General features: G+C 42.3%; 1 protein-coding gene across 3 annotated transcripts; it reads right to left on the bottom strand.

The window, feature by feature from the left end:
• Window positions 1-14,181: 14,181 nt before the first annotated feature.
• RAI2 (retinoic acid induced 2) lies at window positions 14,182-76,891 on the bottom strand. Of its 3 annotated transcripts, XM_037131720.2 has the most exons (3): window positions 76,082-76,170; window positions 16,009-16,167; window positions 14,182-15,792 (listed from the first exon to the last, which is right to left on the bottom strand). In XM_037131720.2, the coding sequence occupies exons 2-3, from the start codon at window positions 16,141-16,143 to the stop codon at window positions 14,551-14,553; spliced, it is 1,377 nt and encodes a 458-aa protein (XP_036987615.1). In that variant the 5' UTR covers window positions 16,144-16,167; window positions 76,082-76,170; the 3' UTR covers window positions 14,182-14,550. The 3 variants fall into 3 exon arrangements, with proteins under 3 accessions (XP_036987615.1, XP_036987616.1, XP_036987614.1); XM_037131721.2 differs by lacking the exon at window positions 76,082-76,170 and adding an exon at window positions 76,678-76,891 and having other exon boundaries at window positions 14,182-16,167; XM_037131719.2 differs by having other exon boundaries at window positions 14,182-16,167.
• Window positions 76,892-121,896: the final 45,005 nt, after the last annotated feature.

Raw genomic sequence — 121,896 nt, 5'->3', positions numbered from 1 at the left:
TGCTTCCAAGGAGCATAGTAATCCTTGCATTTGTTGCCCTGCAAGATTTTTCGAGTTTTACATTATGGATGTTCCAATCCTTCAGAAGTAAGCAGAAATGCAGATTTTAATGTAAAATCTCCTGGTTTTATTTTATTTTTAAAAAGATTTTATTTACTTATTTTTTAGAGAACTGAAGGGAGGGGGAGAGAGAGGAGAGAAACATCAATGTGTGGTTGCCTCTCCAGTGCCCCCTACTGGGGACTTGCCTGCAACCCAGGCATGTGCCCTGACTGGGAATTGAACTGGCAACCCTTTGGGTTGCAGGCGAGCGCTCAATCCACTGAGTCCCATCAGCCAGGGCAAAACAGCAACCCAGGCATATACCCTGACCAGGAATTAAACCTGTGATCTTTTGGTTTATGGGACAGTGCTCCAAGCAGCTGAGCTACCTGGCCAGGACTATCATCTCCCAGTTGTAAAGTGTAGACTTAAGTATATGACAACATAAGCCAATCAAAATGTGTTTGCAGGCCAAATTTGACCTATGTGCTGCCAGGGTAAGATCCCAGCTCTCTGGAGTAGGAACTTGGATCTTCAATGGCCTTTATTTATGTGTGTGGTAGAGCTAACCCCAAAGTTTCTAAGAAGAATCTTGGCTCTGGCTGTGAGCATTCCCTCAAGTTCAGGCCTTGGCTCAGGTTCAGATCCTTCATCTTGCACTACTCCATGCTCAGCTGGCCACTGGAGCCCTTGGGGCCACAGTCAAAGGACAACAGCTTCCCTGTATTCCAGGTCATTGCCGGGCTGTGTACTCTTGAGGCCTTTGGGGAAACCACAAAGTGTTGAGAGGAATGGAAACACAGGATGGTGTTTGAGTTCTCCTTATAGGCCTGGAGAGCTGAAGAAGGCCTGGAACAGGAAGGTCCTTGGGTGAGCCCTGGACAGGCCCCCAAAGGCTGTGGGAAGCAAGGAAAGGGTTATAAATGGGGAGGGGCAGTCCACACAGCCAAACCTGCATCCTGGACATAGCATCCTAGCAGCCCCTGGGGACAGGGAGGAGAGCTGTCAGGCAATGGGACCTGTCACCCACTCTGCACAGCACCTTCCACGTGATCCCATCCAGGTATTTCCCTTGGGCGTGACTCTAGCAATTTCATTCTACCTTTTGGGGGGCTGTTGTCAGAAGAATAGGTGATTCGCTGAGCGTGGTATGGGTCGTTGCATGAATTGCAGCCAGCAATGGTCAAGTGCAACTACCTTTCCCTTTCAAGGGAAGAAGCAGCTGCTGTAAAGATTGCCTGAGGTCTGGAAAGCCCAGCTTTTTGCAGGGGGCTTCGGTGACCTTTCGGGCAGAGCCCATTAACAACAGTCTCTCCCCTTTGTTTCCTCAGTATCAAAATGTCATGTTAAGAACACAGAGAGGCAAAAGGCAGTTCCACAACAGTGTGGGGATTGACTGTGAGAGCAGAGGGTGGGCTGGGTGCAGGAGGGCAAAGGGGAGGAAACTGGGACACCTATAATAGAATAACAATAAAAAATGTTTTAAAGGAACACAGGGAGGTGAGCAGAGGCCTTGACCATCTGTGAGCTGGATTCCAGGCTGCAGACCCCTGTGCCCCATGCTCAGGGGCAGAAAGTTCCAGGGCTGGTGGGAAGGCCTTGTGCCCTGTGGCCACTCCTTCAGGTGTGAATGGTGATGAGGCATGGACGGGTCCACCACCCAACTCAGGCCCCCAGGAGCCAGGCACCGCTGCCAAGAAATGACATGGACTCAGGTCACCACCACAAAGGTCAGCAAGGAGAGGTCCTGAGTTCTGCACCTGTCAGTCATTGTCATCAAATGGGGGCAGGACAAGGTGGCAGCCAGTGGCAAACTCATGGCTACCTGCTCCCAGACCTGAGCCACCTGCCCTCCGCAGGTCCTTTGGCCTCCACAGGCCTGGACTCGGCCTGGGAGACACACTAGCGCCTCAGTCAGATGTAGCTCTCTGAGGCCACCTACTTATTGTAGGTCACTTAACAGTGGGGAGGTGTTTGCTTTGATTTATCAGATTCCTTCCCGGGTTCTTTCCTGTTCTTGGGCACCACCGCAGCCCCATCTTCCCTGTCTCCGTGTCTCACACACACTCTCTCTCACACACGCACACTCATACATAGGCACACCTCCCCCTCAGGCTGTTCATGAGCCCAGGAAATCCCCCCTAGGACGCCGCCTCACCTGGGCCTTTTCCTGTTTCTGCAGAGAAAACATGTTTCTCAAGCTTGCTCCTGTGTTCTTGGCCCCTCCCCTGAGAAGTGTTCTTAAGGCCTTGGAGCTAACAAGCCCATTGTGGCCTCTGGGTGGGGGGGACAAGGACGTGGGTCTTAGTCAATCGTGGGGCTTCACACCTGGGTTCTGCAGCCCCCAGTGTTTCATACAGGCACTGGCCGTTAGCGGTGCCTTGTGAAATCCAGCCCCTGGGTTTCAGTGCATTTGATGAGGCCAAACAGAAACCATGAGAGTGTGCGGCATGCAGCAAAGGTCCATGCAGTTCTGTGTCTTGTGGGCAGTGTGTGGCGGTGCTATAGGCTGCATTAAAGTCACTTCACATGTTCTTTGTGCCTGTACCATGGGCCCGGCTGGCTCACTTCCAGTGTACATAAGCCGGCTTGGTAACATGAACCTGCCCAGGTGATGTGAGAATGAAATGTGATCATCCTGTGACCAACCCCACGTGGCGTACAGAGCAGTGCACCTCAGCCAATGCCCATGAGCAAGCCCTGGAACTTTTCAGGCCCAGTGTCCATCCCCCTGACCCATGACTTGGGAATCCCAGGGGCCATTCCTGAGCTCCAGGGGTCCTTGCAGTTTCCCTGATGATTCTGGGTACAGCCGGGGTTGGGAACAGGCATCGAGAAAAGTGACCAACTCTAGTCATTACACAGCTGGGCCCCTTGTCTGTCCTTATCAGGGGCAGTGGCTGGAGTCTGGGCCCTGTGCTTGCCAGCCTGCCTGCCTCTGCCATTGCAGCTCCCTTGGGGACCACACCTTCCTTCCTTCCCTTTGTTCTACTCCAAGGATGCCACCAACCTTTCCCTGCTCTATTTTTCTTGTCTCCGCCAAGGCAAGGCTGTCATTTCAGCCGCATACACTTCAGCATGGGAAGTTTCCCAGCTGGTGTCTGAACTCCTGAGGTCAGGAAGCTGCAAATGCCAGGGCCCCCAGCCTCTGTCACCAGCCAGCAGTTTTCCATTGCCAAAGGGCAAGTAGGCATCTTTCTGACACCTTGGGCCCTCAAGGATTTTCAATCTGGATCTTTCCCCAGATGTGAGATGCTCATGAACTGGCTTTCAACAGAGACCAAGGTCACCAGCCAGGTGCCTGAGTCAGGACCACTATGTGTAGGAGTGTCCTGTGTTTGTCCCTGTGGCTGCCAGCAGGGGGCTCTATCACCCCAGCTCAAAAGGAGTGGATAAGGAGTGGTTACTCCACAGCAGGCTGGTGGAGCAAGAGTGGCTGTCGTAATTTTTTGAAAATTCTTTTGCTGTAAAGGCCCCACTACCAGTGGTAGAGAGCTCAGCGGCTCTTATATGGGGTGAATAAAGGATGTTCCTTTTCCACAATCACCTCACAAACCCTTTTTAAATATGCTTTCAAATACAGTTGGCCCCAATTTATCAGTAGCTGTGTTCCTAAGAGGCTGCCCACATGCTAGATTATGTTTGAAGGGTACTTAAGAAAGCTCTACTACTGAAAGAAGAAACTGCTGTTACTTCTCGTAAAGTGAATTTGTATTTCAAATTGAAATAAAGGTATATCTATCTGCTCTCAGACATCAGATATTTGTAACACAGTTTTGACACCTTTACATGTTTACATCTGAGGAAAACCTCATTGCCCTGCTCACCAGGTTGTAGGCTTCTGGTGCTGTATATCTCCATGAGGCCACTACAGAGCTTCCCCTGGGCATTGCCTTCAGTGGGTCATGGGCGGGGCAGTGGTCTCTGGATAGGCCTATCTCTGGGGGTCCCTGAGAGCCCCATGCCTGCCCTGGGGGACTATGCACTGCAGAGGAGGAAGGGAATGGTGGCCTGTGTGCATCTGGACGAATGTGTTATGGCATCGATCCCCATGCGAAAGACAGCTGAGTCACGGTTTCCCAGATGGAGAATCCAAAGCAGAGTGAGGTTTAGGAACATGTACCACTTTGGGTCAATGGCCAGTCTTTCATTTGAGGTTTTTAAATGCCAGTTCATGTCTCTTTTTCTCCTCTTGTTATTAGTCCATTTTCTTAATAATGGCAAAGTGATGAATGCCTCTCTTGGGCCAAAAGAAAGGAAAATGAGATAATACTATGTTGCTTCAAATATTAGTCAGTAGTCTGCAGGACAGCATAGAAGTGCCTGGTTAGAAACTCACTTTTATGGAACAAAGTAGAATCTGAAAAATATGCTAGCTGAAATGAAAGGCTTTGTAAAATCAAGAGTTTCCATGACCTTTCTTGGCTTTGCTCCCTATTACTATCTATAAACAAAGTATAATACAAATTTATTGAGCATTCTCTCCTCGGTGCCTCAAACATTCTAACTCATGTGCTCACAGATATTTTATTACCCCCATTTTACAGAAGAGAAAATTATGACAAAGAGGTTAAGTGAATTGCCCAAAGTCACACAGCCAGAAAGGAGTAGAGGTAGGCAGTAACCCAGACTCTGTAGTTCCAAAGCCAACAACTCCTAACTTCTACCCAGGGTCCATAGCCACTTAGGTACAGTGACACACACTGTTCCTAGTTCTGACACAGGAACATCTTGTACTTGGATATGTTCCACATTGCATGACAGAAGGGTACCAGGTACTATAGGAGTATTTAAAGGTCCATTCTGTCAGTTAAGTTAGAATATTCTTGTTTCATTATAACCTAGCAGGGTATATAACATGATGAATTGAGGCACAGAAAGAAAATATTGAACCACTTTATATTTGTTTCATTCTTTCAAAATTTTGATTTTTGCACATATTTTATAATCTATGCATTTATAATCCATGCATATACATTATAAATAAATACACAAACTCTAAGGAGATACATGCAAAAACATTTTCCTTGTATACCACCAATGAAACTTTGACTATTGTTTGCTTTGTATTCTAAGTATATTTATATGAATGTAAAAAGTACTTTTGAGGAGTCCATCTTGTTTTGAAGCATAGTGAACCATATGATTTAAAAGAACCAATCAATACATCTTTTTTTTTGCAAAGTGAATTATAATTTCAGATATTTCTATTTTGTGTGTCTGTATATCCATGTGCTATACTGGTCTGGCTAAGAGGGGCATACTAGTATTTTCCCCATGGGCTCAGTTGAGTCCACACACATTTATTGAGGGCCCTGTAAATACTAAGCACTGTGCTACACATGTGAAATAAATGGCTTTTACCTTAGCCCTATAGGACTTTATGGTATAGTGGGATGGACAGACACATGACCTCAAATTGAATGGTAGACAAGATAATATAAGTATATACATGTTGCTATGGGAGGGCAGCAGATGACTCTAGATTTTGCTGGACAGTCCTAGAGAGCTTTTTGAAGGTATTATTTTCAGCTAAATCTTAAAAGATTACCCAGACTAAGAAGGTTGAGGAAGAGCATCAGAGCACTCAAGGGTGGAACCACAGAGGCTTGTACTGGGAACTGTTAAACTTCTGTGTTCTTGGAGCTTACATGTGGGGGTAAAGCAGGGAGTTACAGCCACAGAGGTGATGTGGGGCCTAATCTCAGAAGGCCTGACATGGGAGGCCTTTGCAATATATGGGATATATCCAACACCAAAACCTTTTATGCAGCAGAATGACAAGACCTGGCTTTTATCAAAACTATTCTGGTGGAAGTATAAAAGGCAGATTTGGTGGTGGGGGGGTGGCTAAAATGAAAGCATGGTGCCAACCCAGTTTGGAAGCCATTTTGAAAGTCTAGGCAGAGGATGATATGGGTTGAATCAAGGACACTAGGTATGGAGAAAAGGAATGGTGGATTTGAGGAATATCAAGGAGGTAAAGTCAGCAAAGCAGGGGGTGTGGGAAGAAAAGCAAGGCAGAAGTCATGGAGAACAGCTCTACATTTCTTTCTTGGGCAATTGGGAAGAGGATGGAGTACAGAAGGTGCCAAATGTTTGGATCTAGGTCGGGGGGAAGAAGGGAGATGCTGAATTCAGTTTTAGTGATGATGAATCTGAAGTACCTAAAAGGACCACCCTGTGAAGATGGCAGTTTGCACCTTGGGTATTTGGGTCTGAAGAGAAAGAGAAGGAGGAGGGAATCAGGGTTGGAGATAGAGAGGAATAAACATAATAAAGATGTTGGAAACAATGAGAACAGCAAATGAAGTCATCCTAAGAGAGCATATGTAATGAGAACTGTACGCCTGAGGCACTATCTGTTATGGAGAGAGAAAGACACAGGGGCTACAGCAGCAGCACCTGAGGATGCAAAAGGAAGGGGCAATGAGAGAGACAGGAGAATGCAAAGAGAGATGGCCAGGAGAACTAAGGAGGGAGAGAGGGGACACATCCCATACCTCAAAGGGGTCAGGAAGATGAGACTTGAGAGGCAACCATAGCTCCCTGGCCAAAGACTGTCACTTGTAAAATTAAACAGAAGCAGCACTTCTGGGGAGTTTTAAAAAGAAAAGGAAAGAAAGAGGAAGGGAGAAAGAAAGGAGCTTCAGTAAAACACTGATTAAAACTTCATTAATTTGGAAGTTTGCAATGGCTCAAATTGGCTCTGTTGGACTTTAACCTTCATGATAGCAACAAAGGGACTAAGAAGTAAATAAATAAGACAGGGAGGCTGTAAGTGAAATGTCTAAAACACTGTCCTGTTCATCTAGTTCTTACATAAATCACTCTTGACCAGCATCCAGAAGAGGTCCAACGCAGAAGGACCTGACAGTAGCTGAGACCAAGGCAGGGGTCATACAGTTAAGAAGTGATATATGAAAAGTAAAAAAGGCAGTCTGTACTTCAACTCAATAAGCAATTGTTGACACTTCCCTAGCTATACTACACTGTGGACAAAAATCTGAGGATAGAGCAATCAGTTCTACAGGTGCCTGTCTCAGAGAGCTTACAGCCAAAGCACTGGAGACTCACTCAATAAGTTGGGAGAGGGCTTCCATAGCACCATCACTCCCTACAGGAGGAAAGAATCTGGGGAGGATGTTCCTAGAGGTAGCACTGAAGCTGAGCATTGCAGGGTACTGAGAAGGCCCTTGCCAGGGGATTGGGTACCATTTGCTATTTTTGGTTAGGTTATGGATGAAAGAGAGTTGGCCAGTGATGGTTGGCATGCCCTGCTGTCATGGAAGCTGCAAAGGGACACAACTGGAAGAGATTTTTGAAAAAGAAAAGAAGAAGGAAGAAAAAGGAGGGGGAGGGGAAGGGGAGGGGAAGAGGAAGGAGAAGAGGAAAGTGAAGGAGGAGGAGAAGAAGGAGGAAGAGGAAGAAGTGGTATCAGTACGGAGTAGGCACTGGAGACAGGAGAGCCCACAAACAGCCTCCCGTTCTCTGGATGGCCTGCAGGGCATCACATCATTCCAGCCCAGGCAAGCCACCAATGCCTGTTGTGGTGACAGACTCAAGGAAAGGTCTTCTCTGGTGAGATGCTTAATGCATTTTGAAAAGATTCCCACTGAAAATCGTTGCAATGAAAGGTCTCAGAGGTTAAATAATTACCCTGGCTCTCCCACTGCCTGCCTAGTCACATTCCCCAGCCACACAAAGCAAATAGGCAGTTCTTATCCACCCTCAAGTACCTTTGGAGCACCTATTCACTTATAAACAGCTGATGCCCTCTATAAATAACGTAATCCCTGAGTCACCACCATTTCACCAAGGACTTCTGCCAGACAAGACCTTGTTAGCTAGTTTCTATTAGTAAAGTACTTGAAATCATAAAGCTGCATAAAAAACATTTCTTACAACAACAACAGCAAAACCAGTTAAGATTGTGTGCTGGTCTTGCCTCCAGGAAGACTGAATTGCCCAGGGCATTTCAGTGGTCTCCATTGCCATTGTGGCCACCTTGGGGACTGATACTTGCTGACATCCCGTAATCAGCGTCTAAGTCTTTGTAAGAGCAGTGCTTACATCCTGACTATTTCTCTGCCCTGGGACCCAACCCCACTTCTGAAGGAGGAAATGATGATTGGGAGCTTGGTCATCTAATTCTGAGGTCGGAGGTCATTAGATGATATGTGCCCTGAATTCTCCCTTTATACCTGGATAAAATTTAAGATAAAATAGTAGAAGGCACACTATCCCAGTATCCAGAGTCCTGATAGAGAAGGTGTTGAGTGGGATAGCAAAAGCCACATTGCTGGGGCATATTTGATGCCACCATTCTGTAGGAGCTTTTGACAACCATGTGTGCAGGCCATGAAGGATGAGGGGACAGTCAGGTCAGACTCCAGACCAGAGCAGCTGCTGTTCTGTGACTTTTTTTATACACTGGTCATTCATGTGGTTTTGTTTGAATTAAGAGGCCTGTGGCCAAATATAGTTTGAACCCTGGTAGAGAAATGGTGAGGGCCAACCTGAAGTTTGGGAAGGCCTGTTCAGGGCAAACCACTTGGAGGAAGTTTCCAGATTCTAAGAAATGAGACACGGGGTGGGGGGTGAGATTTTAAGCTAAGTTTGGACCATAAAGAGAAACCTGAGAAACTCAGATAGGTGGGGTCCAAAGGGAAGTTAGGATGTGTTAACAAGTATATAACTAGGCAAAGAGGGAGAGCCCCAATGGGAAGTGGTGATATACTAACAGGGATGTAACTGATCAAAGATGGGAAGTAAGTACTCAGTTCTAGCAGGCTTTGCTGGAATCCACAGTCAGTTCTCAATTTCTATCTGGGATTCTTTTATTATTTTTAAAAACATAACAGATTTATTGAGATATAATTCACATGTACAATTTACCCATGTAAAGTATTTTTTTAGTATATTCACAGAGTTGTACAACCATCACTACAACCAACTTAAAAACATTATCATCACCTACCCGGGGTTCTTGATTCTATAGAATAAATGTAGAAATTGGGGAAAGAGCAACCAAGATGACAAGAGGACTATAAACTAGGAGCTCAGAGGGCACAAGAGGAGATGGGACTTTTAAGTCCTAGGGAAGGAGGTTCTGGAAAGATCTGGTGTTTAAAATAGAGAACTACTAAAAGGAGGCGATTTGGCCTATGTTTCCATTAAGGACAAACAAAAAACTGGGCTCAATTACAGCAAGAGGATTTAGGTAAAACATGAGGGGAAAAAACACTCAAATTCCTGGCAATATTTGTAAATTCCTGGGTTATGCTGCCCTTGGAAATAAGACTGATGAACAGTTATCATGGGGTGAGTTTTGAATAATGGGTTCTTCAGGTTTCACAGTATTGGTAAATGATGAGGCATCCCTTCAGAACTGGCTAAGTGCCTACCCTTCAATGAGGTGTAGTCCTGCTGAACCCCATTTACCAGGAAGAAGCTTCTAGAGAGCCCTGTTACATGATAGACTAGTGATGGTTCTCTGGATGGATGAATACAGTTCCAAATAATATTCTTCTGGTCCCATTAGCCTTGTGAAAGTAAACCAGAAAATATGTCAGTGGCACTAGAGACCACATCTATAGATCTGTCTCCCTGATTATTTCTTGATTAAATTCATTCCTCAAAGAATTCTGAGCTCCTGTTGTGGCCCAGGTGTGAGAGAGACCCTAACAGATAAAGCAGTGGTTCTTAACCTGGGGGGACTTTGCCTCCCAGTGGACTGTTGGCAATGTCTGGAAACATCTTTTTCATAATTGGGCAGGTTTTGGAGATTGCTCCTGGCATATCATAGGTAGAGTCCAGAGATGCTGTTAAACATCCTACAGTGCATAGGGCAGTGCCCCTCAACAGAGAATTATTCAGTCCCAAATGTCAATAGTGTTGAGGTGAAGAAACCTTCAGATAAAAAATTAAGATTCATTCCCTGCTCTCAAAGAATTTGGTCCGCTCATTGTGGTGTTTCTTAATATGGCTTGAAATGTGTGCTACTAAAAATTTCTGCATTGAAAAAGAGACTTCAAATTCCGTGTTTGAAGCAATTATACCTAAAACCAAATTTCCCAGTGCCATTTGGGAGTGATAGTATGCTGTTATCCATGTAAAAGGGCTCTTTACATTCTTACTAATAGACTGGGTTATCAAACCTTACAAACCTTACTAAAAAAAACTAGCAGAGGGGAGGACAGTATAAATTGAGCTTTATCATCTTTATCAGCAGAGTGAGCCTACACTCTTACTTGAATATATATATATATATATATATATATATATATATATATATATATATAGCCTATAGTTGAGTAGAAAATAACCTACTAGTTGGGATTACATAGTACACCTCCACAGTTCATTTCTTTTAACTTGAACTTGTTTGTAATTTCAGCAGTGCATTGTTAAAATCTCACTTTGCTTAGAAATCCCCTGGTTTAATAATAGTTGTAGATATATTATTTGCAATATTTTGGAACTAGTATGTCAAGCACTCATATATACTGCTTACTACAAAATCAACCAATATATTAATTAAAATCAAATACCAATTTATAAAAATGGTACCCTAAGGGCCTCAAATACACCTTATTTTGTTTTGCTGAAGTGGGAGGTCAGTTATTTGACCTGGTGATAGTGAGCTGTTCTGGAAAACTGCCTTTTTTATTTAATGAGGAATAAAGTCTGCCTGAATGACCTCTAATGCTTTTTCCCTGCTGTTCAAGTTTTCAGCTTAGCAGCTCTCAAGTGTGGTTTTTTAGAGGACTGGCACTCCCATCCTCCAGCTTGAAATCCCCTCTTTACCACTGTGCCAAGTGCTGTGGGCATTCTCGTTAACTAGAATGGTCCTGAAAATAATTGGAAAAAAACCTGTACTTCAGACTCTTCACTAATTTATGCTGGCTTTTGCCCCCAAAGGACACAAATTCCTGTGGGTTCATTGAGCTTCAAACCCAATATTTAAGAATCATTGCAAAGTACATACTTTTGAGTTGTTGATGCTTAAAAACTGAAAGCAGAAAACTCTTCTGAGCCTCAATTTCCTCACTTGTAAAATAGACTCTAAATCCTTTCTTGTTGTTTTATTAATTATGTTATTTATGACTATTCATGACCATATTGACATAGTCTGTCAGTAATGGGCTACCTTCCTCTCCCCTCCCTCCCTCCTTCCTTTTGTTTAGAGTCTTCACCATTGAGGACATATATTTTTATGCTTAAAGTATCAGAGTTTTGCCTTTGACTATAAACACATTTTTTACTTCACTTCAGAATTTCCTACTCACTGTCAAGGATTTCTTTGGTTAGGACATTAACTGTATCCTCTTTATTTATTTTTCTTTTTTTATTTTTGGAGAGAGAGGAAGAGAGGGAGGGAAACATTGATGTACAAGAGAAACATGGGTCAGTTGCTTCTCACAAGTCCTCAGCCTGGGACGTGGCCCATAACCCAGGCATGCACTCTGACCAGGAATTGAACCAGCAATGTTTTGGTTTACAGGCTGGCACTCAATCCACTGAGCCACACCAGCCAGAGCTAACTGTATTCACTTTATATCTATTTTTCCTGTAGATCAACTAGTTTCTACTTTATCAAGAAGATCAGTACCCCTAAATATAGATCTTTATAACTTGTTATAATTTTTTAATCATTTCTGAAATGAAGCCAGCTAAAGCCATCTTGACAAGTCTGAACAAATATCAACATTCCTGGAGACTAATCCTATTTTCTAAATGACTCTGAAATGCTGTTCTTTAGGTTAGTTGGCCCAAACATTTCTCTTTTGTAACAAGATGGGAAATCATGAGAAAAAGCCTGATGGAAATACTGCATGGTTGAAACCTGCAAGCGGGTTAGCTGGAGACAGTTGTGAGGGGCGAGGACATATGTATGAGTCACTATAGCTGCCTGCATCAAGCAGAAAAAATGATGGCTCCTGAGAGTTCGCTAGTGGCCCACTCTGTGAGCCATGTGGGAATCACGTGCCTCAGACCAGGCACCAAACTGCCAGGCTGATGGTTCTTACTTAGGGTTTGTGTGGAAAGGCTACAAATTTCTAAATGAGGTGGGAGAGTGGCATTAAACCATCAGGGAACCCTAGGCTCACTGCAAGCTTTTGCCCTTCTCCTGATTCCCTGGCCTGCGTGTAGCTGAGTGGATTCTAGTTCCCATCAAATGCTAGGAAGGTGGTCAGACAGAAATGTCCCTACCTCAGTAGCACAACCCTGCTCCTAACTCAATACCATGGATGTAGCCTTCACAGATCTCAAAGGGCAAGTATCCCAATGCTACAGCTGGTCCCCACCATAACAGCCTCTCTCCCGAGGCCCCTGAAGATAAATGCAAGGGGCATGGATGGGTGCAGCTTGGGTTGGTGCGGAGGCCTGTAGCAGGAACCTGTCCCGGGGCTGGGGAATAACCCACAGCGGCTCAACACCCAGGTTTGGCTGTGGAGCCAACATTTTTCACCCAGCTGGAGCTGACAACTTAAGAGGGCATTGCCAGATACAACAAAGAGAAATCCATAGCCTGAAGTTTTATAACGTAATTACAGCCTACCAATGCCTTCCTTTCCACCTGTATGTCACTCAGCTTTAAGCACATGCTTCCAAAGGGCAAATTGGGAATTAATTCTCTTCCCTGAAATCTGGAGGAGAAGCATTCTTGCCAGTACTCTGTAAAGCCAGGGGCCCTGCTATGGGGGCAGCAGAAACAACCACAGCATAGTGACAGAAGATCTTGGGTGGATGGGAAGTGCTAGTTCCTAGGCACACTTGTGATGGTTGTATTTGAAAGTAGAATACACATGCCATGCTCAGGAAACCCACAGTGGGAGTAAAAATGGAAAAAGTCTGCACCATGTCAAAGCTGAAGGATGGAGTCTGGCTAGGGCAAAAGAACCAACTAGTTAGCCTAACAAGAAACAGCTATTTGGTTATTTACCATCATATCCCACTTTGAAAAAGAGAATTTAACAACACAGGAAAAGAGCAGGAAAAAGAAAAGCCATTCTGGGTGTGTGGTACAGAACCGGCTAAAGCTGTAATCTTATACACAGAGGGCCTGGTAATAAAAGAACAGTCTCGCAACTGCTTTGCCTCCTGTTCGTGTTCACAGTAACAGCTGGATACATACTAATTGCAAGAAGTGAAAGAAAGAGCTTTAAGTTTAAAAGCAGGCATGCCATGATCAATCTCTCACCGGCATGGTTTCAGACACAAGTGTGAGGTGGCACCTAGCAGGTCTGTTTGAAATGCACACTCACCGTTCTTCACTTGTGTGGCTGTCTGAGGGGAGCAGTGTGCTGTTCCCTCCTCCCAGATATACAACCCTTCCATCCATCAAGAAGTGGCTTACACAGCGGTTCTCAGCCTCGGCGCTAGTGACATTTGGGCTGGATTACTCTCTCTCTAGTGGGTGCTGTCTTGTGCATTGTGGGATGCTACCCACCAGATGCCAGTAGCACCTTCTCTCCCAGCTGTGACAACCCAAAGTGTTTTCAGGCATTGCCAGATGTTCCCTGGGGGGGCATGATCACTCCTAGGTAAGAACCACTGTGCTAAACTCATAAGAAATGTCTTTCTCTTCCCTTCTAGACCCCACTTCCAAATATCTACCCAGATCCCAGAACACTGACAAGACAGACATCTCCCCATCCACCAGCAACAAATTTTCTTCTCTTTCTGAGAGGTCTTTGGTAATGCTTTTGACTTGTAAGACTTTTAATTATTCAGAGCTATTACCTGTGAAAATAAGGTCCTTTCCAGCTAAATTCTGGGATGAAGGCAGGAAGGAAGCAGGTAAATTATCCTTTTAGAGATATTTGTTTTAGTCTATGGAAAGTTCAGACACAGAATTCTATACACCAGTGTCTCTGTGAACTGAAATTTACGCCTCAGGTACTTGAAACTCATCTCCTCCTACCCCATCCCCTTTGCCACATTTTTACAAATGAAGAAACCTAGAGGCCTAGAGGGGAAAGTGACTTGCTCAAGGTCATACTTGCCCAATATGCCTGAAGAGCTTAGGTTTCTAAACACAGAGAACTTGTAATGCTTTACAAGTGACAGTTTGGGCTAAACCATGCTAGTTAAGGAATACAAATTTTAAAAATGATAGAATGCTGCAATCAATTAGTGCAAACAAACATTTATTGTGAAATATTCATCCTACCCTTTATTAGGTATTACATCATCAAAGCACTTTGTGGCAATGAAAATAGCTTTTTTACCCCTCTGATTCACCCAATATTCCATTAAAGCTGCAAAAAAATGTGCAATCTGCTTGAAAAATAGGTTGCTCTTATTTACTCATTTGTGAAAAGTCAAAAATTAAAAAAGAAAATGATACTAGCTTACAGGGCTTCTAGAGCCAATTCACCTTCCTGCTTTCTAACTACTCCCCAAAATAATTAACAAAGATAATTTGTTTTAAATGCCTTTTTATAAAACCAATGCACCTTTCCCCATATTGTAATCATAAAAACTTTTAAAAGCCATTATTTATTTTCTTGGAAAAAAGGTGGCCAGCCGTTGTTTTTTGATTGGGAGCATGTGTATTTCCTGGGAGTTCACTTTCTTGAACTTTATGTTTCGGCTTTTGACAGGTTTCCTAAGGAGCTCTGTGTTTCCCATGGATTCTTCTTGGCTGTTGATGTCGTAGCCCTGAAACACGGAGTCTTCTCTTTTGAAGGAGAAGTTTTTGGTGGACACACCCGAGAGACCTTTGATCTTGCCACAGAAGATAGTTGGCATGGCGTCTTCCACGGAGACAATCACCTTGGCCGCCTGGGAGTTGCTTACCATCTCAATGTTATTTTCAGCCTTGACCTCACCACTGGGATGGCTGGGCTGGCTGGGCTGGCTGGGCAGCTGAGCGGCATTGCTGCCTGTGTGGCTATCCATCATGGCTGAGGCCTCACAGGGCGTGGCAGGGGCAAAGGGCATTTCCATGCCTCTGGGCAATTTGTCTATCACTATGTGACGTGGGCTGTCCACTGACCTGCTGCTGTTATACAGAGTCTCAGGGGGAGGCTCAGATTTCCGTTGGGCTGCCAGCGATAGGTCAAGGGCTGCATCCTCCTGGCAGATTGGGGGACTGACTTCTCCAGCCTTGAGCCAGGGCACTGACTTCATGGAGAGATCCAGGGCCTCATTCTCACCCCCCATCTTTATGACTGTGTGGCGGCTGAGCTGGAAGTACTCCTTGGGCTGGAGGATGTCAAAGGGCTTCAGTTCCTCCTTCTCCAGAGGGGTGTGGGTGCTTTTAAAGGGGTGCAGGCCAAAGGAAGATGGCGGCTTAGATAAAGTGGGGCTGAACTTGGACTCAGAACTCTGAGGCACTGGGATGGGGATGGGAATTGGGATGGGCACAGGCAAAGGGACAATCACAGGGTAGGGCACCAAGAGGGTGGCTGGTGGGACCAGGGGGGACAAGGGGGAGTTAAAGGGCTGAGGGGGCACAGGGGCATATCCAGGAGGAGGCTGACAGGGTGGAGGGCCAAGAGTGCCCTGTGAAGGAAACAAATTCTGGAGCACAGCTTCAAATGGCAATGTGGGCTCCTGCGGCTGGCTGGGGATGCGCAAGTCCAGGAGCTGGGGCTGGGTCTCGGGGTCCTCGGCTGCCTGGAAGAGGTTGTTGTGGATGGCATTGGAGGAGCATGGAGCCTCCTGCGGCAAGACTAGAGGGGAGTTGAGGTGCTGAAAGACATGCTGCTCCAGCACCACAGGCAGCTGCACGGGGCCCTGTGTGGTCATAACATAGGTGGCATTGCTGTTAGGGCTGAGCTCCGGTGCAGAGCTTCCCTCCACCTGCATGTGAATGGGCATCACCACTGGGCTCTCCCCAAGGCACAGGGGCTGCAACACAGTGGCAGCCACTTTTAGAGCCATGCCACTCTGGGACTCAGCTGGGGGGTTCAGAATGGATGGGGCTGGCACCGTCACCAGGGCCTTCTTTACCAGGTCTGTGGAGTTGATGTTCCAGGCCTCCGTGGTGATCAGCTGGGCCATACCATTCTCCAGTCTGTTATTAGGCAAGGCAGGAGAGGAGTTGGTCATGTCCATGGAGAGGTTCTGTGACTGAAGATCATCCATCACTCGCCTCTGATGCCACTCAACCTGCAACATAGAACAAACAATATGAATCTTCCTTTGGAGATAATTTATAATTGCCTTAAGAGCTCTCTCCACATATTTTTAAAGTTTCTATATCTTAGTTAACCAGGGAGCATACCCATCTCTCTATGTATACATACACATTACAGACATTTCCTAATATATACGAACACGCCCATGTGATCAGCTGTGCGTGAAGAGCCCCAATTTAACAGATGATTTTAATATAAACGCAGATGATGTAATGACTAAATAGCCAAGTGGGGTTAAACAGAATATTCTTAAGCTTAATACAGCTTATGTGTTTAGGCTTCAACAGACACAAAGATTCTTTCCACAGTGCTGTAGCAGACAGTTAAGATATGCAGAGATTTGACTCATTCACATTCAAATAGGCAGCAGAAACTTTCCTTTTAGAAAAAAAACCTGTCATGTTAGAATATTCTATGAAAATGGAAGGGGGCCATTCCCCAAACTGCAATTGAAACATTTTTTAAAAAATTAAAACAAAAAACTGTCCAGCAATAATTCTTCTAAAAGAGGCTTGATAACAGGAACAGCAGTGCATTTACACAAGGTGGTCATTACAGTTGTCTCACTGTCTCCCTCCAACCAATTACGTCCCCTTTCCTCCCAGCTCTCTACCAGTGTAGATACAATCACTTCCATGAATGCTTATTAGGTCCAGCATCACTTTCCCCAATCAGTTCCTCTGTCTGACCTGTGACCTTTCCAAATTTCTTTTTTTAAAGATGTTATTCATTTATTTTTAGAGAGAGGGGATGGGAGTGAGAAAGAGGAGAGAAATATCCATGTGTGGTTACCTCTCACGTGACCCCTACTGGGGGCCTAGCCTGAAACCCAGGCATGTGTCCTGACTGGGAATTGAACCGGCAACCTTTTGGATCATAGCCTGAGTTCAATCCACTGAGCTGCACCAGTCAGGGCTCCAAAGTTCTAACTGTCAAGAGAAGGGGATGCTGATCATTCTAGGGCTGGAAAAATGGTGCACTTGTTGGAAACATGCATCCTCAAAGGTGAGATACACTCTCTTGAAGTCCACAAAACCTCTGATCACCTTCAGAAAGGCCAAAGGAACTCAGCACAGGTGCTTCCTGGAGGAAACAGGACTGCAGCTGCCAATATGGCTCTCCATGGAAATGTATCCATATTTAGCCTGGTTACCATGGAGAAGGCAAGCACCATGTCTAACTCCAGGATCTGTGCAGCCCTGCAGTCTGGTTGGGATCAATAATAATTCAATAATCCTCAGTCTTGCTGGGCATCTCTGATTCTTGACTTCACCTGTCTGAGCTGTCTAGACTTTAGTCCTGTGGTCATCTAGTCCTCCTCTGCTCACCACCAAATTATCAACACAGCCTCCAAAACAAGCAAGACAGACAGGGCAGCACTCCATGGGATTAGAAATAAACAAATGACACATTGCTACAGGAAGGCAGCTTTAACAAATGAGCAACTCTGTGATATTTCTAGATAATTCAGATGTGTCAAATGGGTGGAACAAGGAGTTTCTCTGAAGCAGGAGGGGGGAGGACAAGAGGAAGGATGCTGCGCAAAGCATCACTTTGTGCAAAAGGACGGGTGGGTGATGTTCTTGGCAGTATTCACTGTAGTGCCTCCGAGACAGGGCTCCAGAGACTGGCTCTCTAGGGCCAGGGTGCCCCCTGGAAACCATGAGGTGATCCAGCATTCTGGTCAATAATGGCCTTGGGACAGAGCAGGGAGGCGCCCTGTCCCCAGGAATCTGAGGGGACTTGCCCTAACTGCAGGGCTTAAATTTTTCCTGAGAAGAACACTCCCTGATTTAGTTTAAAAAAAAACACCATACACCCAATATATCATTCATTTGTTCCTGCATGCAGGCATTCATTCATTCACTCATTCAACCAATTAATTTGCTGAATGCCTACAATATGCAAGCACTTTGCTGGGAGCTAGAGATGCTGTCATGGGCCACACAAGGTTCCTGCTTTCAAGGAGATTATAGTCTAGTATGGGCACATGCCTTCGACTGGACAGAGATTTGCTAGCATGAGAGGGTGTTAAAGTTATGCCACGAGTGGCAGCAACATCAGCAGGACAAAGTTTTGTTGGCCACTCGCTAGCAGTCCTGTGAAAGCCCTGAGAACCTAAGGTCTCCTCCAGAAGGGTCTACCTTGTCCCTCATACTGGCCATAACTCTCAGGGAGCCATGAGAAAAGGCTGAAAGGAAGCTGGGGTCGGGCTGGTGAGGACAAGGACAGTAACAGTCAGAGAAGGTACCCATGGCCACCCATCTGAGGTAGCTTCTGATGGCCTGCAAGGCAAGTCACTGGGAGAAGTCATGTTCTGTGCTTCCTGTGAGTTCAGGATTACCCAGCAATGAGACTGTTTTTCTGATAATGGGCTGTATCTGTCCACACTTCCAGGCATGGCAGCCTCCCTCCTTCTCTGCATCCCTCAACACCCCTTCACCCCACCAAGGGAGAGATGGCAAACTCCTCAATGCCTCCTGCCCCTGTTCCTGCAACACACCTTCAGGTGCCAGCTTTCATCTCTTCCTGCAAAACCTCACTCCTTTCCCTGCCTTGCCCTGGTAATCCCTTGGAACCTTCCTGCTCAGAGTGTAGAGAGAGGACCTGGCCAGGGCAGGGCACCTCCCACAAGCTCCTGTTCTTCCCACAGATGGCCTAACTCAAACTCACTGAGCATTTGCTATCAGCCAAGCCCTCCACTGAGAATGCTGAGAACTTTCCTTGTATTGCCTCATTTAATCTTCAGAACAACCCTATGAGAAGGGTTCAATAATTATGCCCATTTCATTGATGATGATTCAATCAATGAAATTGATTGGAAGGTGAGATAAATAGATTAAGGATACATGGAGGCTGAGGTTAGAGTTCAGGGTCCATCCCAGGCTCCTCCCTGTGGGAGCTGTGAAGGCCACAAACACCTCTCCACACATTTCATTCCTTGGCAGAGAGGCCCCTACAGACTCCTGTTCAACACTGAGTGCAAGGGGCCTGCAGAGGTGTGTGGGGGAGAATGATGAGAATAACATTTCTTCAAAGTGATGGCTAGGTCCTTTCCAGAAAGTCATTGAACTATTTGCTCATTCTATTTTTTCAAGCAGGGACCTCCTCTGTCCCGATCGCCAGGGAAAGAGCCAAAGGGGTCCCCAGAGTTCCTATCCTTTGGGAGTAAATGCAGCCCAAAATGATTTTGGTTCTGTTACTAGATGAGTAGGAGGCCTCTACACTCTCAGCCTCCTTCCAGTTACCTGCCTACCCCACCCTTATTAAGACAGAGGTCATGTGGGTGGGAGGGCACATCAGCACCCATGAGTTATAGGGAGGCCATCACACCCTTTGCTGGGCCCTCACGTCTCTGTACACAGGGCTGCACCAGATAGGATGCAGAACAGGGCATGATGCAGTGGGGGTAAACAGTGTACAGCATATCAGTGGCAAAGTCCAAAAATCTCACTTCCACCTCCTCTCACGGGACAGCTTTAGTCTTACCTGGTGCCTCAGCCAACAAAGGCCCTGTAAGCACTCCAGCTCCTTCCCTACAGAGCCACCACCTGCTGAGGGTGCCTTTCCTCCAGCACTGAGCCCCAACTCTCCACCAGGTACTGGGTGGAGCTGGGACTAAACCAGCAAAGGAAGCAGGAGCCTACCTTTGTCATGTACCCTTCTCCCGGCATCCAGAAAGGCTCTCCCGCTCTTTCTCTCTCTCCTCCACCACCCGTCATTCACCCTGACACCAGGCACCTTAACTAGAGGTGAGCAGCTGGGGGGCCTGAGTGCACCCAGTGTGGGTAGAGTATGCCCTGAAAGCAACAATCAGCTCAGGGATGAGGGTTCAAAGGGTAAGTCTGTCTCCCTCAGGATGAGCCATGAAATCAGATAATGACTGGAGAGGAGGAGGAGGCCTGTCCTCCTCCTCGTTGGCATGGAGTGAAGGGTACACTGAGAACTTAGTCAAATGCAGCAGTGTCTCAGAAGACACCAACTAGTGCTCCAGCAGAGGGGCAGTGGTTTGTTTCAGAGGCCACAGGGAACTTTTTGTTTGGGTTTTCGAAACATTGTTTGCTAATATATTTAATGAGGTTACCAAGCCATTCCCTTGCGGCCACCATCGGGGGTACTTGGCAGGTCAGTAAACAAGGCAGTGTGGCCAGTGCAAAGTGGGAGGTGTGAGTCTGTGGGTTGTAGGAGACCCTCACCCTCTTGGCCCTTGGCTGGGGTTGCAGGGCTAGGAACTGGAGTTTGAGGTCCAGCCCAGTGTAGGTCTCCATGCCTACTACCTATGGATGGAGACTCTGGGGAAAAGCCTCGGGGCCCAGGGCAGATGGGCAGGTGGGGAGGGGCAGCAGTTGGGCTCTGAGACCTGTGGGGTCACAAACTTGTTATCTGAACTCTGAACCTCTTCTCTCACTGCCACAGAGAACTGAGTGCACCAGAGGCAGATTATTGTAGGATCAGCCCCTCAGTCTGGAGTCTTCTTAGACTTTTGCCCTCAGCCAGCAAACTCCTGCTCATCTGTTAGACTTTGGGGTCTCATCCTCCGAGGACCCCCCACTTACTGAGCTCCCATGGGACCACGATGTACTCTCGTCTAGTCCCGATTCTCCTCTCATACTTGCATTGCTTATTGACTCATCTTCAGGAGGAAAGAACTATGTCACCACCTCATCTTTATATCAGTATCTCTCAATAGCAGGTACTCAGTAAATACTTTCAGAATGAAGGAGAGCATGAAAGAGTATCTGAACCTTTCTGGGCCTTATATTCTCATGCCCAGCATCTTGTCACAGCCCCACCATTGATAAATCATGGCGTGTTAAGGCTGAAAGGGACATTGAAGCTTACATCTGTACCTTCTTCCTGACTCTCTTCACAGCGGAGGAAACTGTGACCCAGAAAGGCTAACTAAAACTCACCTGAGGTCCTTTATCACAGATGTCACCCCACTCTCACTGTGGAAAGAGCAGAGGGTCAGGCCCCACAGGTACCATGGAGGGTCACATGGCAGCCACCCAACCTCAGCAGCCAGTGGGAGCCTCCAACAAGACAGTAGATGCAAAAGCACTTTGTGGACAAAGAAGTCCTATGGGGGTGAGCATGAATGAATCCATCTTGGGCTCCTGTGTTTCTCTGACACACCCAGAAAAAAGAAAACCAAGCAAAGCTTTATGTGTGCCATTTTTCTTATAAGGAGTTACATTTGTGAAGAAGCCACCTGGGGCCTCACTGCAGTGACCCGCCTGCTTCTGTGCCCCACTGGTCACCTTCGCCCTCGGTGCCCGTCTCTCGGGCCACAAACACTCATTTCGCCCTATGGACCTCCATACAAATGGACGTTTTATAATGAGGATTCGCTTATATTGTAATTTAAAAAGTGAAAACACTTGAGCACTCAGATAGTTCAGACTACTGTCCAGGTGCTAGAATCCATCTATTTTCTCGCTGTGGGCATTTAACACTGTCTAAGTCACACGTACACACTCACTTACAAATAACCTAATGTCCTCATTCCTAAGATCCTCAGCCACATCTTAAATGATCCCACAAGGTTCCCTGAAGTGAATGTACCAACTCAAACTGAAGGAAGATCAGAATGTGGCTGTGAGCCCCACACTGACCCAGGGCAGTGTCCCTGAGACTGCCTGAGGCAAAACCTGGTTTTTGAGCCAGAAATATAGACAATAGCCCTGGGGCATGTTGGGAGCCTTTCTCAGAGGCCCAGATCGAGTTCTGGAGAGGGGCTTGGTTTTATTTTATGAATCGAATGCATTTTTTTTTTTACCACAGAAGCAACTATCAAGATGAATCAGAAGTCTACAGCACCAAGTGCACCTGAGCAAATGTTTTGGGACTGGGTACTGGGTATAATGGGCAGGGGTTAGTTACCTCATAGCAACTCAAGGCAGGAGCCAGTACCTCCTTGGTGGCCCTGTGAGGACCCTATGACTGACTACCAGAGTGAAGTCTCTGGAAGGTAAACTCAGCCTCAACAGAAGTCATCTTAGTGATTTGGGCTACACTGGACAGATTTCACCTTGGGACCCAGCTGCTCCAGTGTGAACTTCAAAGTTTCCTGCTCTGGCCTCTGTCTCAATGCTGGAATCTGGAATCTGGCCTTGCTCCTGGGCATGTCCCCTTTAGCACCAGTGGCCTGTAGATGTGGCCTGCTTTCGTCTTCAGGTGAAATAAGCTTCATGTATGTTGTGCCTTGCAAGATAAATTTCTTCCTCGAAGCATTCATTTAAAAAAATTCTGATAATTCTTTCAAGAAATGTGTTTCCCAACTGTAGATTCTCAACAGCCTTGCTTTTTGTGGAGCCTGTAGGCAGTTATCAATCTTTCCATGTCAAAACCAGATGGTCTGTGTCCTTGTGGCTCAAAGTGGAGTTTTTGTATCAGCAGCAGCATCTCCTGAGAGCTGGCTAAATGCGTGGATTCTCAGGCCCTGCCCAAAACGTCCTGAATCAGAATTTGCATCTCAATAAGTTCCAGGTGATTTGCGTGCAAGTTAAAATCTGACAAGTAGTGGCTTAGAGTTCTCAAACTTGGCACATTAGAATTGTCTGGGAACTTTCAAAAATGCTGATGCCTGGGCCTACCACCAAGACTCTGATTTAATTGGTCTGGGGTGCAGCTGGGACATTGGAGTTTTTTTTAGCATGGGGTTTTTAAAAATATTCCCTGGGTGATTCTAATGTGTAGTCAAGTTGGGAACCCGTCATCAAAATTCAATTCATAAAATAAAACCAGAGAATAAGGCAGCTGGTCAGCCAACCTTCTTTGTGGCTGACCTTGCTTCTTGCTTCACAGAAAAGGCAAAAGGCATGAACCCTGAACTCTCTCAAGTTCTCTCCAGCCTCACAGTGTCTCCCCATGTTTCCCCAGCCCCAGGACAAGATGAGATGTCTTTCTTTCTTCAAGGCTGACTTCCCAAGGACTCTCTGCTGAGAAAACTAACCCCTTCCAACTGCACCCTATTTTGAGGATATTTTCCATCCAGTAGTTCAGGTATACCCTCAACGACTGATCTAATTCTATATAAAAATCACCAACCACTTACTAATTAAACAAGCAAAGCATACATTTCATCCTTTAGTACAACATGAATATTGTTTCACCATTCAGGGCCTGATATGAACTAAATATATAAGAGGTAATTCTAACTGGGTAAAACATGGTTTTCCTCTCCTGATAGGGTATAATAATTGTTATTGAAATTTTCAGACTGTAAGATGCACCGGGCCATAAGACACAGCTAGGTTTTAGAGGGGGAAAATAGGGGAGAAATTTTTGAAACAAAAAATGTGGTAAAATAGCTAATAACGTAAATAACATAGGCCACCCCACCCCCAGCGAGGTAGGCAAGCTACATTTGGACTATAAGATGCACCCCCTTTCCTCCTAAATTTGGGGGTGTGTCTTATAGTCTGAAAAATACGGTAATCACTTGCCCTGGTGATTAAATTTTCTGAGCTTTAAACATCAGCACAGAGCCTTTCTGCTGAAGCTGTGAACATAATTACCACATGAATGTCTCCAAAAATTGTTTAAAATACAAATAATACATAAACAAGTCACTCACCTTATGGCTAATTGCCTTTTACACTCAGATATCAACACAGCCTTCCAAAAGGAATATGACTACCCAGGTTAGCTTTGAAAATGAGCACCCCAACATGTTACTTAATATATTAAAACCATGGTAGCCAGGTGGTTTATGACTGACTCTCGCCTTCATGAAGATGGATAGTGGCTGTGGGGAAGTTCTGCCAGAGAGTACAGAATGTAAATCTTAGCTTTGATATGATATTGATGGAAAATGGAAAAGATGGGCAAGTCAGTAAGAGAAGGTTGTGGGCCTGAGTGTCATAAACTAGTCACTGACACCAGGGAACACCAAGGTCTTCTCAGAGAGTGCCGTAAGGTAGTCAGGGGGTGCCATAAAACTTAGTTATGTTCATTTTACCATCTTATTATTTTTATTCTCATTTTCTATTTTGTAGCATATGTAATAAATACAGAAAGACATATATAATTTAATAATGTGTGTGTGTTGAGGGTATGTTCAATTTTTTTTCTAATAAGAGTACAAGAATGAAATTCTGACTCAGCTGGAGAAATGATGTTCTAAAGTCCCAGTGAGAGTTCCAGTGTCCCTCTGCCTGAATAGGTCTTAGGGTCACTGGCCCAATACACCCCTTCCCCCCATTTTTCAGAGCAAGAAACTAAGGTTCAGAGGTTATGTGAGGCTCAGAGGTTGTAGAGTTCACCAACTCCCAGACCTGTGTTCCTTCAAAAGCCCAGCCCCTCACCCATGGATTTGGTTTCAAATTCCACTTGTGCCTAAGGGGGTCCCTTGCTATATCTCTACTTTTACCAGCATTAAACACCAAAGTATGTAAGATGGTCTGATTCAACCATCAAAACGTCAAACAGAGTTTGATGGGTGAGAGTCTTGATTTGAAACAAAAGATGAAACAAACCTTTGAGTCCGTGATACCTAATAGACAAGTGATTGAAACAGAAGAGATGAAATTCAAGACACACATACACATGAACTTTTTCCCATCCAAGTACTAACCAGGCCTGACCCTGCTTAGCTTCCAAGATCAGACGAGATCGGGCGCATTCAGGGTGGTATGGCCGTAGTACATGAACTTTTTAATGACACTGGGAAAGGCATTTTGTGTCCCTGGGAATCAGTTTCTTCTTCCGTAACCTGGGGGTACTGCCCCACTCTCATTTTGGGGTAGAAAGTTAATTCAGGCTTCTCAGGAGTGAGTAGTGTCCCCTGAGGAGTCAAACCCGGCCTTCTAGGAATTGCTGTGGGCCATGAAGGATGGGTAATTGTGGGTTTCTGGGAGAACTGGAAGGAAGAAGGAAAGGGCACAAAGGGGTGGGGGAAAGGGCAAACTGGGGTGGGTCTGGCTGGGCCATTCAGGCAGGGAAAGTCAGTCAGAGGAAGGGGGTTGTAGGTCAGCTGTTGTAGGTCAGCCCACAAGGGAGCGCTGCTGACCTACAACAGCTTGGTTACAGCACGCTGTGGTGGAAAGAAAGGTGGGACTGGAGTTTCTTAGTACAAATGACCACTGAGAAGACCACTCCCACCCTCCCAACTCTAAAGACAAGGCCACAGGGGGATGAGGGGAGCACCTTGGAGGGAAGGACCAGGAATCGTAAAAAGGGAGACATTGAGAACCAAGGTGGGTTCTTGTGGGAGTTCTGGTTCATCTTTAAACCAGGCTAGGGGGAGTAAAGTCTGACAGGAAGGGAGAAGGTAAGAAAACTTCTTCAGCTTCAGTCTGACTATGGTTTGTTTCTCTTGGGACTGAACTTCCTATAGCAGGACAGTCTCTGTGGATTAAAGATATCAGAACACTGGCAAAGATCTCACTGTGTACGAAATATGCCTACTATGTGGTCCCTGCTGGGTCTCAGGTTAGGGCTGGGCCTCACCAAGTAAACAGGTTTGTACAAACCTGGTTGAAAAGACAGATAGTAAATCTGGACAAAACTGAAGAGTACAGGGAGTACTTCACGACTAGAATCAACAGCTCACAGGCCTAGTTTTGTGTTGGTGGCTTTGACTGGGTTCCACCAGAGCACAAGAGGGATCTGGGAGACCATCCTGCCTCATTTCTCACCCAGGTGGCGACTGTCAGCTGTCTTTGCATTTTTTATCTCATTTATATTCCCTGTCACCTCTAGCCTGCCCACAAAGGACCTATGGCAGCTCCAGGGCTTTGTAAAACTGGGTGCAGGGCTGGAACAGGGAACCACATTTACATCCACTCATTTATTTATTCTTCCAAAAACTATCTGAACCCTGAATGGTGTGATTCAGTTGGTTGGAGCATCATCCCATAATCAAAAGGTTGTAGGTTTGATTCCTGGTCGGGGCACATACCTAGGTTATGGGTTCAATGCCTGGTCTGAGCACATACAATCCCCAGTCCAAGCATGTATGGGAGGCAACTGATTCGTGTTTCTCTCTCGTATTAATGTTTCTTTCTCTCCTTTCTTTTCTCTCTAAAAGCAATGAAAACATGTCCTGGGGTGAGGATTCAAACAAAAAACCTATCTGAGCACCCACTGTGTGCTAAGGACACACTTCCTATCCCTCCACTCTGGCACTGTTTTCTCCACAGGCCTATTGCCTTCTCTCTTGGCTCAATTCCCAAATGATTAACCAATTGATATTCTGCCAGGGTTATCTGCTTCTAAAAGGGCTCCTTCAAGACCCACATTTCTTGCAGAGATAATGGAAAAAGTCTTTAAAGAAGAATGTCAGTCCCTAGGCAGCAGTGGAAAAAGATGTTGGTGCAAGGACCTCTCTAAAGTAGAGAAGAAATGCTTATTCTCTTGAGAGAACTGCCTCTGAAATGAAGAGGAAAGAAGTGCCCTCCCCAAGTCCTGATGAACCTCAGTGGAAGGTGAGAAGCGCACCTCAGAATCATAGGAGAAAATTATGAAGAGCTGCTGTTGGTGGCAATGGGCTATGAGAGTCCGTGAGGATCTGTCCGTGTCCAGCCAAGGCCCCACAGCCTTCAGCCACACATGCAGAACCCCAAACATCATCAGGTGCTGCTGCTGGAGCAGCTATCTTGTACAGGAGTACAGGTCACGTTTAAGGTCTCAGGCCAGGGTCCGTCATGTTAAAAAAAGCTATGGTTTTTGGTGATTTGGGGGGCAAAAAAACCCCTCTTAAATATAAAACAAAAAGTAGGGTGAAACCTGCCTCTGGATGAGAAAATAGTTCTAATTAGATTGAGATACAGAGGTTAAATTTTTGTTCTGGGAAAAGGGCTGTTTATAATCCCATGTCATTAGCAGGACATTTTCCAGAGACTAGTGTGCCAGAAATAGACCCTCTAAAGGGTCACTGGAAGAAATGGGTGTAGATTTGTGAAGTAGAAAGAACTAGATTTCAGATTTTCCCTCTTTCCTAGTGCATGTTGGCCCCTTACCAATCACTGGCACAGAAACAGTACCAGCCTCACCCTGGGTACTGGATACCCTGTGAGAGTGGTCAGAAATACTAGTTGTGAACAAAGACAGGCCTAAGTTCAAAGTTAAGCTCTGTCTACCTTTACTAGTTGTGTGACCTTAGGCAAGTTAGTTCTAAGCTTCGGTTTCCTTCTGTGCGAAATGGGGATTTAAAAAACACCTGGGATGGTTATAACAATTGTAGGAAATAATCCATGTAAACTACTTGGCACAGTGCCTGGCCCATGGAATGTCCTCAATAAAACATGACCATTGTCCGTACCATCGTCATCATCATTATCATTGTCATCTTTATCACCAGAGTCATTGTCATCATTATCAGATCCACTACTTGAATTTCCTCTGAGCATCTTAAGTAGCATTACAAATGCTCCCAATAGGTTTGCACATTCAGTTTCCAAGTTAAAACCCTGTTTGTTCAAAGATTCATTTTAAAATAAGCTGCTAAGCATAATCAATAAAAAATAAAAAATAAAATAAAATAAAATAAGCTGCCAAGAACTTGGAAGGCATTTACCAGAGAATTAATGTTACATCTGATGGGGAGGTTTCCACAAAAACTCACTTAACCCCCAACATGGCTGAAATACTCATATTGAACATTCACAATGAATATAGAAAGCCATGCTGTTGCAGTATTGGAAATGAAAGGCAATGGGAAAACAATTAAATACATACAAAAATCTATTTCTCATTTGAGCTGAAAAGGCTGAGAACTAAGAAGAGGTGACCAGAGCCTTTTGTATTTTGAATATGGACTCATGAGCATGTAGGGGTCTGGAACAAGTCTCCCCAGAATGTGTCACACTGTGAATTGCAGATTATTTCCAACTGAAAACAAGTAATGCCCAACAAGCTCAAGAAGATTTTTTCCCTTCCCCTTTACTTGCCTAAGGAATTCAGAGAGGAGAGCCTGTTTCAGGAAGGGAACCTCAGCATATTCACCTCAGCACATAGGAACTAAGTGTGGCAGACAGGGAGGGCCCAAGCAAGTGTGTTTGTTAGATTCCCCTGTGCACCATTGTTTTTGGGTGGCCCGGCAAGAATTTGTGTACCAAATGTTTGCTCTTTCTAGAATTGTCTACTTTCCCTTTGAAGTCCCAGGCTCCTGCCTCCTTCTCCTTAGTGCAGATCAGCATATAAGCCTCAACTACCTAATGTATCCTGGGGTCCAATATTCTTAGGGAACCCACATTTTCTCCTAAGTCATTTCGTCCTGTTAACCTATCTCATGTTAATTTGATTATTAGACCAACCAGAAGAACTTCTAAGAGTTGAAGAGAAAGCATTTTCCACCTCCATAAGCATTTATAAGGTTCAGCAGTATGCTTATTGCTGATTGAATATGATATATAATTTCACTTCGGATCCTACAGTTTTCTTTCTGGTTGTTGGCACAAGGAACTAAGTAGCTCTCCTCTCCTGCTCAGCAGTGGGATTAGGGTCATTTTTTCACTCATAAGAGGAACAAAAATAAGAGAGGGAAGGAAGAGGAGAGGAAGAAGAGTAAGAACTAGAGGGAGACATGAAGAAAAGAGATTTTCTAATATAACTGGTCAGGAGTTGAAGGAAAGAAAGGGTGGGGAGAAAATGAAAAACTGTAAGGAAGAGGCTGCTCAGTTGCAAGTGATAAACCAGAAACAGGAAAGCATCCAATGAGCATTATTCAGATGGCCACAAGGGGGCGCTGCTGACCTACAACAGCTTGGTTACAGCACACTGGTGGAAAGGTGGGACTGGAGTTTTTAGTACAATGAGAATGTGGAGAAGATACAAAATTGTTCACGAGTACTAGAGGTATATAAGGAAGATGACCCAAATTTATGGAAAGCGCCCCCCACCCATGCGAGCTTTAAAACTACCAAGCACATTCATTTGCGATTTGGTTGTGCTGTCAGGGGGAAAAAAAAACAGATGTATCTTCTTTTGGTGACTAATCTTCATTTCTGTTTACCCCCCTCTTGGGCAGTTAGAATTGGGTTTCTCCCATCAAAATTGGGTTTTCAGTAAAGAAGCTGAAAAACTCACTCAGGTCTATGACTGACAGGTTTGAGAATTATGTTTCCTTTACTGGTGTAATAAACATAATTCAGTCAGTAATAAAGCTATGAACAAAGAGATGAAACTCTAATTGAGGAATTTCACATACCCATCATGGGGAGGGACCTTCCTAATTGTCTTGAAATCTCTCCATACAGACGAGAGTCTAAAATTATGATCAAGATGGCTGGCTATTTTAAAAGGCATTGAGGTTCAAAATGGGTGTGGGACATGGCCTCAACCTTTAAGCACTCACAGCTAAGAGAGGAAGTGAATGCAATCAATTCTTTATTCCTTATAGACTCAATCCACCAACACTGTTCACACACCAGGAACCTCAGGAGTATGTGCCTCCCGGGTGCAGAGATTTTAGGAGTATCTAGAATTGTCCTTACGTCATGGTATTTCATGCTCCTTACTTACTCTGTTACTGAACTGGCTACTTCCTGCAACTCTGGTTTCTGCCTTACCAACCTTGGAGATTATCATAACAGAATGTCTTCTTCATAGAGGTCGTTGAAAGTGTCACCTGTTGGGGAAACACCTGGTCATGGAGGCCTGAATTCATGACATTGTGTCTTCACACAATAAGCACTGGAACTCTGCAGGGCATGGCTGGTGTAAAGCAGACATGGTTGGCACTCTGCCCCTATGTCCTATCAGACTGGCTGGCCTCTATACCCCAAAGATTGTTTACTGCAAATACCTGTGACTCTCCCTGGGAACTTTTTGTCTCAGAAGCACACTGGGCCTGCATACAGGGCTAGCTGGAAGGGCTAAAGAATTAACACACATTCCAGGAGTGGCCCTTGATCAGTAATGGATGAGGGTTGGTGAATAAACATGCCAACTCCAAGGCATTTGTTCTCCACTCTCTCCCAATATCCCCAGTGGAACTGAGCCCTTTTCCTGTCTCAATGCTTCACTCCTCCACTGGTGTTTTCTGCGATCTTCTCCCAGATAAAGTACTTTCAGTCAAATTGGTCTGTTTTGGGGGAAACCCCACTAAAATAACTAGCCAGTTGGGTTCACAAAAAATAAACTTCCCTCTTTTACCCACCTCACCATGTCTATCACTATTGGTGATGGTCATTAAGTTTTCATTGTGGCTGTAGCACTGCAATAGTGCATTGTGCATGGAGGGGGAAGGGGGCACACAGTCCTTTGAAAGTCTTTAACTTCTGCATAGAAATCTGCTAAGACAGAAACCAGAGTTGCAGGAGGTAGTCAGTTTGGTAACAGGGTAAGTAAGGAGCATGAAGTACCATGACATAAGGACAATTCTGGATACTGCTAAAATCTCTGGACCCTGGAGGCACACACTCCTGAGGTTCCTGGTGTGTGAAGGGAGGAATCAGCTCACAAGAAGTATGCCTTGAGGTCTCATAAAGAGCTGGGCACATAAACAGGTCAGGGATGGTTCTGTTACCAAAAGCAAAATGGTCTGAAGGTGGGAAGCTTGGCTATTGTGTTCCTTTGCTAGACCATAACTGGGGCTTCAAGAAAGTTCTTTTAATCATATTTGTGCTGGCTGGAATGTGAGATGTTCCTGGGATGACTCACAGAGGAAATTTCTCCTCTGGTGATCTTGTGTTCTGACTCAGGGACCAAAAAACAATAAATAAACAAATGCCACTCCTCTTCATCAGCTGTATACCACCTAAAAAGAATAACAATAACCACCTTGACGCAAGTAGTACTAGATGATCTAGGAACAAGGGGGTGGAGAGTGCCCGTCTTTGAAACAGGGAGCCTGCCTTCTGGAATTGTTTTGTCGAAAGTACCCCTCTGCCTGGAGGTGAACTTTCTCAAAAGCAGAACAACATACTCTGAAGAATCTTAAGGTCGGTGAGTCTTTTGAAGTCCAATGAATTCACTATATTTATTAGCTTAAAGCAAGTATGGTGGTTGCAGCTAATATAGCACAAAGTGCAAGGTTGAGGTGGGGCAAGGAAAAAGCTGCTGTGTAACATCTGGCTAGTTGACAATAAAGATTATAGGTGCTGTTTCCTATTTTCTTTAGGGGGATTCCAAGAGTTCTCCTGGAATTTGAGTGTTTACACATGCATGTGCGCGCACACACGCACCGCCTCCCATGGTGGATGAGTAGAAAGGAGGCCACCTCTTGTCTCTGTAACACTTGAGGCAGCTCTCCAAAGCGAGATTCATGCTGATTCTCCTTTGTCCTCACCTACTCTACCTCTGAGTTCAGTCATTAAACCTTTAGTCTTGGAAGTGACATGTGAACTGGGTCTGGCTACATGGGGAGGAGTTCAGCAGAGATGATGGAATGGGGAAGGTGCAGAAGTGCAGGAGGAAAGGCACAGGAGGAAAGGTGTGGGGACTGGCCAGCAGGCTAGGCAGCTGGAGCACAGGGCTTGGGAGAGCTTGAGGGAGAGACAAGATGCTGTGAATATCAGAGGGGTGTCCGGCCCTTCCAAAGTGTGTTAAAAGGTGTCCCTCGACAGTGAAACTTGTGCCCCAAAGGATAGAAAACTCAACCAACACAATCTTGATGTCTCCACAGGCCCTGAGGAGGTCAGGACACAGTACTAAGGAAGGTTTGGGAGGAGGCGAAAGGACATTAATTGGCAGGGCTGTGCTAGCTCCCCCTTCCCTCTCTACCTTTCGCACATACTTGCCAGATGATATTAATAAACTATTTATTAAGATTTACTTATTATGTGCCAGGCACCCTGCTAGGTATTTTACATTCATTTTCTCATTTCAGTTTCTCAGCAACCCCAGCAGATCAGTACCACCTTGCTGTGAATTGGTGCATTGGTTTTTTGTTCTTCTGTTTTTCCAGGAACAGAGCTGTGAGTCCCCAAGGAATGGTTGTTTTGATGGGAGGGAGGAAAAGAGTTTTCTAGAATGTGAACAACATTCAGTGCAGGGAAGGCAGGTCTGGGGGAGGTGAGGAAAAGTCAGGTCAAAGGTTCCTGTCTCCACATGTGGGGGCAGGTGGGGATGGGGAAGGCAGGAAGGGAGGAGGAAGGAGGAAGTGTCTTCTCACCCCTGACCAGAGCCTAGAATTCCTCGACCTTGTGCACCTGGGGCAGGCCCAGCCCTGAACTTCCCCCTTCACCATTAGGACAGCAGCCAGCCATTAATGCTCCTGGATGAACATAAGTGCTCTCATTTCTTTGTGGAGCCCAAGTCTCCCTTCCTACTCTTCCAGACCAGCTTGCATCCCAGTCAGCGCTTCCCTTCCAGCCATTCCAGGTATTCCCGGGACAGTGGGTCAAAGGTAGGTTTACAGTTGTTCGTATGGAAAATAGTATAATTATTAATGAATAATAATACAGGAATAAACTCTGTTTCACATACAACTGTAAACCCACTTTTGCCACACTCTGTATTTGATCCGTGGCTGTCTGGCTGCCTATTCAACATACAAATTTCCCCTTCTGCCTGCACTACACTTCCCAGCCTCCCTTGCAGTTAGCAGTGGCCATGTGCCTGAATTCTAACAACAGAGTGTGGGTGGAAGTGATGTGCACCTCTTCCAGGCCTGGCTCCTACAAACTTTCCTTCCATGGTATTCTAATCTACTCTTCCCTCACTTTGATGCACAGGGATCTCTTGAAAGCCACCTGTTGGACACAGTATAGCCATAAGAGGGAAGGGCCTACCTGTCTGATCATGGTGTGAAGGAGAGTCACTGGCCATCAGGAATACCCATTTGGAGCTTTATGTGAATGAAGAATAAACTTCCATTGCTGTGGAGCTCTGGTGCACTTTCAATTTGTTTGCAACAGCAGCTCGCATTACCTTAACTGACACGCTGTGCACAGTGAGTGCTGGGGCACACTGACTTGCAGCCTCAGACCATCCTGCAGCCCACTAGCTGAAAACCAGACTACATTAGCACCCCAAGTGCCCAGAGCCCAATTCTGAGCTTTCATGTGCTAACTTCTTTGCACTAAAAGCACTGACATCCTTGGCTGTTCCTTCTGACTTGAATGGATTTAAGAATGCAGGTTCAAGACCATTCTCTTGGTTTCTGCACCGAGTCTATTGCATTGTCATTTGGAGCTGGCAGTGTTGGGAGAGTGCAGGGGGTTCTTCTTCACAGAACAGGAGGCAGGCCTTCCAGCAGCCTCTCCTCCCGCCAGAACTCTACAGGTGGCCCTCATCCCTGTGAGTGGGTGGGGGTGCTTGAGAGAGAAGCAGCCCTGGCACAACACAGGAAAATAGAACACGGGGAGCTGGCATGCCTGGCATCTGGCCAGAGGAAACTGCTAGGGCCAGAACACCCCCCTCTCTCTTTATATCCTTGGATATTTTCTTGTTTTGCAGGGAGGCCTGGGATTTCTGCCCTTTTCCCAGCCACACTGGAGTCTTCCTAGGAATAGTCCCTGTGGATTTTCCCTTAGGGGAGCTCACCACTTATAGCTCAAGGGCCTAGGCCAGCTTTCCCTTGGTGCCCTATATAATTAATTTTCTAGGCAAAGGACTGCCTTCAATAGTATTCTCCCCTTCCACCAACAACTGAAGTTTCACTACAAGCAAGCTCTTGCCTTGTGTCCAACATTATTGCCCTCTTTCTGGGTTCCTTTGCAAAACACCAACCCATCTAAAGACTTTGGGTCATTGCTACATTGGAGTGAACTGATCACAACACTTTCTACATAGTAGGGGTGCCAGCACCTACAGTAGGAACATTTCCTGCCCATGTTTTAGGTGAAGCTCTAACCCACTCAGCCAGCAGAGCTCCAGTTATCACCTCATTTCCATCAATACTTGAGGCTTGGCTACAGAACACAGGGAATATTATAAATGCTCTTTGGGTGGTGAAATGAATGCTTTGCTAATTACAATGCTGACTATAAGAAATGGGTAAAACTAACAATACTCAAGATATACGAATAGCTAAAATATTTTAGAGGCACTCCCCGTTTTGTATGCATAGGGTTGTAGAATCTAGGAAAGCCTGTAGCGAGCAGCCCAAGGATTATTTCAAAACTTGCCACTTAACTAGTCTCATGCCTGGGGACTAACTGGTTTTGGAGGATCTCTGGTTGCCTATGTCAACAAGGAGGTAGCAAAATTCTGCCTAGGAAACATCGGCATATCTGTATTGAGTGGAACTTTCATACCATGTGTGGTCAACAGAAGCTGAAATGACAGCAGGCTGGAATTTATCCTAGCACAGGCCTATGAACAGGTCTGCGCCTGCTGGCTACTTATATGTCAGATTTTCAGCCATGTTTGCACCACAATTTGCCCCGAGATTGGCTGTCAGTGTGATTCTGATCTCCCCATGCAGGAGAAGCCCATTCCCTCTCCACTGTGAGCCTCTGGCCTGCCTCCTTTTCCTGCCCTGCCTGAGCCCTCTGGGGCTCTGGTTTTGAGGTTGCCCTGAAGCAACCAGTAGACAGCCCTTAGGGGCTGCAAAGATTCAACTTCAGGGACAGGATGATAAGCAGGAACCTTTTGTCTGGAAAAATGTAACACTTTGATTCCTGTCCTGTAGGACCTTTTCAGTGTCTCAGCTGGCATTGACTGGCATGCTTGAAAAGTCTTATAAGTGTCTTTAAAATAAAAAAGTAAGGAATCACAACGCATCCATTAGAACTAAAATTAAAAAGACCATAGCAGCAAAAGTCAGCAAGGATGTGGAACTGGAACCCTTGCTGGTACATGCTGGTAAAAAGGGGACTTGTCTGGCAGTTTCCAATGAAGTTAAACAACTGCCCACCCTGTAGCTCAGCAATTCTACTCCTACGTATCTATGAAAACATATTCACAAAAACTTGTACACAGGTGTTCATAGCAGTCTTGTCCTAAGAGCCACAAACTGGAAACAACACAAATGTCTGTGAACAGGTGAACCACTAACATACTGTGTGACACCCTCCAATGAGTGAACTTCTACGCAGCAATAAAAAGCAGTGAATTCCTGCCACATGCATGCAATGACACAGATGAGTCTTGAAAACACTGTGTCAAATGAAAGAAGCCAGATACAAAAGTATGCATGCTACAACATTTCATTGAAGCTAAATCCAGAAACAGGCCAAAAAAAATGTGTGATAGAAATCACAGAATGCTTGCTCTGGGGAGGGGGCAGGAAAGGACTTTTCTGAGGGTGATGGGAATCTTTCATTGCCTCTTTCAGATGGTGCTTCCACAGGTGCACACAATTGTCAAAACTGATCCATCTGACCACTTAAGGATCATTTGATTTTGTTAATTATCCCTGATTTAAGAAAAAGGGACATTGAAAATATTATCAAGCTGCAAAAAAGAAAATACCCAAGTGGTTCTGTGTGCCTGTATTGCAAACTGTGATCAATTCTGAGTGCAGTGGAGGGAAGGAAGCAGAGGGCTGCTGGTGGTGAGGGGGTGCAGGCAGCCCCCAGGGCACCTGCCAGGGACCCTTTACCTCAGCTACAAATGAAGGAGGTAGCACAGTCAGCCCCCAAACAAACAAACCCTCAATGAAATAAAAAACAGAGGCTCCAAGGAAAGCTGGCTCAAGCGTGTGGGATAGCTATCAGGCTTTGAGCCAAAACCACTTTCCAGGAAATGGCAATATTTTTGTGTTTGGGAAATGGGAGGGAGTATTAAGGGCAGTAAGAGCCAAAATGCATTGGTCTTTGGACAATTGCTAACCAACTAAGGGGCCCTGCGGGGGAAGCTCCAAAGTGCTGCTACTGAGACCTCCTCAGTGGGTCACTGGGGTGGGGAACCTAGGAAAGCCCCGGCTGGAGCAGAAGTTCAAAGTTCCTTAAGGGCAAAGGTCTCCTATTTTGCAGGGTTGACAGGAATCTTATATTTTCCTAGTAAGAGGTCTGACAGTCCCACCCATTCACCTATTTAGCCCCAAAACAGCCCAGGGCAGCTTTATGAGGTCCTGGCAATGGCATGAGCTTGCGAATGAAGCTGGCCACAGACCCTGGCTCTGCCCCTTCAGAAAAGAAGGCCGGGGAATAGATCCATGCAGCCTCCTATTTTTCATTTTACAAACATCATCTAGTACAATCCATTTTTCAGATGAGAAAACAAAGGCTCAGAAAAAATTATTTGCCCCAGGCTAGCATGTTACCCCACTCAGGGGCAAGATTATGGTTACGAGTCTCCTTTGTTCAAGGCTGTGTACATCTTCCATAACAATGTGCTGCTCCTTCAAATGTTTAGATTTCCACACAATGCCTCCAAGTGGCTTTCAAGTACTGAGGTGACAAATAGTATATTGGAATGGTGTTCCTTCAAGCAAAAGTTTTTTCTAGCAAACAGAAAGATTATTTAAAGACTGTTTAAGATTCTGACATTCTTTAATGGCCTTACAGCTATGTGAAAATCTATGTGACTATTTCCAAATTATTTTCTGATCATGGGTGATATTTATTCTCAAAAGAAAAATCAAGAACATGCTAGTGACATTCTTTGAAATTTCAGTTGGGTGCTATGATGAAACAGAAGCAAGAATTTTTCTTAATAACTTAGAAATATACAAGTAGTAGATTAATAATTTTACACACATTGTAGTGCCATTCCTTCAGTTCAATAAAAGACAAGAATGTGCACATTGTCCTAACAATGTGCACAGAAATGTTAAGGTTGGGGTTTAAAGGCTCACCCTATCCCCTTCTTTCTTTGAAACTCTGAGCTGGGTACAAGGTAAAACCAGGAGACTGTGGAAAGACACTAGAGTAACTGACCTGCATCCCCTCTTAAACCACGTAAATGGATTTCTAAAATCTGTTTTCCTCCTTGACCGGCTAATCCCTTCCTTCCAGGGGGAGATTTCAGCCCTCCACTCCGCGCCTCCTCTATAGCCACAGAGCCACATGCTGTTTGCCTCTGTGTCCCCACAATAAGCTCTGAAACAACTTCAGAAGTGTCTTGAGAGGTCACAATTGCTGGCTTCCAAGAGCTTCTGACTCTCCCAAGAGAATAAGCAGGTGAAAAGTTCTATGGATTTTCAAAGAGGTAAAGTTAGGCTGTTCCTGAATCACACCCAGGCTTTTCACCGCCTCTCATTTTTCTTCAGAGGAGAATTCTGAAAGTGTACAGATATAGAAATACCAATGGCAGAGATGCCTGACATCTCTTGGAGCAGGTAAGAACTGTTTGCTCTTAGTTACTGAAACTATGTCTCCACAAGACCAAGACAACTTGGTCCAGTGCATGTAACTAAAGTGACTCCAATGGTTGGCTGAGAAGCTGTGCTTTGCTAAGATTCCTTTGCTAAGTTCTCTGTCTTAAGCCATTCTTTGCCATTGTGAAAGTAATGGGGCCCTGGTAGAGCTCATAGCTGCACCCTCACTCACAGACCATAGTTCTAACCTGAGAAAAAAATATAATGCAGAAGCAGAATAAATATAAGATAAACCCTTCTGACTTGTAGAAAAGAGCCCTACTTAATGAAATACATGCCCAGCTCAGCCACGGGACTGGCTGTTGGAACAGGAGCAAGTTCCTTAACCTCTGTACACCATGGTGTCTTCATCTGTACAATGAGGCCGATAGCAGTATACGAGGTCTGTCCAGAAGGTATCCAGTCATGTAATATAAAAAATAGAGACATTTATTGCAGATACAAGAAATATTGTACATAGGACAACAATACCTCAGTCCCCTTCTAAGTAGGCACCCTGGGACCTCACATAGTTCCAGTCACCATCGGCTGTCCCGTCCTATTTTCCTGACTTTCATTGATGGTCTGAAATCTCTTACCTTTCAAAGGTGATTTTAGTTTTGGAGAAAAAGCTAGAAGTCACAGGGCACCAAATCTGGGCTATAGTGGGGCTGAGTCACCTGGGTGATTTGATGTTTCAACAAAAAACTTGGTACTAGAAATGATGCATTAGTTGGCATGTTGTCATGATGAAGCTGCCAATCACCAGTTGCCTGTAGCTGTGGCCTTCTGAATCATCCAAATAGTTTCCACAGAGGAATGTTCAAGTTTAATGCAAAATGTGATGCAGATTCATTGCTCTATTTACTCTGTCATTTTGAATGTGACGGCCACACAGTATACATGCTCACTCAATGGCATCGACCACCCCCACTGACTAGTACAGTGAAGTCATCATTGTTTGCACATGTGCGTTCCAGTCCACTCTCCTTGGCTGCTGGGTTACATCCATGTCATGCAAACTGTTCCTGTTATATTAGCAATGGATGGACTTTTTCCAGACAGACCTCGTATATGCTGCAGGGTTGTTAAGGGGAATGAGGTAACATCAAACACACTTAGAATAGTTCCCGGCACACAATTAAGCACTCTGTAGGGGTTAGCTACTGTTACTGTAATATAGGGAGCTAAAGGACACTCACTGTGAAACCATAAATAAATGAGGTGTGAATTTCATTTTAAACTATAAAAACATAACAAATAAGATGGAAAGGAGATGCTTTTTCCTTTCAGTTGTTTTAAGCCTGGCTTGGCACTGGCCTTCCATGGCCCACAGTGGGCAAGGTGCACAGGGGAACAGCAATTGCCATCAAATCTGAAGTGACAAGTTAAGGTCAAGAACTGAGGCAGTGAGGACCCAGTGGAAGGTTTTCATCAGGGTAGACTCCTCAGGATAAAGGGTGGAATGGACACTCAGCTCAGGCTGCATCAGAGACTCAGCTGGGGCACTTTGAAAGATCCAGATGCCCAGGCCACACTGACACCAATGAAATTAGAATTTTTCATGGTTGCATTGGCACCAGGATTTATTAAAGCCCCTTGAATGATTCCAGTGTATGACACTGCCCCCCACCCCCCCGCCACCCAATTCCAGGCCTGGATACCCCCCCTCCTGACATGAATGAGTGCTTATTCCAGTTGGTACTCAAGAGGCCCAGACACACAGTTTCAGTCCTCTTCATAGGGACAGAGAAACCCATGAATCCTCAACCAAGGCAAGAATTGATTAGGATTTGTATATGTGTCCACAGTGCCTTTGACAGTCTTGGTTCTGAATCAGTAAGTTAATGAACAGACACATGGATGAATGAATGAATGATGAGTGAATATAGCACCACAGCAAATGTCTGAGGATGTAGAAATAAAATTGGTTAAAAAGTTTCTGGAGGAAAACTTAAAAGGATTCATACCCACTGACCAAGAAAATCCACTTCTTGGAATTGCCCCAAGGTAATGCAGGCCCTGGCTGGATTTTCTTCCAAGTGCCTACAGTTCTGATTAAAGAGACATCTGTGGGTAAAAGAAGGGCACCCTCTGACAAGGCCGATTTTTTTTTGTTTCTTTCATTAAGGTTTGAGATTTGCACAGAATTTCAGATAAGAACTCAGCTTAGACCCCAGAGTTCAGCAGCCTAAGCACAGAGAATTTACTAGATATGTGAAAGATTATAGGAGGGTCCTAACAACCAGTTACCTAAGGCATTAAAAAAATCACAGTAAGGCAGGGTCTGATGTCTGGCTTTGAGCATAGCAACCCTCTATCAGTCTTCCCACCCAGGATAAGTAAACTGCAAACTGTGCTTTCAGGTAGTGAATGTGGTGACTCAATCCTGCCAGCTACTGTGAACAAAGGCATTATGCCAACACACTAAAGATGAGTATTTAACTTGGGGAAGTTAACAACCTTCCTTTTCTGAGAATGGGATAAATTTGCCTTTGAGTCCATCTTGAAGGCACTATACATCAGGGTGAATCCATTTGTCAAAAACAAAGGCCTACCCTTCAGTTCTGTCCCTTGTGGGTGATGGGGGGCCTTCTCTACTGTGTATGCAAATGCGTTAAAATGACAGGGCTTTGAATGAGGGACTGGAATCAAGAACGATTTTACCAAGTAGGCCTTTAAAAAAGTCAAATGATCCCATCTGAAGCTTTTAAATGGGTTTGCATGTGTATGTACTCCCTAAGAGAAAATAGACTCATCTTTATATTTAAAAACATTCCCTGAGTAAGACCACTTATAAGAAGTTTAGTCCAGAAAAAATATTTTTCTTGCGTTACAAAATCAAAGCAGTAGAGGGGAAAAAATCAAAGGGAACCATCAGTCAGGAAAAATGTCAGGGCTCCAAAATGCTGTGGGAGCCCGCATAAAAAGCACAGTAATATTTAAGCTTGTGCTAAATGTACTTTTTTTCTGCACTTTTCACCAAGTGTGACTTTATATATGCTTTATTGAATGCTTCTCTAAGGATTTATTCTGAGGGATTTTCTATCATTTCCTTGGGCTTAAAAGTTCAGGCAAGGTTAAGGAGGTGGGTGGACTTTGGAAGTAAAAGGATACACAGAGGACAGAACACAGCACTAAGGATGCTGAGGTCACCCCTCTGAGCCCTGCATGGCCTACTTAGAAGGGGCCTGGGTAGTTCTCCCATGTCATAGGCAGCCCCAGCCTCGGCTGCCTATACTGCAATGAACATGGGTCATGAATTGCATGGAGGCCCAGGGGTTGCATCTGGCTGGGCCAGCCAGCAGTGTCCCACAACTGGAAAATCACCAAAAGGTTGATGGTGGGAATGCAGTTATATCTTAGATATCAAGGGTGACATCACCACCAACACCCTCACTATGACCATTGCAGTAAGTCTCTTACTAAATAGAGAGTAAAACCAATTCCCTCAAAACTGATCAAAATAGTGTTAAGAAATATTATCAAATTATTGATCCCTTCAAATGTGATGCCCATTGCTTCATGAGACTGTATGTTCTAAAACAAAAAGACAGGGAGCTCAGCTGCTGTGTCCTTCTCCACTGCAATGGCTATGGTTTAGGTTATGTTGATGTCCACATGGTCAGATCCACTGAGAGAGTCTGTTGGCCCTCATATTACTCATCTCAGCAGTGTTCCACACAGTTGACCATTCCTTCCTTCTCTTCAAACAATAAATTAAATTGTTTTACTCAGCTGCATAAAACTCTCCAATGGTAAGCTGTATGGGACCTGCCCCACTTTAACCCCTCCAATCTCATCTCTTATTACTTTCTTCCTCCATTAGAATACTTGTTTTCCTAGAAGCTACCTCACTTTTTCCTGCCTCAGGGCTTTTGCACAGGCTGTTTCCTCAGCCTGGAATATCCTTCTTGCAGCTGGTTCCTTCTCAAGCCTTTAAAAATTTCAAATCAAAGCAGGCTTCTTAAAGAAGATTATTCATTTGGATGAAAGATGGGAGAACAGAAGGAGGAGAAGGGAAGACAAACAGAGAGAGAGAGAGAGAGAGAGAGAGAGAGAGAGAGAGAGAGAGAGAGAAGGAGGAAAGACAGTGTTCCTAACTAGTGTGCCCAGTAACTGGCATAGCTTAAATTCCTCAGAGAAATACCCCTAAATTTTGAATAATGGTTCCATTGATTTCAGATATATTGAATAGCTGAGGCCATATAGAGTTCAGCTGCTATCAGTGAGATGTTAAGCTGATCCATGATGAAGTAGTGTTCAACTCTGGATAGGTAAGAAGCACTACATGGGCCCTAAGCCCTAAGGCATTCCCATTGGGATACTGAGGACCTTCCCTGGTGATCAGATAGGACAGCACCACCAGGGCAGTGGGCTCTGCCACCACATTGCTGCCTACAGCAGAGAGAAAGGAAGGAAGCACTGCACCCATCCTGACCTTGCAGGCCAAACTCAGAGCAAGTGGAAGGCATGGGTAGGGCCTTGTTCGGCATCCAGTAAACCTTTGTTTAATGGCTGTATTTAACAAAGGTTCTTCATTCAGACAATTGATGTTCTATTCACAAAACACTTATATAAATTGTTCATTGTGTGCGGATGCTGGGATTCTTCTAAATGTTTACAAATATTCAGTCCTCATAAAAAACCCTACAAGGGGGGTGCTATTGTTATCGCCAGTTTACAGATAAGTAAACAGACATGAAAAGAATAGGGTACTTGCTACTTGGTGGTGGCAGAGCTGGGATTTGAACTTGGGCTACAGCACTGTGTACCAAGGTGAGGCAGGAGGGAGGGCAACATGGAAAAAGGGAAAAGAGGAAAGCTGGGCCCTGGATAGTGAAGTCTCCCACACTTTATATACCTGAGGGAAGGTGGGGAAGGGGAAGTGTGGGGATTTTGTCAGCATTTTCTACCCTGTAGCAGATCTCTTTCCCTTTCCTATATCTACTATAGGTCTAGGCCAGTGGTCATCAACCTGGTGTCATTCTGTCCCTGTTGCCAAGGGGACATTTGGCCATGTACGGGAACATATTTTGTTGTCACAAGTTGGGGATCGAGGTTCTATGGTCATCCAGTGAACACAGGCCATGGATGGTATGGCTAAACGTCTTATAGTACACAGAACACTCCTAACAAAGGATGATCCCACTCCAAATGTCAGTGGTGCTAAGAGTGAGTAGCCTTGGTGGTCCAGACACCACTACCTTTCAGAAAATTAATGAAAATGGCAGTAAGGCCAGCAAAGGAAGGGCGGTTCGGAAATTCCTGAGAAAGGCCAGCCTGGATCCTGCTTCAGCTCTATAAAACTTGAAGGGTAGAAGCCTTCCTGCTTGCCTGCCTCTCTCTGCTATCTCCTGGCACCACAGCCACTCCTTCCTGCCCAGAAGCTAATAGCAGCTCTTGGCCCACATGGCACACAGCAGAAGCTGCTTAATACCCACTTCCTTTGGCAGCTTCATAAAACCTTTGGCTTAGAATTTGGTATTCCTCGAGCCCTTTTTCTTAATTACATTCTAGAGATGAAGGGAGACCTATGTGCAATTTGGTATTCCTCTTGCCCTTTTTGTTGATTATATTCTAGAGATAAGGGAAACCTATGTGAATGTAATTCAGAAATGAATGATTCTACCTTTGATTGCTCTCAAACATGTCAGATCAGAACAGAAAAGTACTGCCTCTCCAAAGAGATTACGGAGGTCTCTGTACAAGCAAATGCACCCTGATGAGCCAAGCTGTGGCTGAACCAGATCTCCAAGCTGGACCCCAGAGCACTGCCCAAGAATGTTTAAAATGCCCTTTATACGTGATAAGATGAAAACTCAGGATCTGACTTATGGTAGAAGAGAGTAGGTAACATGGTAAATTCTGAAGACCTAAGCTCTGTGACCTGGGATAAACACTTTACCTCTCCCACTTCTGAAATGGGGTGCGCAACATCCCCACAAAGGTATCGTAAGGGTAAGCAAAAGATCCTGTATAGGATCCAGAAGCTATTTATGTCTGTGGCCCACCAACCCAGGAGCAGTCAGATGTCCTCAGCATTCAGTACAATAATAAGAATGAACCTTCAGAAGTACTGCATGTGACCTAATTTGAAGGCATTTGAAGGAATCATCTAGTTCACTGGATTTTAAAATTGGGCTTCAGCTAATGAATAAATGTATAATCTGGAGTGCATGGCATTTGCCAAGATGCTATTTGATGGCCATCTGTTTGGCAAAAGAATTATCTGGGATGGTATGGATAAAATCTGGCCCAGAGAAATGGACCAGGCCAGCAGTTCTCAAACTGAGTTAATCATCAAAATCCTATAGGTGAGCTCTCTCAGCATACACAGTTTCTGTAAGACCCCCAAAAGCCTGATCCAATACATTTGATGCAGTCCAGGACCCTGCAGGTTCTAAACTCTCCTCAAGTGATCCTAAGGCCAGCCAGATTGGATTTAGGAACATCTAGATGAGGTTTTTAAATTGTGTGGAGCAATTTACCCAGTACCACGCACTAAGCCATGATCCTTAAATCATTCCCCAAATCCTTAACCAAGATATTTCCCAAGCATTGTTTAAACCTGCCTTTGCTTTTACATCTAAGAGAAGGTTTTTTAGATACAAGATTTGTTTTCCTTCCAGCAAGATGCTCTACATCAGTACTACCAATTAGGCAAGTTCATTTAAACACTTTCAATCCGTACTTGTAAAAATCCCCCTCTGCTCATCCAACTTTATGTCTAAACAGTGCAGCGGACGGCTGTATAGTTCCATTTGTGAATTCCACTCTTGTGAATGTATTTCCAAAAGTGTTTCAGAATTTCTTTGACTGGGAAAGCCAGGACTGCTGGTTTTAATAAGAACATAGTTAAAACACAGTTATCCAGGTTACTGAGATTTCATTACTTCCCAGAACACAGACAGCACAGCACCCAGAATACCTCCTCTTTTTAATTATATTTTTACTTTTATTTTTTATTCAATGTATTGGGGTGACATCAGTTAATAAAATTATATAGGCTTCAGGTGTACAATTCTACAAACGCATCATCTGTATATTGTACTGTGTGCTCACCACCCCAAGTCAAGTCTTCTTCCATCACCATTTATCCACCCTATGCCCTCCTCCACCCCCCACCCCTGCTTCCTTTTCCCTTTGGCAATCTCCATACTTTTGTCTGTGTCTATGAGATTTTTTTGCTTAATCCCTTCACTGTACCTTTTTATTTTTAAAACAAAGACTGCCCACACACATCTCCACCCTTTGCTCTTACAAAAGGACTCCTTCCCCACTCCCTTCTCCCAAAGTTTTCTTTAGAAAGTGTGACCTGGCTTAAAAGAATGAAAACTGAGTTTAGAACAAGTAAAAAGCAAGTCCTGCTCTCAGATTAAAACTCACTGACATCACAAAGATTCATTAACAGAGGCTAGCATGCAATAGGTGCTCAATCACAAACAGAATGAATTCAAACTATTTGATAAAAGTCTGGCTCCTCCTTTTATGAAAACCCAAACAAGAAGTCTCTGAACAACTGAGATATTTCACAGCATTCACATCTGAGAAGATGTTCTGTTATGTAATCAACAAAGTAAAAAAGAACTTTATTTTTAGTTACTGAATTTCACATGGAAGATCCCAGTCCTATTTAAACTTTGCTTTCATCCTTAACCTTCAAATGACACTCACATGATTTGCTTTCTTTTATTTGTTTTTTTAATGGAAACACTGAAAGATGGCCTTGAGCATATTTAAAACAATACAAAACAACAAGAGAAATAAAGCAGATGGCAAAAAATCATAAATCAGGACTGGCTTGCTGAACAAGCTACAAAGGAAAGCATCGTCAAACTGAAAACGGAAAGAGGCACTTCGTTCCTCATGGCTAAATCTCTGTTATTGCTCCCTTGCAAAAGAAAACTCGGAGGTCATCTAGGGGAGCGTGTTATCATCCCTCCCTAAATTTTCACAATCTAGACTGGAAAGAGCTGCATGATAATTGGGAAGCCCAAAAGGTCAGTACTGAGAGCAGGTAGGGGGGTATGTTGCTTCCCATGGGATAGAAAAAGAATGATTTGGAAGGATCTCTCTCTTTTAAATTTTTCAATTGCAGTTTACATTCAATACTATTATGTGTATTAGTTTCAGGTGTACAGCATAGTGGTTAGACAATCACATACTTTACACCAAGTGATTTCCCCAAAGGATCTCTGTTTTAATTGTACAATGGCGCAGGTAGGGAAAAAAGAAACAAAAAACAAATATACAAAGAAAACTCTAACCCAACGTTTGTACAGTTTGTAACACGTGATAAAAACAACAAAAAGTCTTCTCTAGAAAAACCTTCGAACCCTATCTTTTCTACAGATATCAGTAAAAGGACATCCCTTATAAAAGCACCATTGCCACCTCTAGGCTGAGGAATACAGTAATGGCCACATACTGATATTTTGGTCAACCACAGACCCACCTGTATGAAGTGGCCCCATATGATTATAACGCAGCTGAAAAGTTCCTATTGTTTAGTGATGTCATAGCACAACACATTAAACCAATACTTACTCTTGTGTTACAGTTGCCTATAGTATTCAGTAGAACAACATGCTGTATAGGCTTATAGCCTAGGAGCAACAGTCTGTACCACAAAGCCTAGGTGTGCAGCAGGCTACATAGCATCAAGGTATGTGTAAGTGCACTCTGTGATGTTCACACAGTAATGAAGTCACCTATTGATACATTTCTCAGTATGTATCCCTGTCATTAAGCAGGGATACACAAAGTGCAGTGTGTGACTCTAACAAAAGAGACTCTAAAATTCCAGACCTATACTATTTGTCTGTCTTTGACACTGAACTATATGTTTGAATCATCCCACAGAGATAAGGGCTTCAGTTTGGGAGGATTTGTTTTGTTTTGTTTGATCTATGTGATGGCTGGGTAGAAAGTAAAATATTCAGGAGTGTGTAATAGATATGTGGAAAGAAAGAATCAAGAAAAAGAAAGAAAGAAAGAAAGAAAGAAAGAAAGAAAGAAAGAAAGAAAGAAAGAAAGAAAGGAAGGAAGGAAGGAAGGAAGGAAGGAAGGAAGGAAGGAAGAAAGAAAGAAAGAAAGAAAGAAAGAAAGAAAGAAAGAAAGAAAGAAAGGAAGAAAGAAAGAAAGAAAGAAAGAAAAAAAACTGCATTGGGTTAGCCTTTCAGATCTTAAAACAGCTGTCATATATTTCTAATGCATTAAATGAGTTTTTCTTTTAACAATAACTAGGCCTCTTAGGCAAGAACATATGAGTACATGCTGTTCTGTTGTAACACAACAGAGAATCTGGCACTAACTTTTGCTCCTAGAGCCCTATTTACAAACATATTGCACTATTAACCCCAGTACATCAGCTCTGCCTCCCCTACCACATTTTATCTACATGACCCAAAAAGTGCAGAAGATATGCCAGGGCATGCTTATAAATATGAATTCATGGGCACAGGCAACTCCAAGATCTTCTGCTCACCCCACAACTGGCTGCTTCATATCACCTTGTAGTGTGCCTTCTACGCACAACTGGGGGTCTGAGCACCACAAAGGATTCCATCAATAGACCTAAATCTGTCTACTTTCTTGCAATCCCCATGCACTGGCTTTGTTCCACAGCCATTTTGAATGCATCAGAGTTTGCTATAAATTGCTTTTCTGAGCAGCTCTAGAACTCTGTTGATATGCTAAGGACATAAAGAACCGGTAGTGCATTGTTCCCCACCTGCTTCATCTCCTCTGGTAATTTCCCAAAGCACTCATTGCCTTATCTCTGTCAAAACAAGCTGTTGCTCTGCATTGTAATCATTCTTTAAACCCCACCTTTCTTTCTAGAGGAAGCAGCCTGGAGGGGGGAAGGGATTGTTTGTGCCTTGTTGATTGCCACTCTATCCCCCAAAACCTTGCAAGGCGCATGATGTGTAGTAAGTTCAATAATATTTGTTAACTGAATGCTCAGAAAAGTGAGTGAAAAGCTAGGGTGGCCAACCATCCTGGACCAGGGGGCTTCCCAGGACCTCAAACTTTCTGTGCTCATCTGGCAACAGTCCCAGGCAAACCAGGACCGTTAAATGGCTTATGCTCTCCCTTTGTTTCCAGCTTGTAGATCCACCCCTCCCGGGAGTTCTCAACCCTGCCAAGCCTATATGTGGAGCTGCTAGACTTATCCACCAACTAGAGGAAGCCTTCTAAGATGGCATGCTTTTGTGCCCCTTTTCTGCCCAATGACAAATGCCTGCCTACCCTAGCTGTGCTGCCTGGTCAGTCTTTATGGGAGACAATAAGAAGTTTCGTTTTCTCCCAGATTCAGAAAATGGGAAGGTGTCAGAATGATCGGGAATGACACCCCAATTTCTGCTACATCCCTAGGTCTACCCAAAGAGGGGTATGGTGCCAGATGCACAGGCACTCTAGATGAAAAACAGGTCCACTCCTAGCTGCTGTTAAGTCCACCCTGGGGCCCACCTTCCAATCTGTTTGCTAAGCTATCTCAATATGACTGGCTGAGGCCCTGCTCACCTCCCTCTCTTCTATCTCAGGCTTAAAGGAGGTAAGGCAATGAAGGGGCCTATATATCCCACAATTCTGTGGGGGATGCAATAAGAGAACCTAGAGCTGGCTTTATTCTTAGGGGGAAGATATCTCAAGACAGTCATGGCCTTCTGGATATATAGCACACTTGCTTATGCGATGGTGAGTAGATTTTGCCACCAGTTTGGAAGAAGTTCACCTGAGGGCATACCATTCCTGCTCTCAGATGCTCATCTAGAGACTATCTAGAGATATAAGTTAAAACTGAAGGCAAGGGTATAAACTGTGCTATATTCTCATAACAGAATATTACAGAGCAATTACAGAGAATGAATTACCGAAACATGCAACAATTTGAAGGAATTTCACATTGAGATAAAAAAACTGACACCAAAAGACTTTGTATGACATTAAAAAACAGGTGGTGCTTTTGCCCCGGCTGGTGTAGTTCAGTGGATTGAGCGGGGGCCTGTGAACCAGAGGATCACAGTTCGATTCCCAGTTAGGGCACACGCCTGGGTTGCAGGCCAGGTCCCAGTAGGGGACTGATGAGAGGCAACCACACATTGATGTTTCTCTGCCTCTCTCCTTCCCTTCCCCTCTAAAGATAAATAAATAAAATCTTAAAAAAAACCAGGTGATGATTTTCAAAAACTGATAGAAGTCAGGGTAGTGGTTACTTTGAGGGCAGGAGAGGGGTGTTATATTGATTGGGAAATGAACTCTTTGCAGGGACAGAAATGATCTACACCTGGATTTGGATAGTGGCTATTCAAATCTATACAATGGCAAATATTTATGAAGCTGCACATTTAGGGTAGGCTCACTTAACATACTTCATATGTAAATTAAAAAACCAAAACAGGGTGGGCTGGACAGAAGAGGGCAAAGGGGAAGAAAATTGGGACAACTGTAATAGAATAACAATAATAAAAAAAGACATGTGGGAAAAAGAGCAAGTGATTTGTGACTATGCATCCCATTTCTGCCAAGTTAATCCCTATTATATAAAACCATCCCCCAAAAGCTAAAAACTAAAACCAAACCAAATAAACTAAAACAAAACCAAACAATAAAAATACAAAAGCAAAGGAAGAGAGATACTCAGTGACATGTGATCCAGCAAGCAGTGTCATTTAACCCCCAGGAAGCTTTCTTACTTACTTTGTAAATACATTCTTCTACCCACCTGCTTTGGCTGTCAAATTAAATTAGATGAAACCGAGTGGGGTAGTTGTTCCCTCTCATTTATTAAATGTATGCTCGACAAAGGCAACACTGTCAATCTCAATGAAATTAGGGTTTGTCAAACTAAGGACCTGATTTTTTTCTTTTCTTTAATAAAAGACAGCTTTCAGCATTTAGGACTCACTCTCAAATATTTTTCCAGCGGCTGTATCTCTCAGCCTATTAGTCAAGGGCAGGCACCCAGCCAGCTGTTTGCTGGATTTGACTTCCCTCTACATGACTATTTCAAAGGCCGTGTATATGTTAATTTACTACCTGGTTGTTATTTAAGAGGATTTTCTTACATCACATTTTTGTTGATTTATTATTTCTCTTCCTCTAGAAAATTCTGGATTCTAAAACAGCCAATGATGGGGTAGCTTTGGGTGAGTATGAGACTTCAAAGAAATCACTGTTGTCATTTTTCAAGTTAAAAAATAAATACATGCTGACAATATATTTTGATCGACAAGGGTTATGATTGTCATTGTCTAGATCTAGAATAAGTGGCTTAAACAAAAATTGTTTGTGTGAAAAAAAATAAGGAAGAGAAAGCGAGCAAAATGACACCCACAGCATGCCCTATCTACATTATTTGACAGTAGCAATGCTCCACTAGCAAATTCCAGAATGTCTAGGTCTTTAAAATTTGAATCAAATTACTTTTTCCTGGAGGCAACCTAAAGACTTAACTATTTTATTTTAAGTCTACACAGTTTCATTTTCTATGGTTTCTGTGCAGCCAACAGTATCCTAAAGCTGGAATCATATGGGATGAGCCTGAATACCAAGAGGATAAAGAAGGAAGGCAGTTGGCCCTGCCAAGGCAGCTTGTAGGAGGGGAGAGAGGGTCAATGGAGGGAGATCCTGTGCATAAGGTCATTCCACAAGAGTTAGTTACACAAAAATGATTGGTGCTGATTGGTGCTACTGCTTCATGGAGGAGAGTGGTGATGGGAAAGGGAAATGGCAGAGAGCCACAGGCTGAGGAGACCTGGAGAAATAAAGCCCTGATAAAAGCACTTACTGGCTTTCGAAGGAACAGTTCATGCCTCCTTTACTTTTCAGCAGCACCTGTATCTGTGAGGGGTCACCCATGTGTATGTGCTCCTGTAGGACAAAAGAGTGACTCACACTCAAAACTGTCAGTGAGTGATCACCACCATTCTGTTCAAAAGTCACACCCAGATACCCCGAAGCTGCCATTCAGAAATCTATTAGCAGTGTGGCAGAGTAACTTCCCTGACCTACACGGACCAGAAAGGGGGGCTTCTAATTCTGCAATCAGTGAAACAGCAAAATGATTAGAAAATGTGTGTGTTGTTTTGCCAGATCAACACAGGCAAATATAGCCCTGGGGAAAGGTTAATAGAATGCAACTTACACAGCTTTCATGCTTCTTCTGAAGATGTGGGGGATGGCAAGAACCAGACAATAAGGAGTCCCTCAGAACCGAGAACACATCCTCCTCCATCAGCCCAGCCCTTGTGTAGTGAGTGTATCTGTGCCCTCAAATCCCCTCCCACACACCCCCTTGCTGCTCCATGTCCTCCTACAGATGAAATGTTATCTGTGTCTGCAGGGTGACACACTGCTCTACCCAATGCCTCCAGATCATCCCAGCTCCATGGACATAGGTGCGTGTGTTTATTCCTTCAGAACCGCAAACTCAAACTCAAATCATCCAGTATTATATCATATTATAGACGTAGTTCTCTGCCCCAAACTCCACTTTCCTTTCTGTTCCCTTTCTTCAGTCATGTGGAAAAATACCCTTCCAAGAAAAGATTAGAAAGAAACTAGACAAACTGCTTTGTGCATTATGATTTTTCTCCCCAAAAGCATTAGTCTTAGAATTCCCTTTTTCGTGATCATTATTCTCTACAAATAAATTCTAATTTTATTTTATTTTAATTTTTTTCCACCTCTTTTTATTGTTGTTCAAGTACAGCTGTCTCCATTCCCCCCCACCAATCTCCCCCAATGCATAATTCGACTAAGAATTCCATAAGCAACACCCACCCCCATTCCACTTCCCAACCCCCATACACCCCCACCCCAGTGGGTGCTTTAAATGATTCCATTTTCCCACACCTTTCTGCACTGTTACATCCATTGTGCACAGTATTGGGAGCGACACTGACAGGGAGAGAGCAATGGGATGAAGGCTGTCTGCCTTTACTGCAGCTTGAAAATGAAACACTATTTATTACAGTCCTCCCTTGGGTCAGCCACTGATCTCAAACTTCACAGCAAAGATACCTGTCAGTGGCTTGGATGAACCCCAGAGTGGGTGATGCAGATGGTGCATGGAATGTGCAAAATTCCCAGACAAAATTAATGTATTTGGCACAGTGCATTTTTTAAATTTTGTTTTTCAATTACATTTTAAATTCAGTATTATTTTGTAGTAGTTTCAGGTGTACAACATACTGGTTAGACAACCATATACCGTATTTTGCCATGTATTAATGTGTACCCATGTTTTGGGCCCGAACTTTCAGGAAAAAATATTTTATTTTAATTTTTTAATTCAATTTTTATTTATGTATATTTATATACGTGTTTTTTACATTATAAAGGAAGTTTAGCATCTATTTTTGAACATATTGTGGTACAAGAAATTTTATGTAACAAATAATTACAAAACACAAGAACAGATACAAAGTATTTCAGGTACTATATTTATACTGTGCATCCTTATTTTTCCCTCAAAAATTTGGACAAAAAAGTGCATGTTATACACAGAAAAATGGTACTTTACAAAGTGTCGTCTCCTGATATTTCCAGTACCCAGCTGGAAACATCCATACATAGTTATTACAATATTATTGACTGTATTCCCTGTGCTGTACTTTACATCCCCACGACTATTCTGTAACTGCCAATTTGTACTTCTCAATTCCTTCACCTTTTATACCTAGTCCTCCAGCCCACCCCCCTCCTCTGGCAACCATCAGTCTGTTCTCTGTATCTATGAGTCTGTTTCTATCTTGGTTGTTCATTTCTTTGGTCTTTAGTCTACATATAAGGGAAATCAAATGGCATTTGTCTTTCTCTATCTAACTTATTTCACTTAGCATAATAACCTCTAGGTCCATCCATGCTGTCACAAATAATAATATATCGTTCTTTTTATGGCTGAGTAATATCCCATTGTATTATGTACCACACCTTTTTTTATCTATTGATGGGCATTTGGATTGCTTCATACTTGGTATTACAAATAATGCTGCATGAACACAGGGGTGTATATGTTCTTTCAAACTACTGTTTTGAGTTTCCCAGAAATCATTTTTTCTCAGGGAAGGGCATGGTTTCATTTGGGATTGCCCCTCCCGTCCACCTCCCCTCTCACCTCCACAGCCAAAGCAGGGCTTCGAGGCAACACTCAAATGCAGACAGTTTTGTGGGAGGTTGCAGAATGCTCTGGTGTAGGAACATGGATGTGAGCCTGAAAAGGTACGCAGACCTCCCAAGGTGCTTTACTTCCTATGGGAGTTAACCTCTCAGTGGTATCCCCCATAGTCCCAGGTGGGGTGGGGAAAAACCTCTGGTGTCTATCTCCTAATTGCATTGCAGCATTGGTCTGGGGCTGCCTGCTGGCACTAACTTTAACACCTCTGTTTGCCCAACTCTGAGTCAAGTATGCTGCCATGGCTATCACAGAGGTCTTGTTGCCAAGAGCCACAGGGGGTGACAGTGAGCTCACAGGTTGGTGGAATGAGTGCCAGGGACACAGAAGCTCTATTCTGTAGAGAGAGCATCAAGGGTTTAGGTGCTGCAGACACCAAAATAACTGAAAACGACCACTGTGCTGGTGCAGGCCTGGTCACTCCTCTTTATTCCCTGAAATTCGTCCTGGTGTCCAGGATCAGGTAACAGGCTAGATTTTCTCAAGTTCTGAGCTCCCTCAAAGTAAGCTTGGAATCTTTTGGAGCTGGCTGCACCCAGCCCCTACATGGGCTCCCAATGAGAAAATCTTGGCATTGGAGCCCACAGAGACTGCGGCAGCCAGTGAGTGGCCCTTCCAAAAACCCCAAGGAGTAATTTTTACATTGGGAAACCTGGTTCCATAAACACTGTAACCTTCCTAGATGATGTCCAGTAGTTTTTTTTACTTCTGAGTCTCAGAGAACCTGCCACTTTCCCATGTGATGCTCTCTTCTCCCAAAGGCACAGAAGTAGTCAGATTCAAGACAAGCCACGTGCAAGTCAACTGCTTGGTTCTTCTTGGGAAACCTGCTGGAGTAAATTGGTGACTTTGCTGCTGTTGTTTGATTTTTTGCAAGCTCTAGCTTTGTCAAATGCTATCACAGACAACATTAAGACAGCTCTACATATGAGCACCAAAAGGCATGGTGAAGAATGTTTGTAGCAGCTTTATTTCCAATAGCCCCAAACTGGAAACCTTGCACATGTCCAATAGCAGGAGAACAGATAAACAAACTCAGATGCATCTGCATAATGAGATGAACTGCCAATACATGTGGAACCATGGATGGATCTTAAAAGCAGTGTGCTAAGTGAAAGCAGCCAGATACAAAAGACTATATACTACCTCATTCCATCTCTATGAAATCGTAGAACAGACAAAATTAATCTCTGGAGACAGAAGTCAGAATCATGGTTGCCTTTGAAGGATATTGACTGGGAAAGGGCTCAAGGGAGCTTTATGTGGTGCTGGAAATTGATTCAATTTGGATCTGAGAGGTGGTTACATGGGTATACATACATGTAAAATTCCATCAGCACTTAAGGTTTGTGCAGTCCATGTACTTTACTGTATTGTCATATATACCTCAACAAAAAGATAAAATAAAATAATATTTTTAAGGAACAATAAAACAAAATAAGATAGCTCTAGAGAACACTGACTCCCTCTCTCTATCTCTGCCAGATAATGCTATGAAGAGCAGAAACATAAGTGCCTCCCTAGAGCTTAGCTTCCTAAGGGAGAAAATGGTCTAGAGGCTTCTCTTGGATGAAGATGGCACTTTTGCCACAGGAAACAGGGAAGACAGGAGGAAAAATTCAAAGTGAGCAGCGTAGAGCCTTTGGTAGGCCACACGAGTGCCTCAGAGGATTTAACTGGTGTCCCCTCAAACATGTCCACACACAGTACACTCATACTACCATTGTGACATGTCAATTATCCATACACAGTCACACACACACAGAGCACCGCATACATTTACTAAATACCACACATAAGCATTACATTCACATACAAACCACATCATGGTGCATGGATACACATACACAAACACAGGGGGTGCTCATAGCACACAGACACGCACAGGGGAGGTAGGCCTCCTGGCAGACTCAGCTCTTAACTTTCCAGCACTGTCTGGGCTATCGTCTCCCTCCTCCTGCCAATCAAAGACACTGTCATCATCATTATCATCATTGCCATCATTCCAGGAACATCCTTCATGGACAGTACATCTCAGAGAGCACACAGCTGTGCCCACAAAGACATCTGCCTGCGGCTACCTGCTCACCCCAAAAGCTGTCCAGGAACATCAGATTTACACATGGTTCTGAGGAGTGAGTGTCCTGCAACCTTCATCTCAGCCCCAGCAAGAACCTTGGGGCAACAGCTGTGCACCCTTCTCCCCACTTTCTTTCTGGCCTACTGGTCACTGCCCCCACTGAAAGGAAGTTTTGCTTCACTACTTAGTGAGGGACAGCATTTTTCCTAGAGCCCAGATCAGCCCCAGCATTCTGGACAACACTGATCTCATTACCAGGTAGCTGCAGAGAAACCAGCCAACAGTGTGACAGAATCACCTTGTCAAAGTGGGATGCCAGTGCCTCCTCATTGTTAATTTTGCCACTGGCTTGGAGCATACCTGCATCATTCCATAATCCTAAAAACCCTCTCCTTTGTTCTTTGTTATCTTAACTTGAAGAACTAAGTCCATCTAGTCCAATTCAATATCTGTTGACAATGTGAACCCTCTATGACAATAAGTCTCCACATGTGGAAGACAGGGAAAGATGCCTATCAGTGCCCTCACAATTTCCTTCTTAGGACTCTATCCCAAAGGGAAAGGCACAAGCACATTTGTCATGGCTCTTTTGTGATATAAAGATTGAGAACAACCTAAGTGATGACCAAGGGGAAACTGGTTAATTATTACATATTGTTACAGAGACTATTACCAGTTATTGCAAAGGACGACACAGATTGGTATGTCTTCACATGCAAATGTCATGTGGTGGCAGAGAATATAGATTTTGCATACACAAAGTGAAGTAATTTTTATTGAATGTCTGTATATGTTAAGAACATAAAGAATAAAACCAAGCTTGTACCAGTTTCCTCTGATAAGATTACAGAGGGTCATTCCTTTCTTTGTTTTGGATCTCCATGTTTTTGTTTTTAAATAAATGTTATTTTTCTAAGGGCACATCATTGGCTCCCTATCCATTCTTTTTAAAGCTGTGGGTTACAGATACTCAAAGGCAGCTGGACCTTTAACCCAGGCAGACCTGGATAAATAGTGGGTCCACCATTTTCCAGCTGCGGGCCCTGGGCTTGTGACTTTGCCTCCTTGAACCTTCCTTTCCTCCATTATCAATCAACAAGCCTCACTGAGAGCCTATTCAATGCCACCCTCTGCGCCAACCCTGGAGGCCATCATGGTGGACAAGACAAAATATCCATTTTCTACTTGGAACTGTATGTATCTACAGATGTAAACTGGGGGTAACTTTGCAGGCTAACTGTAGGGATTAGTTTTAATGTAAACAATTTCTGGCACATAAAAGGCCTTTGAAAACTGTCAGCTACTTTTTTTAAACGCCCGAAGAATATGACTTAGTTAAGGTAGGACAGGATGCCTAAGAAATTACACTTGTAATGGCTCACTAATGGAAGTTTATTTCTTGTTTATGTAATTGTCTAGGGTGGGGGCTCCAGACCAAACACTTCTGTTTCATGCAGTGATCCTCCCCAGTCAGAGAAGTCCCTGCCATCTTCCAAGGTTACCCTGGGACTTTGCTCCATCCCCAAGAGCCAGTGAATGAGAAAAGAGTATAAAGGAAAACTTGCAAAGCTTTTATAATTAGATCAGAGGTACACTTGTCATTTCCATACACATACTATTGGTCAGAACTCAGTTACACTGACTGTGAGGGATACTGGGAAATGTAGTCTGGTTGAGTGCCTGGAAAGATAAACAAAACAGGTTGAGGGACTGATCAGCAATTGCTGCCACAGTGAATTATAGAAGAAACACACACCCCTGGGACTATATGTCTGTGTGTTTATTTTGTGTCCAGTCTGCAAAAAGGCAAAGCTGTGGGAAGTTCCGAAGCTCTTCTTTGCTGAACTTTTAGTTTTCTGAAAGAACTCAATCACTCTTTTTTATTATCAAGGTTGTCTTGCCCACCATCTGAGATATTACCAAAAAACACCAGCCCCAGCTTTGACTTTCACAAGATTTGAGATGCTGTCAAAAATAAATGCCAACTCACCAGATTCTGTGTGTAAGAGATGCCAACACACATATAACTCAGAGTAAAAGCTGCAGATGGGTGCTTTACTGTGCATACATTGTCACTCCTCCTCTTCTAAAGAACTTTATATGCCAGCCAGCAAATCCATAGACTTAATCATGGGAATTAAGAAAAAATATAATTTTTTCCTTAATGGGTACCCTCCACAACAAATACTTATGTATCTGTCAGAAGTTTACATCCTAGAGCCAGAGGGCTAGAAATTAAATTCTATAGTTTGGTTTGCTTTGTCATTCAGAAGATTGCAGAAAGCCCAAGGGTATGGTTGGGATAAGGCAAGGTGTGCCCAACATGATATTATTCATTTATTCATTGACTCATTCATTCAATAGATGTATTTTCAATGATTCTTCAATTACTGGATCCCACATTGAGAACACCAAGATGGAAGGCCTATTTTCTGTTTAATGAAGGAATAAGCTACTGGACATACAGTTGCAATGCAACAAGACCTACGCTTCAGGGGAAGCATGTGCATTGGCAGTGGAAGGACAGATTATTAAGAAAGGCTACTGATTCTTTGCCATTCCTGATTCACTGGCATAAAAGCATAAAGTAACTCCCCAGAAAGTCTCCTATACTCATTAGATGAACCAACTGGAAATACAAAGAGGAAGAAAATGCTCTGGGGCCCTGAGGCCTCTTTATCTGTGTTGTCATTGTCAAGCAGGTATCACCACCGCCCACTTTACAGATGGCATTTCTGAGACACAGACAGATTTACATACTTGCCCCACTATGTAGTATTCTGCAGGCCTGGGAATCTGGTCTGTTTGACCCTAAAGACTGGGTACTTTTCACTGCCACCCCACTACCTTTCCACATGGAAGATCAGGGGAAAGGAGACTTAGCAGACAGTGGCAGAACCCATGGCTTAATCAAACTGTTCGTGAGAGGCAGCGAAAGAAGGGGGAAGAGGTTGGCCTCAGGAATCAGTGCTTGCCTCCTGGAAGTAATGTGACAATAGACTCTCAGCACTCATTCACTGATTCAACACTATTTATTAAGCCATGGCTAGGTGCCAGATGCTGTTCTAGGTGCTGGTGATAAAGCAGTGAACAGGATGGGAAGGGGGGCAGTGGGAGAGTGAGAAGTAAATATGCCCCAAATTTTTGTTAAACAGGAGAAGTAACAAAGTAGATGCCTTTTCATGCTTGATGTTGATAATTAGAGAAATGTATCCTAGAGAACTGGGGAGAAGGAAGTCAGTTTAAGTACAAGGAGACATTCAGTTGTGGAATATGGTTTCCAAATCTGGAGAAGATAAGGGACACATACACACACACACACACGCACGCACGCACGCACGCACGCACACACACACACAGACAGACATACATAAATACTCTTAAGGATATGAACCAAACACATTGATAGTGGTGGTCTTTGGGTGGCAGGGCTACGAATGATATTTATTCCCTTATTGTTTTCTATATTTGTAAATTTTCTAAGATAAGTGTGTATTACATTTATAATCATAAAGAAACAAAATTTACTAAAATGTTGTAGAAACTAAAGCTCCAAACAACCACATTCTTCCTCTCCTGGTATTTAGGTGGTAATCGACAAGTCAGCCAGTCAGGGCAATGCCTTACTCCTCTACTCATGCTGACTGATATCTTATTTCAACACACTGCTTGATTATTTCAAAATTCACTCACAGGGGTAGCCACAGGAGGAAATATACACTCATCATGGAGATATTAGGGACTGAATTATGAAGCTTAATTTTTCATTAGGGCATTGTGCCATGTTTCAATTAAGACAGTTTCATCTTTTTTTTTTTTTTTTGGAAAAGTGCTGATGTGTAAAACCTCATTTCCTTCCTTAGCACACTGGCCTATGGATTTTATTTTTAATTGATTTCCATGAGCTACTAAGAGTGGCAGAGAAACTAGGATGGTGAGCTGTGTTGCTACAGTGTTGCTGGTGCTGGAAAGGAAACATAGCTCTGTGAGAACAATGCTTTGGAAAATCCGTAAACCCCAGTGGAACACACCTAACGTTTGTATAAAAGGGCAGGCATTACTGACAGTGGTTTTGACAGTGAGAATGAAGAGTGAAAAGCCGTCCAGCCCTTCAGCAATAAATGTGCCCCAATGAATTGGCCAGGTCTCATTTAGAAGCCAAGGAGAAATTGTCTAATAACATTTTGATATAGTGGATGCATTGCATTATCTTTTTATTAAAAGTATTTTCTGTGTTTTTCAATAAGAGAACATTGCCACCACCCCTCCCCCATCATATCAAATCTAAAAATGGAGGTACCTTCCCTCAAATTAACAGGGTCTGTGAAGGATTTAGTGTTCTTAACATAAGATTCTGTTTCCTGCTAGAAATATTATTTCAGAAAAAGTAGAAGCAATGATAGAAGGACCACAGGAAACATCTGTGTTTACAAACACACCAGCTCACTAGGAATAAAAATGCATTATGCCTCACAAAGCTCTAAATATTTTTATTAACACAGTTTGTTAACCAAGATCTGAGAAATAAGGTTCTCTAAAAGTCCCCTGTCAAATGCTTTCTTCAGTATTTTATTTTATTCTTAGGGGAGAAGTAACTCTGAAATCTTATCTTAGATTTTAGCAATGAGTTTTCTATTAAGAGTTATTTCTTTTCCATCTCAGGCTGAGCAAAGCTCTGGGCCAAGGGGGTTAGAGAATTTGTTTCATAAAACTGACAGCTTGGCTAGCATTCAATCACTCGGCACTACACAACCCAGGAGAACAAATAAGTCCTTTTCTGATGCCTTTCCAGACACATTACGATGTATGTTCCATAGCTTTATTCCCGCATTTGCCCTGTTTGCCTCCTACAGCAACATGGAAAGGGAGCAGAAAGCACACTGAAAACTGCAACCAAACCCACTAGGAAGTGATATTAATCAATCATGCTCTCATTTGGAAGCTGGAGGAAATGAGCACCCTGGATATGCTCTTTTAGTGGTGGTACCTGGCCTTCCTTTCTAGAAGGCCAATACTTTCAGGGGATTCTCAGCCATTTTCTTGTCGTGTCATCAATGCTTCAAGATACGTGTCTTTGCAAGATCTAAGAGAGGTTTTAATGGGACAGATATGGCCAGCTTGGTGGCTGCTTTTGGCAGAGATGGTGCCTAAGGCAGGCTACTGGCTTGCAGTCTGGGCATCATTCTGGGCAGCAGAGACCAGCCTTTCCCAAACCCTGCACCAGTGGAAACTTCCTGTTTAATAGGCCTAACTCGGAGCAGCCAGGGAAAGGAAATCATTACAAAATCTCTGCCGTCCTCTGTAAAAAAAAAAAAATCACAAGGGCTTTTTTGAGGGGTACTCATACACAAAGCTACAATTGAAGAATTCTTGTGTAAGACGCAACTAATCCATGCTGTCGGAAGATAGTGGTTACTGTTGGTGAGGGATGATGAAGAGGGTACGGGAGGAAGACTGGTACGGCCCTGGTCCCCATCAGGGTGCTGATGACATGGATGTGGCATTTGTGAAATTTTTTCAAGTTATACACTTAATAATGTGTGCACCTTGTTGTATGTCTGCTAGGATTTTAGACCAAAATCTGAAAATAAAGCTCCATGGTGGGTAATTTTTAAGACTCCTCCCATCTATATAGCTGGCTTTAAAAATCAAACAGAACCAAAAAAAGGATAAACCATATCCACTTAAAACTTCTCACCTATTGAAAGTGTATGCAAAATAGAAAGCCTTTTTAATTTTTATTTTTATTTATTTTTTTACTAAGAAATATACATTTTGATAGACTGATCTAATATGTCACAAATGACCATACATATAATGAAGCAAAAATAGCCATACAATTTATTATATAAAACATATATATTTTTGTTTCATATATTACTTTATTGTTGTTTAATTACAGTTGTCTGCATTTTCTCTCCACCACTCATCCCCACCCCAGCCGAACCCACCTCCCTCCCTTGCTTCCACCCTCCCCCTTGGTTTTGTCCATGTGTCCTTTATAGTAGTTCCTGAAAACCCTTCTCCCTACTGCCCTTCCCCCTCCCCTCTGCTTATAGTTAATGTCTCTGGGCATATTTTGTTTGCTTTTTTCTTTTGTTGATTAGGTTCCAGTTAAAGGTGAGATCATATGGTATTTGTCCCTTACCGCCTGGCCTATTTCACTCAGCATAATGCTTTCCAGTTCCATCCATGCTGTGGCAAAGGGTATAAGCTCCTTCTTTCTCTCTGCTGCATAGAATTCCATTGTGTAAATGTACCATTGTTTTTTTGATCCATTCATTTGCTGATGGGCACTTAGGCTGCTTCCAGGTCTTGGCTATTGTAAATTGTGCTGCTATGAACATTGGGGTGCATAAGTTCTTTTGGATTGGTGTTTCAGGGTTCTTAGGGTATAATCCCAGCAGTGGAATTGCTGGGTCAAAAGGCAGTTCCGCTTTTCATTTTCTGAAAAAATTCCATACTGTTTTCCACACTGACTGCACCAGTCTGCATTCCCACCAACAGTGCACTAGGGTTCCTTTTTCTCCGCGCCCTCTCCAACACTTGTTGTTTCTTGATTTGTTTATGATGGCCATCCTGACCAGTGTGAGGTGGTGTCCTAATTAGAAAGCCTTTTTAAACTGCTGATACTATTATTTAAGCTTTAGCCACCATGCTCTTTATGCTTGGGAAAGAATACACTGTAGGCAATTTTGCTATAACTAATATCCATTCATCATAACGTGATAGAACACAGAGAAATGACAAAGCTCATTTTCACTCTCAGACTCTTGATAGAAGCTGGATATTTGGAAATACCACTTGGAGTCTTTCTTGCTCCTTCACTATCTGAACCATATGGCCAGAGGAATCCCATCCTCACAGTTTTTCACATCTTCCTCTATTTTTCCCTTTCTCTTTTACTTCCCCACACGGAATTCTTCCTTATTCCTGCTGCTGCATGAGAAGGGACTGATACTTATTTTCTGTCACTGGTGTCACTGGTGTCAAAGGAATCTGTCACTTCATCCTCCATTTCTCTCTGGATTTCTGAATGTACCCAAAGTTTGGGCCAGGCCAGGCCAGGCCTTCACAAGAAACATTCCAGGGCTCCTCTGTCCTACCACTTACAACATGCTGTCTGCTTATTTACTGAGGTTGATTTTGCAAGACAAATAGTTGGAGCGGGGGTGGGGAAGGGAAGCTTTTGAAGACAAAACATTTGGTCTCAAAGAGTTACTCGAATAATGGAGGGCTAGGGTTGATTTGCAAATTAAGATCTAAATGGTGTACTGCTATAGATGAGTCTGCATTTGGCTGTTCTCTAGCCATGGTTTCAAGGCTGTAGGAACGCATTGTGTAAAGAAACTGTTTTGCTCATCTAACACTCAGTTTAAAATATTCCCAAGTCTGGTTAAGGACTTGCAGGTCCCAGATACCAGCAAGACCAAATAATTTATTCAGTAACTTGAAATTCACCTGAAATATCCAGGTGACTCCCTCAGATGAGCGGGAGGACGTGGTACACATTAGTTTCCAGGAGACAGAATGGAGTTCTCAGGCCCTTGTTTTAAGAAAAGCATGTCATCAGACCCAGGAAAGCTGTCTGAAAGGGCTTGGAATATGTTCTTGTTTTTTCCATTCCCAAACTCCCCTTCTGCTCTGTGGTAGCATCACTGTACTGAGTTCCCAGGCTGAACTGGAGTTTCCATTGTTTTGACCCCAACCAGCCCACTTGTGCATGTTGTGACACCTGCCCTGGCGGGGGGGGGGGGTGACCATCTCGTCTGTGTGCCCAGGACTTCCTGGGTTTTAAAACTGAATGTCTCTTGTCTAAGGACCCCGCACCCTCAATCCCAGCCAAACCAGAACATTTGGTCACCCCAGTGACGGGCCAACAGCCAAATCCCTCTCCTCTAGCTAGGCCTAGTCAAGGCCTGAAGCACCAGGGTTACCCCATGCCTTCTGCTACTTACAAATTCAGACCTAATTAAAATATATGAATTTGGAAAATGTTTTTAAAGCTGCTGACTGAAGATGCTCCTGGCTGTTAAGTATATCAGTCAGGTTTTCTCCCTCCCCATTTTTTTCTGGCCCATTCATTGTTTTCATCACACTCCTTCCTGAAATTGGGTTTCAGATTATTATATGGGCCAGTACCAAGATTTTCTGATCATTCACCTAATTCTGGGCTGCCTCAACCTTGGCTGCAAAGGGAAGGTGGGGCCCAACTATTCCATCTCTCCCTCATTACCAAGCCCTACAGAGTCAGTTTCCTAAATACTTCTAGAATCCAACCACTTGACTCCCCATCCACTATGCTGCTTCGGTTCAAATTCCTTGCTCTCCCCGGATTATTGCAACAAAGCCTGTTTTGGTCTCCCTTCACTCCTGCCCCAGCTCATTCTCCCCCACGGGAAAAAACAAACACATAAAGTAGATAATGTCCCTGGTTTCAGGATAAAGTCCAAGTTCTTTATCAAGGTTTAATAGCTGTTTCTAAACATTACTGTGGGGTTAAGTGACTGCACATACATTAAATTCTTAGCCAGGTGCTTCAGCTCCACCATGAATTTGGAGAACTTGGAGTGCTTCACCCACACACAGAAATAGTAAAAAGGGTCAGACTTTTGGCACTGAAAATTACAGGGGGGGGGCAAACAAAAGATTTGAGGTGTCCCACACAGATGGGAGATGAAGAGCTTCATGTCTAAATATCTGAATGGAATTGAAAGTGGATCTGGTTGATTAGGGGAAAATGGGTCATCCTCTGATGAATGGTGGTGACAGAGATGAGAGGGACAGGGGTGGGGTCCCACTGGTGTGCTGGGATTTGCTGAGCTCTGTCATGGGTGGAGGGCACAGAGCTAAGTGGAAAGATGGAAATACACAAAACACATGAATGTGACATTTACCATTGATTAATGGGGGTGGAACCTATGTAAAAACAAGAATGAGGCCTTGAGTTCACGCCTTTGAAGATTTACTTTTGGAAACAGAGAAACTGGGGAAAATGTGTTTATATTTTTTATTAAACATGTTATACTATTGGCATCTAAATGCTACAGAGCATACTGCCAGGAGCCAAGGAGGTCTGGGTTGTTATAGATGGTGATTGAAATGAACTTTAGGAAGAGCTGCCTGGCTCAGGAGAATGAATGCTGATTTTAGACTAAATCATAAAAAAAGACACATGATTCCTGATCACAAGCAAACAAACAAACAAACAAAAAACCAAAAGGGGAGAAACAGCCAGAGAGACAACAAAAAGGCACGGGTTCTATGGAAGAAAACACAGGTTTGTGCAGAGTTAGGAAAAACGATTCCACATTACTCTTTTAATTCAGAAATATTCATAAGAAAAGCTACCTTATAGCTGCTTTCATGAGTAACCTCAGCTACTTCTTTACACTACCATTAAAAAAGAATAAACGGCATTCTCAGCACTGATGAAAGAAAGCTAGATCAAAAGTCAAGGTGGCCAACATAACAGTTCCCTTTCCAAGGACCTCTCCAGGTCCCCTTGCCACTCTACCCCTTTGCCTCCAATCCTGGCCCAGAGCACCTATCCTGTGCTCTACAAAAGAACAAAGACTAATTATGGTGAAGACACAGGGGTGATGGCGGGGGGACGTAACTTCTTATATATCTGCCTCATGTGCTTTGCCTTTTTTTCTTTCCCGGTTAACTTTTCTGCCACAGTTTAATCACAGAGAACGGCAGATCAGACAACAAATGGGCCTCTCTGTCTGGGCCTGTGGTACATCACCAGGGTGGTCAGACAATTCCTAGAGATTGTGCCTCTTTCTTCACCCTGCTTGTATCTCCATCCCTTCTCAAGGCACCCCAACTTTAAATGCATTCCAGAACAACTGCCAAGGGAGTGACCAAACCTAAGTGTGACCCAGATAAATGTGGAACTGTCCAGGTCCCCAGGAAGGAATCTTCTCCCAGCTGATGTGAGCCAGTGATCACTGCTCTCTGTGTACCAGGAGGTAATAGTGAACCCCAGGCCACACTACTTGAAGGTGCAGGAATTAGTCCTTAAACCCAGGGAGATTAATGATTAACCAAAGGTCCTAGCACCAGCAGCATGGATACCACCTGGGAACTTGTTAGAAATGTCAATTCTTGGGTGCCACTCCAGACCTGCCCTAAGGGTGGGTCCCAGGAATCTGTATTTTAACAAGCACTCCAGGTGATACCAATGCACACAAAAAGCTTGAGAACCACCCAGTCTACAGGCCTCTGAGAAAAGAAGTTGTGTTGGGCTAGGAGGGAAGAAGAGAGATGCCAAGCTGATGGGCGTTATAGGGGAGGTGTATATAAAGCTGGGAGCAGAGAAGCATAATAGCACAGGGAAACAAGCATGCTCTAAAGATGCACTGTCCATTATGGTAGCCACCAGTCACATGTAGCAATGTACATTTAAAATTAAAAATGTAATGACAAATATTGTATAATCTCACTTTAATGTGGAATTCTTAAAAAGCCACACTCATAGTAACCGAGAGTAGAATGGAGGTTACCAGATGCTGGGGTGTGGGGGAAACAGGGAAATTTTTAAAAAGAAAGAAAAAGTTAAGCAGAAGGGTGGCTGCCAGGGACTGGGGGGAAGGTGACAAGGTTATTGTTCAACGGGCACAGAGATTCAGTTTGCAAGATAAAAAGAGTTTCAGAAATAAATGGTGATGGTTGCCAACAATGTGAGTGTACTTAATACCACTGAACTGTACAATTAAAACGATTAAGAAAAAATTAATAAAATTAATTAAAAATAAAATTTAAAAGTCAAACCTCATTCACACTAGTCACATTTCTAGGGCTCATTAGAGACTTATAGCTAGTGACTACCATATTGGACAGAGTAAGACATTTCTATATTTGCACAAAGTTCTATTGAACCAGGCTGTTTAGAATCCCTGTTTCAACTTCTATGAGCTGTGTGACCTTGTGTAAGTTACTAACTCTCTCTGGGCCTGATTCCTCCTTTATGTCCTGAATCTCATAATATACACCTATCTCATATGATTGTTATAGAGCTGGAAATAAAAAATAATAAATATAATTACTGGGTACCACTCTCTAGCCTACAGCAGGGGGTTGATAAATGATGGGTAATATTATTGTTATTATGATTTTATGAACAACCATTGGAGACATTTTCTAATGAAATCGACAGTCTGCATTGGCTAGGATGGACTCCTTCTGCTACATCTTAATTACAAACTTCCAGAGCTTATGTAAGTGGTTTTATTTTCAACAGGACAAGCCAGCAGTGCCATCCCAAAGCAATACCCATTTGCTAATGGGCCAGAAAGGTAGCATCCTAATCCAGAAGCCGAATGTAAAACACTTGTAATAAGACTGCAATTCTTGAAGTCAGAGAGCATTATGATGGGCTGGGGGGTGATTCCTTTTTTTTTTTAAACACACTGTCATAATCGCTGGGATGGCCCATTACATTAGACTCAACTCTCCAGTGTTCTTCATCTAGAAAGATGCCCAAGAGATGTTATAACCTTGCAAACCTTCCCCATATAAGAAAACAAAATTTAGCCCTGAGCAATTGTATGTGGAGACATCTTCCCTATTGAAGACCAGTCATAAGGGGGAGAAAGGGAAGAAGGCATCGTGTGTGGTGTTTCATACTAATTAGGAAATAGGGAGCCATTTAATGTTCTTGAGCTAGGGCGACTGCTTTACTGAGAGAAATAGCAACCAGGGGATCAAGGACAGGGGTTAGATAGAGCAGTATGAAGACTTGAGCAATACCCAGGTGAGCCCAGCTGAGGCCTATGTTAATGGTGGCAGTGGGTGGAGCTGAGCACAGGAGGAAGGGTCCAGGCTTCCAGCAATGAGGCTGCATTTTTAGACATGTCCAAGAAGCCAGCTTTCCCCTTCAATATCTTCTGCTGAAGCAATTCCATTCTTCACATGGGCTTTAGACAAAGCCAGCTCTCTGTGGGTGATGGGTCAGAAGAGTTGGGTAAGGGACTTGGAGCAAGAACTCTCATGTTGGTATTTCTGGCTTAGGAATCATAACAAAGGCTCTCCCTTCTGATCCACTCAGGCCTTCCAGGTGAATCCCAGACTTTCTAATGTTCTAGACGAGTAACATTTTTTAAAAATGGAGGCTCTGGAGCCTCCATTTTCCAAATTTGTCCAAAAAACAGGTAAAACTACAAATTCCATGTACTATCTCAATCATTCAGAAGAGAGATTTTAACACTAAGAAAATTAGGAAAGCCCATTTTAGAATAAAGAGCAGTTCTGTAAAATGGAAAAGATTTAGCTTAAAGAAACTCACTACATTTTCACTTGTCTTCCATTTCACTGTGAATAGATAGAAATTTTGTCCCATGCAGGCAGTGGTCTGCAAGCCTGGTCTGTGGGGACCACTGGTTTATGTGACAATTCCAAAATAGTTCACTGTGTGGTTTAAGCTGTCAGAATCAGCACTGATGACCCCAAATCCAACTGCCAGCTACTAAGAGCAAAAACAAAGCTGAGGTTTCTGGATTGAGGGGTGTGTCTCACATGGAAAGGCAGGGCACAATCAGTCTGTGCTAGTCTTCTTAAAATACAAGTGATAAGTCACAAGGGATCCTAGAACAAATGGTCTCATATTGATATATTCACATTCAATAATTTCATATTTAGTCTAGTGGGTTAGTGATTTTTTTCATAAAAGGAAATTGCAGCCAAAGCTAATTGCTCAATCTGAAATGTATCTGGACATTGTTTAGATGTTGGAAATGAAACGGTAACATTGTAGAGTTTTAGCAAAGAGGAGGATATGTTTTTTAAATGTAAATGAATAGAAAATGTGGCCCTGTATAATTTTCAAAGCTTTGAATTATATGGTCTGAGAAAGAGCAGCCTTATTTTGAGCTCTCCTTGATATTTTTCTTACTTATAACATGCAAAAGGAAATTCATCAGCACAAGCTCAATATATTCCCATCCATTGATTTGTTAGCCAATCAATGGCCACTGTAGTCTGAAAAAAATAGCACCCGTTTCTATAAACTTTTCCAAGTGAGGCCAAGTTCAGTTAAGCTTAATAAAAAGAAAAACAGCAAGGACCATCTGGAAAACACTTCCGGAGTCACAAAAGATAGTGGCAGCCTTTGCCCAACCTGCTATAAATAAGTGTCTTAGGGAAAAAAAACACCCAATTTTCAAATCTGTTTCTACTTAATACAGCTGCAATACAGTTTATTTAGCTTTTCCCTATAGCAGGAAGACTGCCTTTTTATGACAAGGGTCTAAATGTTTTTCACAGCCATTTCCATTGCCATTATTTTGAGGAACAACATACCACAAAGACCTGTCTGTTTGTTTCTGCAGCACACAGAAGTGGCCCCATTGGCCTCTGCACCATGAAACTGGCCTCCAAAGGCCAGATTTATGGTTCTGTTTCCTCTCCCAGTGTTGCAAACATCACCCAAATCCTGGCCTGCAAGGGGCTGGCAACTTAGAATGACCAAGTGTCACATGCAGCAAATCAATTATTTATCTGACTGGACCCAGAACACTGTGGATGTCTGCCAGCTCATTGCCTCTTCTTCCTGATGACAAGGAAGGGTCAAATTACTCTTCAAATGAGGCTAGTGCTTGCCAATGAAGGCTTGGCAAACCCCTACACATTCACCTTTCCATCTTTCCTCACTGCAAAGCTTGCAAAGGAATTTTTCTACACATGACACTCCAAACTCCTTCAAGTCATTCTTTGGGGAAAAGGCCTGCCTACCTTAGAAAGCTACAAAATTAAGTGGCCCCAACTGTTGTGTGCACTGAATATCTGCCCATACACTCAAGCACACCTAACCAGCCCATCCCACTCCAAAGACTGGAAGGGCAGGGTTGACCCCAGGACACTGTCCTGTGTAATGAGTGATCTATCTCTCTGCTCTCCCTCTGTCCCCTAAGCACCCATCTCATTTCTATGCATGGGCAGGGTAGGGTTCACCCCATGACACCTTCCCAGTGAATGCATGCCCCTCCTTTTCTGCTTTTCCAGGGACCATCAGAAAGAAGATGGTTGGGAGCATGTCTTGATGGTAGCATTTCATCTGTTGCTGCAGACTGCAGGCATTATCAAGTTTGAGGTGCCCGAGGGAGCCCTGCTGACATTATCTCTCCCAAGGAGAATTGCTGCAAGGAAATGAATGTGTGTAAAAGGGGTAAAAGTTGAGGGGGGGTGTTAGAGACTACTTGAATTTGAATTTCCAGTCATTTTGAAAACTACTCCATTTAGCCACCATTGACTTTCTTTCTCAATAGTACTGAAATTAGTGGTGGGTAGTGGGCTCCCACATTCTGAAATTTGTTTATTCCAGTGTTATGAGCAGAGTGCTTTCAAGTACATTGAGGGGTTAGATTAATTGGCTCAAGTTTAAGAAGCTACAGGAGAAATGATAGTGGAGAGAGAGCAGAGGCGGAGGAAGGTGCCTAATGGCTCTGAAAGCATGCCTGGGATAAGATATATATTAAAAAGAAATTAGGGAGGAATAAACCTGTTTTCTTTATGAAAAACCAGAGAAGTCATTTGTTATTACAATGCACCCCCCTCCCCAATTACCTATTACTTACTCAGTGCTGGCCTTTAAAAAAAAGACTTTGTTCATACAATGTTAATGACCCTTCTACCAACCTTAGAATTAAATCAGGCACATAACCCACTTCCAAATATTAATTAATAACCCCCATGAATTGTATATATAAAAATCAGAGGGAGAAGTTGGGTCTTTTATTATTTTAAATTGAATTTTCCAAAAACCACAGCTTATTTATGAAATCTTGGTCTATACCAGTGGTTCTCAATAAGGGGTGATTTTGTCACAGAAGGGACATTCGGCAAGGTCTGGAGACATTTCTGATGGTCACAGCTAGGGTGGAGGGGTGATGCTACTGGCATCCAGTGGGTACAGGCCAAGGATGCTGCTAAACATCTTACAATAAATGTACAGAAAAAATAGAAAAAAATGTGCTCTATATAAAGCCAAGTATGCTTGACCTTTAATATTTTTATTATTGGCAGTTATCAAAGGCAGAAGATCCAATTGTCTTTGAAATCTAAGGTTGACTTACATATATGTCAACTAAGAACATATTTACTCCTTTGAGAATAAATGAAATAGGATCTCAATCTGAATCTAGGAATATTAAAAAAACACTGTGACCATGGTGGGGGTAGGTAGCATATATTTTAAATGCATATTTCATCAGCCTAAATGGATGGAAATTAATATCTCACAAAATAAAATGAGTATCTACTTATGTTCCATACAAAACCAAAATCAATACATTGTATCTTACTTAACCTGCAATTAGAGTTAAAAAAAAAACCTAAAACAAGGAAATGCCATTCTTTCCCATTTCTTGCTAGCTGGGTACACTTTCCTGAGCAAGAAGCATTAAAACACAAACAAGCAGACAAAAACCTTTTTTAAAAGCAGATTTTTCCAGAGCATAAAAGGCTTCCTGAACCATTCCATTTCATTTACTGTAGATTCAATCAGTCTTTAGTGAGCAAAACATGCAGCCCATTCTCTTGGTTATGCCTGCCTGGCTTTCCAAATGCCCTCAAAACTGGGATGATGAATCACATACCTTGGCCCCACTGTGCCAATTAATAGTAAGCAACGAATTCCACACAGCTACACAAGACTTTCTGTCTGGTGTGTGTACATGTGTGTGTGTGTTTGAGTGTGTGAGTGCCTGTAGGGGAGATGTCTGTGTGGGGCGGGAGGTGAGTCCTTCAACCAGTTGTTTGCACACAGTCTTAAGAGCAGGTGTTGAGATTCTCTAAAATTTCTTTAGTTCTAGAACATTCTGTATGGCTCTGCCATGTTCCCAGCATAAGGATGGGCTTTGGTGAGGAAAAATGTATATACCTGGGGTTGGCCTAGAGCTTCCAGGCTACGGAAAGAATGGCCAACACTATAGTATTTCGACTCTTCCGGGCCACCATTCCTTTCTCTGAATTATACAGCCAAAGTTGCCATACACACAAAGGCAAAAATAACAACAACAACAAATTGCCCAGCACACCCAGTCTTGGCTGCCAGCAAAGCCTGATTCTGCTTCTGAAAAGGAACAGTTGCTACAGTGCAGCTGGAGGAGCTTTTCCAGGGGACTGGTAATACCCTGGCTGTTAATGAATTATTTTTTGCCAGAATGTCGGATTCTTCCTGTGCTCTGGTAAACAGTCTGCTTTTGCCATGGGAAACAAAACCATCTCCTTCCGAGGAGCTCAAGGAGGTCAGCCAAGGGTTCCCCTGTGGGAATAGCCCCCGTAGGAGCCAGAGACACAGGCACCTAACCTATAAATCACCACAGCCCGGAATTCATTATTCCAGCTCTTTTTCTCTACTTAGTTCATGCCCAGTACCAGGGAAGGGCCTAGGAAGACCCACAGTGCCACTACCACACCCCCTGAACTGTTCCTTGGGCAGGTTTCCTTATCTTCAGCACCACAATGTGTGAAATTGGGCTTCCTTGCATGTCTCTCACAGAAACTGTATTTATCTCCTTGCTCTTGCTTTCATCAAGCTTTCAGATGACTATGTGTCCCTTTTTTTCTTTCTCTTCTTTAAGATTGGCCCTAGCCCCAAATAACCCACCCTCAGTATTAAAGTGTCTACTTGGGACAGTATTCTCCAAGTACAAATCTCTTGGAAGGACATTACTTGATCAGGTATCAGGGAAATCAGTTGCTCAGGCAGGAGACCACACTTCAGTGGACAAGGACATGGGCCTGGGGGAAGGAAAGGGGTCACTTTGTTCCAAGCCAGCCCTATCCCCACCTCCACCTTACTCTCTGGTCTCCATTAAGTTTCAGGAGCCCACATTTTTAACTGAACTTGACTGAGCAAACATGCTCATTGGTAGGCTTGATGGGGAACTTCCAAAATGGCACCTTAGCTATCAAAGATCTAAGTTGCCTGATGACAGCCTGTTGTGGCTACTGCATTAGCCCCATGTCTCATATCTGCCATGGATATGGAGTGAATTTATGTCCCCCCAAACATCTGGAGGTGCTATGAGGTTGAAGGCACAGGTTGGTAGTTTATTCTGGAATAGTGTTGTATAGTAGAAATACAAACTTAATTTTAAAATTTCTAGCAGACATATTAAAAAAGATGAAAAAAAAGGTGACATTAAATTTAATATTGTGGCTTATTTAAACAATATATTCAGCCCTGGCTGGTGTGGCTCAGTGGATTGAGCACTGGCCTGCGAATCAAAGGGTCACTGGTTCGATTCCCATCAGGGCACATGCTTGGGTTGCAGGCCAGGTCCTCAGGAGGAGGCATGCAAGAGGCAATGCATATCGATGTTTCCCTCCCTCTCTTTCTCCCTGTCTTCCCCCTCTCTAAAAATAAATAAAATATTAAAAAAACAATATATTCAAAGTATTATAATTTCACCATGCAATTGATATAGAAACTATCGATGAAGCATTCTGCATTGCTTTGTTGTAGTAAATCATAGAAATTCCATGCATATATTATCCTTATACCTCATCCTACTTTGGACTAACCACCTTTCAACTGCTCGATAGCCATGTGTAACTAGTGGCTACTGTATGGAACAGCAGACATAGAACATTCCCATCATCATATAAAGTTTAATTAGATAGTGCTGTGCTAAAAGACCAAACCGTCTGTGGCAAGAAGACTAACAGGTGACAGAAGGATGGACTGTAGAATTTATTGGAGCTAAGAGTCATAGGAGAAATGGGAACTGCGAAGACTGTGATGTTCTAGGACCCCCTAATCTGACCACTAAGTGGGGAATAAAATGAGCTTTTAGAAAGGCCCAACCAGGTCCCATGCTTGCATAGTGAGTATAGTCATTGCTGAAGCTAGTTGAGCTGCTTGCATCTTAGCTCTTCCGATCTGTTTAAGGCAGGGGATGGGACAGAAAAATCACCATGGTCAAGTACATTCTTTCAATAACAATTCTGGGTTTGCAATCTAATTTGGTGAAGCAGATACAGAAACATGATCAAATTATGTGCATCTGCGTCTGAGCATGCATGTGTGTGTTCTTGGCTGGAGAGAGAAGGAGGGTCATGGGAGCAATACAGAAGCACTAACATGGACACCAAAATCACCTCCTCATCAGTGGTCATAAGAACACAAGAGAGCAGAAGAATCAAGGCGCTCATCAAAAATTGTGAGCTGTGAAGGAAATGTCCTGAGTCTGGAAAGAATAAGATGATGGGCATCTGTGCAAACAATCAGATGGAAAAGAGAAGTGATAATGTGAGGCATTCTCCTAAGACAAGAGCTGCCAACTCTACAGCAAGGATGTTACCCTGATCCCTAAACCAAGGTTACTTCAGAATTCCACACAGGCGCTTTTTTTTTTTTTTTTTTTTTTTTGGTGCAGGGCAGGGTGCAATTAGCCATCTCCCTCTCCCCTTGAGAGCCCCCATCTCTGAGGTCGCCCTCAGATTCTGATAAAGGAGGCAGCAGAGTCAAAAACACCTTATATGTGGATTCAAATCCTTGCTCTCCCAATGGCTCCAGAATTTCTAGGGGTTAAGGTTGAAATCTGGTTGGAATGGGCCTAAAGGACTAGCTTTGACAATGCATTTGCATAGCAAGATCTGAGCTCATTTTTATTTAGTGTTTATTTATTGGAGATAGTTAAGAGTCAGAAATATCTACCCACCCTTTGGTCCCACAATGGGCCTTGGATAATTACTTAACCTCAACCTCAGTTTCCTCATCCACAAGGTGGGAATGCTATTGCCCGTCTCATATGGGTTTGTCAGCTTAGAACTAGTCCAGGCTACAACTGCAGCATGATACCAGGAACTCCAAGTCCCCAGCCAAACATTCATAGCTCTAGATTTTTCCCTGCTGGGTCTTCCTTGACAATGACTTACAGCTCCCTCCCCAACACCATTCACTCCAACAGTTCCATCATTTAGTCACTCAACTCTCATTCACTAAGCAACAATAAAGTATTGGGTATTCCAAGATGTAAAGGTACAGTCTTTCCACCTGAAATGGTTAGGGACTATTTGGGGTCTGTCTACTTGACACATAAGCCCTGGGTGGCTAGGCAGCATCACTGGTAGTGTCCCCTCATCCTTAGGTACCATATTTTGTGAGTATGTAGCATCTGAGGATTCTGGCCTTTGGGAGAAATAAATAAGAGACTTGGGAGAGAGGTAGAGGGACATGTTGCCCCTTTAAATTATAACCAGTAAAGCCTGGTTATAATGCAACTGGAAATTGCTCTGAATCTCATATTCCTTATCTGTAAAATAATGTCTCTGTCATGTCATAGATTCCCACATGTGAAGTGCTTGGCAGACAGGGCAACAATACGTGTCAATTTCTTACCCAATTTATTTCCCTCCACTACCCTTCTCCCCCAAATCTAAGGTTAGGGAAGGAGCCAGAGAACAGAAACTTGGTATTTTCTGACTGGAGATTCACAGCACACTACATGTGAGTACCTCCACATTCAGAATACTTCAGTTCTGGGGTCCAGTGGATTGCTAAAGACCACTGTAACTAGGGCTGTATCCGTCTCTAGGTGCTATAGCACTCTCATCAACACCTGGTCACATACTTTCCATCCTTTTCTTTTTGTTTCTTGTCTTTCAGAGGCCCTGTCTCAGAGGCTTTGTTTTCTGACTACAAGATGTTTTATTTTACAACTCTTACCCAACTGCCCACCAACCAAGTTCTCACGGTGGCAATTGGCATCACCTGGAAAGCTGTTTTAGCTTTTAATCTCTAGCAGAGCCTGGCTGCTGGAGGTCTGGGGCTTATTTGCATTATAAGGACCCTCCCTGGATGGCCGATTAGTGCTGGTATCAAAGCAGCCAGTACCCTAAGTTCCATCCAGTCTGATTTGGTTCACAGTGCCCTGACTGCCTTGTAGATGCCTCTAGTGGGCATCTGTCAGGGTTAGACACAAGTAACTATTTGTAGGATACTGTGGGGGGGAGGGTGGGAAGGTGGGCGTAGGTTTGGTGGTGGGTGGTTTCTTTGGGCTTCTAAGGGGCAGAATTGGAATGACACCGGGCTTATGAATCTGTGCCACCCCAGTTTTTGAAGGTGGCACAACTCCCTACATTACCCTTTGAGAAGAAAGGCTAAGGACAAAATTGGGTAGGGGCATAACGCTGCTCTAGTGAGCAGGCTCCCACCCACCAGCCTCCCCACTGTCTTCCTCCTACATTGCCACCCCTCTTACTGTAACAAAGGCAAATCACCACGCATTTTCAAAGTTATCAGAAGTCTGATCTTGCTCAATCAACAAACGATTCTGATGAGTCAAAAAGAGGAAGACAGGCATCCAGAAAAACGGTGGGAAAGATTCCCTCAGCAAAGCACAGCAAACCTTGCTCTGTGCATGCAATGCTAAGAATCGTCTCCCTGCTGGCTGCTTTTCTCTCTGTTCTTAAGAGAAGCTTCCAAGAATCAGCTAAATAAAGGGATCACACCAGAGGATGAGAGAGAATGCTAAACCAACAAAAACAAAGACCCAGATGAAACAGAACGAGCCACGAGAATCCACGGTTATCAAAACTTTGGCCGTATCTATTTATCATCGCTGCACACCCGGGCTCTGCGGAATATCATTCTGTTGATGTCACTTATCCTTAGCAAAATATTTACACATCCTTAAAAATGCCAGATGAGAGAGGCCAGCCCGCGCACCGCCGCAAACCGCCCCGTCGCCGAGTTTGGAAGATGGTGAACTGGGGGCACGATGGAGGGTGGCTCCTGCGGCACAGGTAGGAGCTATAGACAGTTCCCGGAACAGGGACCCCAGCGCTGCGTCCTGCCCTGCCCACCTCTCCCCTACCTGACTCTGCAAGAAGCAGCCACATCCTCGATATGGTGTCAGTACCTCCCCGTCCTCCCCCTGCCTTTCTCATTGATTAAGTTCTCAAACCATTGTTAAAGCCGAGTTGCTTTTCCCTGGAAAACTGGGCTGAATTCATTAAGCTTCCCCGTGCCACAAAAGGAATATTCATAAAAGTTTGGCAGGCAGAAAAGGAAGCTGACTGCATGCCACGGGGTGGGTGACAATTCGTTCCTCCAAAGCCACCTTCTTCCTCCGTGCCCCATCCCTCTCTCCATCCACCCGTCGTACCCCAAACCTACTCCAGGGACTTCTGATAGGAAAACACAAAGCAGCAGCTGTTTGGCAACATTTCTGCCCCTCGCCGGCAACTGTGGTGGGATGCCATTTCCCCACCCAGGCGGAGCTTATCCGGAACAATAGTCGGGCTTTAAACGGCAAACAAGCAAACACACAGAGCACAACCCCAACCCCGAAAAACCCAACAAGGCGAGAAGGAATAACTCCCTCCGCAGCGAAAGGCACCACGGAAACGCACGCAGAAATGCAGCAAGAACGCTGCTCAGTGCCTAACATGGCAGAAAGCCGGAGCCGGTGCAGCCACCCGGAGTGTGGGCATCGGGGGGCAAGAGGGCTTTCGGGGCGCCGACGCACACTCACCGGGCTCCGGGAGGATGCGGGGCTGGCCAAGCGTCACAAAGGCGAACCCAGCGCGATCTGGCAAAACCCAACTTTCCACCCGGCTCGCCAGGGCCTCCAGATACGTCAACAGAATCCATCTTTCGAAGGGCCTGGAAGGCGCCGGGTTTTCCCGGCCGGGGCAGAGCGACAGAGCCAGAGGCGGCCCCGAGCGGTGCCCAGGCGTGGAGTCCGCTGCGCACCGCCCTCTGCGCCCGGTGCCAGCGCCGGTGGCGGCCCGAAACCCACTTCGGGGCCCCCGCCCCGCTGGCCGGCGCCGCCTCCTGGGCCGTCCCCGGCTCCGCCGGCAAGTGCAAGGCGCCAGGAGCGGGAACCAGAGCGGGGCCCGAAGACACCGCACGGGTAGCGGCCTCCGCCAGCGTCCCCGCCCCCGTCCGGCCCTTCCCCCTGGCCCAGGCTGCAGGGCGCCGTCAAGCCCCCGGGAGCAGGCCCCTCCCCGGGCTCCGAGCCCTACCAGGCGCTCCCAGCCCGGCGCGCCCCCTGCGTCCCGTGGCAGGTCGCCACCGGGAGGGCGGGTAGGGGGACCCCGGCCCGCACGGGGGCGCCGCGCCAGCTACCTCGCAATAGCAGCCGCCGCCTCCAGGAAGCCGCGGGGTGGTCGCGGGTATGGGAACTCTCAGGTTTGGCCTCGTCGCCGATCTCCTGAAGCGGTGTGTGCAGCGGTGGGAGCCGCTGTCGCCGCTGTCACCAAGCTGCTGTCGCCGCCGACACTGCCGGTTGTGCGTGAGCGTGTGTGCGCCTCTGTCCGGGCGAGTGTGTGACTGCGTGCGGCGCCCGGGCTTTACTATATACACCAAGGGGTGGGAGGAGGCGGGGAAGGGGAGGGCTTGGGGGAGGTGGCAGAGAAGGGGGATCAAGAGGGAGGCGAAAGGGTACCCGAGGAGGCGGCAGCGGAGGAGGGACAGGTGATCTCGCCCACGGGGAGGGCGTGGCAGTGGGTCTCGTGGTCTAGCCGCAGAGAGGGGTACCCAGAGCGAAGTGTGGGGGTTGGTGGTAGGACGCCTCGAAGGGCCAGTGGAGCGGGGACCCTGCCACCTCTCGGCGGGCTAGGGACCATTCCAGACCCCAGAATGGAGAGGAGAGAGAACAGAGCCCAGGAGGAAGTGACAGGCTGATGGAGGTGGGAGAGCTGGGAAGGGCCCAGCAATCACCTTCTAAAATGCCAATTGTGATACATGTCGAAGATTGTTCTCACTAGGTGTGAAATTATTAAAGACAAAATAGTCCAAGGACATAATTTCATTTCACTTCCACATAATTGCTTGAGAGATGATTCATTTATTAATCTAACATTTATTAAGCACCTAGTGTTTGCCAGACACTGGGCTAAGAACTGGAGTTACGGAGATGAGGAATATATGGTTACTAACCCGTGTATATATAACTGGTATCAGCAGCACTGTCGATCATTTTAAAACAAAATAAAAAACCTAAATACAATAAATGTTTTTAAAAGTGTAAAGGTAGCGGCTATATTGGTTTAATTAATCCCTAAAGGCATAAAGATGTTTTTCTGCTCATCAAAACAGGATGAAGATATTTGAGAGAGAATGGCAAAGCAGGATGACTTTAATCACAGCAGACAGCAGTCTGAACCTGGCTGTCCTTTGCATGTTCAAACCTCCTCTTGTCTCAACACTGTGAATAGTAACCATGACTCAACCTCTTGCAGAATTTGGGGTGGTCAAATGCTACATAGACAGCAGCCTGGCAAGTTTATAATCAGTATGGGAATTGAAAGGCTGTATTCTAACCTTGCGTTACAAGCATAGTGTGGTAGAAAGCAGGGCCACACTATGACTTTCATGGACACTTTTCCTTTGTGGACCCCTTCATAAAAAATGGTAAAAATTACATTTTCCATTGCTTGGGTGTAAATATGAATATATTAATAGTATATATTAAAATGTTCAACCTAAAAGATCACTTTTTCTTCAGATTTTAAAAGAAATTAAAACATTTCCATGGGCCCCTTAAAAGTACTGTGGGCTCCACCCACTGTGCCTACTGCCCCTAACAGAGAAGTCTGCCTTAATGGTACTATTCCTTAATACTAAATTTCCTTCTTTTGAAAATGAGCACTTAAATTAAGAAGTACCCAATCAATATAAGGGCAGAGAGACACACAGTGCAAGTTTAAGGTTTGATAATAATGAATATCAACAAAAAGAACCAATTTGTACTTGTTTCAATCAAGCTCTTGAGTTTTAAATGAGCTCTGAATAACTGACACCTGTGGAGATATTTGTCCGTGAATGTGTCTTCAACTACTCAGTAACCGAAGACTTCCTCTATGAATTCCATAACTATTCTCATCAGGTATGTGAGAGCTCAGTTACCAGGACGTAACCTGAATATAACTAAAGATACAGCCAGACAATTATATTAGGGCAAGTTCATGGATGAAAGGTCCATAAAGGCTTTGTGTGTATTGAGGGGGTATGTGTGTACAAGGTAGGGATTGATAAACTGGAAGTGTATTGCTAGACTATTTCTTTTGTTGGCCTCATCACAACCCTGGGTTAATGTTTGATTCTCAGTGACAATTGTGATTCATATTTGCTGCCCTTTGAAGTGCTTATAGGAAAAACTAAATTGATTCAGAATGCTGCATAATAAACAGTCGTCATGATCCCCATTCCCAAAGAAATGTATAGTGGCACCACTTTGTATTTTCATTGTGGCTGTCCTCCCAGAGAGAGAAGAAAAAGAGGAGTTCAGAAAGACAAGGTCTAGGTTGAGATGGAGGAGATATTTTGGGGTAGAAATAAGGCATGAATATGGAAGAATTATGTTCATACAGTTAAAGGGATGGCTAAGAAAATGAAGGTAAGAAAGGATATGCCCAACAGAAAGAGTGAAAAAAAAAACAACCCAAAACTTTCCAGAGTTGCTAATGGTGATTTTTGAAATCTGTAATTCTAATATTTCATGATTTTAAATAAGGACTGAAAAATTGCCTATCTCAGATCTGATTCTTTTTATCTCTATTCTGCTTCTCTATACAGCATCTCCTCATAGTTTTCATATACTTGCCAGATGGGCAATTCGCTCATTTATCCAATAAATATCCTTTAGGCACCGGCTGTATGGCAGTCACTGAGCTAAGGACTGTGGTTAGAGAGATGGTTAATGGAGGGTGGCTGACCCTAAGGAGCTCACAGGCCAGTAAGTAAAGTGTTAATAATACAATGTGAAAGTGTGGTGTATGAGGAGTTATAAAATGAGCCAGGTGAACATCAAAAGAGAGGCCTATTCCTGTACTGGGAAGGAGTAGGGAACGGCATGAGGCAGGGCAGCAGAAAAGATTGCACAGAGAGGGTGACAAAATCTGAGCACTGAGAGATAGATAGGAGTTTTTCAAAGTAAAGTCATTACAAGTGAAGGGAATAGCAGGCATCGAAGCTTGGATATAGAGGAGCCTGCAAATATCTTATGAGCTCGGAATAGAGTCTGTGAAGAATAATGGGGAAAGGGGGCAGAAAGAAGGCAGGGGTCAGTTGAGATCCCTGGTCTGTCCTGTGAAGAAGCTTTTTGTAGTCAACGAGGAGCCACTGAAGGACTTGAAGCAAGGGAGTGAGTGACCAGGGAAGATTTGGGTTGAGGAATGATTACTACAATGGTGGGTGTGAAGCACTGATTGGAGAGGGGTGAGACTGGCAGCATGAAAACCATGTGAGAGAGACTGTGGCAATGATCAGAGTTTGAGTCAGGCTAATGCCAGCAGAGAGGAAGGGTTGGAACTTGAGTCAAGTGGTAGTCAGGACATAGAATCAACAGGACTTAATGATGGAAGAAACAAGAAGAAGTTATGGTGACTGAAACCTCACTTACTGAAACTTCACTTTCTGAATCAGGTGACAAGGTAGGTGAGGGTGTGGTCAGTGAGATACAGGTCCCTGGGAAGAGAATCAGATTTGTAGCTGGAAATGATGAATGCTATAGGTCCCCCAGAAGTAGATCCAGAGACAAGGATTTGAGTGCAGAAAGTTGATTTGAAAGGTGAAGGAAACACTAGTAGGGGTGTGTGGAAGGGACACAAAGGGCTGACAGGCAATAGGAGGTATGTAATCAAGGCCAATTACTATCATGGGCAAGTGAAGCTTAATCCTGCAGGCAAACTCTTGGATGTAATACAAAACAACCACTTCAAAATTGTCCCACTCAGAGGATGATGTTCTGGCAGTTTCAACCTGCTACCCAACATTGGCAGAGAGTCCTTCTGAGGTATAGGAAAAGGATACTGGCTGGTAGCTTAGATGTTTGCAGAGTACACTGAAATGGCAGCATCCAAGGGATATGGGTGGAGCACTGTCAGTGTCTGCAACAGAGAGTCCTGGTTAGGACATCTTGAGTTGGAAGTACCTGTTGGTTAGCCACAGAGAAGTCCAGTAGGCATTTGCAAGAGCAGGTCTGGAATCAAAAGCGAAGCTGGAGACCTAGATTTGGTAGCTGTTGGGACCTAGATGTTGGTCAGACCAGTGGGTGTTGATGAGCTCTGCAGAAGACACATGTGACTTAAGTTGATGGCTGAGCTCATCACCCTTGGCCAAGCCAACGTGATTTGATATGATCTGATGTGCATAAACATCATTGTGAATTTCTCCAGAAGTTCCTGGAAGCCTCAAAGTTGTAATGCCAGAATGTATCTGGGGAAAAGGGTGCATTGCTTTCATGAACATCTTAAGGGGTCTATATTTGACTGATGTTGAATAATGTACTTAAAATGGAAACTTTTTTCAAAATGTTGTGGTCAATTACATTTATAGATGGTTGAGAGACTGAATGCAGCTGGACATTTAAAAACATAATCACAGTGAAAAGGGATATATACAGGGGAAAAAAACGCAAGGCATAATTAAAACACACAAGATGGAGATCAAACCTAGGTAGGCTCAGGGAAAGAGGATGGAAACCATTCAGAGAAACAGTCCAGCAAGAATGACATTTTTAGCTAAGGAATAGTCAGAGCCCATGGGGTAAGGGAAAGGTTTTAACTATTTTGATAGAACAGAGACTTCTTTTTTATTTTTATGTTTTAATTATATTTCATTGTTTATGGCATTACAGTTGTCCCAGTTTTTCTGATGTGGTTGGCATGGGGGCTTCTGTATTCTTCTTTAGAGATTTTGTATGAACTGTATTATGTCCTGATTTTATCCAAAGAGCATAATAGAATTCATATGAAATCTTTGCTAATTTTAGCAAGACTGAATAAAAGGATTTGTGAGTTAGTCCTTCAGTTAGGCAATCAATAAGCATATCCCAAGCAGCTAGAACATACAGGGTAATAAAGTACCGGCCCTGACTTACACTTGACAATTGAGAAATTGTTAAGAGTCCGAAGTGGGCTCATTATAAAGGGTTCCTCCTGGGGCTGCTCCATTCTACATTCCCCATTTCTCTTCCCTAACAGAAGAACCACAACGTTCAGGTATCCATCCCTTCCCTACAAAGCCATAGGCCTTAGAATTTGATCTTCGTTTTAGTGTGGAATCTATTTGATCTGAAGCAGATGCGTTTCTCCTGCTATAATTTGGACTAAATAGATGAGAGGAAAGATTTGCTGGAGGCATTACATATAAGTTCTTACTCTTCCAGGAGAACCACCCTCCTTTTCCCAATGAACATGAAGATAATGAACTCTCATTTGGAACTGGCAGTAAAAACACAATGCAGCTGCCCTTACACTTGATTATCGAAACTGGGACACTACTGAGGGTGAAAGGGGTTGCTATTACTAATTATGTAAGAACTTAAGCCATAAAACTGGGTCTTCCCAGAAAACCAGGATGGATGATAACTATGCTGCTAGCAGCCAGGCCTAGGAGGAACCTGATGCTCTCAAGGCAGCACAACAAAAATAGACAAGGCACCTGGAACTCTGATGATGATATTGAACTGATGAACAACCAATCACTTCTGAAGCCACCTAAACTTGCACTCCCTGTTACATAAATTATTACACTGCTTTACAGGTTAAGCTTCTTTGAGTCAGGTCTCTACTGCTTGCAATTAAAAGCATCCTAAGGCATGCTCTGGCTGGTATAGCTCAGTGGATTGAGCACAGGCCTGTGAAGCAAAGGGTCGCTGCTTTGATTCCCGGTCAGGGTACATGCCTGGGTTGCAGGCCAGGTCCCTAGTAGGGGACACATGAGAAGCAACCACACATTGATATTTCTCTCCAACTCTTTCTCCTTCTATTTTTTAGAAGGGGTCCTTCTAAAAATAAATAAATAAATTATATATATATATATATTTTAAAGCATCCTAATGCATAAATGTAGTTGCAGAATTGCTTTTTTGTTTTGTTTGTTTTGGTTTGGTTTGGTTTGGTTTAGTCCTAGATGGAATGAGGGCCTTCTGGAGTCAACAGATGTAACAAAAACTAGTTAGGGTGAAGGAAGAAGGTCAGGGATTGGTATTTTAATCTGACTTTAGAGACAAGTGAAGGAAATCATCTAAACTAGCACATGGTTGGGATGAATCTGGAGGGAACAGTGCACGTGGTGGTTGTCACTAGGTCAGCGTCTTAGAGGCACACTCCTGCCTCTGACAGAGTCCAGAGTCAGGGGCATTTGTCTGTCTCCTGCTCTCTCACTGCTCTGAGTGACTTCGAACCAGCTCTTTCTCTCTGTGGGCTTGAAACCCTTATCCCAGCAGCAGCCACCTTCCCCTGATGTCATGTCTAGTCTTTCTGCCTTGACTGTACCATGGCGTACAACTCCCACAGAACCTGCCCTCAGTAACTAATGCTGGAATTCACCATTATCTGCCCTCACATCTGTGGTCTCTTACTCCCAAGGAGCTTCAATATCCCTCATCTTGTTCAAGTCTTGTAAGCATGAAACATACCTTCCTTTTCTGTGTGGAGGGAGGATGGGGACAGAGGGGGTTTGGGGTTGGAGCCCTGTGACTTGTAGCCTGAGGCTATCAGGCTTTGTTCAATTCAATGGAGAGCCTTGCACAAGCCCAGTGAGAAGCCAGGTTGCATGAAACAGAGCAGAGCCCATACAGTTCACCAAGAAAGGACTAGAAACAAAACTTGTATCTGGGAGAGAGATTTGGAGTCAGGGGCGTGAAATAATAAGGCAGTAGGTTTGGGTTAAGTGGAAAATAGACCCAGATTTGGTTTTGGAGAGGTGAATTATTTTGCTGCCTATGGCATGATTGTGGTTGAAATATGGGCAAAGGAAGGACCAACCAAGGATAGGTTCACTCAGAGATGACGTCCTACTACCCAGCCTTCTGACAGGGAAAGTGATGCTCACAGAGGGGCGGGTACAAGAACTGGACACACACACACACACACACACACACACACACACACACACTTTTACACATATCAAGTCTTGTTCTCTTTCCCGGTGTCAGGGTTACTTTTTCCTCTCTTAAAAATTCATTCATAAATGGGTCCTGGAGTAATGAGCAGTGACAATGAGAATATTATGCCAAACAAACATTAAAAATAGCTGTGGAGACACTCCAAGACAGGAATCTTAATGTTAAAGGGGACAACAAGCAGTGGCCCCCCAAATCTCCAATCACGGAAACTGCAGCCCCCTGTGCCTGGCACTGGGTGAGGGCAAGAGTCTATCTCTGCAGTTGTCTCTTAGAAGAAGGGCTGCTGAGGACTTTCTCAGCCGTGGAGCCCATGGACTATTGGAAATGATTAACTCTCCCATACATACACCCTATCTGATCTAGCTAGCATGCAGTGTATAAACAAAGGAGAATGTGGTCATCAATTTCACAAATGGTCAGTGTCACAAAATGCACTGCGTGTTCCCACAACCTTCAGTGGGTGGGTGATGGGTCAGGTTCGTCCTGATTCATGTGGCAGCCGGTTTCTCCCAAGTAATGGACAAGGTTTCTCTTGCTATAACTGTTAGAGGTGAAAGGAGTTGCAAGGTCATCTGTTTTTGAACAGGACATTAATCATATCGTTTTCTTCAGTTAAGAGAATTTCTCAAGTTATAGAATTTTGTTTTATTTTTGCCATTTTTAAATCATTCTTATTTTCAATTGCACTTGGCATACATTGTTATACTCATTTCAGGTGTACAGCCCAGCAATTAGACATTACATAAGTTACTAAGTGATTATCCTGATAAATCTCACACCCACCTGAACCATAGATAGTTATTAGAATATTATTGACTATATATCCCATGACTGTTCTGTAACTACCAATCTGAACTTTTTAATTCCTTTTTCTCCCCTCCCCCAACCCTCCTCTCATCTGGAATTCATCAAAATGTTCCTTATATCTATGAATCTGCTCAGAATTTTATGATTGGAACAACTTTATGGAAGGAGGAAAAGAGAGCATGAGCAAAACCTCTCTGCTAGGATGGCTAGCTGTTTTTATTGCTGTCCTTTGCAAGTCTGGCCTCACTCTGCCAGGTCAACATCCAAGTGCTCCCTGTCAGCCCCTGCTTCCTCAGCCCCTCCCAGGGGGCTCCTGATGCTCTTCACCCCTAGGATGATCCCCACCCAGTGTCTGAGCCTGGCCACCCATGTTCTGGATCTGAGATGAAGCTGACCCCCTCCTTAGAGCTCCTCATGTTCCGGAGGCATCACTCAGCCACATAGTATTCTCCAGTTGTCCTCTCCATGACCTGCTCCCACAGTGGCCCAGCCCTAGGAGTAGAGGTCTGGGTCCATTTCTCTTCATAGCTCTCACACCTCCACCACCTAAACCCACTTACCAAAGTGTCTCCATCAATCTGTGAAGCTCTCATTGCAGACTGCATGGTTTCTCATTCACTGAAGCCCTGCCTTAAAAAGGGACTGTCACAAAACTTGACAGGACTGTTATACAAATGCCAACCTATGCCATCCTCGATTATCTCTTTCAATCTCTTCTACCCCTTCTGTTAGATAGGTCATTGTTCAAGGTTTATAATGACTGTTTTTTTCAAGTACAAACATTTTACTTGCAAATACAGGTGACCTTTTCAAAACTACAACATTATTGCTTTAGAAATACTGTGTAATGCACATAATTTATTCTTTTCAAAAGAATTTTTCATTATACTTAAATTTGGTTAAAAATTAAATATAGAAGTAAAAGGCTATTCTATCTTCATGATAAGCATTCAGTCATAACCACTTTCAGTGATCTGTATATTTCCCTTCAAGTTTTTCTCCTTATAGCTTTTACCCCAATGAAATAATATTACCTATGATTTTAGTCCTGCTTTTATCTATCAATATCTTCAAGTAATAAGCACTTCCCATAGCATTCTAATAATATTACATGATAAGAGTAAACATTTTCAATGGTTCAATAAATGATTACATTAAGTGGATTCATCACCATATACTTAGCTTTTCCCCTCCTGTTGAAAGTGTGGGTTATTTCCCAATTCTGCTATTGTGAAGAACTCTACAATTCATAACTTTGTGTATATTATTAATGTTTTCCATTAATAATTATTTCTCAAAATAAATACACAGCTGTAATATTTCTGGGGTAGACACAGAAACATTTACATGTTTCCAATCTGATTTTAAAAAGGATGTTCCACTTACAACTCCAAACAGGAGCTCTGACAATACTTGCCTTATGGATATTCATCAGTCTAGACTGAACTATTTCTCATTTTCTATTAAACTATATTTCACTGATTATTTAGGAGGCAGGTCATTCTTATTTGTGTGCTTTCTCCCTGCATACTTAAGAGAGTTGGTAGTTTATTGCTTTCATTCACTTATTAATTAAATCATAGTGTTTGCATTTTATTTATGTGTCTTTAATACAAAATAAGTATATGTCATATGAGCAAGATATAAATCCCACAAATAGGATTACTGGATCATATGATAGTTCTATTTTTAATTTTCTGAAAACCTTCATACTGTTTTCCATAATCTTTGTACCAATTTACATTCCTACCAACCGTATGGAGTGTTCCCTTTTCTCTATAACCTAGCCAATATTTGTTATCTCTTTTATAATACCTGTTTTAACAGATGTGAGGTGATATCTCACTGTGATTTTTAAAAGACTTTATTTATGTATTTTTATAGAGAGGGGAGGGGAGGGAGAAAGAGAGAGAGAAAACATCAATGTGGGGTTGCCTCTCACATGTTCCCAACTGGGGAGCAACCTGCAACCCAGGCATGTATCCCGACTGGGAATCGAACCAGCGACCCTTTGGTTTGCAGGCCAGCACTCAATCTACTGAGCCACACCAGCCAGGGCTCTCATTGTGATTTTCATTTACATTTCTCTGATGATTAGTAATGTTGAGCATTTAAAAAAATTTTTTTTAATATTTTATTTATTTATCTTTAGAGGGGAAGGGAAGGAGAGGGAGAGAAATATCAATGTATGGTTGCCTTTTGTGCGTCCCCTGCTGGGAACTGGCCTGCAGGGAACTGGTTTGCAACCCAGGCCTGTGCCCTGACTGGGAATCGAACCGTGATTGTCTGGTTCGCAGGCCCGCGCTCAATCCACTGAGCTACACCAGCCAGGGCTGTTGAGCATTTTTTATATACCTATTGGCTACTTGTATATATTCTTAGGAAAAATGCCTATTCAGGTCTTTATGCCCACTTTAAAATTGGGTTATTTGTGGGTTTTGCTATTGAGCTGTATGAGTTCCTTATATATTTTGGATATTAACCTCTTACATTATATACCTTCAATAGATGCTTTGGCAATATTTTTCTTCCTTTCCATAGGTTGCCTTTTCATTTTATTGGTTGCTTTCTTTGCTGGCTAGAAATGTTTTAGTTTGATGTAGTCCCTATTTGTATATTTGCTGTTGGTACTAGTGCTTTTGATGTCATATACAAAAAATCATTGCTGAGACGAATGTCAAGGAGCTTTCCCCCTATGTTTTCTTCTAGGAGTTTTACAGCTTCAGATCTTGTATTTAACTCTTAATCTGTTTTAAATTGTGTGTGTAATATAAGATTTTTATCCTTTTATGTGTGGATATCCAGTTTTCCCAACACTGTTTATTGAAGAGAATATCATCTCCCTATATGTATTCCTGGTGCCTCTGTCAGAGATTAGTTGTCTGTATATGTGTGGGTTTATGTATGGACTCTCTATTAAGTTACATTGGTCTATGTTTTTATGCCAGTACCATACTGTTTGATTACTGTAGCTTTGAAATATAGTTTGAAATCATGAAGTATCATGACTCCAGCCTTGTTCTTGTTCAAAATTGTGTTGGCTATTTAGAGTCTTTTGGCTATTTGGGATCCATTTATCCTTGTGATGCAAGAATGGTTCGACATGCAGAAATCAACAAATATGACATATCGCATTAACAGAATGAGGGATAAAAAACATGTGTTATGTCAATAGATGTAGAAAAAGTATTTGACAAAATTTAACATTGTTTTGTGATAAATTCTCTCAACAAATTAGGTATAAAAAGAATGTATGTCAACATAATAAAGGCCATATATGACAAATGCACAGCTAATATCATATACAACAGTGCATGATTAGGGACAACATGAGGGTGCCCACTCTCACCACTTCCATTCAACATAGTACTGGAAGTCCTAGCTAGAGCAATTAGGCAAGAAAAAGAAGTAAAAGTCACGTACGCCCTGGCTGGTGTGGCTCAGTGGATTGAGTGCTGGCCTGTGAACCAAACGGTTGGTTGCTGGTTTGATTCCTTGTCAGGGCATGTGCCTGGGTTTCAGGCCAGGTCCACAGTAGGGGGTGTGTGAGAGGCAACCACACATTGATATTTCTCTTCTTCTCTTTCTCCCTCCCCTACCCTCTCTTTAAAAATAAATGGATAAAATAAATAAAAGCCATCCAAAACCAGAAAGAAGAAATTGTCTCTGTTTGCAGATAACATGGTACTGTATATAGAAAACCTTAAATACGCCACAAAAAAACCTGTTAGAACTAATAAAAAAATTAGTAAAGTTGCAAGATACAAAATCAATATACAAAAATCAGTGATGTTTCTATATACTAACAATGAACTATCTGAAAATGAGGAAACAATGCCAGTTACAATAGCATCAAAAAGAATAAAACACTTATGAGTAAATTTAACCAAGAAGATGAGTGATCTATATACTGAAAATTGTAAGATAGTGATGAAAAGAAACTGGAGAAGACACAAATAAATAGAAAGATACCTTATGTTCTTGGATTGGAAGAATTAATATTGTTAGAATGTCTGTACCACCTAATGCTATCTACAAATTCAGTGAAATCCCTATCAAAATTCCAATGTCATTTTTCACAGAAATAGAAAAAATCCTCAAATTCATATGGAACCACGAAAGGCCAAAAATAGCCAAAGATATCTTGAGAACAAAGAACAAATCAGAGACTTTTTATCACGAATGAGTGTTGAATTTTGTGAAATGTTTTCTGCATCAATTAACATTAATTCTCTAATTTTTCTTCTTTACTCTGTTAATAAGATATATTGCACTGATTTTTAAAAGATTTTATATTTTTAGATTGTGATTTTCAAACAGTTCAATCATTAGTAAAAAATTGTCCTGCCACAAAGTACCATGGGTGCATTCCAAGGAGACTCATTTTAGTGGGATTTTTACAGCTGTACATTACTAACACAGATTACAAAAAACACTTTTGAGGTACACAACATGGAGTAGAGGTCAATACAGTAAACAGTACTCAGGGTGGGTCACTTCCTTCTGACTTTGCTATTCTAGTCTTTGTGCTCCAGTATTTTCCTTTTGTCTTTGCACATCACCCGTCCCTTAGTCAGGCATGTGAAAGTCAGTGATGGAGGGAGTGCACAGTCATGGAACGGCATTACCAGCATAGAGCTGGCAGTAACTCACAAGTAACTCACATTTCCAAATCTTCATTACTTTTACAAAATGAACCACAAAATATAATAAATAATCCACATTAAATTGCACTTATCAAAACATGAAAAGTTCATTTTATGATACAGCACCATTGACTAGGATCATTGTTAATTCTCAGTCATTTGTTAAATGGACTTGGATGGCACCCACTCACTGACACTAGTAAGAATTCAGGCACTTTTACTGATTCAGAAGTGGAATGCTGTGTCTGGTAAGATGGAATGCAGAAACAAAATAAACTTAAATCTTCACTTTCTTCTGCCTTCTGTCATTCACTCAACAGAATGTATTGAGAAGCTACTTTATGTGGGCTCTGTGCAAAGTGTTAAAGTTCGAAGGATTAAAGACCTCATCTTTGACCTCAGGGAGCTCTTATTAGAATCCAATGTTCTGACTCAAAAGCCAGAGCCTATTTACCTCTTGCCTAATGGCATCACTTCACATTTTATCCTGATTTAGGTGGTGATGAGACAGAGAGATTGCCTTATGATAATTTTGTGACTCTTGCTTCAGCCTGTTGGCCCAACATTATTGACATCATATATAAGCATGTTTCCAAAACTCCTAGGAACTAAGAAGTCTTCTTTCAGGCCTGGCATATGCCATTACCATGTCTTCAACCTGCTACGGACATTTTTAGCCTTCATTCTCCCAACTTTCTTTTTTTTTTTTAAAGATTCAATTTATTTATTTTTAGAGAGAGGGAAAGGGAAGGAGAAAGAGAGGGAAAGAAACATCAATGTGTGGCTGCCTCTCAAGCACCCCCTACTGGGGTCCTGGCCCACAACTCAGGCATGTGTCCTGACTAGGAATTGAACTGGCAACCCTTTGGTTCACAGACTGGCACTCAATCCACTAAGCCACACCAGCTAGGGCTTTCCTAACTTTCAGTGCATCTTTGTATTAGAGTCTGCAGAGTGACAGACCTAGGTAGGCCTAGGAGGAATGGAAAATCGCCAGGCAAGAAAACTGTACCTTGGGAAAATGCTTGCCTGGGAAACTGCCTGCCAACCCTACCCAGGACAAACAGGTGCCAGCTAAGATTAGGGTCTGGGGTCGGCCTATCTTGCATAACAGGATGCAGCTTTAACTTGCGCCTGACAAGATGTATCAAGGACAATGGTCAGCAGAAATGGCACCTAGCAACCAGCTCTAGCCAGTCAGACTCTGACACCCCAACCAGTTACCCTTCGTGGGTTTTTGCGCTTAAAATCCTGCCCTAAGAACAACTGAGCAAGTCTTAACCTCCCTTGGTTGGCTCCCCAACCTCCCTAAGTTGGCCCCACTTTCCCCCACAAGTCTTAACCTCCCTAGATTGGCTCCACTTTTCCTCTTATTCCCCGCTAATAAACCCTGCTCCTTGGCTTGCTGCATCCATCTGGTTTCTTGAGCGACTCTGACCTAACAAAGAGGTGTCCCTTCTGCCTTGAATTGCACCATGTACATCTGTCAGCTCATTAAAAACCCATTGCCATGTGAGCCTAGTTTAATAGCACTAACTCTGGGCTTGGATTCAGGTGGTGTGGATTCCTGGCTGTGGCAGAGATGGGCCAATGTCATTCATCACAGCTCCTTTCTCCTCTTCTTGGGCACACAGCTAGTCTTCATTTTCTAGGCTCTCTTATACTTAGGTGTGGCCATGTCTCTGACTTCTGGCCAGCAGACAGTGAGAAGAAACTGTATGTAATACTTCTAGGCCTGACTCATAGAAACATGTCACATGTTTTCTGTCACACTCTTTTTCCTTCATGCAGACAAGCCATGTATTGGTGGTAGAGCCACAAAGTGTCAAGCACCCAGATCCCTGAATCACCACACATGGACCCCTGATTTCCTCAGTGAACAGGGATACTTACATTGGATTATTCTGGAACCCAGAAACACTTGCCTATGTATGATGTCCCTGACATTTTGGTGTCTTTTGAGTAGCTGTTATTACCTTAACAAATACCCTGTCACACCAATAGCTTTGACTCGTTGTGTTACCTTCCGTCTACCCTTGGGCAGGTCAGCCTCTCTGAGTGGCTAACTGGGGATGGCAATAATGAGGTAAGATTTCTTGGCCCCATTTTACATATCAAGGGATTAAACGAGATAACATTTGCAAAGATACTTTGTATAACATTATGCAAATGTAAGGTGGTGCTATTATTGGATCTTGCTCCCATAAGTAGCTAATACAGTTCTTTCCTTTCAGGTACCTCAGTTCCTTCCCTGACCAAGCAACACTGCCTGTTAAGTGTATAGCTGGGGCTTTTAAGCACCTGTACTGCTTTACCATGCTTGGCCATATAAAGCAGGGTGAAGGAGCCCTCAGACCTTGCTGACTCCCTTCAACATGTCAGACTGCAGATCATGCCTGTCTCAGCCAGGCCACTGACTTCCCCTTCTACCTAGGTGATGTCCCAGAACTTGATCTCCTGACCAACTAATCCCTGTGATCATCTAGGGCCTAATCAGGTGTCAGAGCTATGAGTTTCCTAAGCCTTTCCTGGATCCTTAAATATTTCAAAATAGTAAAGATAATATTGAGTGCTCATGATACACTGTTTTTGATGAGTTACTCTCAGGCCATCTTCACAACCACCTAAGGAAGGAGACGTTTTCTCATCTCCATATACCCAGTGTCCCCACATATGCATAACTTCCACCATATTCAACATCCCCACTAAAGTGGTGCATTTGCTACCATTGATGAGTCTACATAAACACATCATAATCACAGAAATCCTGTGGTTTATCTTAGGTTTCACTCTTGGTGTGACAAATGTATAATGACATGATCTATCATTATAATATCATATAGAGTATTCTTACTGCCCTAAAAATCCTCTGCACCCCACCTATTCATCCCTCCTCTGATCCTCAACTCTTGGCAACCACTCATCTTTTTACTATGTCCGTAGTTTTATCTTTTCCAGAATGACATATAGTTGAAATCATGAAGTGATTGGCTTCTTTCACTTAGTAATATACATTTAAGTTTCCTCTATGTCTTTTCATAGAATGATATGTTACTCCTTTTTTTACACTATTAAAAACATTTTAATGGGCTAAACATATAAATATATAGTGACAAATATACACATTTTTAAAAAAAATTTATTTATTTATCTTTAGAGGGGAAGGAGAGAGGGAGAGAAACATCAATGTATGGTTGCCTCTAGTGCATCCCCTGCAGGGAACTGGCCTGCAGGGAACCTGCCTGCAACCCAGGCATGTGCCCTGACTGGGAATCGAACTGCAATCCTCTGGTTCACAGGCCCATGCTCAATCCACTGAGCTACACCAGCCAGGGCTACAAATATACACATTTTTTAATAATCAAAGAAAAATGTACTGTTACTCCTTTTTAGTGCTAAGTGATATTGCATTGTCTGAATGTACCACTGTTTACCCATTTAATTACTGATGGGCACCTTGGTTGCTTGTACATTTTTTTAAAATTTACTTTTAGAGAGAGAGGAAGGGAAGGAGAAAGAGAGGGAGAGAAACATTAATGTGTGGTTGCCTCTCATGCCCCACACTGGCACCTGGTCCACAACCCAGGCATGTGCCTGGACTGGGAATTGAACTGGCAACCCACTGGTTCACAGGCTGGCACTCCATCCACTGAGCTACACCAGCCAGGGGGTTGCTTGTAAGTTTTTAAAGCTGTTATAAATATTGATGTGCAGGTTTTTGTGTGGACACAACTTTATAGCTCCTTTGGGTAAACACCAAGGAGTATGATTGCTGGATCCTATGGTAAGACTACATTTAGTTTTACAAGAAACCATCAAATAATGTTCCAAAGTGACTGTACCATTTTGATTCACACCAGCAATGAACACCCACATCCTCCCAGAATTTTGTGTTGTCAGTGTTCCAGATTTGGGCCATTTTCCCTTGTTGATGCTTCAAGATTCCTTCTTTTTATACCTCTCTTTCTGCTTTAAGAACTTTCTTTAGCCAATATTTAGGTCTGGTAGCAGTAAATGCTCTCAGTTTTTCATTTACAAATGTCTTGATTCCTTTCTACATCTAAATGATACTCTGAGTTTTCAGTTCTTTCAGAACTTGCAAAATATTGTACCACTTCCTTTTATGCTCTATGGTTTCAGATGAAAAATCTACTGTCTTTATTATTGATGTTCCCTGATAACTAATGCATCATTTTTCTCTGGCTGATTTCAAGATTTTATCTTTGCCCTTAGTTTCCAGAGGTTTAATTATGATGTGTTGGTATGAATTTCTTTGAATTTTCCTGGTTGGACTTTGCTGAAATTCATGTATCTGTGTGTTTCCTTTTGACTAATTTGGGTTGTTTGACATTATTATTTCTTCTAATATCTTTTCAGCCCCAAATTCTTTCTTTTTTTCTGGGACTCCAATGATAAGAATCTTTTCTTATTGTTCCACAGGACCCAGAAAGTCTGTTCATTTTTCTTTAATCTATTTTCTTTCTTTTTCAAATTGGTTAAATTTTGTTTGTATGTCCGCAAGTTCATTGATTCTATCTGCTGACAAAGTCTACTATTGAGTCCATTGAGCAGGTTTAAAATTTGGGGTATTATATTCTTTGGTTAGAAGATTTCCATTTCATTGTTTTCATACCTCATTTTTTTCTGAGATTTTTCTATATTTTCATTTAATTCACGAGAATTTGTTATTGCTCGTTGAAAGTTTTTTGTAATGGCTACTTTGAACTCCTTGTCAGGTAATTCCAACATCTGATTCATCTTTGTGTTAGCATCAGTTTATTGTGTTTTCTCATTGATGTTGTGATTTTTCTTGGCTCTTGATTTTCAGTTTTATCCTGACCATTTTTACTATTATGTTTGAGACTCTAGGTCCTACTTAAATCTTTTATTTTAGCAGGGTTGTCACCTGTTTAGATTTAGCATGCAGGTCCTAACCTACTTTTGTGTAGTATGGTTTGAATAATAACTTATTTTTCAGAACTTTTGCAGTATTTTTGGTGTGTTTGCTTTATCTGGTGCTGTTGGGACTCCCACAGGTCCCTGGTGATGCTGCCTAAGGGGTTTCCTTAGGGAGAGACAGCTGATGTCTCTGGGGAGAAGAAAGCAGTCTCCAGTTCATAGGGATGAAGATTGTTTCCTGGACTAGGCAGCTTCTTATGTGTGGCAGAATTTTTCTTGCCAATGTCAGCTTGCCACTTGGTGTCTCCCAGTAAAGGCAGGGAATCTCAGGTCTGGCAAGGAGGAGAGCACTTCCTTTTGCTGCCTGTTTTTAGTGGGGCTCCAGATCCATTCCCCTTACAAGCACTGTCAGACACTGTTGTCTGAGAGCTAACTGCTTGATCTAGTAGAAGAATGAACCTACCTGGGCAGCCATATGTTGTTAGGTTGGGGGTCTGGGAATTTGTTGGGTAGGTGCATATAAGACATCCTGCTGCAGTGTCATTTTTTCTGTCTTGGGATCCCAAACCAGCTTGCCTTCCTCTCCCTACCTTTCAGAGTGCTCCTTAAGTTCTTTACAGGGTTTACAGTTGTACTTAGCAGGGGAGAGCAGGGAAAATGGGTGTAAGCCACCTTGTCCAGACCAAACTTTCTTTAAATTTTTTACTTTATTTTAAAACTAAAGAAAATTGAAAAAATCATCGCGGTTATGTGATTGACACAAAAAACAATTCTGGCACAGAAATAAAGGGCATTTTAAAAAATGATCTGCTCCAGGTGTCAAATATACTAGCTATGCCACTGAGAATGAACAAAGTGAAAGGAAAAGATTAGAAAGATTGTTAAGAAGGGCTTTGGAGCCAAGGGTAGAAAGAGTGTTAAGAAGCTGAGAGGTTATTATTATTTTTTGTTTTTTGATGGGATTAGAAACCAGAGGATCTTAAGCATTAGGTTGCTTGTCCAAAATTGCTTTGGCATTTGGCTGCAGGATGGTCGCAGAATTCAGGATTATGACATTCCAAGACCATGGTAACAGCACACTGTTTCCCAGGACACCGCTTTCAAACTCCAGGCACAACATTTGCTACAAGATATATATATATAATAGTCAAGTGACTTTTGCCTATCTGGCAAATGAACAAAAAATTTCAATAGAAACAAATATTTACTAAATTTGACTAGTAGGGAATGTCTGTTATTAATTGTCTCTTAATCATCCTGCTTGGAGGGGGCTTAATTAATGTTCATAAATTCATTTCAAGGTAATAACCAATAAAGTGCTTACTCCTGGAGGGAGAGTATTAAATTATAATTGGCATTTGGATAAGTGTGTGAAACCATTTCTTACTTCTTTCTTTAAACTTCTGGCTTGTAGAATTTATCCATACAAATTTCTCATATGTCACTTTTCTCTGAGTTTCATTTGCCAATGGTCACTTCCTTATAAGCTAAACCTTCATTCCTAATAGTATACACAGGATTTCAGATAAAAGTTGACCACTTCCTCATGAAATGTGTTTGAGTCTTTCATTGGATATCTCCATATAATGATATCTATATCCCTACCTTTTTCAGGGTTAATATTTAGAAACTTAATGAAAGACATTTATATATGATTTATATATAAAAACATATATTTATATATGATATAAATTCCTTACATTTTTTCCAAAGAGACAATTTTTAAAAATATTTTATTTATTTATCTTTACAGGGGAAGGGAAGGACAGGGGGAGAGAAATATCAATGTATGGTTGCCTGCCTCTCACGTGTCCCCTACCGGGAACTGGCCTGCAACCCAGGCATGTGCCCTGCCTGGGAATCAAATTGCAGTTGTTTGGTTCACAGGCCTGCACTCAATCCACTGAGCCACACCAGCCAGGGCCCAAAGAGACAATTTTTAAAAGGAAGCTCAAGACAAGAGACCTCCTTACCCCCAAAATCCTCCAAATGAAACCAAACTGTGAGAACATCCTGGATGAAAGTTAGACTTTCACTGCTCAGTACAAAAAGTCTACATATTTTTGCGTGTACAATTGTGCTGTGACTATTTATTATATTGAGCCTTGGAAAACTATTCACTGGAAATAGATTAAGGTATCTTTGGAAGATCTCTTAATACTTTGAAGACATTGAGATGCCATCTCACCTACCCCAAAATTTCCTCCAGTACAATAAATGACTTCCTAGCATAATGAAAAAGTGAATCAAGCTTCCCAAAGTGTGTATCTTCTAGTTAGATGCCACTTCTACCTGGGGTGCAACTGGTTTCAGAGGTCATAGCTTCCTCATACATGTCTTAGAGTATTTGTGGTGAAAGTTACAATGCTTTGATAATTTGAGACCTTGCCCAAAAGCTGAGATATTAAATCATAAATCTATGAAGAGGTGAAATGACAAGGATTTGGGTAGGATTGATCAGGTTTAAGAGTTACGGGTGCAAGAATTCATCCAACAGTAAAAATTACTATTCAACTTGCAAGAATCTAAGTATTATAGTTATGAAATATCATTTATATGATGTACAAATGATTCACCCAGAAGAGTGATGAACTCATTATTTATAGGACAGGTTCCAACATCTATAGTTCTGCAACTCAGACAGCAGGAAGTGAATCTGCCCTCACAAACCTGCTTAGAAGAAGCACTACTATTATTAGTTCTGCTCATTTGTTCTTTAATATTATATCAACTGATGCTTCAGAATATTCCCTTACACTCAATACCGCCCTCATGTGAACTGAGCAGGTGAAAAGTCATTGTTATTTTCTCTGCAGTGTGGCTGGCTCTGCAGTTCCAAAGCAAAGTGGAAAATTGATTATTTGATGTTAAATAATCGTTTGGCTATTTCACAGTAAAGAACCAAAATCATTACCATGACTCAAATGTCTCCAGGAGTATATGAATGAGATTATATTAATCCAAAAATCTTGGCTCTTAACTCCACCTGGTATTTCACAGTCACCAGCGCTATGGTAGAAATGTTTATGTCTTCCCAAAATTCCTATGTTGAAATCCTAACCCCCAAAGTGATGGTATTAGAAAGCAGGGCCTTTGAGAAGTGATTAGGTCATGAGAACAGAGCCTTCATGTTGATATTAGTGCTTTTGTAAGAGAACCCAGAGAGCTGCCTAGTCCCTTATCCCTCCAGAGAGAAGTAGGAAGTCTGCAACACCGAAATGGGCCTCTAGAACTGGACCATGTTCCATCCTGATTTTGGACTTTTCAGTCTCTAAAACTGTAACAAATAAATTTCTGTTATTTATAAGCCTCCCAGTTCCTGGTATTTTGGTTATAGTATAGTCCATACAGACAGCTTTCTGAAAAAGCCTCCTCCCAACCAAATATTCCTGGTTGTCCCTGAAGGGACTTCACAGGGAGTTCATGAAACAGCATGACAGCTGTAGGCCCCACTCATTCACTATGATCAAGTTTTCCTCCTCTGCTGCAATGGTTTCCCCTTGTCAGTGTCATTTGTTCAAAAGTGGAGTGATGATCTTAGAGTCCCAGTGCTACTGTACATGGTGAGAATCCCAATTTCTCTGCCAAGTGCCCTCTCTTGCTATGCTCTTAAAATTGTCCATGATGCAATAACAATGAAACCTTCTGTTTTGGGCCACTGTCCAGAGAATCTCTCACTTCTCCACTGTGATATTCTTTGTCACCTGAGCCCCAAAACAAAAATACTTGAGTTCAATCTTGTTGGAATGGATCATAAAATGCCTCCTTCTATGTTGGATGTCAGTGTTACCTCTCTCCACTGAGGCTGAAAACCATTCTGTCGAACCAGGCAAGAACAAAAATCCCACCTTCTACTCTCTTTTCCTCATTTCCAATTTCTCCACCCTTTTCTATGTGCACACTTCATGCATGTATTTCCTCTTTTTTCCCTCAGACACAGAACTCAAGAACTTAAGGATTCATGGACATCAATTCAGAGAAATATTGCCCACCCTACCATACTCCCTCTGCTCCAGAGGTAAGAGATTTTCTATGATTGTTTATTGGCCCCAATCTTCCATTTTGTTTTGGTTGTTTAGACATGGCCTTATATTCTTTTTTTTTAAGATTTTATTTACTTATCTATAGAGGGGAAGGGAAGGAGAGAGGGAGAGAAATATCAATGTATGGTTACCTCTCATGCGTCCCTGCTGGGAACTGGCCTGCAACCCAGGCATGTGCCCTGACTGGGAATCAAACCATGATCCTTTGATTCACAGGCCTGCACTCAATCCACAGAGCTATACCAGCCAGGGCTGGCCTTATATTCTTTAGAGCAGTGATTTTCAAAATAGAGTAATCATACCCAGGGTGAGTGAGATAGTATAGTGGGGTATAGGGAGCAATTGTTAGAAGGAACAGATAGATAGTTTCAGTTTTACTACTCTAATATTTAATAGATAGATTGCTACCAATTCCCTCTCTCAGTCTATACAAGAAGGTCATATGCCTTATGTGTTTTTCTCCAAGGTATCCTGGAGACATTGTTCTATACTGGGAATAGTTAACAGTGGATCATTCATGTTATCATTCCTTCCATCACATTGCAAAGTATTATAGTTTATATGTTCCTGGTTAGATTGCATTACAAATTATGTTATCCAGTTTAAATTAATAACTCTCTCAAAATTGGCAAGTAACTTTAAAAATCTTTCTAAAAAACATATCAAGGTACTACCATTAACTCAAGCTCATGAAAGTATAGAAAAATGGCAGAGCTGACAATCCTCCCACTCTAGTAGTAGCTCAGTATCAGTACCTCAGTAGCTTAGTATTCATTACATAAAGTAATGAATTCTAATCAGATCACTTAAAAATACAAATCGTCAAGGATATATTTAAAACATGTTATTAACAATTACCTTCATTTGCAGTCCCCCCAAATAGACTCACCTTTTGTCCCAGGTAGCCAAAACTGAGCCAACAAAGTTTGCTAAATCAAGAGTTCTCTTCAATCCATTTTATCCATTGGTAGCTGACACATCAATGGTTGGTATCAATCATTTATAATGTCTTCAGAATATTAAGCTTCAAGAAGTGCTGGAAGAGTCAGGACCATGTGACATTTGTTTTAGTATTCTTTTCTTGCCAGGAGAACCAAAGGACAAGTTTTGGAAGGTTATGTCTTTCTCACAAACTTCAAAGCTAGAAAAGTATTACCAAAACATATGAACTCTGTTCAGCTATCTAACCTCAATCAACAATTGCTGACTGATTGTGCTAGGGCCTGTATTAGGTTAGAAAGGACTGGAGGGGAGGGAAGGAAGGAGAGAGGGAGAAAATCATCCTTGACTTACTTCAGGGGTAGCTAACCTCAGACAAGGCTGCACATGGTGATTACAAAATGAAGCAGACAAACATGGAGACATCATGAGAGCTAAGATCAAAGCCATGGTAATCAGGTAAGTATCCAGGAAGAGATGAGATCTTAGCTAAAAATTATTCTCAAACTTGAATGTACTCCAGAACTGGACTGTTAAATCAGATCGCAGGATCCCCCAGAGACTCAGATTCAGTAGGTCTGTGGTGTGACCTGAGCATTTGCATTTCTAACAAGTTCCCAGGTGATGGTGATGCTCATGCTGCTGGTCCAGCGACTACACTTTGAGAGCCACTTCTCTGAAGGACCTTAGATATGTAGAAGGGAAAGGGCCGTCAAGGGCTGAGATGAAGAAGTGTTAGGAGGAATAAGGTTGGGAAAAGTGGAAGACAGGTTTAGGATTTTGAAGTGAACAGAAGAGTGGGAGAAAATAATGTAAGGATCTATCTGAAAATTTTGAAATTTATCCTGGGATTTTTAACTAGGAGTCATTTGTATTTAGAACAAGTTCAATTTAACTGGGATCACTGACTGTATTTGAGTAGTGACATGGTATGATGCAAATCTTATTTTAGGACTTTAATCTGTTTGTAGTATATTCCATGCTGTGGAGCATGGGAAGAAGGAAAAAGATAAATGTAAAAAAGACATATAAAAGCCTATGAATTTATTTAAATTGTTCAAAGTCTATTTTATATATCTTTTTTCCTAAACCGAGGTAAGGAAAAAAGTGCTTCTTGTGGGGATTGAATTTTGGTGAGAAGCTTGGGGCAGTATTCCTCTTAGAAATGAAGACAGAGGCAAACAAAAGGCATTTGAAATTTGGTCTTCCATTATTCAAGTTTTCCTAAAAGGCAACAGCATGGAAATCCTCAAGTCTGCTCGGAATCTGTACCAATCTGATAGGAGAATATGCTGATTTTCAAGCAGTAAGTTGATTCATGGTGGCCTTCAACCCAGAAGTGAGAAACTTTCTGTTTATAGTCTTGACTCAAAAAAGATCAAATTTGCCCCACCCTGGAAGTGCATCACTAAGGGGTAATTTTTGATGTTTAAAAATGGTTTATAATAAGATCGCATTGAAAGTTTCTTTCTTTTTTGCCTCTTTCTTTTTCTTAAATGCAATCTGACACTGATTCTACATCAGGCAAGAAAATCGTGCTCTGAGGACACATACATGTGCGTCTCACTGAGCTTCAGCCAGGAGTTCTACTCTGAGATGCTTGGGCACATTTCTGATGAAGCAAAATCAATACAGGCCAACCTTAAAACCATCTGTTGGGAACTTTTGGAAAGGTAGATGAAAGAAAAGATGAGACACAAGGGTGAAGACTTGGGAAATAGTCCAAGAAAGCACTTTCAATGACTCAAGTCATTATTTAACATTGATGTAGCCATCTGTGAGGCCCCAAGGTGAGCCAATGTGAGGATGGGGATGGTTGAAAACAAACCTCTGGCATCTCAAAATGTCCCTGCACCTTTGTTCTCCTAGGTTCCACCTCACTAGGCAACCTTTCTTTTCTTCTGTGGGTTTTCTCCCATTTTCTGCTTTTCTCCTTTTTTTAGCTACCACCCAGCTCCCTGTGGGTTGAATGATAATTTAATACAAGTTCATTTTTCAAAATGTTTTGCAATAAAATCTTATTGCTTTTGTTCTCTGTGGCTAGAGGGGTGGTGCCCTGCTATGAATGTCCCAATTTTAAAGACAGAAAAAAGTAGGGAAAATGGATCAAGTGATTTGCCAGGAATGAAATAAATGAGATTATCACCTATTACTTTCTATCCCAACAACTGAAATAAATACAAGAGCTGTATTATACTAATTATTTGGGAAAGCACTGGAAAACATCATTCTTTGTGAGTCTTGTATGATGAATGTGGTAATGGAGAAGATGGTTATGCCAGTTTTTAATTCAATAGAGATTTTGAACATATTTCTAAGTCCTTTTCCACATTCCCAGTTTCCTCACCCACAAAATGGAGCTAACACAATAATTAGTATCTACTTCAGAGGGTATTTGTAAGGATTAAGTCACTTAAAACAGCAAGCATTTAGAACAGTACATGGCATCTAATAAACACTCAATAAATTTATTATTGTTGTTGCTGCAGGAGCAACAATTTATTTTAAGGTGACAGCCTCAATATTCAAATTTTTCAAAATTTGCACCAAGTAATAATACTGATTTGTTGGAGAACCTTATTAGAATGAGAAAGTAAGTGGTGGGGATTTAGTTAATGAGTGGTCCACCACTCTCCCAGAACATTTTGGAAATTAAACCTTTCATTTTAGATTATTTGTATCTGGGCTGGTAGTGCCTATGGAGAATATCAACCCAAATGTTGCAGGGATCATTCTTACTCCTACTTACCTGTACTTCATTGTAGCAAGAGCCATTTCCTAGTTGCTAAGAGGCCAAGAGTGAGTGTATTTGGATTCACCAAATTTATCTGTGACTGTTAAGGCAGTCGATTCTTCTTGTCCCAGCTCTGTCACCCCCCCCCATAGGTCATCTCTTTCCTCTTATACTGATTTCTTATCAGCCAAGAAAATTTTGCTCAGCTTTTCAGCTCTCTTGCTCTTTCTATTCCTCCCAATCATTTACAAGTGTCTACTAGAAACCCAATACCATCCTACAGAGGAAGTAGTCCTGTGCATGGCCATTCCTCCATCACCTAGTGCTAATTGTAATCTGGCTGTCCCATAAAGCTCTACTTCCTAAAGCTTCTTTAGGCAGATGGTGTTTATCCAACTGGGTTTCATGGAGATTATCATCATTATCCACCTGCCTTTACCTCCAAAATGTTGTTACTCTACCTTTATATAAAATCCTTCTGAGGAACGTCCACTTTCACAAGGATAGAGTAGATGTATTTTTCTCTAGTCTTCCCACTAAGTACAACTAAATAATGGCTGAAAATTCTCCAAATTGGTAAAAGTTCATGAACCGACAAATTCCAAAAACTGAGCAAACTCCAAATACGAAAACTAAAACAAAAAACAAAACAAAACCCATACTAAGCTATAATGGTCCAACTTCTGAAAACTAAAGTCAAAGATAAACTGTGAAAGCAGAGAGAGAGAGAAAAACAACATTATCTATAGGTGGAAACAATCCAAATAACAGCAGATGTCTCATCAGAAATCATAGAGGCCAGAATAAAGTGGAACAATATTTTTTATGTGCTACAAAAAAACCCCCACAGAACTGTCAAACCAGTATTTTATATATGGTGAAAATATCCTTTAGAAATGAAGAAGAAATGGAAACATTCTCAGATAAAGAAAAACAAAGAATTTGTCACCAGCAGACCTACCTTAAAAGAATGGCTAAAGGAAGTTTTTCAAATAGAAAGGAAATGAAAAAGGAGTCTTAGAATAACAGGATGGGAGACTTCCGCCAAGATGGAGGCGTAGGTGGAAGCACTGGCCTTCTCGCACAACCAAGTTTAAAAACAACAAAGTTTTAGCAACAAAAATGCAGCCAAACCACAGAAAATTGAACTACACGGAAGTCTGACAACAACAAACCCTTCAACCAAACCAGTAAGAGGGGCAGAGCCAGCGACAGAGTGGGGTCAGGCAGAAAAGATCTACTGGACCAACCCGGGCACGCGACCCAGGTGCGCCAACAGTCACCGGTGGATCCCAGGTGTGGAGAAGCGGGTGGACCAACTGAGGGTGCAAGGCAGTGGACCCACTGAGGACTGGTTGAGGTCACACATTCGTGTGCAGATAAACCAGTGAATAAGCAAGCACTGAGACGAACCGTGCAGGCCTCAGTGCCAGAAAGCAGCAGAGGGAATGGCCATCATCCCTCTCTGACCCCACCCCCACATACACCATCACAAACCAGCGACCTGGGTGGCCCCGCCCTGGAGAACAACTAAGGCTCCACTCCTCATATGTAACAGACACGAACGGAACAAAACATGGCTCAAGAACAACTCAGAGCCCCAGAGCCGATAAATCTAAGCAATGAAGAAATAGCCAAACTTTCAGATGCACAGTTCAAAACACTGGTGATCAGGATGCTCACAGAACTGGTTGATTTTAGTCACAAATTAGAGGAACATATGAAGGCTAAACTAATTGAAATGAAGGGAAATGCACAGGAAACCAATAGTAATGGAAAGGAAACTGGGACTCAACCAAAGGAGTGGACCAGAAGGAGGAAAAAAAAATGACCAAACAGAAAAGGATGAAGAAACAAGAATTCAAAAAAAATGAGGAGAGGTATAGGAACCTTCAGGACACCTTTAAACGTTCCAACATCCGAATTATAGGGGTACCAGAAGGGGAAGAAAAACAGCCACAAGTGGAAAACTTATTTGAACAAATAATAAAGGAGAACTTACCCAATCTGGCAAAGGAAATAGACTTCCAGGAAATCCAGGAAGCTCAGAGAGTCCCAAAGAAGTTGGACCCAAGAAGAAACACACCAAGGGACATCATCATTATATTAGCCAAGATTCAAATGAAGAAGAGAATCCTAGAAGCAGCAAGAGATAAGGGGACAGTCACCTACAAAGGACCTCCCATCAGACTGTCAGCGGATTTCTCAAAAGAGACCTTATAGGCAAGAAGGGGCTGGAAAGAGGTATTCCAAGTCATGAAATCCAAAGACCTACATCCAAGATTGGTCTATCCAGCAAAGCTTTCATTTAGAATGGAAGGGCAGATAAAGTGCTTCTCAGATAAGGTCAAATTTAAGGAGTTCATCACCGCCAAGCCCTTATTTTATGAAATGTTAAAGGGACTTATATAAGAAAAGAAGATAAAAAAGATGAACAGTGAAAGGATAGCAAACTCACAGTTATTAAGAACCCCACCTAAAACAAAAGCAAACTAAGAGGACAGCTAGATCAGGAGTAGAACCATAGAAATGAAGATCTCAAGGAGGGTTAGCAACAGGAGAGTGGGAGAAGGAGGAGGGGGGAGAAGGTACATAAAATAAGTAGCATAGATGGTAGGTAGAAAATAGATAGGGGGGAGGGCAAGGATAGTATGGGAAATATAGAATCTAAAGAACTTGAGACACGTGGTAATAAACTAAAGGGGGAATGGTAGGGGTGGGGAGGTGCAGGGTGGAGGGGAATGAAGGGGGGAATAGAACAACTGTAATGGCATAATCAATAAAATAAAAATTAAAAAAAAGAAGGATGCAGATGAAAGCTACAAACTGGGAGAAAATATTTGCAATCTATATACCCACAAAGGGCTACTATCTAGAATATATAAAGAACTCTCAAAACTCAATAGTAAAATATGAACAATCCAATTAGAATATGGGCAAAAGAATTGAACAGACATTTTACTGAAGAGGATACATAGAAGACAAATAAACACAGGACAAATAAACCCAAAGCAAGCAGAAATAAGGAAATAATAAGAACAAAAATCAATGAAATTGGCAACAGAAAATCAATAGAGAAAAATCAATGAAACAAAAACGCTGTTTTTTGGGGAAAAAATCAATAAAATTGACCAAACTCTAGCAAGAATGACAAATAAAAAAAGAGTGAAGACACAAATAACCAATATCAGGAATTAAACAGAGGTTATCACAACACCCTCTGCAGGTATCAAAAGAATAATAAGAAAATGTTGAAAACTCTATACACATAAATTTAACAACTTATATGAAATGGACCAAGTCCTCAAAAAAGAAAACTAGTACAACTCACCCAAAAAGAAATAAGCAATTTGAATAGTTCTGTAACCATTAAAGAGATTGAACCTAATTTTTAAAACTCCCTAAAAAGAAATCTCCAGGCCCAGATGGTTTCCTTGGAGAATCCTGCTAAATGTTTTAAGAAGAGTTAATACCAATTCTACACAATCTCTTCCAGAAAATAGAAGAAGAACACTTCTGAGTTCATTTTATTAACCTATAATATTATAGTTTGAACTATTAAACTATAATTATTAGCCTGAGACAAAACCAGACAAAGACAGTACCAAAAAGGTATATCTCTCATAAATATAGATACAGAAATCTTCAACAATATCTTAGCAAATAAATTTTCCAACATACAAAAAGAATTATATACTGTGACTAAGTGGGGCTTATTCTATGGAAGCAAGGCTTGTTCAAATGCAATCAATGTAATCTACCATAATAACAAGCTAAAAATAAAAATAATATGACCATATTGATTAATGCAGAAAAAGCCTTTGGCAAAATTCAACACCCATTCATAATAAAAGAAAAATCTCAGAATTGGTAATAGAGGAGAACTACCTCAACTTGATAAAGAACATCTAGCAAAAAAACTCAACTAACATTATATTAATGATGAAAAACTGACTGCTTTCCCCCTATGATCAGGAAGAAGGTAAGGATGTTTGCTCTTACCATTATTATCCAATACAGTATGGAATTTCTAGCCAGTGTAATAGGTAAAGTAAAAGAAATAAAAGTCATAAAGAGCTTGAAAAGAAAGAAATGAAAATGTCTCTATTTGCAGATGACATGATTGTCTATGTAGAAAATCCTAAGAAATCTATAAAATACTCTTAGAACGAGTAAGTGAGCTCAGCAAGGTGGCAGGATAGAAAATGAATATGCAAGTTGATCACATTCCTGTATACTAGCAATGAAGATATGAACAGTTAAATGAAAAATACAATATCATTTACAATCCTTAAAATAAATGCTTATGTACAAATCTAACAAAATGTGTGGGGCTTGTATGCTGAAAACTGCACAACAATGATGAAAGAAATAAAAAAATACACATAAATAGAGAGAAATACCATACCCATGAATTGAAAAATTCAATATAGAAAGATGTCAGTGCTCACCAAATTGATATATAGGTTTAATACAATTCCTATTAAAATTCCAGCAAGATTTTTGTAGATATAGATATATATGGAAATGTGAAGAAATTAGAATAGCTAGAACATTCTGGGAAAAGAAGAATAAACTGGAAGAAAGAATACTATATAATATTAATGCTTACTAAATAACTACCATAATCAGAACAGTGTGGTTGACAGAGAAATGGACACATAGATCAATGGAACATAATAGGGAACCCAGAAATCAATCCACATTAATATGCCCAAATGATTCTTTACAAAGGTGCACATACAATTCAAAAGAAGGAGAATAGCTTTTTAAAGAATTGGTGCTGGATTACAAACTTAAATGCAAAATATAAAACTATAAGAAATTTTAGAAAAAGACATGACAGAATATCTCTGTTAGAGCTAGACAATAAATTCTTAGACTTGACACCCATAAAAAGAAATACTGATACATTAGACTTTATCAAAATTAAAAACTTTTGCTCTTAATTTTGCACCCTAAAGAAGGAAGCATTCTAAATGAAAGTTTTGCTGGATAGAGCAATCTTAGTTGTAGGTCTTTGGATTTCATGACTTGGAATACCTCTTTCCAGACCCTTCTTGCCTGTAAGGTCTCTTTTGAGAAATCAGCTGACAGTCTGATGGGAACTCCTTTGTAGGTGACTGTCCCCCAAATTCAAGGAGTTCATCATCACCAAGCCCTTATTATATAAAATGTTAAAGGGACTTATCTAAGAAAAAGAAGATAAAAAAGATGAACAGCGAAAGGACAGCAAATGCACAGTTATTAACAACCACATCTAAAACAAAAGCAAGCTAAAAGGACAGCTAGATCAGGAGCAGAACCATAGAAATGAAGATCTCATGGAGGGTTAGCAACAGGGGAGTAGGAGGATAAGGGGAGAGAAGGTACATAAAATAAGTAGCATAGACGGTAGGTAGAAAATAGATAGGGGGAGGGCAAGAATAGTATAGGAAATATAGAATCCAAAGAACTTGAGACACATGGTCATAAACTAAAGGGGGGAATGGTAGGGGTGGGGAGGTGCAGGGTGGAGGGGAATGAAGGGGGGAATAGAACAACTGTAATGGCATAATCAATAAAATAAAAATTAAAAAAAAGAAGGATGCAGATGAAAGCTACAAACTGGGAGAAAATATTTGCAATCTATATACCCACAAAGGGCTACTATCTAGAATATATAAAGAACTCTCAAAACTCAATAGTAAAATATGAACAATCCAATTAGAATATGGGCAAAAGAATTGAACAGACATTTTACTGAAGAGGATATATAGAAGACAAATAAACACAGGAAAACCTGTTCAACATCATGAGCCATTAGGAAAATGCAAATTAAAACCCCAGTGAGATATCACTACACCTTCAGAACAGCTAATATAAAAATACTGACAACAATAAGGGCTTGGTGATGATGAACTCCTTGAATGTGATTTTATCTGAGAAGCACTTTATCTGCCCTTCCATTCTAAATGAAAGCTTTGCTGGATAGAGCAATCTTGGATGTAGGTCTTTGGATTTCATGACTTGGAATATTTCTTTCCAGCCCCTTCTTGCCTATAAGGTCTCTTTTGAGAAATCCACTGATTATATGAAATGTTAAAGGGACTTAGCTAAGAAAAAAAAGATAAAAAAGATGAACAGTGAAAGGATAGCAAACTCACAGTTATTAAGAACCACACCTAAAACAAAAGCAAACTAAGAGGACAGCTAGATCAGGAGCAGAACCATAAAAATGAAGATCACATGGAGTGTTAGCAACATGGGAGTGGGAGAAGAAGGGGGGAGAAAGTACAGAAAATAAGTAGCATAGATGGTAGGTAGAAAATAGATAGGGGGGAGGGCAAGGATAGTATGGGAAATATAGAATCTAAAGAACTTGAGACACGTGGTAATAAACTAAAGGGGGGGAATGGTGGGGGAGGGGTGTGCAGGGTGGAGGGGAATGAAGGGGGGAAATAGAAAAATTGTAATGGCATAATTAATAAAAATATATTTAAAAAAATAAAGTATCAAAAAAAATATTGACAACACCAAATGCTGGCAAGGCTGCGGAGAAAATGGATGACATAAACTCTTGATGGGAATGTAAAATGGCAAAGCTACTTAGTAAAATAGTTTGTCAATTATTTTTAAAAAATGAAACATGCAACTATCACATAATTAAACAATTGCACTAATAGGTATTTATCTCAGAAAACGGAAAACATATGTACACACAAAAACCTGAACATGAATATCCATAAATGCTTTATTCATAACCCCAAACTGAAAACAACTGAGATGTCCTACCACAGATGAATGGTTAAAACAGCTATGGTACTACTCAGCAATAAAAAGGAATGAAATATTGAGACACATATACTGAAAAAAAAAACCCCCTTGGGTGAATATTTAGGGAATTATGCTGAGTAAAAAAAGAGCCAGTCCTCCAAATTACAAACTTTATGATAACATTTACATAATATTTTTGAAATGAGAAAATTTTAGAAATGGAGAACAGAGTAATGGTTGCCAGTGTTAGGGATGAGATGGAAGAAAGGTGAATGTGGTTATAAAAGGTCAATAGAGGGGTCTTTGTGGTGATGGAAATGTTCTGTATTTTGACCATATTAATGTCTATATCCTTGCTGTGATATACTACTATAGTTTCACAAAGTGTTACTGTTGGGGAAAACACTAGAACACTCTGTATTATTTTCAGCTGCATAAAAATCTAAAATTATCTTGAATAAAAATTTTAATTTAATAAAAAAATAAAACATAAAAACCTCATGTTTTGAATCAGTATATTCTGGCTGTACCACTCACTCTTCATCATGGTCATCTACCAGATAAGATTCAATAGTGACTTTGCCTAAGGAAGGAGTGTGGAAATGGTGAGAAGTGAGCAGTTTCTGGGTCTGTTTTGAAAGTAGAACCAAAAGGGTTTGCTAATGGGTGAAACATGAAAAATAATTGGAGGGATACAAACATGACTCCAAATTTGTCTTGAGTCATCTGAACGACAGATTCATTATTTACTGAAATGGGAATGACTGAAAGTGGAACATGTTTAGGGGAACGTTGTGAGTTTGGTGTTGGAAATGTTAAATTTGATATTTCTAGTAAGCCTCCAAGTGGAGATGCAGAGCAGGCAGTTGGGCACATGTACTTTAGGAAGAGAGATTTGATCTGGAGAATGAAAGTGAGGGGGCATCAGCACATGGAGACTATTTTGTTATGAGTTTAGATAATATTGCCTAGGTAATATATATAGGAAAGAAGCAGCCTGGATCTCAGCTCTGGGACTCCATATTTAGAGGCCAAAGAAATGAGAAGAAAGCAGCAAAGACTTGGAAGCAATGGCCAGTGAGAAAGAGTAGAACTATAAGACAGAAAGGTTTGGGAAACCAAGGCTTAACTCTCTGACTGTCCTTCCTTGACCCTTTTCACAGATGTATGGTTTCATCTTCAGCCCCTTTAACAGCCATGTACATTCGGTTTCTCCCCAAACTATTGTTTTCAGCGTTGAGCTCCCCCTTGAAGTCCTAACTCATAAAAACCATTGATTACTAGATACTCTGTTGAGACAGCACATGGGTACCTGTTCTAGTTATTCATTAATGCCTAGCAAATCACCCATAAACTTGGTGGCTTCAAACAATAACAATAATTTATTATCTCTCACAGTTTCAGTGGGTTGGGAACTTGAGATTAGCTTGGTTGGGCAGGTTTTGGCCTGGGATCTTTCAGATGGATGCAGATGGCTGGGGTTGAATTTTGAAAGCTCACTCATTCACATAGTCTGGCACCTTGGCTTGGAAGACTCAAATCATTGGTGCAGGTATACCTCATTAATCTTGGAGTTATACAATACACAAGTGCAAGTGCGGGGTATGTTATTTTTAAACATAAACAAAGTGGTATCCATCACTTTCCAACTCTCTGAGCTGGCACAGTCTAAGTACATACCAGAACTCAGTGGTTTGGAACCAGAACCAGATGTTGGTTTTCCATATATGGGACAGAATTTTACCATATAGGATTGGATCATCCCTGTGTGTTTATCCCAGGTAGTCCATCTTTCTGGAATGCTACTGCACCAAAGCCAAAATGGTTTATCTCAATCCCTAAAATCACTGCATCCCCCCTATGACAGATAATAGGCAAAATTCACCATGATGACAATCCCAACAAGCCTCTCTCTGAACCTTGGAGAAGATTGCCATTGCATGATCATCTGTATATCAAATGACCTCACCTTAACTCGATTGCATTTGCCAGGACCCTATTTCCAAATAAGACCACACTCTGAGGATCCAGGTAGACATGAATTTGGTGACAGTCTTCAACCCAGTATATCCCTGCCAGGAAACCTTCCATTTTGATTAGACATTAACAAGACACAAATTGTCCACTTGTGCCTGTTGATGGGAAGATCTTTCCACAACATCAAGTTGTATATTTTCCAAACTTTCTCCCTCCTCCACTACCCATGTATTTCCAGTCTTAGGTGCCATAGGTCCAGTTAATATCTCAATAGAGTTAGGAATCATAGTGTGTCCTGAGTCTTTGTGTCATAATGCTGCCATGTGTTGGCACGGTGGGAAGATTCCAGAGGTACCCATATTAGGATGACTACCAATAAATGTGCTATACACACAAGTCACTGTGAATCACATAAATATCTCTCACTAAGGTTAAAACTAAGTGTACCCCCAACTCAAATTTCCCTCAGCCTGATCTCAAAAGTGTTCTAGCCACTTTAATGTCACTGGATTTGAAGGGAAGTATGACAGCAGGAAAGTGGTACTTGAGACAGAGGACTTAACCAATTGTGCTTAGAGTATCTTATTTTTGCAAATTTGCAAAAATACATGACATATGATATGTTGCTAGGGTCCCTTCCAGGGGCTCAGAATGGGTCTGTGCAGGTGAGGGGCCTCAAAGTTTAAGCTATGATAGATCCTGTTGGTTAATTTTTTTTGTTTGATAAGGCTGTCCAAGTCAAACCAGGGAAAGGCCACAGACTGTGTATCTGAATTTTAAAGGAGCTAGCCAACATCTTCATCACTCCTTTTTTGTATAGACAAATTATGGCCAGCTGGGCTGAGTTTTGGCCAAGTAAATGCTGGTGAAAATGATTACAACATTTCTAGGCCTGACCCATAGACACAGAAATCTCTTGAACAATCCTCTATTATTTCTTTTCTCCTGTATGCTGACTTGATATTAACACCCAGAGAAACTTTGGAAGCCCTGTGCTGTGGATGGCAGAGCCCCCATTAGCCTGTGGCCCTGAATAACTACATAGAATACATTTCACCTAATGATCCCATAGTTCCTCCCCACAACCCAGAGATAGGGGCAAGAAATAAACTATTGTGCTTAGGCACTGATATTTCAGGATTTATTTGTTATATCAGCTAGTATTACATTAACTAATACAGTTGTCTTCTCAGTGAGACTGTCCCAGACTACCATAGTTTATTTTTTAAATATTTTATTTATTTATTTTTAGAGTGAAGGGAAGGAGAAAGAGGAAGAGAAACATCAATGTGTGGTTGCCTCTCATATGCCCCCTACTGGGGACCTGGCCTGCAACCCAGGCATGTGCTCTGACAAGGAATTGACCCAATGACCCTTTGCTTCACAGGCTCATACTCAATACACTGAGCTACACCAGCCAGGGCTCCAGACTACCATATTTTAAATTACAATGACTTTCCCTCTATTTCCACTCCCTATTTTCCATTCTCGCTTAACTTTTCTCCATGGTTTAATCACCATACGATGTATCACTTAGGCTTCATGAACACAGAAAATGTGTCTGTTGTGTTCACTGCTGTATCTTTAGCATTTAGAACAGCACTATCCTATAGAACTTGCTGTGACAATGGAGATATTCTTTCTATATCTGTGATGTCCAATACGGTAGTCACTAGCCACATGTATCTTTTGAGCACTTGATATTGGCTAGTATGACAGAAGAACTGAACTAATTTTATTTCATTTTAGTTGACTTAAATTTAAATTGCCAGATATGATTAATGGCTACCATTTTGGACAGTGCAGATCTAGAACAATGGCTTGGTTTGGCCATCCAATAAATGTTTTTTGAGTGAAAGAATCAATGAATGAATTCAACAAGCTGCTGCTGAGTTTCTGCTATGTGCCACATGTAAATGAGACTCTCATTACTCCTGGTACATTGGCCAGGTGTTAACCCCGGTGACTCATTGAGATCTTGATATGCTCTTGTAAGTTTATTATTCTATGAGCAGCCAGCTCAATGTTTCAGAAACAAACAAATTCTTTCCTATCTCTGTGAGTTTAAGTTAGAGAAGATAAATTTCTAGAACATATTATATTAAATCTGGGTGCAAGAATTCTTTCACCAGCATTTAAGCATTAAAGCTAAATATCAGAGAAGAATGTTTAGTGCTTTGTGTAGTGTGACCTGAGGATAGTGAGAAAGGCTTCATCTCCCAAGAGCATCCTCCTTCCTTGTTCTCCCATAGGTATGAGCTCAACACTCAGGAGATCATAATTGTACTGTAGCAGGGATGGTATCTGGTCTCCAAAAACCATGTTCTCATCTTCTCAAACACATGGCCTGATTACATTCCCAAGCATCTTATACAAGCTTGTCTTGTTCATAAGACTGCATAATAACTTCTATGATTCCTTCACAAGTTATTTACTTTCCTCTCTGATTTCTTTTGAGATTTTATCTTTTAGTGGAGTGTTCTGTAGTTTTACATTTTTCTAGGTATGGATTTATTTTAATTTATCTTGCTTGAGCCATAGTATACTTTGCTTAGTCTAAAAAACTCAAGTCTTTTTCCTGTTCTAAAAAATGTTTTTCGGCCATTATTGCTTGGAATATTGCTTCTCTCCCATTTCCCTTTAATTTTTTTCTGCAACTTAGATTAAACATATGTTGGAACATCTTCCAAATAGCTTTCATAATTCATTTCCTCTCTCTCTGTCTCTCCCTAACTCTGTACCACATATTTGGGGCAGTTTTTCCTGTATACTATCTAGTTCACTAATTTTCTTTTCACTGTAGTCTAGAGTGCTTTTTAACCTGTCCACTAATTTCCATCACTCTTTTTCATTACTAGAAACTCTGGTGCTTTCTGCGTTTTTTCATGTTATCATGGGATTTTATTTTGGTTTCTTTGTTTTATGTCTTCAACTATTTGAAATACAGTTATTTTAATGTGTAAGATTATTCTACTGTATCCAATCTGGGGTGCTGAGTCTTGTTTTCTGAGTTTTCTAACTGTCCCTCACAATGGATGCATTATTTTATACATTCATAACCTTTTAATGTGAATTTCTCTTTAACAGGTTCTTTCTTCCCCCTAGATTCTTGTGAGCCACTAGTTGTAAAAATGGACCTGAAGAGTGGTTTTGCATTTGTTTCAACTGGGAATTCTGGAAGTTTCAAAAGTTCTAGAACAATTTTCATGTTTGGTATTTTGCTTGGGATTCCTGTGCCATACAGGTAGTGTGGATTTGAATTCCACATCAAATGGGGTAAAGTCTGCGGTTTATCATTTCCTATAGATGACTTCTTTCTACCCAAGGGCCCAGACACCAGCCCTCTCATAACTTCCCTAGGTCACAGCTGCTTCCCTAGTAAGCTTTCCAGTCCCCTTTTCAGAACCTGATGGAAGGGCTGTCTGAGATGTCTGCTTCCCTGCATCATCAAGGTCTAGAGCCTGTTTTCCCATGCAACACAGGTATTAGAACCCTGGGTGTAAAATCTTCACGGTACCTGAAGATGTTACTGTTCTGTGGTAACTGTTCAGTGTTACTGCTCTGACTTTTTAAAAATATATATATTTTATTGATTATGCTATTAAAGTTGTCCCATTCCCCCCCTTCATTCCCCTCTGCCCTGCATACCCCCTCCTACCCACATCCCCACCTTTAGTTCATTCTGTGGGTCATACATATACGTACTTTGGCTTCTAGATTTCCTATATTATTCTTGCCCTCCCCCTGTCTATTTTCTACCTGCCATCTATGCTACTTATTCCCTGTACCTTTTCCCACTCACTCCCCCTCCCACTCCCTTGTGATAACCCTCCATGTGATCTCCATTTCTGTGGTTCTGTTCCTGTTCTAGTTGTTTGCTTAGTTTTAGCTTTTGTTTTTGTTTTAGGTATGGTTGTTAATGATTGTGAGCTTGCTGTCATTTTTCTGTTCATATTTTTTATCTTCTTTTTCTTTGATAAATCCCTTTAACATTTCATATAATAAGGGCTTGGTGATGATGAACTCCTTGAATTTGATCTTATCTGGAAAGCACTTTATCTGCCCTTCCATTCTAAATGAAAGCTTTGCTGGATAGATCAGTCTTGAATGTAGGTTCTTGCCTTTCATGACTTGGAATACTTCTTTCCAGACCCTTCTTGCCTGTAAGGTTTCTTTTGAGAAATCCACTGACAGTCTGATGGGAATTCCTTTGTAGGTGACTGTCCCCTTTTCTCTTGCTGCTTCTAGGATTCTCTCCTTCAGTTTAACCTTGGCTAATATAATGATGATGTGCCTTGGTGTGTTCCCTCCTTGGGTCCAACTTCTTTGGGACTCTGAGCTTCCTGGACTTCCCGGAAGTCTATTTCCTTTGCCAGATTGGGGAAGTTCACCTTTATTATTTGTTCAAATAACTTTCCCACTTGTTGTTCTTCCTCTTTTCCTTCTGGTACCCTTATAAGTTGGATGTTGGAATGTTTAAAGATGTCCTGAAGGTTCCTAAGCCTCTCCTCATTTTTTTTTTTTGAATTCTTGTTTCTTCATTCTTTTCTGGTTGGATGTTTCTTTCTTCCTTCTGGTCCGTACCATTGATTTGAGTCCCAGTTTTCTTCCCATCACTATTGGTTTCCTGTACATTTTCCTTTATCTCACTTAGTGTAGCCTTCATTTTTTCATCTAATTTGTGACCAGATTCAACCAATTCTGTGAGCATCCTGATTACCAGTGTTTTGAACTGTGCATCTGATAGACTGGCTATCGCTTCACTGCTTAGTTGTATTTTTTCTGGAGCTTTGATTTGTTCTTTCATGTGGGCCATTATTTTTTGTCTTGATGTACCTGTTACATAGTGAGGGGTGGAGCCTTAGGTGTTCACCTGGGTGAGGTAACCCATGTCGCTGGGTTGGGACACTGTATGTGGGGGAGGAATCCGAGAGGGAACAATGGCACTTGCTCTGCTCTCTGCCAGCTTTCAGTCACTTCCCCTGCTTCCCACAAGTAAATTGAGCCCTTCTGGTGCTGATTTCTGGATGGGTAAGTTTGTGTACCTACTAGGACCCTGTGGGTCTCTCCAATAAACTCTCCTGTGAGGCTGGGAGTTTCTCCTGCTGCCGTAACCCCCACAGGTTCTTGCAATCAGTGGTTCAAGGCTTTATTTCCCCACGCTGGGGTCCTGTGTTGCTCAGTCTGTCTCACTCCCAAGTTGTTTTTCCTGGTTTATCTACACGGGAACGTGGGACTGCCCAGTCCGCAATCCACCACCTCACTAGGTCCACCAGCCACTGCCTTACCACAAGTCCTCTCTTCCCAGTTGCCTGTTTCCACCCCTCCTACTGGTCTGGATGAATGTGTCTTCTTTAACTCCTTTGTTGTCAGACTTCCATACAGTTTGATTTTCTGTCAATTCTGATTGTTTTTTGTTTTTAAATTGTTGTCGTCCTTCTTTTGGTTGTGAGAGGAGGCACAGTGTGTCTATCTACACCTCCAACTTGGCTGGAAGTTACTTTTCTGACTTTTAATTCCTTTCTTCATGTCTGGCATTGGGAATGCCCCTCTTATCCTTTCTGAGCTCATTTATATATTTTAATTCTGTGATATTTTTTTCCTCCAGCATTTCTGTGTGTTAGTAATGAGAGGTCTTACTCATAAGCTCAGTCTGTCTTGTTGCTGAAAGTAGTCTGCTCTTGATTCCTTCCAGAATGTCTAAGAAGAACTCTCCAATATTTCTTTTCTCTGATTTACTTCCAACATTCTTGTGATGGGGGATTGGTTTGGAGGATGATCTATGTGACATTCCTAATACAGACTGAATATCCTATCATGCAAACAAATCATAGAGGCACATAATTTATGTAAAATTAGCCTCAAAAAGACATGATATATGTGTGTATGCTGTTAATGATATACAATGTAAATGTCAGACAGTAGCTTGAAAATTAGGGTCAGAAAACAGTGACCTTTCCATTTTGCCAAATTTGTTCTTGGGATAAATTACTTTTTTATTGCATTATATTCTACTATATTACCACAATTATGAGACTTGTGTTGGAATTTTGAATACTTCTCTTTATCATTGTAAATAAGGGTATATATTATATATGGCAATTTAAGTGTTTTATAAACAAACTTCCTTGTGTAAAAATAAATTGGAAATGTGATAATTCAATAATGCATACAAATATGTTGCAAAATAACAGTTAGAACACAAAACAAATTTTATGGCTTCTAAGAGTAAACATCTAAATCAGACCATCATACTGGGCCTTTGACAAATGACAACTTTTATTTAATATAGCAATACTCCAAGAGAAAAATAAAAATAAGAGATTCTCAAAAACAAAAATGGTTTTGATAGCTTTCAAATTAGGACCAAGCAATTTTTTAAAAGATTTTATGTATTCACTTTTAGAGAGAGGAAAAGGGAGGGAGGAAGAAAGAGAAACATCAGTATGTGGTTGCCTCTCATGTGGCCCCCACCAGGGACCTGGCCTGCAACCCAGGCATGTGCCCTGACTGGGAATTGAACTGGTGACCCTTTGCTTCACAGCCTGTGCTTAATCCACTGAGCTACACCAGCCAAGGCACTACCAAACAATTTTGATAATGTATAGAAATCATGGCTTGAAACTATTGATAGTTTTTTGCAAACAATTATTAAAGTGTAACAGAAGGCTATATTTTTATGCTTTGTGGGTTCTGAAAAATGGTAAAAAGGATCCTTTGACTTAGCTCCCTTGAGAAAAATGCTGATAAGAAAAAAAGGGAGAAAAAATGCTAGAATTCTATAACACAAACAAGACACATAAACCATTTTCTTAACTTCACACTGTTCAGGAAAGTGACAAAACACCAATTTCTACAACATGGTCTGTTTTACAAATATGGAATACTTCCCATTCAAATAAGTATCTGGGGCATTCTGGGTATTCCAGCCAAAATGGGTAACAATAGCATGTAGATTAAAATAGCAACCTTCTTGGTCCTGAGTGTTGATCCATCTCACTGACACACTGCAGAAAAGTACACCAGACCTTCTGCTGACATAAATCTCACATCTGTAGCCTGCTGCGAGATCGCCAAATGCACCACTTCCAGCATGCAGGGTTTCTTTGTTGGTGACATGCAGTTGAAAGGAAGAAATAACATACCATTTGGTGTTGTCCGGGCAGGTCTATGAACAGACTTATGCTGGGGCCTTGTACTGCTTTTTCATGATGTTCAAGATCTGCATGTGTTATGTGCTGCAACATACAAGTGGTATATAAACAAACCTGTGTTGATTTCCAAGAAAATGCAATCACCATTTTAGGAGAAATACCACATTTGTCTCAGCCCAAATGATGTGCAAAATGACACATTGCAGCTTGTCAGCCTGATCCCTGGAAGTGCAGACATAACCACATCTTCAAAGGAGATTTGGTCTATTGTACCAGACACTGTCAGGGTTTTGCTGTGTCCCTTTGTCCTTACCACTTCAGTGCCTACCAGCCTGACTTCCATTTGCCAGAGCCTGCATTTCTTTGCCTTTTCTGGCCCCTGAAGTCTGCTCACCCCTGTCATGCAGCAGGTCAGAAGTACTGGGGAATGAACACTAGTTGCCCACAGTGATAACTGGCTTGATACCAATCTCTTCACTGGCTGCCTTCCCTTTCTTGTTTCACTTTCCCATTCCTCTGTAGTGATTCCTTGGACCAATTCTCAAATCAGCCACATGTACTTAAGTCCTTTTTTCTAGTTAGCCTCTGGAGGAACCCAGTCTAAGACAATTATCTTCTCCCAGAAGTCCTGGCAACTTAGCATTTTGGCAGGCTTCAAGATGTCAGGGCTTCAGTTGAGGAGGACATACATTAGTATATTGTGCCAACTGAGTGCACATTTTCCAGTTTACCACTTGAGTTAAAAGTTATTTCTGCATTCCAAATTCACATCCATATATCTAGCATGTCTTCCTTTACTGCTTGGTTCCTATGCCTCTAGCTTGCCACAAATTATCTAATTCTTAAAATATCCATAGGCTACCTTCATATAATGGTGAAGGCATTAATAGTCACAACACTAGATAATCAACTATTTTAGAGGACAGCTCCAAGGAGGACACTGGACTGTGTTTAGAAGCAAAGTTATGAGTGGAGGAAAAGCCAGAGTGGAACTGATACCAATTTGTATACTTTGGAATTAAAAATAACCAGTTAAAATAATTAGGCTATTTTGTTTGAAAATAACAGAAAGTTGCTCTGGTTGCCTTGGGTCTTGTGGGCAAGAACACATGTGAGAATAATCATCTTCTTCACTACCAATTTGACAAATATTTATTGAAAAGTTATTATGTGCAAGGCACTGTTCTAAGTGTTCTACATGTATTAACTTATTTAATCTTTATAAAACACTGAGAAGTAGGCATTATTATTATCCTTGATTTATGGATGTGGGAACTGGGAGATTAAATAAAAGAGTAATTTTGATCTTGTGCTTATACCTAGAAGTAAAAGCAAGAATGGCAGTATGGGTGACCTCACAGGAGCTGGAATGGTATTGAGGGAGGAGCTCTTTATTAGCAGCTCATGGCTTCATGGTTGCCTTTTCTGGGCTTCACCATTTTGATGACTCTTAGACTTTGAAAAGTACATTAGCCTCTATATTTGAAGAGTGGTGGATAAGGTGATGGGCTTTCCTCCCCCTTTGTAAATGTTTTAAATTGAAGGATAACACACATAAAGGCAAGTACACAAATCCTAAGTATTCAGCTCAGTGAATTTTTACAAAGTAAACACATTTGTGTAACTACCAGCCAGATCAAGATATATAACAGGAGGCTTTTCTGAGGACTCTGGAAGTTCTCATTAACATTCTGTAGTTGATAGGTTATAGGATCATAGAAGACACTTTTGAAACAATTAAACCAACCTCATCATTTTTGCATAGACTAAGACCCAGAATGGTCAAATGTCATATACAAGGCCACGTGGTTAGAAAGCATCTGGGTTTTTTTTTTTTTTTAGGTTTTGGTTCTAAAATATCAAGAAGTTTTTATGCTGCTCACTAATTCGGTGCCTATAGATGAACTATCCCAACTCCCCACTTATATGTATTTGTTCTACATGCCATTTTAAAACTCCCTTTCTTATTTTGTGCTCATTTTATGATCAAATCATTTGGAACCATGATTTCTCCCAGGATCTCTATACCCAGTGCATGGGAAGACAGCTCTCCCCTCACTTTGGTAGCCACTGACAGCCTGGGAACTTGTGATCCACATAAGCAGAGGATATAGGATCAGTGCTCTACCCTTCCACAGAGCATCTTCCACCAGTATTGACCTTCCCCTCCATGATGTAGAGCTGTGGCTGGAAAGCAGCTGCCCAGTCAGGGAGTCCATTTCCCCAAGGCCTTTGGGGGTGGCCATTTGACTCTTTGTTACCAGTGGAATGGGAGTGGAAATATACTTTTCACTTCCAGGCTAAGGTGGTTAAGAAGCAAGTGTGCCTTCTACAGGTTTTCTTTCTTCATCCATAGACCCTGAAGGCCTAGCTCAAGATGGGAGGCTATTGAAAGCCACCTGCTGAGCAAGAACCCTGGCATTGGACATGATATTAGTGGGAAATAAATGGCTAGTGGGTTCATCTACTGACATTCAAGTGTTATTATAACAGTACCTAAGTTGGAGTTGGATCCTGGGGCATGGGGGTTAGGGAGTAGGGTCTAAGGCATATTAGTCATGGCAGGAATGGTGAAGGTGATCTAAAACTTTTCAAAGGCTATTTTTTAAATCATGTTTTGCTTTTTCCAGGTACTGAAGGCCACAGCAACCAGAACCCTTTATTTGTATAGGAAAGACAATTCCTAGATGGCATATCCAAAAAGATAAGGACTGATCTTTATTTTTATAAATAAGAACAGATTTTCTAGACTTATGTACCTTTTTCAAGATTGTTTTTAGGCATCCCTGAGACAGTAGGGGAAAGACTGGTCTTTGAAGAGTGAGGAAAGCCCAGATTTCCATTGCTGAACTTAACTTGGCATGCTGCACTTTCTTATTTGCTGAAACTGTGGACCACCATCCGTATCTGTGATACAGTTTTTATTAACAGAAATGCAAGTTACTTTTTTGGAAAGCTTGTCAATAAAGAAAGTGACCTTTATTCACAATGTTCTCTGACTCATTTAAATAAGACACATTTTTCTGTAATAAAATTTTTTTAAAAGGTCACATAAAATTTGACAAGGGAGAGCTCTTTATATATGCTGTATTAAGGAATAGTCAACTGCAGTGAGGCCATAATGTTTTCATTTCACACAGCCACAGTGGAGGCACCAAAAGAATGGCTTCTGGCATTAGACTGCCTGAGTTCAAAGCCTGTCTCTATCACCTAGTGACCTTGGCAAGTTACTTAATTTCTCTATGCCTCAGTATGGTCATCTATAAATGGAAACCACTAGATATCTACCTTTTAGTGTTGTCATAATTAAATTATTTAATACAGGTAGAGCCGTTGGAATAGTGCCTGGCATGTAGGCAGCCCTCCATACATGTCAGCTATTGATATTACAGTGATTTGAAGCCCTGATTTATATCTATGGTATATCTGAATTTGTGTTATAATATGAAAAGAAAACTAAAGAATTGCCTCACAGGGTCAGATGTCAGGTCTTTTCTATTTCTCCAAAGAATACCAAAGCCAGCCCCATGGGCCTGGAGAGTGGGAAGGATGGAGGCTTCTCTTTTGAAACTAAGCCTAAGTTGAATTAGTACCACACTTGTTTAAGGAATTTACTAATGTACATTGAGAATTTCAAATATTCTTTCTTTTACTGGCTCAATTTCTTGGAATGAATCTAAATATATTTTAGTGTATGTTATTTGCTCTAAATATAGAAAAGGTTATAAGATACAAAGGTGTCATTTCAGAGTGATTTATAATAGCTGAAAATTGGGACTTCTCAGTGTATAATAAGAAGTAGTTTTTAAAAAACATGGTAAATCCTGCTGCTGAAACTTACACAGGAAAATAGTGATGAGAAAAACTGTAACGACATGGGATATGCTTATGATATAATATTGACCGTGAAAAGGCAGTATTAAAAACCATATCTAGCCCTGGCTGGTGTGGTTCAGTGGATTGAGCACTGGCCTGCAAACCAAAGTATCACCGGTTTGGTTCCCAGTCAGGGCACATGCCTGGGTTGCAAGCCAGGTCCTTAGGAGGCGGTGTGTGAAAGGCAAAGACACATTGATGTTTCTCTCCCTGTCTTTCTCCCTCCCTCCCCTCCCTAAAAATAAATTAATACAACCTTTTAAAAATCATATCTAAAATGTGAATACAACTAAAAATTAACAAAAACATTATAGTAGAAATGACACTGGAAACAGGACCTAAGCTGTAGTTGGATCTTGGGGCTTGGAGGTTAGAGAGTAGGATCTCAGCCAAATCAGTCTCTTGTTTCAAGAGGCGAAGGAAAGGGTTGGACTAGTGTCCCTGGGATGGCTGACAACTAAATCCATGGAGGCCAAGTAAAGCATCAAGTCCAAAGGCTGCAGAGCAGGTCAGCTTCTGGGTGTGGAGACCAGAGTTAAGGGCCATTCAGGGGGAGATAGGAAGGGTCCTAATATGGACATTAATAATTTTAGGGGGAGTT

This window comes from Artibeus jamaicensis, unplaced genomic scaffold (assembly GCF_021234435.1).
Source record: "Artibeus jamaicensis isolate MK-2021 breed Jamaican fruit bat unplaced genomic scaffold, CSHL_Jam_final scaffold_1283, whole genome shotgun sequence".
Classification (NCBI taxonomy): domain Eukaryota; kingdom Metazoa; phylum Chordata; class Mammalia; order Chiroptera; family Phyllostomidae; genus Artibeus; species Artibeus jamaicensis.
Note: the sequence above shows the minus strand (reverse complement) of the source record. Positions and strands in the feature narration are given on the sequence as shown.

What these genes read in the sequence shown, in the direction of transcription:
- RAI2 (XM_037131721.2), bottom strand. Translation starts at nt 16,143, where the DNA reads ATGGATGATCTTCAGTCACAGAACCTCTCCATGGACATGACCAACTCC.